This window comes from Nycticebus coucang, chromosome 3 (assembly GCF_027406575.1).
Source record: "Nycticebus coucang isolate mNycCou1 chromosome 3, mNycCou1.pri, whole genome shotgun sequence".
Classification (NCBI taxonomy): domain Eukaryota; kingdom Metazoa; phylum Chordata; class Mammalia; order Primates; family Lorisidae; genus Nycticebus; species Nycticebus coucang.
In genome coordinates, this window is record NC_069782.1 from 67,038,866 (window position 1) to 67,160,761 (window position 121,896).

Genomic DNA, 121,896 nt, shown 5'->3' on the forward strand with positions numbered 1-121,896 from the left:
TACTAAAAGGCAAGTCTCTCCCTACTTTCCAATAGAAATAATAAGCCAAGAGTTGGCGCTCACCTGTATGGTCCCCAATATTTCCTAGTATCCCCTGCAGATGGGAAGGGCCCTTGTGACTCGTTCTAGCCAATGAGTTATCACCACGGGGACAAGGCATTTAAGATCCAGTGTATCCCTCTGTCCTTTTGTTCCTTCCCTTTCTAAGGTGGCTTTGGAAGCTATGTGAGAGATGGTGCTGTTGCAAAATGGAAGAAGATTGGATCTCTGAGTCACGACTTGGAGGCAAGCCCTGCTAACCAGCTTTACAAAAATGAGAAACAAACCTGTGCTGTATGAAGCCACTGAAGTTTGCAATTTGTTATTGCCACTGAATGTAGCCTTATGCTGACTAGCAAGCATGATTTTGGACAAAGGATGAATTCTCAGGGAAATTTTACAGACATTGCATGTCATTATCTCCAGATACAATTTACATAATTCATTTTCCAAGAGGAGCTCACAGAACTTAATGAAGTTCTAAGATAGATAAGCAGCACATTCCTGATCCCATTTGTTTAAGGAGAAAAAATGAGTTATTATACAATGACTATTAACCTTCTCTTTTAAAGGGATATAGCTGACAGCCTTTCTGAGCAGTGATGCATGTAAATCATTAACCCACATGAGCCTCAGTTTCCCCATATGGAAGGCTGGTTGGAAAGGTCTCTGCAATTGAGTTTCTCATAAAAAAAATCCTTAATTCTAATTTCAGTCTGGATAATTTGGGGAAAAGAAGTAGAGAGGGAAATTGGAAATAATTCCCTCCATGTGGCAACCCCTGAATATCACACACACACACACAAAAGTTATAGTAAGAATGGGAGCAAGGATTCTAAAACTTTCCCACTCCTGGGGAACCTGCTGTCCTAAATTAAAACTTGGCAGCAATTTTGGCAACACCCTCCTGCTTCTTTCTGCCAACTAACTCACTGAAATTAACAAATGGCCTGTTTGCTTATGTTTGGTCTGTCCTTAGCACAGAAACGGCTCTCCACGCACATAACTGATTATATCCAAATTTACTCCCAGTTTTTCCTCTCCTCTCTGCTGTTGTGTTGTGTCCTCAGTTTGAAAGGTCACGTTCATCAAATTAGAACATGAAAGGTTGGCACACAGACATTTCATGTGAATGTCTAAATGCCTGGAGCAGGATAAGGAAAAAAAACTTTTGCAAAAGAAAAATAATTATAATAACAGCTCAGGCACAGTCCTAGAAGTTTACATATATTAAATTTAGCAACATAGGACTTTTTTAACAGCCTCATTTTCTCTGAAGTACATGATTTCATTCGCCCAAACAAACCATTGCAATAAATTTGTAATGCATAAAACTGCAGTTATCATCCTAAAATATAAAATGAGAAAAGTGGTGATCTAAAATAACAGAAACAAATTGCTAACACCCTGGTCTGAGATTCCATGTCTCCCACCTGGACGGTGCTATTGTTTCTGCCCGGATCTGCCCCCATAGTCTGTTTCCTCCACAGCGGCCAGAGGGTGCCTGTGAACATCTAAATCAGGTCACATTGCTCTTCTGCTCAGAAATTTGCATGGCTCCCACTTTACTTGAAGTAAACGCCAAGGTCCTGCAGAGGACCCACAAAGCCCTACATGATCCACCCCTGTCATCTCCCTCTCTCACCCTCAATCCCTCCCTCCAGCTTCACTGGCCTTACTGTTGCTCAAGCATGGCAGGCACAGTCCTGCCTCAGGGCCTTTGCATTTGCTATTCCCACTGCCTAGATAGCTCTTCCATTCAACTCCCTCCCTCACTTATATCAAGTTTTGCTCAGTTCTCACTCTCTTAATGAAGCCCACCCTAAACACCCTATTTAAAACTGCAACTCACACCCCCAGCTTTTTTTATATCCTCACGCTGTTCTATAATTTTTTTTTCATACCATCTTCTAACATATTTATGTCTCACATTTATTATTTATTCCCCCAAATTCAAATTTAAGACAAAAGAGGTAGAAACTTGGCTTATTCATTGCTGTGCCCTGAGGATCTAGAAAATACTTGGCCCTGCCAGACACAATGGCTGTCACCTGTCATCCCAGATACTTAGGCTGAGGAAAGAGGATCACTTGAGGCTGGGAGTTCAAGACTAGCCTGGGCAATATAGCAAGACCCCCATCTCTAAAAAAATATTAAAATAAAAATTCAAAACCTAGCCTATTGTAGGTATACAATAAATGCTAGTTGAAGGAATGGATAAATAAATAAAAGATTTGCTTTGGAATATCAAATTTTTAGAACTTTGAAATATCTCAGTTTTGACTTTTGGGGTAGGTCTTCATTTGGTTGCCATCACACATTAGCCACTGATGATCCACATTGTCATCTCGACCTGCAAGCATTTATTCAACAACATTGTGTGGTCCAGATTAAAGAGCTATTTTTCTCCTCTGAAAGCAGGAACTCCTTCGAGATTTGCATAAACCATTTAGGAGCCAGGGAACCTTGGGATAGATGTGAATCTTGGAATGTGGGTTGTTAAGAATATTTTAAAGCTAGTGAGAAAAAAAAAGAAAGTTGAAATAAAACAAGAATGTCCATGTGGAGGCATCTGCAAGACAAAATACCCACCACACCACCCCACCACACCCCCGTCAACAAACAGGACAAGTAACACTTCTCTGCCCTCGTGGGAACAGATTGAGTGGAGGGAGTTGATGGGTGGGGAGGTGATGCTGCCAAAATCCCAAAATAGAGCTGTTCAAAACACCCTTTCACAGCACGTCAGACAAATGCCGAGTGGGGACTGTGACATCCCAGAGTGATTGAATGTCAAGTGGAGACTTCTTTGAAAAATGGAGATAGGGTATGAAAACATACTCTTTTCATCTCTTTCCAAATCTGGGTCAAAATGCTCAACTGTGGAATCAGGACACTTTCTCAGCTGTCTGAGTAACAACGCCACCTTAATCTGCATCTGTCAGGGTACCAAAATAGTCTGGCTCCTCTGATTAATTGATTTGTGTGGTATACATTCATGGAGTGCTTATGTTCTATGCATTGGAAAATACAATGAATTCTTTCTCACAGTCCTTGACCTCAAGGATCTATAATCCAGTGAAAAAAACAGGGAAGTAGTGAAAATGCAGTTGATTAAATTATTGTTTCCACTTCTTCAACCTTCTCTAGACCTACACCCTGGGCTATGCAGTTGTTCTCACCAAAGGCAGAACCCATGGCCCTTGACCTTGGGCCATAGAACCTGCTTTGCTCAACAGGTAACAAGTACCAAGTGTAGACCTCAAGAGGCAGGCTGTGTTTCCATTTGCATTCCTATTTCTGTCATTGACATAAGGAAAGCTTCCCCCCAGGAGTAACTATTCCTATGGCCAAGGCCCCAGAATGAATCCATTCAGAGTGGACCTAAACCCAACCTATAGAGAGAAGCCAAGATCTGAATCAAAGCTACCCAGCTGATCTCCACATGCATCTGCCAAGTCTTAGCCAATCCCCAGTAATGAGAGTGAGCATAAATGATTGCTTTTATTTATTCTTTTGGAACAGCCACCAAAGCAGCCCACATGCTGGGCTATAAAGCAAGCCTCAATAAATTTTGAAGGACTAAAATCTTACAGAGTATGAGCATGGTGGAATTAAACTAGAAATCAACAACCAAAAGATAACTAGAAATTTCCAACTGCTTAGAAATGTAGCCACATATCTCTAAATTATCCACAATTCAGAGAAAAAGAAAAATCACTGTGGAAATTAGAAAATATTTTGGACTGAATGATAATGAAACTACAACATGAAAATAAGTTGTAGGGTGCAACTAAAGGAATGACTAGAGGGAAATACCTAGCTTTGAATGGCAATATTAAAAAATGAAAACATTTTATTGTTCTTTCAAGACACAGAGTTTGGGGGAGCTCTTTTCTTATGCAGCTATAGCTAACTGCTACAATAACTAGGATTTATATTATATTCGTTATGTGCGATACACAGTTCTAAGTACCTTGTAAATATTATGCACATTAATTTTTCGAAACCTCAGAAGGATTATAAAAAGAAGATACTATTATGCTCTCCCTTTTTAGACACAGATAGGCAGAGCCACACAGGTTATGTGAATAGCTTATAAGAAGCACAGCCAGGATTTGAATCCACACAGGGGTGGGGGATCTGCAGCTTCAAGGCCCCATGTGGCCCTCCAGATCCCCAAGTGCAGCCTCCTACTGAATCCAAACTTTATAGAACAAATCCTTGTCTTAAAAGGATTTGCTCTATAAAATTTGGATTCAGTCAAAAGATTGCACTCAAGGATACAGAAGACCACAAGTGGCCACAAAGCCCCAGGTTCCTCATCCCTGGATGCTTGGGCTGATGCTTAAGAAAAAGTGAAGGCTGTTGAAAAACTTAAGGCCTGGAGGCATGAAGGACATAGCCAAGAGTTCAGTGGAGTAGGCCCACAGAATGACAGTAAGTTTTAGCAGGAAATGAGAATAAAGAACTAGTCCAGATCTGGTCAAGAAGGGTCTTTCTGGTTGGGCGTGGTGGCTCATGCATGTAATCCTAGCACTCTGGGAGGCCCAGGTGGGTGGATCACCTGAGATCATAAATTTGAGACCAGCCTGAGCCAGAGTGAGACCTCATCCCGAAAAATAGCCAGGGGTTGTGGCAGGCACCTGTAAACCCAGCTACACAGGAAGCTGAGGCAAGAGAATTGAATTGCTTAAAGATTTGAGGTTACTGTGAGCTGTGATGCCACAGCACTCTACCCGGGTGACAAAGTAAGACTCTGTTTCAAAAAAAAAAAAGAAAAAAAGAAAGGTCTTTCTGATCAGGCACAGTGCCTCACACCTGTAATCCCAGCACTCTGTAAGGCTGAGTAGGAGGATCGTTTTAGACCAGGAGTTCAAGACCAGCCTGAGCAAGAACAAGACCACATGTCTATAAAAAAAAAAAAAATAGAAAAATTAATCAGGAGTGCTGGCACCCACCTGTAGTCCCAGATACTCAGAAAGTTGAGAGGAGAGGATCACTGAAGCCTAGAAGTTTCAAATTGCAGTGAGCTATGATGATGCCAGTGCTCTCTAGTCCCAGAAACAGAGCAAAATCCTGTCAAAAAAGAAAGAAGGAAAGAAAAAGGATGGGAAGGAAGGAAGGGAAGAAGGAGAGAGGAACGACAGGAAAGGAGGAGAAGAAAGGGAAGAAAGGAAGGCAGGTCTTGCTAAGGCATTTAAGTTGAAGTTTTATCCCAAAGTCATCAGGGATTCCAAGCTGGTTAAGTAGGGAGGCGACATGATCAGATTTGCACCTCAGAAAGAACCATCTGTAGTATATGGAAGATTGGAGGGGAAACAGGTTGCAAAAAATCCAGTTAAGAGACCATGAAAGCATTGATAGTTTCTTCTCCTTGACAAACTCTAGACAGTCTCCTCTGAGACTTCTTTTCAACTTGGCCTCGGACTCTGTCCTCAGCCTGCCTAAGCCAGTCTTGGCAAAGAACCCTATTAAGTCATTCCCCCTGCACTTACTATTTGATCACCTTGGACTTTCTTTAGCAAGAATCCTGGTAAGTTGGTGCCTTAATCCATTTGGGCTGCTCTAAAAGAGTACCATAGCATAGGTGCTTATAGACAATAAAAAATATGCTGTTCAGGGCGGCGCCTGTGGCTCAGTCGGTAGGGTGCCGGCCCCATATACCGAGGGTAGCGGGTTCAAACCCGGCCCCAGCCAAACTGCAACCAAAAAATAGCCGGGCGTTGTGGCGGGCGCCTGTAGTCCCAGCTGCTCGGGAGGCTTAGGCAAGAGAATCGCTTAAGCCCAGGAATTGGAGGTTGCTGTGAGCTGTGTGAGGCCACGGCACTCTACTGAGGGCCATAAAGTGAGACTCTGTCTCTACAAAAAAAAATATATATATATATGCTGTTCACAGTTATGGAGCCTGGGAAGTCCAAGATCAAGGTGCCAGCACATCAGTATCTGGTGAGAACCCACTTCTTGGTTCATCTTTTCACTGTGTCCTCACATGATGGAAGGAACAAGGGACCTCTCCGAGGTCTCTTTGAGAGGGGCACTAATCCCATTCATGCCATAATCACCTCCCAAAAGCCCCACCTCCAAATACCATATGTTTTAGGTCCCAACATATGAATTTGAAGGGGACACATACATAGTCTATAGCATTCAGTTTAGCAAGACTGCCTACCTTTGATGTCTCCTCTTAGTAATTCTCCATCCACTAACCCCCTCACTTCATTCACTGGCTATAAATCTTTGCTGTAACCTGGCTTATTGTACCCTCAACAATAAGGGTTATTGAATCCCCAACAATAAAGAAAAAAAAAGAAAAAAAAATCTTTGCTGTATTTGGAACTGAGCTCAGTTCTATACTAAAGTCTCAGTTCTATACTAAAGTCTCTTTTCCCTTGTTACAACAGTATTGAATAAAACTGTCTTTGCCACTTATTTAACTCACATCCAGCTCTGTCTCTTTGACAACATCCAGATGAGTCATGAAGACCTGAACTAAGACATTGACACTTAGTATCCATTCATGTATCAAACATTTGTTTAGCACTTATTGTGTGCCAGATGTTGACTGAGCAATATGAATACAGCAGTGAAAACAATAGGCAAAAATCCCAACCCATGGCTGGGCACCATGGCCCATGCCTGTAACCCTAGCACTCTGGGATGACTAGGCAGGAGGACTGCCTGAGCTCAGGAGTTGGAGACCAGCCTGAGCAAGAATGAGACACCATTTCTATTAAAAATAGAAAAACTAGGGCAGCGCCTGTGGCTGAGTGAGTGGGGCCCCAACCCCATATACCGAGGGTGGTGGGTTCGAACCCAGCCCTGGCCAAACTGCAACAAAAATAGCTGGGTGCTTTGGCGGGCGCCTGTGGTTCCAGGTACTGGGGAGGCTGAGGCAAGAGAATTGCCTAGGCCCGGGAGCTGGAGGTTGCTGTGACTGTGACAGCCCAGCAGTCTACCAAGGGCAATAAAGTGAGACTCTGCCTCTACAAAAAAAAAAGAAAAGAGAAAAACTAGCCAGCTGTAGTGACACACACCTATAGTCTCAGCTACTCAGGAGGCTAAGCAAGAGGACTGCTCAAGCCTAAGAGTTTGGGGTTGCTGTGAACTACGATGATGCCACAGCACTCTACCCAGGGCAGCAGAGTGAGACTCTGTCTCAAAAAAAAAAAAAGAAATCCCTGCCCTAATGGAGCTGACATTCTAATGAGTTGAATTTGAATGAAATATAGGCCAGAATCCATTCATGAGTGACAGGTTAATTGTGAAAGATGAAAAGAGGGAGGGTAAAGTCTAGGAGGACTCTCCAGTCCTTAGCTGGTGAGACTGGCAGATGGAGAAGAGAATGCCAGGATAAACAGATTGGGTGGAAGAAATGGCAAAGTCAGCTTCGGGCATAATCAAGGTCAAAGCTTATGGAACATCCATGAGGAGATGTCTCATCAGCAGCAGGAGATTATGAGTCTGTAACTTGGGAGAGAGTTTTGCAGCTGCAGATGAGAAAGCATGCTATTTTTAGTTAAAGCATCCATGTGGATGAGAAGAAGTCTCAGTGAGAATAAGAGAGAAGAAAAGGAATGAGAACAGAAAGCTGAGAAGACCCATTCATGGACCAAGGGTTATAATGACCATGAAGGAGATTGAGAAGGAATGCCCAGGGAAAGAACTGGAGAGGAGAGCAAATTAGTTTCCTAGGGCTGGCATAACCAAGTACCACAGTCTGTGGGGCTTAAGAGAACAGAATTTATTGTCTCACAGTTCTGGAGGCCAGAAATCCAAAATAAAGGTGTCAGCAGTACCATGATCCCTCTGAAGGGTCTTGGGCAGAATCCCTCTTTGTCCTTTCAGCTTCTGGTAGTTTCTAGCAATCTTTGGCATTCCCAAGTTGATAGCTGGATTACTCCAAGTTCTGCCTCCTTCTTCATATGACCATCTCCCTCTGTGTCTTCACATAGCTTTCTTAGAAGGACTCAAGTCCCTACCCTACTCCAGAATGACTTCATCTTAATTTAACTAATTATAACCCCAAAGAACCTATGTTCAAAAAGGCTGCATTCTGAAGTTCTAGGTGGATGTGAATTTAGGGCAGATACTATTCAACTCTATACAAATAGAGTTCTCCAGAGAAACAGAAGTAATGGAAGATTAGACAGGAGGGAGGGGGATTGATGTGCTCCAACTTAATGGGCCAAATGGCCCAAATGTGGGGTCGGGACAAAAGTACAACAGGGGCTATACCTAACAAATGCAAACATTGTAACCTAATCCTTTGTACCCTTAAATTACCCTGAAATGTAAATGAAGATCAGATAGACAGATGTATACACAGTAGAACCTCTGTAAATTGACCACCAAAAGGACTATAACAAACTGGTCAATATATGGAGGTGGTCAGCATAAGAAACTAGGCCTACTATACTGATGCATACATGTGGTCCGTGTCCAAGTCTATGAAAATTAGGTCAACTTAAGGAGGTAGTCAATGTAGGTGGTCAACTATGGAGCTTCTACTGTATGTATAAAGAGATTAATTGTAAGAAATCGGTTCATGGCTTGGCACACGTAGCTCAGTGGTTAGGGCTCTGGCCACATACACTGTGGCTGTTGGGCTCGAACTCAGAATAGGCCTGCTAAACAACAATGACAACAATAACAAAAGAATAGCCAGGCATTGTGGTGGGTGCCTGTGGTCCCAGCTACTTGGGAGGCTGAGGCAAGAGAATTACTTGCACCCAAGAGTTTGAGATTGCTGTGAGCTGCAACACCATGGCACTCTACCAAGGGTGACTCTGTCTCAAATAAAAATAAAAATAAAAAAAGACACTGACTCACTTAATTATAGAGGTTGAGACATCCCGCCATCTGCTATCTACAAACTGAAGACTCAGGAAAGCCAGTTGTCTAGTTAGAAGACCTGAAAACCAGAAGTACCAAAGACAAGAGAAGCTCAACGTCCCACCTCTGCAGTCAGGCAGAAAGTGAGTGAATCCAAACTTCCTCTGCCTTTTTGTTTTCTTCAGGCCCTTGATAGATTGAATAATCACACACACACACACATTGAAGAAGGCCACCTGCTTTACTCAGTCCACTAATTCAAATGCTAACTTTTCCTGAAAATACACAAAAACAAGGTTTAACCAGCCATCTGGGCACCCCATGGCCCAGTCAAGTTGACACATAAAATTAGCTATCGCAGTAGTAAATTGAATAGATGTGGCCAGGTGCAGTGGCTTACACCTCTAATTCATAATTTGGGAGGCTGAGGCAGGAGAATCACTTGAGTCCAGGAGTTTGAGATTTCAGTGAGCTATGATGATGCCATGGTACTCCAGCCTGGATGACAGGGCAAGATCCTTTCTCAGAGGGGAAGAAAAAGGAGAAGGAGAGGATAGGGAGAGGGAAAAGAAGAGGAAGAAGAAGAGGAAGAGGAGGAAGAGGTAGAGATTCAAAGAGATAAAGCCCCCAGGAGCTAACTCATAAGCAGTGCAAAGTGAGAGTCAGTGAATGAATGTCCCATCCACTCCACCATCCTATGGAAGGACCATGCTGAAGTGTTCATTGCACAATTTATTTACCTGCAGTAGTAACCAGCTCAATAATATACCCTTTTTTAGCTTTTCTTCCTAAGCTCTGCCAACATCCCCACTACTGCTTCCTGAAACTGTCTTCCAAATAAACTATCAGAAAAGCAAAACTAAGACACAATGGGAGAGAATACTTCAAAAGGCCGGGAGTAGTCATAACGTCAAAAGCAGACAGACCATGAATAATAGAGTGGGACAGAAAAAAAGAATTGAGACATGAGGGAAAGCCATTTCACATCATGAACTAGTCCTAGGGCAAAAGAAGTGCTTGGTTCCATTCTAAAAATAGTACATTAATTAAAATTTGCAGAGAAAGTAAGCAAATGTGTTCCCCTTTATCTCTGCTTGTCTTGGTTTTGTTCTCCCAACTTATGGGTAGTGGTATTAGAACAAAGTTTCTAAGGACATAAAAATATGAACAATCCTTATTAACATGAGTTCATATCTACAGAGCCAGCCAGTCCTGCCTGAATTCAGTCTAAGGCAGGAACTAAAAATACAAGTTCCTCTTCTAAAAATTGCAGGTACATTATGCTAAGGGAGAAAAGCCAGTCACAAAAGGACAAATACCATATGGCCCCACTTCTATGAAATACATCGAACAGTCAAACTCACAAAGACAGAGAGTGCCAGGGGCTGGGGAGGGGGTGGGGAAGAGGCGAGGAGTTAATGTTTTATGGGGACAGAGTTTTAGTTGGGAAAGATGAAAACATTCTGGAGGTGCTTCCACAACAATGTGAATTACTTAATGCCACTGAGCTATACTCTTAAGAATGGTTAAAATGGTAAATTTTGTGTTATGTATATTTACCACAATAAAAATAATGGGATATATCAATGATTGTTTCAAGCAAGAACCATCAGCACATGCTAAAAAATTAGTGGTCAAAGGTTTGATGAGAAGCATCACAAGACTGGAGAAGCAAGAATCCAATGTACTCTATTCTAATATGAAGGCAGTAGATGAGCTAATACAAGCGGGTTGGGGAGGGGAAAGAGAAAGTAGGGAGAGGGGAGGAGGGAGCGGGATGGGGAGGTCACGGTGTATGGCACACCTCTTGGGGGCAGGACACAATTATAAGAAGGACTTTATCTCACAAATGCAATCAGTGTAACCTAATTCTTTGTACCCTCAATGAATCCCAAGTGATAAAATAATAATAATAATAATAAGGTTTGATGAGAAATATTTTATTTGCAAAGTCTCCAAGTATCTCCCCATGAGATGCTTAATATACAGGGATGCCCATAAAGTTCACGTGTGATGCACATCATTTTAAATTGTACACGAACTTTTTGGACAAAGGTAACAGTGGGAAAACCTGGAAGATCACTTTAACCAAAATCCCTTAATCAATATAAGGATAAATCAATATCCTGGACCTCCCAGTATGACCTGTTGAGAAGGATGCAACCTCATGACTGAGGTGTTCTTGCCAAAATGCATTACCTGAATTTAATCTTCAAGACAGTCTACAAAACAGCTGCCCTGCACATTTCAAAAGTAACCAGAGCTGAACTGACACCCCTACGAGGAAAAAAAAAAAAGTGTGAAGAACAAGACAGACAAAGACTAGGGAATCATCCTGGATTAGCACCATGTGGTCCTGGATTGGATCCTGGGCTAGAAAAAAAGAACATTTCTGGAATAATCAGTAAACTTTGAGTAAGGTCTGTAGATTAGACATAAGTATTACATCAATATCAACTTTCTTTTTTTTTCAATATCAACTTTCTGATTTTTATTACTGTACTCTAGTTATATAAGATGTTACAATTTGGGGAGTCTAGCTGAATGATATGGAAACACTTTACAAGTTTTTATATTTTGTTGAAAAGCAATTAACACAAAATTAATCAGTTTAAAGTATACAATTCAGTGACATATAGTACAGCCACAATGTTAGCCAACTACCACCTCTATCTAGTTCCCCCACCCAAAGGAGACCCTGCCCCCATTAGAAGTGACTCCTCATTCCCCCTTCCCCAGCCCTGGCAATCACAATCTGATTTTGTGTCTATAGATTTGCCTGTTCTGTACATTTCATAGAAATGGAATCATACATTATGTGGCCTTTTGTGTCTGGATTTTTTCACTCAGTATAACACTTGCAAGGTTTTCCCACATTGTAGCACAGATTGGTGCTCCATTCCTTTTTGTGGCAAAATAATATTCCATTGTGCCATAGTTTGTTTATCCATTTATCTGTTGATGGACATTGGTGTCACTTCTACCTTTCAGCTGCTATAAACAGTGCTGCTGTGAGCATTCATGTACAAGTTTTTTTGGTTGTTTGTTTCTTTGTTTGTTTTTAGAGACAGAGTCTCAGTTGGTCAGCTCACAGCAACCTCCAGCTCTTGGGCTTAGACGATTCTCTGGCCTCAGCCTCCCAAGTAGCTGGGACTACAGGCCCCTGCCACAACGCCTGGCTATTTTTTGTTGCAGTTTGGCTGGGGCCGGGTTTGGGCCATGCTCTGTATATGGAGCTGGCGCCCAACTTATTGAGCCACAGGTGCCACCCAATGTACAAGTTTTTGTTTGAATACCTGTTTCTAATTCTTTGGGGTATATACCTAGGAATGCAATCACTTGTGCTATATTTGCAATGTTTTTGAAAGTCTGAAATGACTTGCAAATAAAATGTTTTTATAAATCAAAATCAGGAAAAAAAAAAAAAGAAATCAAAATCATCTAGGAGCAGTGGCAAGCACCTCTAATCCTCTCACTCTGGTAGCCCAAGGCAGGAGGATTGCTTGAGGCCAGGAGTTTGAGACCAGCCTGAGCTAGAGCAAGACTCCATATCTACCAAAAATAGAAAAATCAGCAGGGTGTGCGTAATTTATGCCTGTAGTCCCAGCTACTCAGGAAGCTGAGACAGGATCATGTCTTGAACCTAGGAGTTTGAGGTTACTGTGAGCTGCGATGATACCACTGCATCTAGCACAAGACTGTGACTCAAAAAAGAAAGGAAGGAAGAAAAGGAGGGAGGGAAAGAAGGAGGGAGGGAGGGAGGAAGGGAAATTAGATAATCAATTCCACTATAGACCCAGCTACCAGGGAGGCTGAGGCGAGAAAATCACTCAAGTCCAAGAGTTTGAGTTTGCTGTGAGCTATGACACTATGGCACTCTACCAAGGGTGACAAAGTGAGACTCTCTCTAAATAAAAAAAAAAAAAAATAGAATATGTAGATAAATTTACACTCTTGAAACAAGCTAGAAGGAAATGGTAACTCCTGAGACAATGCCTCAAATCTAGATGTGGTGACAGAACTCTTGCGCCCTCCTGTGGACATTAGGCACTGAATTGAATTGGGAGTGCAGCTCTAAGAACAACTGGGGAAAAGCCTTTCAGACACAAGCATGCATCAGCCAGCAGAATTGCAAGTACTGAGGCAAGTAAACCAGAAGGAATGAGCATCATCATGCAAGTGAAAAGCTGGAAGACATTATACTAAGTGAAATAATCCAAGCAGGGAAAGACAGATACTGAGTGATCTCTATAAGTTGAGCTTATAGAAGCAGAAGAAGAATGGTAGTTACCAGAAGGAGGGGATGGCGGAGAGGAGTGGAGAGATGCTTGTCAAAGGGTACACGTTTCAGTTGGACAGGAGGTATAAGTTACGGCATGGCATGAAAACTACAGTTAATAATAACTGGGGGCCAGAATCAATGGCTCACACCTGTAATCCCACCACTTTGGGAGGCTGAGGCAAGAGGACCGCTTGAACCCAGGAGTTCAAAACCAGCCTGGGCAACAGAGTGAGAACCCATCTCCACAAAAAATATAAACATTAACCAGGCATGGTGGTGTATACCTGTAGTCCCAACTACTCAGGAGGCTGAGGCAGGAGGATCACCTGAATCTAGGAGTTTGAGGCTACAGTGAGTTATGATCACAGCACTTCTCTCCAGCCTAGGTGACAGCAAGACCCTTTCTCTAAGTAATAATAATAATAATAATAATTACAACAACATATTGTGTATTTCAAAATTGCTAAAAGAGTAAATTTCAATTGTTCTCACTACAAACCATAAGTATGTGAGGTGATGGATATTTTATTAATAACCAGTTTATTTTAATTATTCCACAATGAATCTATCAAGACATCACATTGTATCCCATAAATAAATATAATTGTCAATTAAAAATAAAAGAAAAATAAGTTGGATGTGCCACTCAATTTTCAGAACAGTGAGGTTTACACAGATGGTTTTGAGAATCTCCCGAGGACTGGAAGCATAATCCCATTTATGAGTATGTGGTGTCTACATATGAAAGAATTCATAGAGTCACAGACTTAAGATTTATGCATTTACCAAGCTATAGCACCAGCAAGGCTTTTCTACACCTGGAACCACCTTTACTCCCAGCTGTTAACTGCCCCCCCTCAGGTTTCAAGGCTCTCTACCCACACTTTAAATTCATCTTAATAATACGTATAAACCAGGGATTGGCAAACCTTTTTCTTTCTTTTGTTTTTTTTAGAGACAGTGTCTTATTTTGTTGCCCTCCGTAGAGTGCTAGGGCGTCACAGCTCACAGCAACCTCCAGCTCTTGGGCTTAGACGATTCTCTTGCCTCAGCCTCCCAAGTAGCTGGGACTACAGGCACCTGCCATAACGCCTGGCTATTTTTTGTTGCAGTTTGGCCGGGGGCCGGTTCAAACCCGCCACCCTCAGTATATGGGGCCCAGTGCCAACTGAGACACAGCTCCAACACCAGGCAAAACACTTTTGAGTATCCTCCATACTATAGGGCAGTGTTTTTTGGCCTTTTTCATCTCGCGGCACACTTGAAACTATAGTTAAATTTCGACGGCACACTTAAATTATGTTGATCAAAAAAACTAAAAATAAGTGTGGCGCTTGTGGCTCAGGTGGCTAAGGCGCCAGCCACATACACATGAGCTGGTAGGTTCGAATCCAGCCCAGGCCGCCAAACAACAATGACGGCTGCAACCAAAAATTAGCCGGGTGTTGTGGCAGGCGGCTATAGTCCCAGTTGCTTGGGAGGCAGAGGCAGGAGAGTCGCTTGAGTCCAGGAGTTGGAGGTTGCTGTGAGCTGTGAGGCTCCATCTCAAAAAAAAAAAAAAAAAAGTAAAGTAAAAACAAAAAATATACTTACTGTGCTTTGAACGTCTTTTGAAAATAATTTAATTAATGATCTTTAAAATTTTTCACAGCATACCTAAGATCCTCTCCTGGTGCACCAGTTGAAAATCACTGTTGTTGGGGTTCTGGCTATTGCATTCAACACGGTTTACTGAGAACATAGTTTCCTTTGGGGGTGATGAAAATGTTCTAGAACTATATAGAGGCAGTGGGTACGCGCACGACATTGCAAATGTACTCAGTGCCACTGAATTATTCTTTTTAAACTGGTTAATTTTATGTTTTGTGTATCGCTTCTCAGCCTTTTGGCTAAGGTCAAAGGTAGTATCTGTTCTTTTTTTTTTTTTTTTTTTTTTTTTTATTGTTGTTGCAGTTTGGCCAGGGCCAGGTTTGAAAAAGCCACCCTGGGTATATGGGGCTGGCACCCTACTCCTTGAGCCACAGGTGCCACCCGTAGTATCTGTTCTTAACAATTTTATGTTTTGTGAATTTCACTTCAGTTTTAAAAAGAAAGAAAAGGTAATATACGAATTTGAAAACTCTTGCTAAAAAGGAAAAACAAAGGCACCCTCTAGCTGCAGTGTGAATAGACTAAACCGTGAGGCAGAAGTTGAAGACAGGTTGGAAAGAGCACGTAGGCCCTCAAGCTTGCGTTATTATACTTTTATTAGTTCCGTTATTTGTAAAATATTTCTTAAGGGACATAGAATGCTTGGTCTCCGTGCTACTGGGACTGCTGAACTTCCTTAGTCTTGGAAATGCCACCTTTGCTACCACCAGGCAAGGTGGGGTGGGAAGTAATTTGATATTCTCAAAAAGACACTGCCAGATATTGGAAATCTTATAGTAGTGGCTAACACCCACTGAACGCTTGCTATCAACCAAGCATAGTAATAATTTATTCAATTCTGACAATTCCCCTGTAGCAGTGTCACGCCCAGCCTTCTCCAACCCCTCAGGGCAGCACCAAAGTGTGAGGTTAAAGACCTGAGGGTGCACTTGGTCACAGTTAACATCAGCATTCCACACCATATGTCTCCTAATAGGCTGGACTCAAAGGAACACCTCATTTCTACTAAATTAAATTCCTGCCAGAATGCATACTCTCTTAACTAGAGTAGTCAAATGCATAGAGACAAAATAGAATACTGGTTCCCAAGGATTGGGGAAAGTAGGGGATAGGAAATTATTGCTTAAAGGGTACAGAGTTTCAGTTTGGGAAGATTAAAAAGTGCTGAGGATGGAAGGTGATGATAGTTGCACAACAATACGAATGTACTTAATAATATCACTTAACTGTATACTTCAAAATGATTAAGATGGTAAATTTTATATCATGTATATTTTATCCCAATTTTTAAAAACTGATTTTCCTAAAAAATAAAAACAAATCTGGAGGCATCATGTTACCAGACTTCAGGTTATATTAAAAAAAAAAATTCAGGTAGGGGAAGGGGGCAGAGGGAGAAAAGAGGGGGAGAGAGGGGAGAAGGGAGAAGAGAGTGGGTTTGGTATTCTCTCACTTAATGGGCACAGTTTTGGAATACATGGCACCCTTCCTGGGTAAAGGGCTCAACTACAACTTGGACTTTACCTAAGAAACACTGTAACCTAATCATTCATACCCTTATATTAATATGAATTTTATTTTTAAAAAAACTAATTTTCCAGGTATACAACTATGTCATTATCTTCAGCTATTTTCTGTTGCTTTAACTGAGTACTACAGAACGGATAGTTTATAAAGGATAGAGGTTTATTTAGCTTACAATTCTGGAGGCTGGGAAGTCCAAGGTCAAGGTGTTGCATCTGGTGAGGGCCTTCCTGTTGCATCATGATGCTGTGGAGGGCATCACGTGACAAAAGGGCAACATTGTGCTTGTCCACTCCAGTCTCTCTTTCTCTTCTAATGAAGCCTACCAGTCCCATCATGGGGGCCCTACCCTCATGACTTTAATCTAATCCTAAGTACTTCCCAAAGGCTCCACCTGCAATCAACGTACAAATTTGGAGATTAAATTTCCAACATATCAAACCTGGGGGATTTATTAAACCATAGCAATCATAGTTCTACCAATGATTGTTAAAAGAGATGTATAGCCCCCAATGTAATTGTGAGAGAACAACAGGAAGGACATGCTACCAAATTCCTGGCCAGTACATTTCACAAATATCACAAACATCTATGACAAGGATAGACTGAAGAGGAGATGCAGGTTTCCCACCACGTAACAGAAACACCTCCTTAGCCTGGAGAGTGCAACAAAATTCTTACAAAGTAGATTGAGCAAGTACCAAGAGGAGTCCTGGCCCTGAAAAACACCCAGCACTTTCTTGCCTTGTAAGAGCCAATTCAGACCAGCCCAGACTCTTTAGCTGCTCTATGTGCCCTTCTACTGAGTATAATACTAAAATCCCCACCTAGTAGAAAACTGTAATCTCATTAACATGACATGGGTTGCATGACAGCATATGATGGTCTTACTGCACCTGCATGATTTGTTTCACTGAGCACAAGCAAAGACAAAAAGTAAAAACTTTGATTACTAGGTATCTACCCAGAAGAAAAATAATTATTTTACCATGAGGACATTTGCACTGGAATGTTTATTGCAGCTCAATTCACAATTGCCAAGACATAGAAGCAACCCAAGTGCCCATCAACCCATGAATGGATTAACAAACTGTGAGTATATGTATACCATGGAGTACTATTCAGCCATAAAAAAAGATGGAGACTTGGGTGGCACCTTGGCTCAAAGGAATAGGGTGCTGGCCCCATGTGCCAGAGGTGGCGGGTTCAAACCCAACCTGTGCAAAAAAAAAAAAAAACTGCAAAAAAATGGAGACTTTACATCATTCATGGTAGATAGAATTGAAACACATCACAAAAATGGGGAAACAAGGCTCCGTGCCTGTGGCTCAAGCGGCTAAGGCGCCAGCCACATATACCTGAGCTGGCGGGTTGGAATCCAGCCTGGGCCTGCCAAACAACAATGACAGCTGCAACCAAAAAATAGCCGGGCGTTGTAGCGGGTGCCTGTAGTCCCAGCTACTTGGGAGGCGGAGGCAGGAGACTCGCTTGAGCCCAGCAGTTGGAGGTTGCTATGAGCTGTGATGCCATGGCATTCCACCCAGGGCGACAGCTTGAGACTGTCTCAAAATAAAAAAAAATAAAAAAAGAAAGGAAAAATGGGGAAACAAGTATCCAATGTAATCAATACTACTATGATTATATATAAACAACTAAACACCAACACGAAAGAAAACCACAGGTAGGCTCAGCACCCATGGTTCAGTGAGTAGGGCGCCAGCTACATACACCAAAGCTGGCAGTTTGAGCCTGGCCTGGGCCAGCTAAACAACAATGACAACTGCAACAAACAATAGCCAGGCATTGTGGCAGGCACCCGTAGTCCCAGCTACTTGAGAGGCTGAGGCAAGAGAATCTCTTTAAGACTAAGAGATGGAGGTTGCTGTGAGTTGTGATGCTACAGCACTCTACCTAGGGTGACATAGTGAGACTCTATCTCAAAAAAAAAACACAAGTACAGTCTAGTGAGGAAGAAGGGGGGGCACGAGGGAGGGGGCATCTCACCTAATGTGCACAATGTAAGGGTGTTCAGCATGCCCCCTGCCTGAAGGGGTTAACTACAACTTGAACTTTACCTTAGAAATGGAAACAATGTAACCTAAACATTTGTACCCTCATATTAATCTAAAAATGTAAAAATAAATACATTTAATAGAAAGGAAAAACTTTGTATTATACTCAGAAGGGATGTAAGGTAACACCATAGGGTAGGCACACATGGATTTTGTATGCAAGAGCTCTCCTGTGGAAGAAATTCCTGTGCCACCAGGAACAAGAGTCCTTGTAAGTAACCCCTAATAAACTCAGCTAACCAGGCTAGTCTCGTTTGAGTCATTGTTTGATCTCTCACCTCCATCTCCGTTTGGGGGGATGATTTTCCTGAAACCAAGATTGAAGAACTGTCACAGACTGGATAAGATACAGGAAACATGACAACTAAATGCATTCGGAACCACGCATGGTGGGTCACATCAGTAATCCCAGCATTTTGGGAGGCCAAAACAAAAGGATGGCTTGAGGCCAAGAGTTTGAGACCATGCAGAACAACATGGCAAGACTTCATCTCTACAAACACTTTTTTTTTTTTTTAGACAGTCTCACTATGTTGCCCTCAGTAGAGTGCTGTGGCATCACCACTCACGGCAACCTCCAACTCTTGGGCTTAAGCGATTCTCTTGTCTCAGCCTCCCAAGTAGCATTCCAACCTGGGTGACAAGCAAGACCCTGTCTCCAAATAATTAAACAAATTAAATGCACGGGGATGTCCTGGATGGGATCCTGGACGAGAAAAAGGACACTAGCAGAAAACCTGGTAAAATCCTAAGAACTGTAATTTAACTCATAGTATGATGCCAGTGTTGAAGTCTTAGTTTTAACAAATGTATCCAGGTTATGTAAGATGTTAACATTGGGAAAAGCTGGGTTACAGGTATACAAGAAGTCTCTGCACTTCCTTTCAAGTTTTCTGTAAGTTTAAAACTATTTTGAAAGAAAAAGTTCAAAAAGGATTCCAAGCCAAGTGTTGTGGCAGGTGCCTATAGTCCCGGCTACTCAGGAGGCTGAGGCAAGAGGATCACTTGAGCCCAAGAGACTGAGGTTGCTGTGAGCTATAATGACTCCATAGCATTCTATCCAGGGCAACTGAATGAAACTTGGTCTCAGAAGAAAAAAAAAAAAAAAAGGACTCCAAGTCCTCAACCAATGCAGAAGTGGACAAATGGACATTGGTGAGAGAAATCTTTATCCTCTGGCCCACAGGACTAACCCCAATGACTACATCTATCTTTCTTGGCCTTTTCCATCCTCCAGGTCACACTCTCCTACCTACCTCCCTCCTGCTCCCTGGAAGTCACCCCTCCTTCACCAAACTTTATTCAGGCTTCTCTCTTCACTTTTCCTTTTTTCAAGGGGGACAGAATCTCACTCTGTGGCCCCAGGCCAGACCACTCTGGCATCATAGCTCACAGCAATCTCAAACTCAAAGGCGCAAGTGATCCTCCCCAGTAGCTGAGACTACAAGCACCTGTCATTATGTGCAGCTAGATTTTTAGTAGCGACAGGTCTTGCTCTTCCTCAGGCTGGTCTCAAACTCCTGAGCTTAGGCAGTCCACCGGCGTTGGCCTCCCAGAGTGCTAGTGATACCAGAATTTCCTCTTTAGTCCTGCCGGGGTCGCCAAATATGATACTGGATTTCCAGTTCTTGGTCTCTGTGATTGGAAGAATGAATCCACAGACCACAGATCAGAGGTAAGACAGGATTTATTTACAGAAACAAAGAATACAAAACCCCCCAAAGCTCCTGGCATAGAGGACCCAGGTCCAGGAACAAGCTCTCTTGCTCCCCCTCTGTCTCCACGCTCTCAGCTCAGGAGTATATATAGTCGCAGGGGGTTATTTTGCGGAAACTCAAGGGTTACATTGAGTAACCTCTAAAGTTACAGCCAGCCTTACATATAGCAGCAGAGGGCCGGCACTCAGTTACATTTAGGGCCTGGGTCCTCTAAGGGACATTCAGCCTTCCATCTGGGGTCGGAGCCCTCAGGCCTTGGAAATTTACATGAAATTGACCAGCCCTAGAAAAGGTGGGGTTTTCCCTACCGCCAGAAGTGCACAGGGAAGGAGACACCAAGGTGCCCATTGTCTTCCCCCGGGTTGTCTGGCCTCTCCCGCTACTGGAGCCTCTTAGTACCCCCTTGCCTACCCTCCAGCCCGCTGGTTCCTCCACCGGCTGCCGCAGCACCAACACCGCCAGGGCTAAGGCATCAGGTCCTGGCGCCACCTGTCCTGTATCACTAAGATTACAGGCATGAGCCACTGTACCCAGCCTCCTTCCCCCACCACCCCCACTCCCAGACAAGATCTGGCTTTGTTGCTGGGGCTAGAATGCAGTCTTGTCATCACAGCTGATTGTGGCCTTGAACTCCTTAAGCTAAGGGACCCTTCTCCCTCAGCCTCCTGAGTAGCTGAGATTCTACCACACCTGGCTAATTTTTTTTAACTTTTTGTAGAGATGGGGTTTCCTTTTGTTGCCCAGGCTAGTCTTGAACTCCTGGCCCCCAGCAACCCTCCCACTTGGCTCCACCTCCCAAAGTGAGCCACCATACCCAGCATTTTTTTTTTTTTTTTTTTTGAGAAAGGGAGGCTGACTCTATCAGGCTACAGTGCAGTGGCCCAGTTATAACTCACTTACAGCCTTGAACTCCTGGGCTCAAGTGATTCTCCCACCTCAGCCTCCAAAGTAGCTGGGACTATAGGTGCACACCACCCCATCCAGCTTCTTACCTGATAACTAAATGTACAATACAGTGTCCTCATCTACAGGCACAATGTTGTACAGAAGATCTCCAGAACTTTTTCATGTTGCATAATGAAACCAACAAGACCTGTCCATTCCCCTTCCTCCCAGCCCTTGACAACCACAACTCTACCTTTACTTCTGAGTTCAACTATTCCATACCCTATATAAGTGAAATCATGCGATATTTGTCCTTCTGTAACAGGCTTATTTCACTTAATGTGTTCCAGGTTCATCCATGTTGTCCAATATTATAGGATTTCCTCCTTTCTTATTTTTATTTTTGCTTTTTAGAGATAGGGTCTCACTCTTCACTGAAGCTGGAATTCAGTGGTACAGCAGCCTCAAACTCCTGAGCTCAAGACCCTTCCTCCTGAGTAGCTGGGACTACAGGCACATGCCATCATGCCAGCTTATTTTTTAATTTTTTTTGTAGAGACTGGGAATCACTATATTGCCAAAGCTAGTCTCGAACTCCTGGCCTCAAGCAATCCTCCCACCTCAGCCTTCCAAAGTGCTAGAATTACAAGCATGAGCCACCTTGCTTGGACAGGATTTCCTTCTTTCTAAAGAAGAATAATATTTCATTGTATGTATATGCCACTGTTTTTATCCAGTGATGGACATTTAGGTTATTTCCACATTTGGGCTACTGTGAATTGTTGGCAATCATCTTGAATAAAGTCTTCCTTACCTGTTTGATTCCATCCAGTGTAATTTTTCTTTTATATCTCTCAAATAAACAACCTGACCCCAAGTCCTGTTTTAGAAGAACTCAAACTAAAACATTTTCATTTAAGAAATGAGGAGAATGAAGCACAGAAAAGTTAAGGCACTCTGTCAAGGTCATACATCCAGGAAGCACCAGAGATAAAGCTTCAACCAGACAACTCAATATCAGAATCTGCCCTCTGGGTAACTACACAATGCCATCTCTAAGAGTTAAAGGATTTTCCATTTTAAATTTCACTAATTTAAACCCAAATTTATGTCCCCATAATTCTCTAATGTAAACGCAAACAAAATTCTTCTGCCAACTTATTTGAATAACGTGTGTAGAACAGAGAAAAGCAACAGCTTGAAACTACTCTAATTTTACTTACAAATAATTGAGGTTGATTCATGCTGCTTTCTCTAAAGTCCTCCAAAAAAAAAAACAACCAGTAATCCTGTTGGTGTTACAGGATGCCAAATTTGTCACATACATCTCTTATAACCTCTACTGTTCTCCCTCGAAAGCAACACTCAAAAACAGCTAGTCACAAAGCTAGATTAGTCATTCAACAGGGGATATTCCAAGTTAACTTTCCAAAACAGATATAAGGAGCAAAAAAGGAATAAGAAGGTGAAGAGGTGGCTTCTGGGAGAAAGAAATATCAGTGTTCCAGCTCAGCGCCCTAGCACAGTGGTTACGGTGCCAGCCACATGCACCAAGGCTGGTGGGTTTGAACCCAGCCCCAGCCAGCTAAATAACAATGAACTGCAACAAAAAAATAGCCGGGTACTGTGGTGGGTGCGCCTGTAGTCCCAGCTACTTGGGAGGTTGAAGCAAGAGAATCACTTAAACCTAAGAGTTTGAGGTTGCTGTGAGCTGTGACACCATGGCACCCTACCGAGGGCAACAGAGAAAAAAAAAAAAAAAAGAAATATCAGTGTTCAATGTTATGAAGTTCATCAACATGGTAAGAAAAAACTAAGCTGCTAAAAAGACCCCCAAATATATAGCAGTTTGAAGAACATCCATGTGGACCCTTTCTCAGGTAACTGCCCTGCGGAAAGGGATCCTAATGTGCATGGAAGCCCTTTTTTGTTTGGACACATGGGACATAAGTTCTTGCCATTTTCTTGTTCTGCCATTGCGTTCATTTCTAAGAGTTGCCATAACAAAGTGCCACAAACTGGGTGACTTAACACAACGGAAATTACTTATGGCAGCCAGAAGTCTGAAATCAAGATGCTGGAAGGGCCGTGCTTCCTCTGACATCTCTAAGGGAGGCTCTTTTCTTCCTTTCTTTCATTTTCTGCTAGTTCTGGTGTTTCTTGGCTTGTGGCAACATCACTCCAATTTCTACCTCTGTCTTCACATGGCCCTCTTCCCTCTGTCTCCTTCTGTTATCCCCCCTTTTTATAAAGACACAATTAGCCAGGCACAATGTCTGTTAATCCCAGCTACTCTGGAGGCTGAGGTGGGAGGATCACTTGTGCCCGAGAAGTTCAAGGCTGCAGTCAGCTATGATTGTGCTGCTGCGCAGAGCCCGACCCTGTAGACACTAGTCCTTTTGGATTAGAGACCCGCCTTACCTTGGTTATACCTACAAAGACCTTATTTTCAAATTAGGTCTCATTCCCAAACATCAGAAGTTAGGACTTCAACATGTCTTTGGGAGGATATGAGGCAACTCATAATCGCCATCATCCACAGAATTGTTGTCATTGCAAGATTGATGCTGAGTTGGAGGAATATCAATGTTCCAGCTCCAGGGAAAGGGAAGACTATGGAATAGCATGTACTTGGTGTTGTAAGATCCATACCCAGAAGTACCATGCCCACTGCTGCTCATACTCCATTCAACAAACAGTGCCCCATGGCCACACCCAGCTGCCATGAAGGCTGAGAAAGGTGGTCCTAGCTCGACCACCATATTCAAGCAGCAATAGCACTACTGCTATGAAAATAAAAGCAAATAGATTTTGGAAAATACTATCAGCTTCCCCTAATGTTGGCATTTTACACAACCATGCCAACACTAAGAAATAACACTGGTGCAATACTATAGAATAGACTTCATCTGATAGAACTGCTTTTTCCACCAAAATCCTTTTTTCTGGTCCATCCAGGAACTCACATTGCATTTAATCATTACATTTCTTTAGTATCTCCCAATTTGTCACAGTTCTTCAGTCTTCTCTTAACTTTCATGATCTTGACATCTTTTAAGAGTACTGGTCTGGCGAGTCAGGGTGGCTCACACCTGTAATCCCAGCACTGTGGGAGGCTGAGGCAGAAGGATTGCTTGAGCTCAGGAGTTCGAGGCTTGTCTGAGCGAGAATGAGACCCCAACTCATGAAAAAAATGAAAAAACCCAGCCAGGCGCAGCAGCAAGCTCCTGTAATCCCAGGTGCAGCAGTAAACTCCTGTAATCCCAGCAGCTTCGGAAGCTGAGGAAGCAGGATGCCCACAGCCTGAGTCTGAGGTTGCAGTGAGCTACAACTCATTGCACTCTGTTCAGGGCATAGGTAGAACTCTGTCTCAACAACAACAAAAAAGAGTACTGGTCTGATATTTTGCAAAAATATCAAGGTATAGCAACACCTTCTCTTTAAAAAAAAAAGCTCAAAATATTTTCTTTTTCATGCTTTATAAACGGTGTTTGAACTACTATAAGGGAGTTTCTTACCATTTGATTTTGAAAGTTACCTTTATAAAATAATAAAAGGCCGCAAGGTGAAAACTTCTGTAGGGGGCAAAACTTGTAAAAGTACAGGCATAGTTAAAATATGTTTATAACCAGCCATTGTCTCCTAATTTGCTTTATTTTAATTGCTACTCATAAGTCACATAGCTGATGGTCATAAGCAAAAAGACTCTGTTGCCCAGACTAGAGTTTGGTGGCATCAGCCTAGTTCGCAGTAATCTCAGACTCCTGGGTTGAAGCAATTCTCCTGCCTCAGCCTGCCAAATAGCTGGGACTACAGCTACCTGCCATGATGCCTGGCTAATTTTTCTACATTTAATAGAAACAGGGTCTCCCTCTTTCTCAGGCTGGGCTTGAACTCCTGAGCTCAAGGGATCCACCCACCTTGCCGTCCCCAACTGCTAGATTATAGGCATGAGGCACCACACCCGGCCAAGATTTTTAAATCTTTTAATTACTCCCATCAGTAACATCACCCTGTGAAACCTAAGGCAGGTTTTTGAGATATCTTCCAGTCCCTACATTTCAGTAAATCAGCTGACCTACCCACCAGTAGCCCATACTAAGGAACTAACTCACTTTTCTCCCAAATTCTCAGGGAGACAGATTTGAGAATTTCCTCCTGTGTTCTGGCATGACACCTGCCACGTTAAACTCCTTCTCTGCTGTAGCCCCTGCTGTCTCAGTAGAGAATGAACCTGGCAAGGCTACAACAATTTGAAGACTACCATCTCCACGTGTGCTTTTTTTTTTTTTTTAAAGAGTGCTATGGAGCTCACAGCAGTCTCAGACTCCTGGGCTCAAGCAATCCTCCTGCCTCGGCTCCCAAGTATCGGAGACTACCGGCATCTGCCACAAGGCCTAGCTAATTTTTCTGTTTACTAGAGATGGGGTCTCACTCTTGCTCAAGCTGGTCTTGAACTCCTGAGCTCAATTAATCCACCTGCCTCTGCCTCCCAGAATCCTAGGATTACAGGCAATGTGCCACTGCCCCTAGCCCTTGACATGTACTTTTTAAATGACAAGACTTTTCCTAACTGGATCCGATTATATTTTTGACACTGTAAAACTATCGTTCACTGGAAGGCAGCTGGCACACGGGGAAACTTCACACAAATAGAATGCACCCCCTCTAATATATGTATTAGGAGAAGCCTCCAGCTTGAAGAACACAGCCTGAACTGGAATTCAGCCCCATTCCCATGCCTTAGGACACAACCTACACAATCATACACAGGAGTTCTATGTCTGTATGCAAAAAAAAAAAAAAAGTAAGTAGTGGGGAAGATTTGGTATCTAAATGATTTTTATATAAAATGAATCGTTTTCAGTACACTAAGGAAGTTTTCTATTTAAAGACATCTTCCTGTGAACCCCTTTCTAAAGAATACTTTCCAATGAGACTAGTCGCCACTTAGTCATTTCTCCAAAACTCAGATTCGTGATTTTGTCTAAGCAATATCTGGCCGGACAAGTGTGATAAATTATGGATGCCGCTAATAAATACAGAGTACTTCAAGGCAAAAAACGAAAGGGGAAAAAAAATAACAAGTGTATGGAAATAGGATTGACACCGGGAGTTCTCTAAATTGGTTTTCACTAGCACCTAAACATGGTTGGGATTCTTCCGCTTGTTATTGTCGTCTGGTTAACACACTGCGCAACTGAACAGGGAACAACAAACCCCTGGAAGAAGTAGCACCAAGTTGAACCAAACGGCTACTTTTCCGCAAAGACCCGGCCACGTTCTGGCCCCGCCCCCGTCTCCCTGACAACCGCGCGGGCGTCAGGGCGGTGCCTCCCACAGGCCGCCGCGCACACGTTTGCGCATGCGGCCTGGGGTTGGCATCCTGCAAAGGAGACCCCCGGCAGCTAACTAGTCTCCGAGGACTGACTGCACGCTGAGGTCCAAGCGGAGCGGAAAATCAGAATCCAAGGAGCCCAGAAGGGATGAAAAACTTGTTTAGCCGCCCATTTGGTGCTGAGCACCCTTCACGGGGGCTCTGGCGACTTTCGCCTTCCAGACCAGCCCCCTCCCTCAAAAGTTTGAAATCGTGGTCCAGTTCCGCAGTCTCCCAGCCTCGATTTCCCCGTTTGTAGAAGAGAAGATTCACAGCCCCTACCACAGAGGCTGCTTTGAGAATTTAGAGAACACTGAACGGGGCAGGCTCTGTAAACCTTCGGGTTGGGAGTGACTGGGTGAAGGGTCCCCCACAACAGCCTAAAGAAGTGACTATTGGGCAGTTCCTGTGGCTCAAAGGAGTAGGGCTCTGGCCCCATGTGCCGGAGGTGGCGGGTTCAAACCCAGCCCCAGCCAAAAACTGCAAAAAAAACACAAAGAAGTGACTATTAGTATTCTCTTCGTTTTACAGGAAAGGAAACTGAAGTCCAGGAAAGTTAAATGACTCACCCAAGGGAGCTGGATAGTACCTAGCGGAACATGGAGGAAAATCGGTGCACCATGGGATAACACCCACCGGAGAACCCTGGGGGGTAGGGTAATGAACCTTTGTGCGTTAGCAGGGGTGGCTGGCTTATATTTAAACGTCGAGAACAGGCAAGAAACGGAATTTCCAAACACCATCCGGACTATAAATATGATGGGAAAAATGTTGCTTAGGCACTCAAAGTTGTATACCTTTGGAAGCAACATCTTTGCTGGCAAATTCTCCAACCCACTTGGCATCCTCATCGTGGTCAAAATGGTCCACCAGCTTCCTGTCCAACCTGAGCTCCCGTTTGGAAGGGATGAAAAACTTCTTCCTGTGCCTCTGATACAGTTTCTGAATCTCAGCGTTTGAGGCCAGATTATTCTTTGCAGTGGGAAGCTATCCTGAGCACTGTAAGAAGTTAAGCACTAAATCTGACCTCTACTCACAAGATGCCATGAACACTCCCTCCCAACTCAATTGTCACAACTAAAAGTGTCTCCAGACATTGGCAAATGTCCCCTGGGAGGCAAGATGGCACCTGTTAAGAAACATTGACCTAGCCCCCAAAATTAAAAGACAGATGAATCTGTTGTCACTAAATAGATTTGGACTCCTTAACCATTCCTCTGCCAGAAAGTATAAATTCTCACTGTAGAGATTTTTTTTTTCTTTTTACTAGAGACAGAGTCTCACTGTTGCCCAGGCTGGAACTTCTGGCCTTAAGCAATCCTCCTCTCTCAGCCTCCCCAGGAGCTGAGATTACACACATGAGCTACCATGCCAGGCTGGTCTCACACTCTGGGCCTCAATTTATGATCCTTAGAGTTTAGCCTCTTAAAGTGCTGGGATTATAGATAGGTGTCAACCACTACACCCATCCAGAGATTCTTAAAATAGCTAGATGTTCTGGAAGCTGGTTGACCTGATTGGATTTTATGAACACAATGGGTGGTTATAGTGAGCAGTTCAACTTAGACAATCATTGGCCAGGTATTGACTTCTATCCCTAATACTGCCATCTCAAGCTCTGTGACCTTGTCACTTCCTTAGTCTTATTCTCTCCACTGTCAAATGAAGATGTTGAGGTGATTTCTAAGTACCCAGATATGACCAGATTCTGTCCTGAAAGGCACCCAGCTTCTCTGTCCCAGTGCCCTCTTCACCTCCAAATGTCTTTTTTTTTTTCTCTCCGCTTCCCTCCCTGGCTCCCTAAACACATCTTTCAGAGTCAGCTTTTCCAGGCTGTTGTTAGCACTCAAACAAACTCATTATTATTCCTGACTATAACAAGTAAATTATGGTGGTGGTTAACACAGCAGTGGCAGAGGCTTGTTTGTGGGAAATTATGGTGTTTGATCACAAGACACCCTGGTGTTTGCATGAGGAAAAATAAAATTAAAAACTGACCTTTTAAAGCACTCCATGATGTGGTGGTTAAATTATAGGAATATCCCAAGTCTTCACATCCATTCTTCTCACCTGGCTAATATGCAAAAAGCCAAAGGTCATCCCTTTAATTAAGTCTCTTCAGTATCCACCTGCCTTTCCATGCACTCCACAGTTATCAGATGGGGATGATGGATCAGAAGATTCTATGTCCTAAGCAGAAATAGCAGGAACTTCAAATAAAGAATTGGGATCCTGGTCATAGAGAATGGTCTGATCAGAATAATCCAAACAGAACCTTTCAGAACATAAGTTTAAAAGAACAAAGACTGCCCGTTTTGTTTATCACTGTATCCCCAGCATGTAGAGCTATGCTAGGCCACTGGTAGTACTCAGTAAATGTGTTGAATAAGTGATGAATGAATGAATGAAATATGTTAGTTTTGAATAGATGAAGAAATGAATAAATTAATGAAGGGTACTTGGAATATTTAAGAAATAAAGTCAATCTAAATATTTTGCTTGAGCTTTAGTGTTCCGACTTTCTAGTAAATATTTGTGTGTTTGGCATCATTTCCCTGTGTCTTCCCCTCACTGCTCACATTTTTGGTCTGTTCCACTCAATAGTTCTCTTATCTGACAGTGCAAGTCCTTCCTCATCTGGGTTGGCTGTGTGTGAGCAGCACCTTTCTAGAGGGCAGTTTCACGTGTGTTCCTGGTGGCAGAGGGAGAAGGAATTGATTGCTTTTTGGGGAGCTATGCTGCTTTCCCAACTGTGCCTTATATATTTAGGGACCTGGGCAAGAGCCTGTGATATGATGGGGCTTGTGTTATGATTGGGGAGGAGACAGTTTTATAGTCCCTAATCCTAATTCCTGCTGCCACCCCTACCCTGTTGCATCCTGGTCTTATCCAAGAAGCTTTTTCCATATGCTTGTAGTTTGTTGTTTAGAAGCCTCACCTTAACACATGTAAATCAGTGCAGATGGATGCATTGAAGAAATCTGTACTCGGTACCAGGCATCATGCTAAGTGCCTTCCCAATGTCAACTATGAAACCTCTGCTGAGTTATAAGGATGATTATCTCTGTTGACCAGTGATGACACTGAGTTGTCAGTAGTTCACTATTAAGTGTTGGAGCCCGATTTCAAACCTTTGAATCAGAAGCTGGGGACTTTGTAACAACCAGTAAGCAGATGGTCAGGGTTCAAGCACAGAATCTCTCAGCTTCCTGTCCTCAGCTGTTTTACATCTGTTTTTGTTGAGAGTAGTTAAACTTGTATCTTGTGATAAAACTTTCATGTTATCAATCTCTTAAACCAGGACTCAGCAAACTATCCGCCCCCCCACACACACACACACCTGGTTTTGATATTGGGGTGTTTTTGTTTGTTTTTATTGACAGTAAGATGGCTGTGCTGCCCAGGCTAGTCTCAAACTCCTGAGCTCAAGTAATCCTCCTGCCTTCATTTCCTGAGTAGCTGGGGTTACAGAGCCAGCGTGCTCAGGACGGAAATACAGTTTTACTGTTGGCACACAACCATATCCACATGTTTATATGTTGTCAATGGCTGCTTTCATTTCACGAGGCAGAGCTGAGTAGTTGCTACAGAGACTCATCCATGAAGACTAAAATATTTTCTCTTTGACCGTGCAGAAAGTTTCCCAACCCTGCCTTAGACTTGAAAGCTGTAAGTCAGGACCAAAGCAAGTGGTAACCCAAATTCTGGCCTGCCTGCCTATGACTGATTGTGGGACCTTTGCACACCTCATTCCTGCTTTTTTCAGATTCATCCAGGTTTCGGGGTTTTTTACTTTTGTTCTTGTTTCTGTTTTTGTTTTAAGACAGTGTCACTCTGTTACTCTTGGGTAGAGTGCCATGGCATCATCAGAGCTCACTGCAACCTTAAACTCTTGGGCTCAAATGATCCTCTTGCCTCAGCCTCCCAAGTAGCTAGGACTACAGGCACCTGCTACAATACCCGGCTGGTTTTTCTATTTTTAGTAGAGACAAAGTCTTGCTCTTATTCAGGCTGTTCTGGAACTCCTGAGCTCAAGCAATTCACCCGCCTTGGCCTCCCAGAATGCTAGGATTGTGGGCATGAGCCACTGTGCCTGGTCTTTTGTTTTGTTTTCATTTTTCAGACAGGTCTTGTTCTATTGCCCAGGCTGGAGTATAGTGGTAAGGTCACAGCTCACTTTAACCTCAAACTCCTGGTCTCAAGTGATCCACCTGCCTCAGCATCCCAGGTAGTAAGGACTACAGGTGTGTGCCATCATGCCTGGCTAATTTTTTCAGTAGAGACAAGATCTGCTATGTTGCCCAGGCTGGTCTTCACCTCCTGCTTCAAGTAATCCTCCCCAAATGCTGGGTTTTCAGGGTGAGCCACCACACCCAGCCAGATTCACCTATTTTTAAGGGACATCAGAGGGCCATGAAGTATACTCTTGGGTTTGTGGACACTAGTGGGGAATAAAGAACCCCTGCAATAGAGTCACGAAGCAAACAGAAAATGCCTCTCATGTCTTTGTCAGCAATGAGGGAGCATTCCGGGCCTCTTAGCAGCCATAAGCAATAAAGCTTCGAGTTATTACTTTGAAGGCTTTTAGAAAAACCAGAAATGCTTTGAAATCTCTATATCTCCAGTTCCTTGCTCCTCAAATTTCAAGAACAGAGAAGTTCCAAGAGATTGTCAAAGCCATACCATGCTTCAGACAGGGGTCCTCAAACTACGGCCCACGGGCCACATGGCAGCGGTGTAATTGTATTTGTTCCCGTTTTGTTTTTTTACTTCAAAATAAGATATGTGCAGTGTGCATAGGAATTTGTTCATAGTTTTTTTTTAAACTATAGTCCAGCCCTCCTACAGTCTGAGAGACAGCAAACTAGCCCCCTGTTTAAAAAGTTTGAGGACTCCTGTCAGATCAACTAAAATAGCAACAGAGCCAAGAATAGAATACAAGTGCTCCTGAGAATCCAGTTTTCCCAGCCCCATAAAGACACAAACCCCTTTAAAAGTACTTTGAACCTTGTAGAATAAAAGCAGTGGTGCCTGAGGCCAGGTGCAGTGATTCATACCTGTAACCCTAGCACTTTGAGAGGCTGAGGCAAGATGATCACTTGAGCATAGGAGTTCAAGACCAGCCTGGGCAACACAGCATGAACTTATCTCTATAAAAAAAATTTAAAATTAGCCAGGCATTGTGATGCGTACCTGTAGTCCCAGCTACTCAAGAGGCTGAGGTAAAGGATCATTTAAGCTCAGAAATTCAAAGTTGGAGTGAGCTCTGATTGTGCTACTGCACTCCAGCCAGGGAAAGAGAGCAAGACCCTGTCTCCAGAAGACAAACAAAAAGCAGTGCCTGAATTGTATGTATTGTTATCCTTGTTGTTTGGAGGCTGTATGCAAATGACAGATGGCTTTGAGATCTTCAGGTCAAAGACCTCTGTTGTGTTTTCTTCCTGTTTTAGAGCTATGAAGCATGATGGGGCCTCAGTGGCTTCAAGGTGCCCTTCCACAATTGGGAAGGGAGCTTCCCTTTCTTGTTTAATCCAGCCTTGTCTTCTTCTATTTATATATGCAAGCCAAATAAGTAGCTTTCACTGCTCTGTGTGGACTCAAACCCTCACCACCAGCATCTTAGCACACCTGAAACGTGTATTTGTAAATAAATTTTCCTTTTCGGGGTTAAGCAGCTGACAAATGGAGGTATGACTCTGTTCTCTTTGGAAAGTCTCCCATTCTTCCTTCTCTGAAGCATCAGTATCATGGCACCCCCTTATGCTCAGTGTCTGACTGCTGGAGGAGTAACTCACGCCGAGCCTAGAGATTCTCCCTTCTGCCTTGGCCCTGGCCCTGGACCTGTCCTCTCTGCTTTCAGGCTTGCTCCAGGACAAGGATCGTTTTTCCAGAATCCTCTGCATAACTGAGAAACCCAAGTATCAGTCCCAATTACATCAGAGTCTTACAGATGCAAATATATAAGCCTGCAGTTTCATTTTCTGTTTTACTTGTAGTCTATTTGAAACCACTTTACACATGCTGTATTCATTATATACTGTTTCATACCCTGGGAAAGAAACCTAGTTATCTACTTCTGCATAACAAATTACAACAAAAGTAGAGGCTTAAAGCAAGGTACATATCTGACAGCTTCTGGGGGTCAGGAGTCTGGGTGCAACTTAACTGAGTTGTTGCAAGTTGTGGTCAAGGTGTTGACCAGAGCTGTGGTCTCATCTGAGACTCAGCTGGGGAAGGATATGCTCCCAAGCTCATGTGGTTATGGGTAGCTTTTCACTTATTTGCAGACTGTCAGACTGAAGACCTCAGTTTCTTGCTGGCTCTGGGCTTTCTTGTCTCGTGGTCCTCTCAGATCACCTCACGACATGGCAGCAACTTCTTCAAAGCCAGCAAGAAAGAGAGTCCTAATGAGATGGATATTACAGTCTTATGTAATATATTTATGTTTATCTAGTCACATATATCCCATCACCTTTATATACTCTTTTTTTTTTTGAGACAAAGTCTCAGGCGGCATCTGTGGCTCAGTGGGTAGGGTGCCGACCCCATATAATGAGGGTGGCGGGTTCAAACCCAGCCCCAGCCAAACTGCAACAAAAAATAGCTGGGTGTTCTGGCAGGTGCCTGTAGTCCCAGCTACTCAGGAGGCTAAGGCAAGAGAATCGCCTAAGCCCAGGAGTTGGAGGTTGCTGTGAGCTGCGACGCCATGGCACTCTACCCAGGGCAATAAAGTGAGACTCTGCCTCTAAAAAAAAGAGAGACAAAGTCTCACTTTTGTCACCCTCACTAGAGTGCCATAGTATCATAGCTCACAGCAACCTCAAACTCTTGGGCACAAGTGATCCTCTTGCCTCAGCCTTCCAAGTAGCTAGGACTACAGGCACTGCCACAACACCCAGCTAGTTTTAGAGATGGGGTCTGGCTCTTGCTCAGGCTTGTTTCAAACTCCTGAGCTCAGGCAATCCACTGGTCTTGGCTTCCTAGAGTGCTAGAATTACAGGCTTGAGTCATTGTGCTCAGCACCATACTTTTATTTGTTAGAATAGTCACTGGGCTCCACCCACACTTAAGGAGAGAAGATTATACAGAGTAAACACCAGAAGGCAGGGATCTGAGGGCCATCATTGAGTCTACCTGCTATAGAAACCCTCTCCTCTGGTTTGCTGGGCATGGTGGCACACCTGTAGTCCTAGCTACTCTGGAGGCTAAGGCAAGAGGATCACTTGAACCCAGGAGTTTGAGTACAACCAGGGCAACATAATGAATCTGTCTGTTAAAAGGAAAACAAGAAAGAAAAGAAAAAGAAAAAAAAACTTTCTGGCTGCAGATGCTGGCATGAATGTGGAGAAACAGGAACACTTTTACCCTGTTGGTGGGACTGCAAACTAATACAAACTTTTTGGAAGGAAGTATGGAAAATCCTCAAAGACTCAAATTAGACTTCCCATTTGATCTTGCAATCCTATTACTAGGCATCTATCCAGAAGAAAAGATATCATTTTGTCATAAAGACATTTGCACTAGACTGTTTATCACAACTCAATTTACAATTGCCAAAATGTAGAAACAACCTAAATGCCCACCAACCCCCGAATGGATTAACAAGCTGTGTTATATGTATACCATAGAATACTATTCAGACATTTAAAAAATGGAGACTTTATAGCCAGGCGTTGTGGCAGACGCCTGTAATCCCAGCTGCTCAGGAGGCTGAGTCAAGAGAATCACCTAAGTCCACGAGTGAAGGTTGCTGTGAGCTGTGTGATGCCACGGCACTCTACCTAGGGCACTCTACCTAGAGCAATAAAGTGAGACGCTTGTCTCAAAAAAAAAAAAAAATAGATGGAGACTTTACATCTTTTGTATTAACATGGATTGAGATAGAACACATTCTTCTTAGTAAAACATCACAAGAATGGAGAAGCAAGAATCCAATGTACTCAATTATAATATGAAGGCAGTAGATGATCTAATACAAGGTGGTGGGTAGGGGAATGAGGGAACTGGGACAGGGGAGGAGGAGGGGGATGGGGAGTCAACAGTGTATGGCACACCTCTTGGGTATGGGACACAGTGATAAGAGGGACTTTACCTAACAAATGCAATCAGTGTAACCTGATTCTTTGTACTCTCAATGAAAAAAAAAAAAAAACTTTATGGTTTAACAGAAAAATAAATAAAAATATAAAATCATCAATTGTAAAATGTGTTATAATTGATAAATTATCAATCAGACTTGTCTTTCCTAGCATCTCACTAGCCTTGCCCTTTGCTGTTTCAAAAGACAAAAAAAGAATTTGGATGCCACTAAATCTTGGGGTTAAAAAGAAAAGAAAAAAAAAATTTTTTAAAGAAAATTTTTAAAAATAAAATTAAAGAGTTTGGGTTGCCTTGAAATTGTCACACTATTTCTCTACTTCTCCTTGCTTTGCTCCAACACAACTGTCGACTTAACCAGTTTCCCCTGACCAGGAGAAACCCTCGTGCTTTTGTCCCTCCCAACCATTTGTTCAATCAGTGAAACATCTGGGCTCATCACATTGGGCTCATTGTGTTGACATCCACCGAAGCACACTATAGGGTTTGAATTTTTTGTCTCCTTCCACTTCTACCTTTCCACCTTCCCAAGGATATCACTCTCAGTGACCATCTGCTGTTCCTTTTAGCAGACACCAGACTGGAAGAGAAATCAGTTTATTGCACTTCCCCTGGTGCCAGATGTCATGCAGCTGGGAGGAACTATTCTACCTCTGTATTCTTCAAACTTCTGGACTTGGAAATGACCTCTTGTGGAGTAAATGACCTGTGCATGCCGACCAGCTTCCCCTTCTCACATTCACCCAAACTCAGCACACGTGATCCCTGAACCTTTGGCTTCTGAAATCAATTTCCTGATGCCTTTCACTTGAGCTCTGGAGGTTGAGGTTGTTCTAAACGAGACTGATGCCAAGACACTCTAGCCTGGGCAACAGAGTGAGACTCTGTCTCAAAAAAACAAAAATTTAAATTAAAAATATATAAAAATAACTTGGCATGGTGATGCACCTATAATCCCAGCTACTCAAGAGACTGAAGCAGAAGGAGGATCCCTTGAGCCCAGCAGCTCAAGGCAGTGATGAATTACGATAGTGCCACTGCACTCCAGCCTGGGCAAGAGTGAGGCCCCATTGAAAAAAAAAAAAAAAAACTACTCTGATGCCTTGGGATGTAGTCAATTTATGTGCCAGGGAAGCAGAACAAGACAGGAGGCACAGTAACTACTTGGCTCTTAAAATGACCTCTTTAGCAATGGGCCGTGAGGCTGTTTCTCAGTACTGCCTCCTGCTGGTGAGGCCTGAGCCATTCTCTATATAAATCCCTGATATCATAATTACTCTCCCCTGTCCACTTGAGCACCTGAAATGTGACAAGTGACACCAGGGGATGAGGTATTTAATATTACCTCATTTTGTGTTTAAGTAACCCAGTGTAGCTGGTGACTCCCTATGGTACAGTTTCAGACCATAACTCATGCCTCTTGGGAAATGATACAAATGATAGTTTTCCAAAGGTAAGTAAGCTTGAAGCATGCCAACAAAGTGCTGCTACCTCTTCTTATGAATGAAACCATCAGAGTGATCACTTTTCTGGTTCTCCCCCATCCACAACTCCAGGGCATCTGTCCCTTGGTGCTGAACATCCCAGTAGCCATTGGGTTCAAGATCAAACTGGCTGTGTTGATTCCTGTGATCCAGATGTTCCTCCTCAACCAAAAAGGCCCATGGCACCTTTTGTTCTGTCTCCCAAAACATACTGTAACCCACTCCATAAGAAAGAAACCTTTTTCTTTTTTATTTATTTTATTTTTTTGTACTTCCCAGGCCAGTAAGAATTGCTGACCAGAACTTTGTAATTTTCTGTTCACTGACACATTCCCTTTTGAGTTTCCTTCACAGGAACAGTGGAACTTCCTCACAGCCATAAGATAACTACAGAGCGGGTGGCACCAGTGGCTCAAAGGAGTAGGGTGCCGGCCCCATGTGCCAGAGGTGGCAGGTTCAAACCCAGCCCCGGCCAAAAACTGCAAAAAAAAACAAAAGATAACTACAGAGCCTCACACCACCTGTTTGTCCTGGAAAGATAAAAATAAGCAATATGCCACAGCAGATTGTACCCAATGACCCAGTGAGCTTACACACAGGCTGAAAGAATGACCAGTATTAACACCCAGCTCGTTATAAAGCTAAAATCCCTGCCCTGGGGACACAAGTATAAGAGGGACTTTAAGAAATGCAATCAGTGTAACCTAATTCTTTGTACCCTCAAGGAATCCCAAACAATTAAAAAAAGAAATCAATGACGGTAAAAACAAGATACACTGGAGAAAAAAAGACAATGAGGAGAGAGAAAGAAATACACAGGAGAGGGGCCTGACACAGTGGCTCACACTTGTAATCTTAGTACTCTGGGAGGCCGAGGTAGATGGATTGCCTGAGCTCATAAGTTCGAGACCAGCCTGAGCCAGAACGTAGACCTCATCTTTAAAAATAGTTGGGTGGGCTTGGTGCCCCTAGCACAGTGGTTATGGCACCAGCCACATGCACCGAGGGTGGTGGGTTTGAACCCCGTGCGGGCCAGCTAAACAACTGCCCCCCCCTAAAAAAAAAAAAAATAGCCAGGCATTGTGGCAGGCACCTAGAGTCCCAGCTACTTGGGAGGCTGAGGCAAGAGAATCGCTTACGCCAAAGTTTGAGGTTGCTGTGAGCTGTGACACTATGACACTCTACCAAGGGCAACATAGTGAGACTCAAAGTAAATAAATAAATAAAAGAACTTTAAAAAAAAAAAAATAGCTGGGTGTTGTGGCGGGCGCGTGTAGTCCCAGCTACTTGGGAGGCTGAGGCAAGAGAATCACTTAAGCCCAAGAGTTTGCGGCTGCTATGAGCTATGATGCTACGACATTCTACCGAGGGTGACAAAGTCAGACTCTGTCTCCAAAAAAAAAAAAAAAAATACAGGGTGGTGCCTGTGGCTCAAGGAGTAGGGCGCCGGTCCCATATGCCGGAGGTGGCGGGTTCAAACCCAGCCCCGGACAAAAGAAAAAAAAAAAATACAAAGGAGAAAACAAAGATTACACCTAGAGGTAGTATCAACGTGAGCATTTTTGTATCCTTTTGGGCTTTATGTATTCATACATACATAAAAAGACAGGGAGAGTTTTATGTATACTAGGTCAGACAATTAAGTTTGTGAACTCATCATAGAAAAAGCACTACATACCTCATTGTTGAATACAGTACAATCACCTTCAAGGTATTCCCTTTGAGAAGCTACGCACTGATGCCAGAGCCTAGTCCACTCTTTAAAAAATATAAACATAAAAAATAAAATCCCCGGGCAGCGCCTTTGGCTCAGTGAGTAGGGCGGCGGCCCCATATGCCAAGGGTGGCGGGGTCAAACCCACCCCGGCCAAACTGCAACAACAAAAAAAAAAAATTAGCTGGGCGTTGTGGCGGGCGCCTGTAGTCCCAGCTACTCGGGAGGCTGAGGCAAGAGAATTGCGTAAGCCCAAAAGTTAGAGGTTGCTGTGAGCCAGGTGACGCCACAGCACTCTACCGAGGGCGGTATAGTGAGACTCTGTCTCTACAAAAAAAATAAAATCCCCACCCTGGGAGGGACTCACCCACCACTTTTTGATCACGGGATATACTAGCATGATTCCTCCCTGTACTTGTGTGCCCAGCACGCCACCCCAAACATGTAATGATGTGTTATTCATTTTCATCGCCAGAGAAAAAACCTGACTCGGTTGGAAAGGCGGATTTGGGGCAGTTCATACCGCCCTGTCCCAGCGGATGCCTCTCCTGCAGTAAATCCTTGCTTCCTTGACAATCCTTATTGTTTCAGTAATTGGCTTTCTGTGTAGTAAGCATCTCGAACTCCCCTTGTGAGTTTATTAACAATACCTTTCCAATGCTCAGTGATATGTGACTTTTTGCCTACAATGTCTGTACTGGGAAGTTTTCTCTTCATCTAGCTTTTGGGGCCTGGGGATATTTCAGTGGATGAACAGAAGTGGAAAAGATAGGGGGATGAAAAGTCAGGTAGTGAGTTTCTGATGTCCTCACTATTATTATATCATCACTGTTATGATGTTGTCACAATCATGACGTCATCACATCATAAATAATCATGTTATTGCTCATTTTTATTTTTCTTTTCTTTTGAAAAAGAGCATCATTCAGTCACCCCGGTTGAGTACTGGGGCATCGTGGCTCACAGCAACCTCAAACTCTTGGGCTTAAGCAATCCTCCTGCCTCAGCCATCTGAGTAGCTGGGACTATAGGCGCCCGCCACATCACCCAGCTATTTTTTTGGTTGCAGCCATCATTATTGTTTGGCAGGTCCGGGCTAGATTCGAACCCGCCAGCTCAGGTGTATGTGGTTGGCGCCTTAGCCGCTTGAGCCACAGGCACCAAGCCTCTTCTGAATTCTTATTTCCCATTTCTTCACATGTTTAAAACTCCTTTGACTGATCGTCTAACAGAAGTTTCTTTTTATGTTAAATTCCTTTGCTGAATAAAAACATAAAATACTCAGGCTTGTAATCCTAGCACTCTGGGAGGCTAAGGCAGGTGGATTTCCTGAGCTCCCTAGTTTGAAACTATCATGAGCCCAAGCAAGACCTTGTCTCTTAAAAACAGCCAGGTGTTGTGGAGGGCTTCTTAGTCCCAGTTACATAGGAGGCTGAGGCAAGAGAATCGCTTAAACCCAAGAGTTTGAGGTTGCTGTGAGCTGTGACACCACAGCACTCTACTGAGGGCAACAAAATGAGACTCTGTCTCAAAAAAAAAAGAAACCATAAAATAAATGGATGTGTGGTTATCCATATAAATCAGATGCACACACATACGACACTCACTGTCTCACTAGTGCATTCTTCTTCTTCTTCTTTTTTTTTTTTTTTTTTGAGACGTTCTTGCCCCATGCAGTAGTGTCCTCATGTCCACTGCAACCTCAAACTCCTGGCCTCAAGCCATCTTCCTGCCTCAGCCTCCTGAGTAGTTGGGACTGCAGGTGTGTGCCACCATGCTTGGCTAATTTTTCTATTTTTCATACAGACAGTCTTACTCTTGCTCAGGCTGGACTTGAACTCCTGAGCGCAAGCCTTAGCCTCCCAGACGCTAGGATTAACAGATGTGAGCCATCGCACCAGCCAGCATTCTCTAACAGCATTTTTTAACATTTGACCACTAGGAAAGCTGTATACATTCACATTAGCTGGAAATGCTAATTCTTCATTCCTTTAACTCTTATAATTACAAGAGTACATGGCTGGATTTGGAAGCTCCAGCCATGCCAAACTCACCCTCTGTCTGTTAGAATGTGTGGTTGAGGGCGGCGCCTGTGGCTCAGTCAGTAGGGCGCCAGCCCCATATGCCGAGGGTGGCGGGTTCAAGCCCACCCCGGCCAAACTGCAAAACCAAAAAATAGCCGGGCGTTGTGGCGGGCGCCTGTAGTCCCAGCTACTTGGGAGGCTGAGGCAAGAGAATCGCTTAAGCCCAGGAACTGGAGGTTGCTGTGAGCTGTGTGAGGCCACGGCACTCTACCGAGGGCCATAAAGTGAGACTCTGTCTCTACAAAAAAAAAAAAAAAAAGAATGTGTGGTTGAGAGGGAGGAGGGGAGTTCTCTGTGTCCTGGTTACGTTAGTCATAAGATCACATGGTACTCCGAGCTGAGTTACAGACTCAGAGAAAATCAGGTTCTTTGGCACCAGTTAAGAAACTTGAGCTGGAGCAGAGCACAGGGCCTGTGGGGAGCATCTGCCCTTTCCAAAATCACGCCCCTTACTGTGGATGCACCAGGACAACCCATGGTCAGAGACAGAGTTTCTTTTATGTTTTTTTTTTTTTTTCCTTTGGGAGACAGAGTTTCTTTGTCAAGGCAGTGATTAAGAGGGCACTCTGTGGAAAACAGGGAAGAAGAAAACTAGGGAGTTCTCACCTTAATTAGAGTTTGGGTCAGAATCCCACAGTGATGATTAAGGTATGCAGTGATTTGCTAGTCATGTTAATCTCATCTCTGTCAGCTGTATTCATTTGATGTCCTGCATGATGCTTTTCAATTTCCTATTTGGGGTTATAATTGTTGGGACTCACACTGACCTAAATCTTGGCTTTGGATAGAGTATTAAGTGTGCTGAATATATTTTACCAAGCATCCTTTATTACCTACTTTTTCAAGACTCCAGCATATAAAAATAAAAGAGGATTCCATGCTAGCTGTTAACACTAAAGTAATGGGAATTCTTAGCACCTACCTATGCAGTCAGTAGGATTATGAGAGTTAGAGACCATATTTCACCAAAATTATGGTGTTCAAAATAATTCCTGAAGCCAGGGGCAGTGGCACACACCTATAGTCCCAGCTACTCAGGAGGCTGAGGCAAGAGAATCACTTGAGCCCAGGAGTTAAGAGAGGCTGCAACACACCATGATTGCACTTGTGAATAGTCACTGCACTCCAGCCTGGGCAACATGGTGAGACCCTTTCTCTTTAAAAGTAAATGGACCACCAAGGGTGGCAGGTTCGAACCTGCCCTGGCCAAACTGTAACAAAAAGTAAATGGACCAGGCACAGTGGCTCACAACTGTAATCCAGCACTTTGGGAGCCCAAGGCATGAGGACTACTTAAGGCTAGGAGTTTGATACCAGCCTGAGCAAGAGGGAGACGCTGTCTTTACCAAAAATAGAAAAAATTAGCCAGGCATGATGGCATGTGCCTGTAGGTCCAGCTACTCTGTAGGCTGAGGCAGGAGAATTGCTTGAACCCAGGAGTTCAAGGGTGTAGTGAGCTATGATGATGATACCACTGCACTCGAGCAGGGGTGACAGAGTAAGATCTTGTCTCAGTCAATCAATTAAACAATCATGGAGTCTCTGGAATGCACAGTAGAAATCTAGAAAAAACAGAGGCCTCCAGCCAGCACAAAGAAACAGTCCTTTGGAAAAACTAATTAAAGCCTAGCTGATTTTGACAATGTGTTAGTTATCCATGATTGTGTAACAAATTATCCCAAAACATAAGGGCTTAAAACATTCATTATCTCAGTTTCTGTGGGCCCAGAATATGGGCATGGCTGAGCAAGATCCTCTGCTTTCGCATCTTGTACAAGGCTGCAATCAAGGTGCTGAATATTCTCACATAGAGAGAGGTGAGTGTTGGATGGACACCCGGAGTATTTCTTATTATAGCCACAAATCAAATATGAAGATGTCTAACCTACTGGGCCTTCTTTCAGAGACCAGATTGGTGACAAAAGGGATCAAGAAGCCAGAACTAAAGTCAAACTTCACATTCTCAGAGATGAAATGGAACCGGAGGTCTGGCACCTGGGAAGAGAAGTTGGTTCCCTGTGGCCTTTGAAGGCAAAACAGGAACGAGGCCAGTGGGTACCAGGATCAGGGGGTTCAGACTGATGTAAAGTATTTTGTGATGCGTAGAGCCTGCCTCATCCACATTCCTTCTGCTTGTGTCCCCAAAAGCTACACCATGATCCTAGAGTGCCCTGCTCAGCCCACTGGTTCCTCTTTTCTCCCTCAAATTTGACCAAAAGACCACAAAGATGGCTAAATAATAGAAAAGAGGGTTCCACTGGAAATACAGTTTGCAAACTGGGAGGAGATAGTCTCCAGTATGGATCAAGGGGATCTCTTTTTGAAGAGGGAAAGGGCAGTCAGGGCCTGTATTACACAATAGAATCATACATATTTAGCAAATTTGGGGGCAAAACTATACATATTTATGAGGAGAGGTGAGCACATGCACAGTTGATAACCAACTGTGCAAAGACATCCCATGTTCACTTTGAGGAGGGGTTTTAGCATTTAAATTCAGTGGAATTTGTCTCTTACAGCAAAGAACTATAAGGCACAAAGACAGTTTGTGCCCCACCTCTATAAGCTGGCTAGGATGGGATACGGTCTGCAATTGTTTATCAAAAAAGAACTTTTCTTTTTGGCCAGGGCTGGGTTTGAACCCGCCACCTCCGGCACATGGGGCCGGCACCCTATTCCTTTGAGCCACAGGCACCGCCCAGAACTTTTTTTTTTTTTTTTTGAAACAAAGTCTCTCTCTGTTACCCTGGGTAGAGTGCTATGGCATCATAGCTTATAGCAACCTCAAACTCCTGGGCTCAAGCAATCCTCCTGCCTCAGACTCCTGAGTGGCTGAGACTACGGCACCTGCCGCCACACCCCACTGCTTTTTCTAATTTTAGTAGAGATGCGGTCTCGCTCTTGCTCAGGCTGGTCTGGAACTCATGAGCTCCAGCAATCCACCCACCTTGGCTTCCCAGTGTACTAGACTATAGGTGTGAGCTCCTGGCCCAGAAAAGAATACTTGTAAGGCCAGTCCTCTATCCAGTTTGAGTTAGAGTGTCTGGGGTGTAAATCAGAGTGAGGATGGGGTCTGATAATTTACCTGATAGTTCCTATTATTAGGGAGTTTAGCAAGAGTGTGGTTTTTCTTGTACCCACAGGAATTTAGGAAGCTGTCATACCAGCTTAGTAAAGTTTGGTTTTAGGACAGAGATGAAGCCTAAACCCTCTACCCATAGGTAACTTTTGTTTTCTTAACTTAAGGGTCCATCTTAGTTGATACAGGGACATCTGTTTTGGTCTCTTAGATCACAAAACCATTTTACAAATACATGTGTAGGCAAGTATTATATTCATTCCCATGGACAGAACAGAGGTATCCCACTTCATAGAGGAGCAAACAGACGTGAGGTGACTTGGTCAGGGCCCAGAACTAGAATCCCAGACCTTCCCTGCCATGCTCTCCGGTCCAGATAATTGCCCTTATTGGGGCCACAGAGAATAATACGCCAAAGTATGCTGCTTTGGCATGCTAAGCACTTCTGAGTTAAAGGAAATTGGAAGGCCTTAAAGCTTCCTCAGAACCAAGCAAGTTCCTAACCTTCTCTTGTTTCTCCCCCTCACCCAAGTACAGAGGGGATCGCTCAGTAAATTCCTCAGTCTGAATGAGGAAGAAACACTTCTTCCAAATAAGATGCAATTGTCTTAAGACCCCCTCCCTTCCTAGGAATCTCATCAAATAACAAGAAGAATTAACTACCCAGAGAAAAGACTAAAAATAGACAAGACTAAAAGTTGATTTGAGCTGGGCACAGTGGCTCACACCTGTAATCCTAGCATTCTGGGAGGCTAAGGTGGGTGGATTGCCTGAGCTCACAGGTTGGAGACCAGCCTGAGCCAAAGTGTTGCCTCATCTCTAAAAATAGCCAGGCATTGTGGCAGGCACCTGTCATCTCAGGTACTTGGGAGGCTGAGGCAAGAGACTCCATTAAGCCCAACAGTTTGAGGTTGCTGTAAGCTGTGACACTATGGCACTCGACTGAGGGCAACAAAGTGAGACCTTGTCTCCAAAAAAAAAAAAAAAATTTATTTGAGTCCCCTGAAAAGCATTTACTTCCCCTCAAAATTGCCTATATTCTCCATCTCTCTCTCACTTATGAAGAGTGTATTTAAGCCTCAACCATCTGTCCCTTCTTTGAGTGTCATATTTTACATAGCTTCTGTGCTTATGCTCATTAATAAATTTCTATGCCTTTTCTCCTTTTAGTCTGTCTATTGTCAGTTCACTTCAGCAAAACTTCAGGGGGCAGAGGGGAAGTTTTTCCCTTTACCCCTATTCTCTCTTCTCCCTTATCGGTTCCTTTGGACCCACAGGAAATGGCCTGCATTTGCCATCTTTATAATAATAGAATGGCCTCTTTTTATTTCAGGCTTATGGTCAGCTTCCATCACCTGCCCTGTGTGTAAGTTGTAACCACAAGGGTCTACATGTCCCTTTAAATCTAAGACTTCTCACACTTCCCCTTTCTCCAAATACTGCTCACAAGGGGACATTTTGTGGTTTTTCAGTAATTACCTCTTGGTTCAAATGCAAAACAAGAGCTCAAGCAAAATTTAGATGTACTGAATGTGCTGAGGCGAAATGCAGTTCCATCTCATTTCTGAGGACCAGTGAGCATGCATCTAGCCTCCTAGCCCTTCACCTGCCTCATTTCTCCTCATCCAGCTCAGAGGTCAGACTTGTAGGGACTGATACTCACTCCTGTCTACTTCCAAATACCCTACCCTCATTAAAGATTCCTATGCATTCCCATAGTCCTTAAGTTTAATGCATACAACCCAAAGCAGTATAACTCTGCAGATAAGGGAACAAGGTTTGGCATCAACAGATGTAGGTCAAATCATTGGCTTTGTGACAGTGGCCAGTTACTTTATCTCTCTGGCCTGTCTCCTCATCTGTAAAAAAGGAGTGATCAATGATCCACCTTCTAGGGGCATACCCTGAGATGATACATATGAGTGCTGAGCACTGGTGAATGATGCTTGGTAATGAGCTCTCAACATGCAGCACCATAATTACATGAGAATTCACTTGTCAGTAAAGCCTGGCTTTAGAACAGGAATAAAGCCTGGCACTGAATAACAGAGCAGTAGTAGTGTAGTATTCTCACCACTTCTTATACCATTCATGATAAATTGCCAGTTGACATGTCTGGTTCATCACTAAGAAAAGTATGTGTTCTGGGTGGCGCCTGTGGCTCTAAGGAGTAGGGTGCCGGCCCCATATACCGGAGGTGGTGGGTTCAGACCCGGCCCCGGCCAAAAACTGCAAAAAAAAAAAAAAACCAGAAAGAAAGAAAGAAAAGTATGTGTTCTTTTTCCTTTCTGAATCTCCAAGGCCTGGCATATAGCAGGTGCCCAATGAATGGCTATTGAATGAACAAATAAACAAGCAGATTCCATTAGGTCCAAAAGGTATGAAAGTAAATTCAAAGGCCATTACCCTATGCAGAAGCACAAGGCACAGCCAGGCTGGTCTGGTAGATCTAAGACAAAGGTTAGCCCATTTCTCTGTTTCTTTGTTTTTTAAGAGACAGTACTCACTCTGTCACCTAAGCTGGCAATCATAGATAATTCACTCAAGTTATCTAACTCAAATTCCTGTGGTCAAGCAATCCTCCTGCTTCAACCTCCCAAGCAACTGGGACTACAGTGTGTGCGGCACCACATAACTAATTTTTGTAGAGATGGGGGGTGGGAGGTGGGATCTTGTTATGTTGCCCAGGCTGGTCTTGAACTCCTGGCCTGAAGTGATCCTCCTTCCTTGGCCTCCCAAAGTGCTGAGATTACAAATGTGAGCTCCTGGGACAGGCTAGGTGGGCCCACTTCTTCTGTAAAGAGCCAGATAGTAAATATGTTAGGCTTTCTGGCCCTTTCCCTATCTATTACAACAGTTCAACTCTGCCCTTGCATCAGCCATAGACAATAGGTAAATGAATGAGCATGCCTGTTGTAGGGGGGTGAAAAATAAGCTCCTTCCACCTTTATAGTTTCTTTGGCTGGACTACAAATTAAAAGAAAAAACATATTTAATTATGTGTTAATATATGTGCAGGGGAGTCCCACAAAATATGAGACTCCAAAACAGGTTAAAGAAAAGAACAGAGCTTGAGGCTTCAGGGAGGGTGGTGGCAACAAGTTATGAGAGGGGAAGGGGAGAAACTGTATGGTGAATAAAGGCTGTCTTGTGATGTGAATAAAAAATGTCCCAGATAACAAAAGTTGACTCAGAGGAGCCCTCAGAATCGGAGATTGTCGGGTCATGGTTGGAGTGGATATGTCTTTCTTCCTGTCTTTATGCCTTTAGACAAATAAGGAAGTTCAGAGAAAACCCCTCCCTACGTTGCTATAAGTGCCCCAGTTTGAAGCATTCTGTGTACCAAAGGACATATTACTGTCTTCCTATAAAACTTACGGCCACTGAAATTTGAATTTTTTATCATTTTCACAAGTCATGAAATACTCTTTTTTTCTTTCAACCATTTAAAAATGGAAAACCACAGCCATGCGCACGGTGGCCCACGCCTGAAGTCCCAGATCACTTCAGGCCAGGAAATCCAGCTTTGGTAGGCTATGATTTCCATTATGAAGGTCACTGCACTTGAGCAGAATCTCGTCTCTAAGTAAATAAACATAAATAAAACAAAATAAATAAAATAATCAAATAAAAATAAGGCCAAGCACGGTAGCTCACACCTGCAATCCCAACACTTTGGAAGGCCAAGACGGGAGGATGGCTTGAGGCCAGAAGTTCTAGATCAGCCTGGGTAACATAGAGAGACCCTGTCTCTACAAAATTAAAATTAAAATAATCAGTCAGTAGTGGTGGTGGCCTCTGTAGTCCCAGCCACACGGGAGGCTGAGCCAGAAGGTTCACTTGAGCCCAAGAGCTCGAGGCTGCCCTGAGCTATGATGGCGCCACTGCACTCCAGTCCTGGCGACAGAACAAGACCTTGTCTCAAAAATAAACAAATAAGACTAGGGAGGAAAGTCTTAGTTCCCTGCCCGTTATAAAGTAGGCGGCCGGGTTGCTGCCGTTTGCCGGTCCTCGCGGAACTGCTGCAGTGCGCAGGACAGACCAGGGGTAGAGATGTCAAGAGCCAGGCCTCGCTGAGTGGGTGGGGAAGAGCGTGAGTCGTCGTGACGCGAGCGCGTTTGGAGAGGCGGTCTGGGATTGGTCCCTTCAGCGCTTGGAGCCCGCCACTTATCGGCACTTACCCAATCAGTGTGGCCTTACTGCCTCGCCCCGCCTCGCGCGGACGTCCCAGTCACGCGGAGAGAGCGCCGGGCTTCCTTGAACTCCCAGCGCACTTCCGGGCATAGTCTGGGCGTGACGTCGGAAGGAGGGCAGGTAAGTACCGACGGGCAGAGGGGTTGGTGGAGTGGCGGGCAGGCCCAGTAGGGCCGAGGATTGGGGGACAAGGCCGCCTCCTCACCCTGATCTTGGACCCTCCGGGCAAGATGTGTGCTCCAGGGAACGCAGAGCTCTGAGAGACGTGAGCTGTATATGCCCAGTGCTGGCCCAGGTCCCACCGACGACCCCCGACCCCAGTGACCGGCCCCCGGCCGCAACCCATCCCCGACCCATGTTATGACTGAAGGGCCCCAGAGTTTCCTCATCTGGAGTTTCCTCATCTGGGAAATGGGACCAATAAGACCCTATCTCAGTGGGTTGTGAAGATTTTGTAAAATGATGCTTTAAAACGGTGGGCATGAGAAATAACCAAACTGCTAACGTTTTAACTTAGTGTCAGTACTTCTGTGTTTAGAACAAAGCCTGAGTCTGGACAACAACCGTGTCAGGTTGGTAACTTCTATAAAACTTCATTTTACAGACGCAGAAAGTGAGGTTTGGAGAGACTAACCAATTTGCCCAAAGTCAAGCAGCTAGGAAGTAGCAGAGTTCCAGACCCAAGCTGCAAACCCTAGACAAATGAGGTCAATAATTAGTCTTGACACCAAGGACCAGAGATTTTTGGTTTTCATTATTTATGTTTTGTTTTGTTTTGTTTCTATATTTTTTTACTTTTTGGGAGATGGGGGGGGCTTTTTTGTATAGACCAGAGATTTCTATACATCCACCCTATAGTCCCCGCCTGCCATTCACTGGGGTAATAAAATCATCTTTAGGTACACATACCCCCAACACTCCTCTAAACTGAGTATTTACCCTGTGCAAGCACTTCCTGTATGTTATTTCATTCGCAGCTATCCCAGAAAGTGAGTCTTAATTATTTGCTCTTTATAGGTGAGGAAATTGAAGCTCAGGGAAGCATAGACACTGACCAAGGTCACTCAGCTGAGGAGTGGAAGCTGACGGGGAGGATTTAAGCCCACAGAACTGTGACCACCAAAGTGTTGGAGGGTACTTAGCTATTTTGTTGACAAAAGTATTTTTAGATTGGAATGGAACTAAGAAAAGTCCAATCCAAGGGGCATACTTTACAGATGACAGAGAGGTTTAGGGTTATGGGGGATTTGACAACCAGGGGTTTGCACCACTCACCCCACTCTGTCAAAATCTCTGCCATCGGCTTCTGCTGCTGTACAAGGTACTTAAGCCCCCAGTTTCGTCATTTGTCACCTGGAAATAATGGCAACATAATTCAGACTAAATGAAGCAATGATGTCAGACTCCTAGTGCAGCACCTGGCACACAGTAAACGTTATAGAGCAGGCACAGTTAAGTTGATAGAAAGCTAATCAGGGACTAAGCTTCCTGATTCTTGAGCAGGGACTGGTAAATTAGGCCTGCAGTCCAAAACCAACCTATCACCCAATTTTGTACAGCTTGCTGAAGCTTAGAATGGCTTTAAATTTTTGAATGGATGGGGAAAAATCAAAAGCAGAATAATATTTTGTGACAGATGACAGTTATGTGAAATTCAAATAAGATTTTATTGGAATGGGTCATGTCCGCTCATTTACATAATGTCTGGGGCTGCCTTCTAGCTATGAGGACAGAGTTGAGTTGTTGAGGCAGAGGTGATATTGTCAAAAAGCCACAAATAGTACTATCTAGCCCTTGACTAAAAATTTGCTAATCCCCATTCTAGAATACACTTCTGTGCCTCGCAGTGTTTCTTTTTAGTGAAAACTAGAACTTCCTTCTAGTTTAGACTTTTCTCCTTAAAGTTTCTCTTCCAAACATGGGAAGGGTCTCCCTACCTCCAATTTAAGGAGCCCCTGTATTTGATACCTGTGTTGCCTGCACTGGATCTTATGGAACCTCTTAGGGGATAATAACTGTTATTTCAGTTGTTCACTCAGCAGTTACCAGTTGCCACACACTCTGCTTGGTGTTGGGAATAGAACATAAGAGTGTGTGACCTACCTGAAAAAACATAAACAGACACAGGGTTATGTGATTGGAACTCCAGAGAAGTGACTGTAGGTTGGGTGGTCAGATTAGTCTTCTGATGGAGGTGATGTGTAAACAGAGACCTAGACAGCTGGTGGAAAAGCAGCCAAGGCAGAGAACAGCAGGAGTTGGCAGGCTTCACTTGGCCTTTGAAGACAACCAAGAAGCCAGTGTGGCTAAAACAGATTGATCAGAGGGTGAGGGCTAAGAGGTGGGCTTGGAGAAGCAGGCAGGAGCCTCACAGTCCATAGTAAGGGGTTTGAATTGATTCTAAAAATGGCAGATGGCTCGGCACCTGTAGCTCAGTGGCTAGGGCACCAGCCACATATACCAGAGCTGGTGGGTTCGAACCCAGCCCAGGCCTGTCAAACAACAATGACAACTACAACCAAAAAAAAAAATAGCCAGGCATTGTGGCAAGCGCCTGTAGTCCCAGCTACTTGGGAGGCTGAGGCAAGAGAATTGCTTAAGCCCGAGAGGTAGAGGATACTGTAAGCTGTGACACCACAGCACTCTACCCAGGGCCACATAGTGAGACTGTGTCTCAAAAAAATAAATAAATAAATAAATACAAATGGCAGGAATCTCAGGGGCAGGGAATTTAAGGAGAGTAACACATCAGTTCAAATTTTAGATCTTTCAGGCTGCTATCAGTTGAGCATGAGTCAAGGGCAAAGTCAGGAGACTTTGGGTGGGAGACCATACTGGCATTGATGGAGCCTGGACCAGGTCAGGGCCATGAAAAGAGAAAAAGTGATATGACATAGATGTTGGCTATAGAGTGGACAGGATGCCTTCTCTAAACAGACATACACAGGTCTTCGGATTCCTGTCTACTCCTGAGCAGAGTCTTGTCTGAGCTGGCACCACTGCACAGTCCACAACATCTTCACAAGAAAGCCTGTGGACCTTCTGCCAGGCTCCACGGGAGGACGGCTGGGCAGTGGATTCGGAGGCCAATTTCAGATCAGCTTCCCTGAGGGTGAGGACCAGTAGGCAGCCCCCAAAATGGTGAGTAGACAGACTTGTGCAGTTTGGGTTTCTCTCCTGGTCTCCTCCTAGAGTCTTTTCCCTCCTAGAGTTCCTTTCTCCTATCCTGGAGGTCTCAGTTGCTCTTGTCAAACTTTGGATCATGATCTTTTGGTACATTGGTTCTAAAACTTTGCTTTGCCCGGAAATAACCCAGGGAAGCTTTTTTCCTTTTCATTTTTTTAATTAGGTGACATTCACATAGCATTAACTATTTTAGGCCAGGCATGGTGGCTCCCACCTGTAATCTCTGCACTTCGGGAGGCTGAGGCAGGAGGATCTCTGGAGGCCAGGGATTGAGATCAGCAAGACCCTGTCTCTACAAAATATTTTTTGAAAAACTAGCTGGGCATGGTGGCACGTGTCTGTGGTCTCAGCTACTCAGGAGGTTGAATAGGATTGCTCAAGCCCAGGAGTTTGAGGTCTCACTAAGCTATGATGACACCACTGCATTCCAGCCTGAACAACAGAGCAATACCCCCATCTCTAAAAAAAATTAAAAATAGGGCAGCGCCTGTGTAGGGCGCTGGCCCCATATACCAAGGGTGGTGGGTTCGAACCCAGCCCCAGCCAAACTGCAACAAAAAATAGCTGGGCATTGTGCCGGGCGCCTGTAGTCCCAGCTATTCAGGAGGCTGAGGCAAGAGAATTGCCTAAGCCCAAGAGCTGGAGGTTGCTGTGAGCTATGATAGCACAGCACTCTACCAAAGGTGATAAAGTGAGACTGTCTCTAAAAAAAAAATTAATTAATTAAAAATAAAAATTAACCATTTTAGCACATTCAATTCTGTAGCATTTAGTACATAATTGTGTTGTCCAACCACCACTTCTGTCCAATTCCAAAATATTTTCATCCCCCTAAAAGGAAGTCCTGTCCCTATTAGCAGTCACTCCATTTCCCCCCTTCTCAGCCCCTAACAGCCACTAATCTTGCTTTCCGTCTCTATAGATTTGCCCATTGTAAACATTTCATATAAATAGAATTGCATACGAAGTATGCAATTGGCGTCCAGCTTCTTTCACTGAGCATCACGTTTTAATCCATATTGTGTCACCACTTGGTGCTTTATTCCTTTTTATGGCTGAATAATATTCCACTAGAGCAGTGGTTCTCAACCTGTGGGTCTCAGCCCCTTTGGACTGTATTAAAGGTTCACGACATCAGGAAGGTTGAGAACCACTGCACTAGAGGGACAGACCACATTTTGTTGGTGCAATCTTCTGTTAGTGGACTTTGGGTCATTTCTACCTTGGGCTTTTTTGAATCACACTGCTATGAACATTTGTATACTAGGATTTATTTGAGTTCCTCAGGGAGCTTTTTATAATAAAAGCCTAGTGTCCAAGCACTACAGGCCAGAGCAGATGCCCTGTGTGGAGACCTTCTGGGAGTGGGGCCCAGGCATCCCTATTTTGGAAACTCCTCAATGGAGTAGTTATATCTGAGTTTGACAAGCACTGTTAGGGTGGAATTTTTTTTTTTTTTTTTTTTCAGTTTTTGGCCGGATCCGGGTTTGAACCTGCTACCTCTGGTATATGGGGCCAGCATCCTACTCCTTTGAGCCACAGGCACCATCTGTTAGAGTGGATCTTTTTCTTTTGTAGAGACAGAGTCTCACTTTATGGCCCTTGGTAGAGTGCCGTGGCATCACACAGCTCACAGCAACCTCCAGCTTAAGCAATTCTCTTGCCTCAGCCTCCCGAGTAGCTGGGACTACAGTAGGCGCCTGCCACAACGCCCGGCTATTTTTTTGTTGTAGTTTGGCCGGGGCTGGGTTTGAACCCGCCACCCTCGGTATATGGGGCCGGTGCCCTACTCACTGAGCCACAGGTGCCTTCCTAGAGTGGATCTTAAAGTCAATTTAGCACGCATTTAACAAGAACAACTCTCATAGCCAGAATCCATGTTCTTTGATGAGACCTGTTCTTTAGCTTTTCTTTCAATTACCTTCCCCAAAAAAGCATGAAACGCACCACCGTAGAAGAGTCTGAACCTCATGGAATTTTTCAGTGTGACAGTAGGTTTCACCCAAATAGCCAGTCCCCAGTCAGACATTGATCCCAGCACTGTCCTCTAAGATGACCCCGAGTCTCTCTCGTTTAGGCCCTGCCCCTTGGGGCTACACAGGTAGGTCTCCTAGAGGGCCCTCTCTGAGTCACATCTCTCTTTTGCTTTCCAGGGTGAAAGGAAAGGTGTGAACAAATACTACCCTCCGGATTTCAACCCTGAAAAGGTAAGGAGCAGGTTCCTTTCTGCAAGCCGCGATAGCAAAGAGACCCCTCTTGAAGTCAGAGCCTTACTGGCGGAAGGATAGGTAGCCCTGAGATATTTCTGCCTTCCACTTGTCACCTGAATCTCAGAGTTGTTTTCACTCCTGGGTGATAAATGTGCCTCTGTGTCCAGCATTCTTTGTCCAGCATTGGGCTTAGTGTGTTTATAGCAGAGCTGAGGATGAGGCTGAGAACACAGGGTTAGGATCAGATCTCCTGGCTCCCCCAGCTCCAGTTCCTCTGGCATGCCGGTTGTCTCCTCTGCTTGGAACCTTTTCTTCCTTTGACTACACTTTTTCACTTCCTTTAGGTTGTTTCTCTTGAGGTTCTTCCTGACATACCATTCATGTGTTTGTGTAACATCCATCTCCCCCGAATAGAATGTCTGCTCCACAGAGGCAGAGGTAGTTGTCTCTCTTGTTCATGGCTATGTGTCCTCACATAATAGGCTCTCAGTAAGGGCCTGAGTGTCCCATCTGCATGGTCTTAAGCAAAGGACTCAGCCTGTCTGTGCCGAAGCTTCCCCTTGTGTCAGAAATGGGAAATTAAACGACCTAATTTCACAGAATCACTGGGGGTTTAAAATGTGCTGACTCACATGAAGTACCCAGTGTTTGCTAGTATTGTCATCTCACATAATCCTCCCCACAAAACCCAGAGATAATGATGATCATTATCCCCAGTTGACAGATTGCAGAAACTGTGGCTTGGGAAGGCAAAAAGTGAGATAACTTGCCCCGGGTCACATGGCCCTTTCAGTTCATAAATGGAAGAGGGGCCGCTCAAATTCACATGTTCCTGATTCCAAGCCCACATACTTCACCAAGTCCTCTGTGCCTCCTATATTGCTGTATACAACCACCCTGTAGGACATAAGAACAAGCCCTCGCCCAACCTTTTAGGTACTTGTCCCAAAGCTTTGGGGCTAGAACAAAGAATGAACTCCTCTGGCTCAGCAAGTGCTAATCTATTCCCTTGTCTGTTCCGCATAGCATGGCTCCCTCAACCGGTACCACAATAGCCACCCTCTTCGGGAGCGAGCTCGGAAGCTATCACAAGGCATCCTCGTCATTCGGTAAGGCCCTAATATCACCTGAGAACCTATGCCTTTGGTGCCACCATACAACTGTCTCATTCAGCAGCCCCAATTGGCCCAGTACTGCAGGGTCTTAATTCCATACAGCAGTAAGTCACCACATCACCTATTGCTATGTAACAAAACAATAAGCGTTAGTTATTGCTCACAGGTCTTTGGCTCAACTGGGTGCCTCTCCTGGGCTTGGAAGGGCTGGGCTTATTCGAATGTCCAGAAGTTGGAGCCTGGCTTTTCTAGCAGAGCCTTGACCCGTGCAGCTGCCTGTGCTCCTTGGTGTGTCTCATCCTCCAATACGCCAGCCTTGGCCTGCTCACATAGCAGTGTCAGGGTTCCAAAGCAGAATCGTGCAAGGCCTTTTAAGGCCAAGACCAGAAATGGCACACCATCTCTCTGTCTCACTGATTGCCTATGAGGCTTGGGATTCTAGGGGTAGAACAATAGACTCCATCTCTTTTGTTGTTGTTGTTGTTTCTTTATTTTCTTTTTGACTCCATCTCTTGATGGGAAGAGCTGCAGAGTTACATGACAAAGTGCACAGATGTGGAGAGGATAAAGCATCAGCCATTACTGCAATGAACCCAGCTCAGGCAGCGGCCCTTCCCTCAGGGTTCTCCTCTTACCTCTGGCCAGCATCTCAATAGATTATCTGTGGGAGGAAGCAGAACCCAGCTTGTTTTGTCCCCTTCCTTGTGTGCTATGACCTTAATTGCTGAGATCTGCCCTGGACCTGAGCAGAGGTTCAGGTAACAAGACTGTCAGAGGCAGAAATGTGTATAGAAGAAAATTCATGATGCCTATTCCCAGAAGTGGCCTGAGGAGCTACAGGGCTGAAGGACACCTCAAAAACTCCCACCTTATCTTCAAACTCCAGCATGGACCAGATTTGCCTGCCTCTCTCCTGCCCATACCACTTCCAGTCTCTCTGTTTGCCAATCCCTCATCTCTACCTGCGCAGTGTCTTTAATTCAACTCATTGGCTACTGAATGGTTTTAGTTTAAAAGGAAAACTTTGTCACTACTGTTAGGTATGTGGAAAACCAAGATTGCGTGTCATAAATGGAACTATGAAAAAGAAATACAAATACATGCTGGCTCAGACCTGTAACCCAGCACTTTGGGAAACCACAGCAGAAGCGTCACTTGAGGCCAGGAGTTTGAGACCAGCCTAGGCAAAAGAGTAAAACCCTGTCTCTAAAAAAGATTAAATTAAAAATAAAAAAACAACAACAACAATACAACTACTTTTCTTTTTTAGCTCACAGCAATCTCAAACTCTTGGACTCAAGAGATTCTCTTGCCTCAGCCTCCCATGTAGCTGGGACTGCAGGCACCTGCCACACACCTGACTATTTTTTTTTTAGAGATGGGGTCTCGCTCTTGCTCTGGCTGGTCTCAAACCCATGAGCTCAGGCAATCCACCTGCCTCGGCTTCCCAGAGTGCTAGGATTATAGGTGTGAGCCACCACACCCAACACAACTACTTTTCTTTAATCAGACAACACTGGGGCTAGCTCCTTGAGTCTATTTCTTTTTCTGTTCAGAAGCTGGTTTAGCTGATGCAGTGAGGGGTTAAAGACACAGTGGCTCCCTAAGGACACTTCTGGACTCAGTCAGTTGGCTAGAGAGTGTGACAGGGAGAGGACCTGTTCAGTTAAAGGAGCGACCATGATTCTTCATCCTCTTTTGTCTTCGCCCTTGGCAAGGCGACTGCAGCAACTCCCATGAAGAGGTGCAGTCAGTTGCCCAACCCCTCGAATTGCAACTACAGCCACAGATGTGGGACATCAAAAGAGCCCAAGTATACAAATGCAAATGAGATCTTGTCTGTCTTTGTAGATTTGAGATGCCATATAACATCTGGTGCGATGGCTGCAAGAACCACATTGGCATGGGTGAGCCTCTGCCTGCCCCTGACCATTCAGTCCTGCAAACATCAGGTTCCTTAATTACTGGACACAATGAGATACCATTTCCACCCAGGGGTTCCAGATCAGGAGTCAGGGAGGAGACAGGCACCCAAATGACTGTGTGCAAAGTTTCTTTGCAGAGCAGTTAGAAAGTTAGGCTCTGAGAACCAGCTGTGGTGGCTCATGCCTATAATCCTAGCACTCTGAGAAGCCAAGGTAGGTTTGCTTGAGCTCAGGAGTTCAAGACCAGCCTGTACAAGAGCAAGGCTTCATCTCTACTAAAAATAGAAAAACTAGCAGGGCTTAGTGGCATACGCCAGTAGTCCTAACTACTCAGGGGCTAAAGCAAGAAGATTGCTCAAGCCCAAGAGTTTGAGGTTGCTATAAGCTGTGATAACACCACAGCACTCTACCCAGGGCAACAGAGTGAGACTCTGTCTCAAAAAAGAAACAAAGGTTGGGCTCTGGATTTAAATCCCATTTCTACACCCTTTCTAGCTGGGTGACACAGAGCCTCTATGTGCCCCAGTTTACCCATTGGTAAACTTCCAGTGGTAATGAAATACCACCCACACCTGTCCCCTGTCCAGAGAAAAGATGCTAGGAGTGGCCTGAACCTCTGCATTCTCCTTTCTCTACCAGGTGTTCGTTACAATGCGGAGAAGAAGAAGGTTGGCAATTACTACACAACTCCAATCTACAGGTAAGGGCAGCTTGGTGACATCTCAGGAACATATGGGGTGGCCACAGGGCAGGGAGGCTTCAGAGGAATCTGAACCAGGAGAGAAGCTTGTACCCTGTTGGCAGTTCCTGGCAGTACTCTCATGGAAACTGTCCTTTGGCAATCAGGGCATGTTCCTCTGCTCAGAATCCTCCATAGCTCCCACCTTTCTCAATAAAAACCCACGTCCTCCCCTGGCTTACAAGTCCTCACATGCTATGTGCATCCCTTCCTCGCTCTCACCTCCTGTCACTCTCCCTCTCACTCACTCTGCTTAGGCCACACAGCCTCCTCCTCACTGACCCTCACACACCCCAGGGACATGCCCATCTCTGTTCCTTACACCTAAAACAGTCGTTCTCAACCTTCCAAATGCCGCGACCCTTTAATACAGTTCCTCATGTTGTGGTGACTCCCAACCATAAAATTATTTCCATTGCTACTTCATAACTGTAACTTTGCTACTGTTATGAATCGTAATATAAATATCTAATATGCAGGATGTATTTAGGTGACCCCTATGAAAGGGTCATTCAACCCCCAAAGAGGTCGTGACCCACAGGTTGAGAACCACTGACCTAGAATGTTCTTCCCCAGGTAGCTAGTTGCAAGGCTCCCTCCCTCAACTTGGGTTTCTGTTCAAACACCAGCCCTCAGTGAGACCTTTTCTAATGCAGTGCTCATCATCAGACATTGTGTGTTGGTTTGTGCCCTTCCTGTGGAGGTGTTCCTGCTCTTGGAGCCTCTCCAAGAGAATATTGGCTTGTTCCACTGCCTTGTAGTGTCCCCAGGAGCTGGCACCAAGCCTGCCACAGAACAACCTATTGGGAGGGCTTATTGAATGAATGAATGAATGAATGAACAAATGAACAGAGGCATTTGAATGAATGGGCAAGTATACAAATAAACGAATGAACAAGGGAACAAACAAATGAACCAATGGTGGATGGAACAAACAAACGTTGAATGAACTAATTAACAAGTGAATGAATTAATAAACTAATTAATAAATGAATGGATACACACTCCCTGGGTGAGGGGTTCTTTCACAACTGGAATTTTACCTTGAAAGTGAGACAATATAATCTAAAAATTTGTACCCTTGCATTAATTTGAAATAAATCAATAAATGAATGGATGAGTGAACAAACGAATGAATGAGCAGTTTCATTCTCTGATGATAGGTCAGTTCTGAATGGGTTGCTGGAACATGTCCCTCTCGCCCATGGCTCTGCTCCCAGATCCAGAGTCTGGTGCACAGTAGGTGCTCAGTGAATTCTTGTCGAAGGATGTGAATACATAGAAGGAAGCAGGCAGAGGTGACTGGTGTCTTGGGACACGTCCTCCACCCCCAGACTCCCACTTGCCACCCCCCAACCAGGTTCCGGATGAAATGCCACCTCTGTGTCAACTACATCGAGATGCAGACAGACCCTGCCAACTGCGACTACGTGATTGTAAGTGGTGCCCAGCGCAAAGAGGAGCGCTGGGACATGGCAGACAACGAACAGGTGCTGACGACAGGTGAGTACTACCTGCCTGTCTGCCTGGGACCTCTCAGGCCAGCCTCTCTAGGCGCAATCCTGTGCCCACCTGGAGCCCCCAGAGGCCCAGCTGAGTTCAGGTTGTTTCAGAGCATGAGAAGAAGCAGAAGCTGGAGACAGACGCCATGTTCCGGCTGGAGCACGGTGAGGCCGACCGGGGCACACTAAAGAAGGCACTTCCTACCCTAAGTCACATCCAGGAGGCCCAGAGTGCCTGGAAGGATGACTTCGCCCTCAATAGCATGCTGAGGAGAAGGTTCCGGGTGAGTGGGGCTCCTACTCAGGGTCAGGGAGAACGCACAGTGGGCTGAGACCTGGGGCCAGCCCTTGTCCCACCACATCCTAAGCTGTGAGCAGGTCATTGTACCCTCTGAGCCTCAGTTTCCCAAACTGCCACATGGGATCATGCCCTGTGTTTGGGGAGGAGGGTTGCCCTGGCTAGAATGCCATGGTGTCAGCCTAGCCCCCAGCAACCTCAAACTCCTAGGTTCAAACGAGCCTCCTTTCTCAGCCTCCCAAATAGCTGGAACTTTAGGCACCTGCACAATCCTGGCTAATTTTTTCTGTTCTTTAATTTTTAGAGATAAGGTTTCACTCTTGCTCAGGCTGGTCTTAACCTCCTGAGCTCAAGGGATCCACCCACCCCACCCTCAGAGTGCTGGGGTTAGAGGCATGAGCCACCATACTGGCCCCATGCCCTGTGTTAATCCATCCCTGCTCCTATAATAAAAACACCTTAGACTGGGTAATTTGTAAATAATAGAAATTTATTCCTTACTGTTCTGGAGACCAAGGTCCAAGGTGTTAGGAGGGCGCAGTCCTCATAACACATCTTACTGCAACCTCATTTGATAGGAGGGATGAACAAACACCCTTGATCCTCTTTTATAAGGACACTAATCCCATGGAAATGTGTTTCCGTGAAAAATACACCATCCTAACTTAATGATGCCCCCTAGGGCCTGAGTTTTTATCTATTTTCTTGAAGAAGCTCTTGGATATGAACCCACCTCTTAATACTTTAATGTTAGAGATTGAGTTTCAGTATAAGAATTTAGTGGGGGGACACAAACATTGAGACCACAGCTTATTCCTGCTTCTCTGTGCTATGGAAAGTGATGCCTCTTAGGAAGCCCACAGTCCTTTCCCCTAGAGAAATGGGCCATCATTTCCAGCAAATTCTGAAAGGCCAGGGCCAGCAGTAATGACAAGATGGTGAACTCCTGACACGTTTCATAGGGCCATTTAACCATCCTGAAATGAAATTCATACATCATTAACCCACCCCCACACCATTTCCAGAATCATCGCTACAGTGCCCTAAATGTAACAAACAGGGAAAATGATCTTAATGAAATACAGTAATATGTATTACAATATGTAAATACTTGACACCTGAGCCTGTATTTAGAGTCCCTGAGGGCACAAATCCATCCACCAGACTCACACCACCAGGGACACTGTCTTGGAACAGAGGATAACCCTGGGGCACACAGGGGCTGCCACAGTTGAGATAAAAATAACTTGGTGAAACTGTCAGAATGAGTCAGAGGGTTTTCACCTCAAGTGGCAGTAGAACTAGAAGGTCTGGCAGATCATGAGGACCTTCTCCCTTCTCCCTCCACCTTGCACTGGTGGGCAACTGGTGCCCCTGGGCACCGCACACAGAGCCCAGGCAGGAGCGCCCCAGGCCCTGCCATGAGGCACAAACTCTAGTCTTACATCCCACCATTCCCATCTCCTCTTGTCTCCTTTTCTGGTCATTCTGTGGTCATTATTATTAGGGCAAAAACTGCTAGTTTTCTTACTGTTTGTTACTGAAAAGGTATCTCTGCCCTGTGTGTCCCCTGCCTACTGGGCATCTCCACATGGGGAGTCTACAAATCCATCTGTAACCTGCCCCACCTGCACCCCCCCACCCCCACCTTCTCAATAGAGGCAGCTCTTTCCTTCCAGGCATTCGGGCCCCAAACCCTGGAATCAGCTGTGACATGTCTTTCTATAATCTTCCTGTCTGTCCATTAGCAGTTCTGCCAGGCTTTGCCTTCAAATGATATCCAGTGTCTGTCTGCTTCCATCAAATTCTACAGTCCGCATCTCCTGCCTGGAGCCATGTGGCACGGCCATCATGCTGTTCCCTTCATAGCCACCAGTGTCAGATCACATCCTCAGAACCTTCTGTGCCTCTCTCCTCACTCAGAGTAGAAACTGAAGTCCTTCCCACAGCCCTTTCCTCTCCCCACCTCTACATACTACATATTGAAATACATACTACTATATTTCATGTTCCTCCATCTTCCCCTCATCCATTCCACACCGTCCACACTTCTGTCTCGGGCTTTGCATGGGCTGTTCACTACACCTTGGAACACTTCCTCCAGATGTCCACATCGCTTCCTCACTCATACATCTTTTCTGAAATGTGACTTTTCATGGCGAGACCGTCCTTTTTTTTTATTTTTTAAGACACTCTCACTATGTCACCCTCAATAGAGTGCTATGGTGTCACAGCTCACAGCAACTTCTGGCTCTTGGGCTTAAGCAATTCTCTTCCCTCAGCCTTCAAGTACAGGGAGTACAGGTGCCCACCACAATGCCCGGCTAGTTTTTTGTTGTAGTTGTTCTTGTTTGGCAGGCCAAGGCTGGGTTCAAACCCGCCAGCCCCAGTGTATGTGGCTGGCGCCCTAGCTGCTGAACTATAGGCACCAAGCCAGGAGACTTTCCTGTCCCCCTATAATCACCACAGTTAAAGTTGAACCCCCAACCCACTCCCCACCTGCCCTGCATTTAAAAATTTTTTTTTATTTATTATTAAATCATAGCTGTGTACATTAATGCAATCATGGGGCACCATATACTGGTTTTATATACCATTTGACACATTTTCATCACACTGGTTAACATAGCCTTCCTGGCATTTTCTTAGTTATTATGTTGAGACATTTACATTCTACATTTAGTAAGTTTCACATGTACCCTTGTAAGATGCACTGTAGGTGTAATCCCACTAACCACCCTCCCTCCGCCCATCCTCCCCCATCCCCTCACTTTTTTTTTTTTTTTTTGTGGAGACAGTGTCTTGCTCTGTCACCCAGACTGGAGTATAGTGATACAGTCCTAGGCTCAAGAGATCCTCCTCCCCCAGCCTCCCGAGTAGCTGGGACCACAGGCATGCACCACCACACCTACCCCTTCTCTGCATTCTTCTTACTATGACACTTTGTCTTGGCCATTAGAAGGTCAGCTCCATAAGGGTTTTTGCCCACTTCTGTATCCCCAGTGTCTGGAACAAGGCCTTGTACAAGGTCAGTGTCCCACAAATACTTGCAGAATGAATGAGGGACAGACAAGGATATGTATTAATGACTATTTCAGCTCCCACTTGTTGAGTGGCTTCTGTGTCTCAGGCACTGTGAGGGCCTTCCCTCACATAAGTAATGCCCGTTGGGACATAAGGAGAAGCAGGGCTTTAATGCAGCCCTCCATCCCGATGCTTTCTCCCTACACACAGGAAAAGAAAAAAGCCATCCAGGAGGAGGAGGAGAGAGACCATGCACTGCAGGCCAAGGCGAGCCTGACCATCCCATTGGTGCCTGAGACAGAGGATGACCGCAGGCTGGCTGCCCTTCTCAAGTTTCACACCCCGGACTGTGCGTGGGAAGCCAGGGGGTGGGGAGGCTCCCAGGGGTTGGGGGAGAGATGGGGCCTCCTCAGCGATGAGTGGATGTTGGCAGGAGAGCAGCTCTGGACCCCCTAACTTGCTCCCTTCAAACGTCCTCTCCCCCTCAGCCTATGAGGACAAGCAAAAACTCAAGCGGACAGAGATTATCAGCCGCTCCTGGTTTCCCTCCGTCCCGGGCTCCAGCACCAGCAGCAAAGTTAGCAGCGTCCTGAAGAAGCTCACCCAGAGCCGCAAAACCATGCCCACCAGCTCCCCCATCACAGTGGGGGACCTGGGCATTGTGCGGAGGAAGTCCCGGGATGTCCCAGAGAACCTGCAGCATGCAGCTGAGACCTCCATGTCTGGAGAACCTCAGGTGCCAGAGGAGGTTACCCAGGACAAGACTATATCCCCTGGACGCTGTCCTCAGGAGCAAGCAAAGACCCCCCCGACAAGAGGGCAGGAGGGAAGCTGTCAGGACAAGCCCCTTTCCCCACCAGGGTCCTCCCAGGAGGCAGCTGACCCCACAGACACACCTCACCCCTGCAACCTCAGCTCCTCCCTTGTGGCTGACTACTCTGGCTCAGAGAGTGAGTGAGTGAGCATTTATGGACTAGACCCCCTCCAGAGGCCATGAAACACCCAGGAGGCCCTGCACAGGCTGCAGACACCTGCTCACCCACCAGCCCCTGGAGAGCTCAAATGCTATCCCCTTCCCTAGACCTGCCTTCCCACAATGATGGAGTTGTTATTTATTTGGTCCTGGTGAGGGTGTTTGTGCCTTGTGAGCCCTGGACATTAAAGCCCTGCTCTTTGCCCCTGCCTTGGGTTACTAGAAGGTGCTCGGTTGCCTTCTGTCCCCTCCACCCAGCTGTATTGGGCAGGCCTCTCTTAACAGATGCTTATGTGGGGCCACAGATGTGGTTCCCTCCACCCCAGCATAATGAGGGCTTCAAGTTAGTGACTCAGGTTGGCCTGGAGTCAGGATAGCCTTCCTGGAGGAGATGGCCTGGGCTAAATGTTAAGGGTGGAAAGGGAGCCAGGCAGCAGTAGCCACATAGGAAGGCGAGGGGCGAGGCACAATGGGGTACCCAAGGGCATTGGGGGCTGGAGCATGTAGGCATTCACTGCTATCCTTAACTAAGGGGTACACCTGTGGAAAAGCCACAGAATGTTACGGTAAAATGGCCCAGAAACAGTCATGCATCCATCAGTGGGCCTGACCTACCCCGCCTCCCCTTGAACCTTGGAGAATTATTGAACAAATACGGATTAAACATACGTATCTTGTCATTGGAAATACATCTTTAACTCTGGTCAGCCAGACGCTGGACACAGAACCTGGTATCCAGTAGGCGCCCAATGAATGATGCCACCTTTGTGGTTCGGAGGAGGAAGCTAACTGTCGGTGCTCGAAGGAGGGACACGGACAGCGGTTCCGGGAATGTGCTGGGCTGGTCTAGTGTGCGCATGCGCCGCCCCGCCCCCGGGCTCTGACTCCGCCTCCAACCCCTTCACACGTGTGCAGGGTTCCCTGAACGCACAGCGTTGTGGCGATCTCGGAGGCTGCACGATGACTCTGGAGGCGATCCGCTACTCGCGGGGTTCCCTGCAGATCCTCGATCAGCTGCTGCTGCCCCAGCAGAGCTGTTACGAAGCGGTGGAGTCGGTGGACCGGGCCTGGGAGGCGATTCGCGCCATGAAGGTGGGGCGGTGCGGCGGGGATCCGGGAGGCGGGAGGGGGACTAGAGGTAGGAAGAAATCCGCAACCTCTGACGCCGCGGACCCTGTCCTGTAGGTACGTGGCGCCCCGGCCATCGCCCTAGTGGGCTGCCTTAGCCTAGCCGTGGAGCTGCAGGCGGGCGCCGGGGGACCGGGACTTGACGCCCTCGTAGCTTTTGTGCACGACAAGCTTAGCTTCCTCGTCACCGCCCGACCTACCGCCGTCAACATGGCCCGCGCCGCCCGTGACCTAGCGAAAGACGCGGCCCTGGAGGCAGCGCGCGAAGGCGCTACGGAGGAGGCCGTCAGGGAAAGGTACCGGGACTTCGTACCATGCACTGCTCTGAGTTGAAGCTGTTGGTTGACTTTTTTTTTTTTAAACGCGCAGTGACCCATTTTACAGATGGAGGCACGGCGCACTTAAGTCCCTTGCCAAGGTTCCACATTCAGAGCTGGGAGTGTAGCCTTGGCAGCCTGGCCAAGGCTGGCCACAGCGTACTTGCACTCAGCCCATTCATTGTGCCTCTGAACACACATCTTAGCGCCCATACACACACAGTTGGAAGCACTTTTCGGTATCACCTTGTTCTCTCGTCGTTTCTTTTTGGGAGTCATGGTTCCTGTCCCTGTCTTCTTCCTCCCCCCTTCCCTCGTACTCTAGCCACTCCCATCGGCCCCTGAGGCAGTCTCTTGCCTCAGGGCCTTTGCACAGGCCATTACTGCAGGTCAGGATTAGGTTTATGCCTTCCCCCAACCTACCTTTATAGTATGTACATCCCATTCCCTGTTCTCTGTCACCTGATTCTGCTGCTTTTTCCTTCATTTTATTATCTGTGCTTGTGCCTCTCACCTCAGCACCAAAGGGACAAAGATTTTTGTCTTGTTTACTGGTGTGTCCTTTGGCACCTGGCACATGGGAGTGCTACATAAACGTGTTGTGCTAGCAAATGGAGTGACAGAGTTGTCACTGTGGCAGAAGGATTCAGGCCCCACAGCTACAAAAGGCTTCAAGCAGAAGAGCTCAGCTCGGCACCCATAGCTCAGCGGTTAGGATGCCAGCCACATACACTGGGGCTGGGGGGATCAAACCCAGCCCTGGCCTGGTAAACAACAATGACAACTACAACAATAATAAAAAATAGTCAGGTGTTGTGGCAGCCACCTGTAGTCCCAGCTACTTGAGAGAGAATCGCTTAAGCCCAAGAGTTTGAGGTTGCTGTGAGCTGTGACAGCACAGCACTCTACCGAGGGTGACATAGTGAGACTCTATCTCAAAAAAAAAAAAAAAGCAGGAAGGCTCCCACACAGCAGAGAGGAGGGACTGGCCTGGGCCCCATTGTCTCTTGGCTGGTGCTGAGAACTCTTTGTCGGGCCCAGAGTGATCCGCTGCGCCGAGGACATGCTGGATAAAGACCTCAGAGACAATCGGAGCATTGGGGACCTGGGAGCCCACCACCTCCTGGAGCGGGTGGCCCCTAGCAGTGGCAGAGTGACTGTGTTGACCCACTGCAACACCGGGGCACTGGCCACTGCTGGCTATGGCACAGCTTTGGGTGAGTGTGCATCTTCAGGGTTAGGAAATGGCCTTCCAGGGCCCTTTTGGGATGAAACTGAAAGAAACTCAACCACTTTACTCACAAAAATAGTGAATGTGTTGGTTCTTGTACAGAACAGTTACAGGGTTGGCTTCAGGTATGGATAGATCCAGGGGCTCAACCAATAGCATTAGGGCCCATCTATCCCTGTTCTTCAGATCTTCCCTCCTTCATCTTCAGGCCCTACAGGTTGCCTGGGGTTCTATCAGGGTTCAGATCACAAGAGAAAGGCTATAGGTACCAAAAATGTTTCTTTATATCTCAGGAGTATGATAGGGTCACCTGCCCACCCCCAGTCAATCACTAGATGAGTCCAGCATGAACCATATGCCTAGGGAGTAGGCAGGATGTGGACCCCAGAAAGACTAGGGAGAAGGGAGTGACCAAAGGAAGATTGGGATAGGTGTGACCGGGAGGGAGGGGAATGGGTCAAAGCAGCAGATTCCACCTGACCTTGAATTCTCTAGAAAATTGCTCCACTTCCCTGGGTCCTACTCTCATCCCTGGGCACTGAGGCTTTGAGGGGCAAATCACTGCCTTTGATTCATTTGCTCAACCAGCATTTAATAGGCCCTTTCCACCTCCTAGGGACATAGCAGTGACCAAAGTACATAAAATCTCTGCTCTATCTGGAGAGGTCCCATGGAAGTAAGAACAGACAACAAGCAACATAAATAAATTCTGTTATTTATGTGGATGATACTTCCAGGACCTCCCAAAGATACTAAATCTTCAGATGCTCAAGTCCCTAATATGAAATCATATAGTAGTCCAGGTGTAGTGGCTCACACCTGTAATCCTAGCATTCTGGGAGGCCAAGGCAGGTATATTGCTTGAGCTTAGGAGTTTAAGACCACCCTGAGCAGGAGTGAGATACTGTCTCTACTAATAGAATAGAAGAAATAGCCAGGCATTGTGGTAGACACCTGTAGTCCCAGCTACTGTGGAGGCTGAGGCAGGAGGATTGCTTGAACCCAGGAGTTTGAGGTTGTTGTGAGCTATGATGATGCCATGGCACTTAACCCCAGGGTGATACAGTAAGACTCTGTCTCAAAAAAAAAAAATGTATAGTAGTTGCATATAATGTACATACATCCTCCTGTATACTTTATTTTTTTCTTTTTAACTTTTTTTTTTTTTTAGACAGAGTCTCACTATATCACCCTTGGTAGAGTGCTATGTCGTCGCAGCTCACAGCAACCTCCAACTCTTGGGCTTAAGCGATTCTCTTGCCTCAGCCTCCCAAGGACTGCAGGTGCCCGCCACAATGCCGGGTTATTTTTTGGTTGCAGTTGTCATTGTTTTTAGCAGGCCTGAGCCAAGTTTGAACTGGCACCCTAGCCACTGAGCTATGAGCGCCAGGCCAATTTTTTTTTTGGACAGGATCACTTTTTTTCAACCAAGCCAGAGTACAGTGGTATTATCATAGCTTGCTGCAACCTCAAACTCATGGGCCCTAGTGATCCTACTGTCTCTTCCTCCCAAGTAGCTGTGCATACAGGCTTGCACCACCACATCCAGCTAATTTTTCATATTTTTTTGTAGAGACGGGGCTCACTCTTTCCTTAGTCAGATCTTGAACTCACTGACCTCAAGCGATCTTTCTCACCTTGGTCTCCCAAAGTGCTGAGGTTATAGGCATGATGAGCCACTGTGCCTACCCCCTCCCATATATTTTAAATCATCTCTGGGTTAGTTATAATACCTAATACGATGAAAATGCTATGCAAATAATTGTTATACTGTATTGTTGAGAAAATAATGACAAGAAAAAAGCCCGTGCAGATGCTTTTTTTTAAATAAGTAGAACCTCTGTAAGTTGACCACCCACAGGACTGTAACTAACAAACTGGTCAACATATGGAGGTGGTCAACATGAGGAACTAGGCCTGCTGTGCTGATATGTACATGTGGTGCATGTCCACTCTACAAAAGTTAGCTCAACACAGGGAAATGGTCAACTATGGAGGTTCTGTATTTTCAAGTCACATAGTTAAATCCACAGAGGCAGGGCCCGCAGATAGGGAAGGAAAACGTACACCTGAGGTGTTAGAAGGTGATAAATGCTAAGGACAGAGAGCAGGCTATCAGAGGTGTGGGTTGCTATGTGAAATCCAGAATCAGGGAGGGCTTCTCAGAGAAGGTGTCTTCTAGCAGATGTGATGGAGGTGAGGAGGGCACCCTATCAGTATTTGGGGACGAGTATACCAGGCAGAAGGAATAGTTGCTGAGAGGGCCCAGGGTTGGGACTGCTTGGTGAGCCTTTGGAAATCCACACCCAACCTGGGAGCCTACACACCCAACCCCTGGACCACTTTGTCTGTGTGCCCTTCCTTGAGGCCTTCTTGTTTGTGGCGGGGCCCCACAGGTGTGATCCGCTCCCTGCACAACATGGGCCGCCTGGAACATGCCTTCTGCACTGAGACCCGGCCCTACAACCAGGGAGCCCGGCTGACAGCCTTCGAGCTGGTCTATGAGCAGATCCCAGCTACCCTTATCACAGATAGCATGGCTGCAGCCGCCATGATCCACAAGGGCGTATCAGGTCAGTGAGCTGGGAACAGGGGTGGGTGGGTGGGTCTCCAGGAGTCCAGGGCCAGGTAGTGACACCCAACTTCTCACCACCCCCATTAGCCGTAGTCGTGGGAGCTGACCGTGTGGTTGCCAACGGTGACACAGCCAACAAAGTGGGCACCTACCAGCTAGCCATTGCGGCCAAGCATCACGGCATTCCCTTCTACGTGGCTGCCCCCAGCTCCTCGTGTGATCTCCATCTCCAGACCGGCCAGGAGATCATCATCGAGGAGCGCCCAGGCCAGGAGCTGACTGATGTTAATGGGGTCAGGATTGCAGCACCTGGTAAGCTATGACCTCAAAGGGGGACACCATGGAACGTGGTAACCTCACAGGGGCAAATAGCATTTAGATCAGTTTTCAACCTTTTTATCTCACAGCACACTTGAACCTATAGTTAACCTGTTGCAGCACACTTAAATTATGTTGATCAGAAAAAAAAAAAAAAAAGAGTAAACACACCTATAATTCCAGCACTGTGGGAGGCTGAAGTGGGTGGATTGCTTGAGCTCGGAAGCTCAAGAGTAGCCTGAGAGAGAGTGACATCCATCTGGCTTGGCACCCATAGCACAGTGGTTATGGTGCCAGCCACATGCTCCAAGGCTGGCAGGTTTGAGCCTGGCCTGGGCCAGCTAAACAACTATGACAACTGCAACGAGAGTGACACCATCTTCAAAAAAATAGCCAGGCATTGTGGCAGGCACCTATAGTACCTGCTACTTGGGAGGTTGAGGCAAGAGAATCACTTGAGCCCAAGAGTTTGAGGTTGCTGTGAGCAATGACATGACAGCACTCTACCCAGGGCAACAAAGTGAGACTCTTGTCTCAAAAAAAAAAGTGAAAAAGAGAATATATTTACTGTACTTTGAACTGTTTTTTGTTTTTTGGTCACCCTCAGTAGAGTGGTACGGCGTTATAACTCACAGCAAACTCCAAACTCTTAGGCTTAAGTGACTCCCTTGCCTCAGCCTCCCAATAGGTGTAGATGCCCTACACAACATTCGGCTACTTTTAGAGACAGAGGTCTTGCTCTTGCTCAGGCTGGTCTCAAGGCTGTGAGCTCAGGCAATCTACCCATCTCGACCTCCCAAAGTGAGCCACTATGCCTGGCCAAGCCATTTCTTATAATAGGTGCATTGTGGAGATTAGATTCCACGTCAGAATTTACAACTAATGTATTGTGTGGAACTGAGTAAACTATCTTGTTCTCCAGCTCGGTTTTCTCACTTGAAGAAGAAATAAGAGTATCTGCCTGTCCAAGTGTCCATAAAGAAAAACTGAGACTTTTCTTAGGTCTCCACACTTTGTGGCTGTGCAACCATGAGCAAGTTCCCTAAAATCTCTTTATGTCCTGGCCAGGCATGGTGGCTCACATCTGTAATCTTAGCACTCTGGGAGGCTGAGGCAGGTGGATTACTTGAGCTCATGAGTTCGAGACCAGCCTGACCAAGAGTGAGACCCTGTCTCTACTAAAAATAGAAAAAAAAAACTAGTGGGCATTGATGTGAGCTATGATACCACAGCGCTCTACCCAGGGCAACAGAGTGAGAGTCTGTCTCAAAAAAAAAGATCTCTTAAGTCCCTAAGATCCTCACTCCTCATTCTTTACTACCTGTAAGGTGGGCTCTTGTTAGAACCTGCCACATAAACCAAAGGCCTTCAGTGAATTAATCCACACGACATTTAGAATGGTGCCTGGTCCCTTAAATATTAGCAGTTCTTGTAGTGACTACAATTATGATTGAAAACCCTTTATGGCATGTGCCTGTAGTCCTAGCTGCTTCGGAGGCTAAGGTAGGAGGATCACTTGAGCCCAGGAGTTCAAGGCTTCTGAGAGCTATTATGCCTCTGCTCTTTAGCCAGGGTAACAGAGCAAGACTGTCCCCAAAACATACACAACCGGGTGAGATAGCTCATCCCAACACTTTGGGAGGAGAAGGCAGGAGGATTACTTGAGGCCAGAAGTTCAAGACCAGCCTGGGGCAGTAGAACAAGACCCTATCTCTACAAAAAAAGATAAGAAAAGCCTTATCTTTTCTGAAAATACTGTGGGACAGTCACCCAGTGAGGAAGTCAAAGTAAAGTTAATACATTATAACTAAGCAGGCAAATGGTAAAATTCTGTTGTTTTCTACACTGAGTACCTACAGCTTTTTAAAGATAGATACATTAATTCTGAAACACATTTTTTTCTCTTTTCTTTTTCTTTTTTTGGTCCCTCCGCTTGCCTGGAAGTATTTATTATTAGCATAGGACATAATCCCTAACATGCTTAACTGTATAAAGCAGAGTTATAAACCTGGCTACCATCCCTATTCCCCCCACACAGGGGACAGTAGATAACAGCATAAGAGATACAAACCAGGTGCAGACTGTAGGACCCAATTGGTTGCAGAACAAAGATCCCAGGTGGACTTGTGGTCTTCCTTCTGATTTTTTCCAGAGAAGCCTTACTTTTTTTATACACATGAAATCTACCAATTTTTGAAAACTAGCAGCTAATTCAGTGATCTTAAAAAAACGTGAACCTTGGTGGCGCCCTTACCTCAGTGAGTAGGGCACCTGCCACATACACATACACCAAGGCTGGTGGGTTTGAACCTGGCCCGGGCCAGCTAAACAACAATGACAACTGCAACAAAAAAATAGCTGGGCATTGTGGGCGCCTGTAATCCCAGCTACTTGGGAGGCTGAGGCAAGAGAATCGCTTAAGGCCCAGAGTTAGAGGTTGCTGTGAGCTGTGACACTACAGCACTCTACCAAGGGCGACATAGTGAGACTCTATCTCAAAAAAAAAAAAAAAATGTGAACCAGAGAAAAACAAGTTTATAGGCCAGTAAGTAGTCTCTTAAGTAGAGGGCTGTGATCTGCCTTCATTAATTCATTCAACAAAACATTTATTTATTTTGAGACAGAGTCTCCCTCTTGTTTCCCCACGCTGGGGTGAAGTGGTGTCATCATAGCTCACAGCAACCTCAACTCCCACACCCAAGTGATCCTCCAGCCTCAGCCTCCCAAGTAGGGGGGACTACAGGCATGGGGTACAATGCCTGGATGATTTTTCTATTTTAGTAGAAACAGGGTCTTGCTCTTGCTCAGGCTGGTCTTGAACTCTTGAGCTCCAGCGAGCCTCCCATGTTGGCCTCTCCAAGAGAGACAGAGACAGAGAGAGAGGATTATATGCCTAAACCACCACACCCAGCTATTTTATATTTCTTCAAGAGAGTGCAGTGGTCGGGTCATAGCCCCAGTGGTCCTCCTGCCTTATCTCCCAAGTAGTGGAACTATAAACACATATCCAGTGTCCAGTTAATATTGTGGGGTTTTGGGGGGTTTGTTTGTTTGTTTGGCCAGAGCCAGGTTTGAACCCGCCACCAACGGTATGTGGGGCCCCTGCACCCTACTCCTGGAGCCACAGGCCCCGCCCAACATTGTTATTTTTTGTAGATAAAAAGTCTTGCTTTGTTGCCCAGGCTGGTCTTGAATTTCAGGCCTCAAGCAATCTTCCTGCTTTGGCCTCCCAAAGTGCTGGGATTACAGGCATGAGCCACAGTGTCCAGTCAGCATATATTTTTAGTACGTGCTTGTGCCAGCAACCATGCAAGGTGCTGAAGACACAGTGGAAAAAAACAGATTAAGTCTCTGCCCCTTAGAGCTAACAGTCCAGTGAGGGAGACAGAAAACAAGACAAAATTATAGTGTATGTTAGGGACTAACAGCTCCCTAAGGAGAAATAAAGGAAGCAAAGAAGGGTAGAGGAAGTGTACATGTAGGAAGGTTTAGACAGGGGTCGGAAAGGCCACATAAATAAGGTGACATTTGAGCAAAGATGAATAAAGTGAAACAGTGAGTCATCTGCATATCTAGAGAAGAACATGGGGTGGGGAGGAGCCTTACCAAAGGCACCAAGATAGCTTCTGATCTTAAAGCGATGCTTAGAGCAGACAGAGTGCAGTAGACTTTGATTTCTTCTTGCATAGTGACATTTTGGTAGCAGCCGGGAGTCTAAACTTGTTCCTGGGTACAGTCTCCATGTCTTTGTGGATTTTGGGGGGTGAGGATCCCAAGAACCACCGTGGTGCAGTCAAGTGACAACACTGGAGAACTTTTACAGCGTCAATCCAGCCTCATTGCCTCCCCTCTCCCCTGCAGGGATTGCTGTTTGGAATCCTGCCTTTGATGTCACCCCACATGAGCTCATCACTGGTGGCATCATCACAGAGCTGGGGGTCTTTGCCCCTGAAGAGCTGCAGGCAGCCCTAACCACCACCATTTCCTCAGATAGACCACAGATGTAAACAACTCAGCTCTCCTTACCCTGCTCTCCTCCCTCAGGTTTTAAATAAATTTCTGGAATGCCCTAACCAAAAGCTGATCTTCCTGCCCTCAACCACACTTACTCCTAGAGCAGGGAGATCAGACAGGGCTTTGCACAGCTCTTAGGAGCCCAGTAGCCTACAGGCAGTTTGACTAGGTTCAAATACCAGCTCTGCTACATTTTCTACTTCTGTGATCTTAGAAAAATCACTTCATCTCTGTGCCTTGGTTTTCTTATTTATGAAATGGGGATAATACTAGTATCTCCCTCTTAAGATTGCTGTCACAGCTGGAACTAGGATAACATTTTTGGTGCAAAATTTTAAAGAGCATCAAAAAAGCTCAGTAACAGCATGAACAATAAAGAAATGTTTTTGTTTTTTTGTCTCAGCCTCCTGAGTAGCTACGAGGCATGCATGCCACCACACTTAGGTAATTTTTCCCATTTGGAAAAGACCAGGGTCTTGCTCTGTTGACTAGACTAGCCTCAAACTCCTGGCCTCCAGCAATTCTCCAAGATTGGGCTCCCCAAAGTGCTGTGATTACAACCATGAAGCACTGCACCCAGCCAAGCAATATTATTTTAAATCGAAATTAATGCAAGAAAATCCATGATGAACGATATAATTCTTGAAAATATGGTATATCAAAAAAAAGAAAATACGGTATATCTTGATTACTCCAGTTTGTGGCCTCCCCTGGAATTTTGCACCAGAGGTGAGTGCTTCGCTTGCCTCACCCTAATCCTAGTCTGAGATTTTATGTAGAAAGAGTACAAAATAGTATGTTTTATAAAACACATAAACACGCAATTAAACATTAGGTTATCGTCGTCCCGTTTCCCCTGTCTCCCGTGATGCCTTGCGCTGTTTTGCCCCGCTCCATCCCGTGGTGCCTTGCGTCTTCAAGGTACGATTCTCACGGCCCACCTCTTCCGGTGCGTGTACACGGTCATGGCGCAGGGGCAGCGCAAGTTCCAGGCTCACAAACCAGCAAAGAGTAAGAATGCAGCGGCGGCTTCTGACCGGAACCGGGGCCCGAGGAAAGGCGGTGAGAACCGGGCCGGGGAAGGAAGGATGAGGTGGGCCTGAGGTTCCCCGGCCTCATGAAAACGGGTCTCTCCCCAGGTCGTGTTATCGCTCCCAAGAAGGCGCGCATCGTGCAGCAGCAGAAGCTCAAAAAGGTGTGTAGGGTCCAGGAGTCGGGGTCAGGGTGGAACCCGGGGCGGGCTGAGCGGCATGGAGCTTGGAGAATTCCAGCTCTGTGAGCCTCCCTGTCCTACCCCGTGCAGCGGGTGCGGGAACACCACTTACCGTTCAATGAGGCCTCATAGAAGCAAGGCCTGGAGTGCAAAAAGTGTTCAGAAAACGTTGGCTGCTTTCGTTTTCCTGTTCTCTTTAATGGAACTTAGGAAGGGAGTTGAAAAGCCAGCTTTGTAAGTACTCAGTGTCGCGTGCAAATCTTAGCGCTTGACTCTGTTAGTGAATAGTAGTCCTGTAGAAGTTTGTTTGAAACAGAGTCTCACTTTGCCGCCCTTGGTACGTACAGTGGTGTCATAGCTCACAGCAACCTCAAACTCTAGGGCTCAAGCGATTGTTTTGCTTCAGCCTCCCAAGTAGGAGGGACTACAGGCGCCCGCCAGAATGCACAGTTATTTTTAGAGACAAGCTCTTGCTCTTGCTCAGGCAGTCCACCTGCCTCCACCTCCCAAAGTGCTGGGATTATAGACATGAGCCATGCGCCTGGCCTTTTTTTTTTTTTCCTATTCAAGAGTCTCACTCTGGGGCAGCACCCATGGGTCAGTGGGTAGGGCACCAGCCACATACACCGAGGCTGGCAAGTTCAAACTCAGCCCGGTCCTGCTAAACAACAACGACAACTGCAACCAAAAAATAGCCCGATGTTGTGGTGGGTGCCTGTAGTCCCAGCTGTCCTAGCTACTTGGGAGGCTGAGGCAAGAGAATCACTTAAGCCCAAGAGTTTGAGGTTGCTGCTGTGAGCTGTGATACCACAATACTGTACCCAGGGTGACAGCTTGAGACTCTGTCTCAAAAAAAAAAAAAAAAAATTCTCACTCTGTGGCCCTGTGTAGAGTACCGTGGCATCATCATAGCTCACAGCAACCTCAAACTCTTGGGCTGAAGTGATCCTCTTCCCTCAGCCTCTCAAATAGCTGGGACTACAGGTCTCTGCCACAACCCCCAGCTGATTTTTCTTTTTTTAGTAGAGCGGGGATCTCACTCCTGCTCAGACTGATCTTGAACTGAGTTCAAGCATTCCGTGTGCCTCCGCCTCCCAGGGTGCTAGGATTACAGGCCTGAACCATCATGTCCAGCCTGTGAGTAGTTCTTTATCCTGAGCCATTTCCCTGCAGAATGGCCATACTGAGGCCACTTCCTTAGAGTTGTAAGGATTCAGAGCCATAGCTTATAAAGCTCTGAGAACAGCATAGAGGTCACAAGTGTGAGGTTCCTTTGTTGGGTTTCAAGGCAACTGCCCGTCTCCTAAAATGCCAGGGTTTCAGGCAGCTGCCTGGACCCTGGTTCTTGGGGCACTTTTGGTCAAAAAATGAACAGACACTGCAAAGTAAGGCAAGCATAAAACAAAGTGTTGAGGTAAAAGAGGGTTTACAAGATAAAAGTTTCCAAAGTGGGATACATTCACCATAGACAACAAACAGGCCTCCATTGGCTGGGTTGAACCTACATAATGATTTCAGAGGTCCTCTTGGAACCAGAGTCTAGCACATGCAGACCTCCCATTAGCCTCTCTAAAAGCCCAGTGTGGGGATGTGTGTGCCACATGATAATTAAGGCTGTCCTAGGTCACCTTCAAGACTATTATACCTGTTGTTAGGCAAGCAAGTCCTCTACATCCTTTTGCAGTTGGCATGCTAAGTTCTGACTGGCAGATTGGTAGGGTTTTCCTTCCTTCCCAGAAGTGAGCAATCATTTGGGATAAAAGTGAGGTGGGTGGCACTAAGATGGCAGCCTGAGAGCTCAGTCTTTGTCTTCCTTCCCCAGGAGAGCTTTCCTAATTACCTGACACTTTGGTTATCATCCTCATCTTTATGGTTGTCTCTTAAGTGCAGCTTTTTTGTATAGGTGGGTAGAGTTGTACTTGTAGAGAAGTTGGAAAGGGGTTTAAAACTGTGATTTTGGTAGAGTCAAACCTGAATTTGAGTTATGCTCCAGTAACCAGCCCTGTGGTCTTGAGCCAATTGTTTAGTCCCCACAGACCATCAGTTTTCTCAGAGCTGGGTGGGTACCTAGCGGTCTGCTTAGCTCTGGGATCACAGGATGGGGGGTGGGAGGGGGATTCTCATTGGTATCTCTAATTCAGCATGTCCAAAACAAGTTCCTGATCCTAGCTTCCCCATTCTCTCCTACCTCCATGATCTACCAGTCTCACTTTAGGATGGCTCTGTCCTTGCTGGTGCTGAGGGTCATCCTTGAATCCCCCTTTCTCTCACGTCCATGCGAGATTCCATTCATTTTTCCTTAAGAGCTAGTCCACAGGCTCGGTGCCCATAGTTCATTGGTGAGGGCGCCAGCCACATAACACCAATGGTGTTATAACCCAGCCCGGCCAGCTAAACAGCAATGACAACTACAACAAAAAAAATAGCTGGGAGTAGCGCCTATGGATCAAAGGAGTAGGGCTCCGGCCCCATATGCCAGAGGTGGTGGGTTCAAACCCAGCCCGGGCCAAAAAAAAAATAGCCAAGCATTGTGGCGGGCATCTGTAGTCCCAGCTACTTGGGAGGTTGAGGCAAGAGAATCGCTTAAGCCCAAAAGTGAGGTTGCTGTGAGCTGTGAAGCCATGGCACTCTACGGAGGGCAACATAGTAAGACTCTGTCTCAAAAAAAAAAAAAAACTAGTCCACAATCCACCCATTTCCCATGTCATCTTCATACAGACAAGTGCAGTCACCTCCCTGGTCTCCTCCCAATACTCAGCAGCCAGTGGGCAATTGTGAGCCCTGAGTGGGGTCCTATCTCTCCTCTGCTCACCATGGCTCCCACTTCACTCAGGAAAATCCAAGTCCTCACTCTGCCACAAAGCCCTGCATAATCTTTCGCATCTCCTTCTCCCCTCCCCCGACTCGTTCCCTCCAGCCTACCTGGTCCTTGCAGCCCCTTGTCCTACCTCAGCACTTCTGCACCTCTCTGGGAAATCCACCCAGCTCCCTTCCTCCTACTCATTTCAGTGCAAGCTTCACTCCTCATTCATGCTTTCTTTTCTCCATAGTGGCACTTACTGTCCTTTAACAGTTTAACATCATGTCACTGACATTTATGTTGTCCATACACACTCTTGAGTGCTGGCTCTGTCCCCTGCACCACACCCAGGCACATGGTTAGTTCCCCCAGTGGTGGTGTTTGTGGTCTTTGGAACTCAGGAAGGGCAGGGGGCAGTGATACCAGTGACTGAGATGCCAGTTTTGGGCCGAGATACTTGGTTTTTGTTCCATCCCTGTGTGTTTTCTTGGTGGCTCCCATACCCACCCCAGCTCACCATCTGCAAAGCAGAGATGACATGGGATAGGAAGAAGCTGCATACCTAGAGCCTGGAGCCAAGGTCTGTGGACACACCAGGTCCCGGTCCACCATCACCACCTAGGGGACCCTAGGCAAGTGCTTCCTTGCTGCAGGAGCCTCCGTTTCCCCATCTGTAAAACAGGCATAAACTGAGCTAAGGTGCCGAGATGAAAATAGTTTGTGTGTTGAGCCCCAAAGATTGTTGGGCAAAAGCAGGATTAAAATCCCAACCACTAAACCCCCAGTCAGATCCTGCTTGAGCGGATAGTTGCTAATCTAGCACCCTATGAGCACTGATGAGGGAGAGGCAAATTGGTCAGGGCCTCCCTCTACCTCAGCTCCCAGGCTGACTGCCCCATGGTTGCCCCTTAGAACCTGGAAGTTGGGATCCGGAAGAAGATTGAACATGATGTGGTGATGAAAGCCAGCAGCAGCCTGCCCAAGAAGCTGACCTTGTTGAAGGCCCCAGCCAAGAAGAAGGGGCCAGCTGCCTCCACTAAGACCTGAAGGTACCAGCCCCAGCAGAGGTCAACACTGCAGCCCCACCTCCATGCTCCAACTTTGCAGGTGACCCTGCAGCTGTACCATGGGGAAGAGTACCCTGCCCCCAGCACAGGCTGTACCTAGAACTTTGTAGGGGCCTGGCCCCTGAGCAGGTGATCAGTAAATCCCAGGTTTCCAAGAACCTAGTGATAACCAAAAACATGATTACCACCTTCCAAAGTCCCATTGCCCCAATCCTGTCTCTTTCCTGGTTTAACCCTGAGCAATAAACCTGGTTTTGTTCCTCTTGTGCCACGGATCTTTGAGCAGGCCAGGGCCAGGTGAGCCCACTGATCCTCCCCAATGGACCTGTCCTCTCCTGCCCTGTCCCACGACCATAACCAGCCATGGGACCAGAGAAGTACAACTGGGCTTCTGTGCCTCCATCTCAGAGCCTGGGAGCTGACAAGAGTCTTTTTTTCCCTCTAACCCTGAAATACACACTCCAGCCTCCCTGCTCAGCTGCAGTCCTTCCACCAAGATGCCAAAGTCAAAACGAGGGATAAGCTGGAAATCTGTAGGTCAGGTGCCACCTCATAGGGTCACAGTGCTGAATAAACCAGTGTGCACTCAGAAACCACACGGTGCTACCTGGAAAGAGTGCTGGCTTAAAAAAAAAAAAAGCATGGCAGCTAGTATTTAACACTGTGTATGGGCCAGGTACAGTTCTAACACTTTAGGCTAGATTGTGTATGACATTCCACAGCTGAGACTTGAACCCAAAGCTGGCAGAGTCACATGGCCATACTCTGAGCTGGCCATGTGCTGCCTTTAACTCTCATTAGACCAGGATTCTCTCCTGCCCATCCCCGGGCTCCCTGACCCCCAAGTTGTTGCTTGGGTTTACTAAGCCAGACAGTACCTGGGGAATCTTTTGAGAGTTCTGCCGTGAGCTAGACCAGAGTCACAGCACAGTGGCAGATAGCCTGTAGTTGGATGATACCAAATGGCTATCTTTGAGGGGTGGTACCTGCAGGCACAGCTGGTGCTCACGCACCAAGGAGGCAGGGGTTTGAGACAACTAGCAGCCAACCCCAATTGCATCCCAGGTGTGTTTTCTTAGTCCCACAATGTGGTAGTCACTGAACTGACATTTTTTTTAAGCAAGGAAAACAGTCTTGGCAGTTCTTCAGTAAGTTCCTCACAGAATTACCATATGACCCACCAGTTCCACTCCTAGGCATCCACCCAAAAGAACGGAGAGCGAGTGTTCACACACAGACTCACATCCATGTCTGTAACAGCACCATTCTCAATAGCTGAAAGGTAGAAATAACCCAAATGTCCATCCACAGCTGAACAGATAAACAAACTGGTATACACAACCACTAGGATATTAGCCATAAACAGGAACAAAGCGCTGATCACATTGCAATGTGTGGAAATCTCACTAACATCAGGTCGAGTGGAATTGCCAGACACCAAAGGCCATGCTGTGTATGACTCCATGTATATGAAGTGTCCAGAACAGGCATATCCACAGAGACAAAGATTAGTGGCTGCCAGGAGCTGGAGTCAGGGGGGAGTGGGAAGTGACTGCTAATGGGGACGGGGTTTCTTTTAGGGGTGACAAGCTAGAACTAGAGGAGCACTGTGCTTACACTAAGTACTATAGAACTGTACACTTCAATGAATTTCTTGTGAACTTTACCACCAAAAAAAGTGTGCGTGGTGGGGAGGATTTCACAAAAAATTCCTAATATCTTGAAAAATTGGGAATTGTGGCAACAGAACAAGACTGCTTTGGGGGTTCCTCATGCCTCTGTGTGAACACTCAGCCCTCAAGGTTTCTATGGGCAGGAAGCAGGTGGAGGATGGGATCCAAACCCTGGACTGGGGAGTCAAGGGATGGCTTTCCCTTTGCTTCTTTCTGGTTGGTGGGCTAGAGCTTGGCTGCATGACCTCCAGGGCACACCTTTGAGCCCCACCTAGAGGACCTGGGCCCTGCAGCCCAGCTCAGACAGTGAATGACTTCTGCCCTTAGAGATGGAGCTGCTTTGCTCAATCAATATTTACTACTTTGTCCCAAATTCTGGGCTAAGCAGGGCTAAGAACTGACATTCTAGTGAGAACAGAAAACAATTCCAGCTCAACATACACTCCCTTTTCCCTGCAGGCCACCCTCCTCCCTGTCCTGCCTCTTGGCCCTTGCACTTGACATTTGCCTCCCACGCCCACAAGTTGCCGTTCCCCAGACAGCACATTCTCAGAGAAGCCTTCCCTATCTCCTGGAGAGGGCCTGTTCAAATGTCTTAGCCAGGGCCACTTAGCTACTTTATGTTGCTTTGCTTCTCAAGTGCTGGACTTTTGTTCCTGGCTTTTGTCTTCAGTACCTAGAACAGTTCACAGTAGACACTAGATGAGCAGGTGTTTGTTGAATGAAGGAAGAAATGAATGGTTTCTTCTTTCTGCAGGAAAATCTTGTGTTTCTATCAATGAGCTCTAGTTATTCAATGGATCATTCAATGCATTATCTATATACAACACACCCTTGGGGTACCTGATCCATATTGTCTTTGAACTATTTTACAACTCCATAAGTTCCCCGGCAATTGTCAGCAATACAAACTAAATAATTCTTATCTACAGATGGGCAAATGCCAGCCTGTCTAGCAGAGGTTCAATTAATAATTCTCATCCCCCTGTGGAAAAACCAATTTGTCACCATTCACACGTTTCTTGGAATCGGCTCATCTATAAAAGTGTATTTTTTTGACTCTTATTTTGAACAACATCTGCCTGGTTCCTGCATCAGTAAATGAAAATGTTAACGTTGTATGTTAGGAGAGTAGCTATTTCACCGTCTTTTAAAAATCATCTTTTTTTTTTTTTTTTGTAGAGACAGAGTCTCACTGTACCGCCCTCAGGTAGAGTGCTGTGGCGTCACACGGCTCACACAGCAACCTCTAACTCTTGGGATTACACGATTCTCTTGCCTCAGCCTCCAGAGCAGCTGGGACTACAGGCGCCCGCCACAACGCCCAACTATTTTTTTGTTGCAGTTTGGCCGGGGCTGGGTTTGAACCCGCCACCCTCGGCATATGGGGCCGGCGCCCTACTCACTGAGCCACAGGCGCTGCCCCTAGGAACTAGGAAAGGCAAGCCCCAGGGCAGGTTGGGTTCTGGGTGCCATGTGGCACCTGACATGGCCACCTGGAGGCACCTTTGGTGCAGGCTGGCAGCCCCAGGGCAAACCAAGGAGTCCTGCAAATTGTTTCCTTTTGTGCCTGTGAGGCTAGCCCCCTTTGAGTAGGACCTCAAAAACAAGGAATGGTTTTCTGAGCATTATAGGTATGGGGGCTGGGTATCCACCCAGCTTTTCCCCCTTCTTAAACCCCCAAACACCCTCATTTTTCCATCATTTCCCTGGGTGACTTTTCCCTCCAGTGCCCCTTCCACCTGCTTCCAAGAGCCCCAGACTCCAGAAAAAAACCTACACCATGCTTTCTGTGCCAGGTTCTGCCACTTCTGGGTTGTGTGACTTTCAATGAGCCCCTTTACCTCTCTGAATCTGTTTCTCCATATGTTAAATGGGGATCCTGACACTCCCACACCCCTTCCAGAGTACCTGATTCATACCATTCTTGCCTCTGTGTGGAGAATTCAGAAGCCCTAAGGACCTGGGACTCATCTCTGTGACTGTGAGATGCCTTCTGTGGTAGGAGCAGGAAGGTGGAAATTGAAGTTCAGCTACTCCTAACATATGTCTGCCTGTCCCCTGCCTTTCTCTCCCAGGGCCAGGGAGTCACTGAATGTAGGTTTTCAGAGGAACATCATGGATCTCCCTGTAGTTCCAGTGCTTTGAGAGGCCAAGGTGAGAGGATCGCTTGAGGCCAAGAGTTTGATGCCAGTCTGGGCAATATAGTAAGACAAATTTTTGTCTGCAAGAAATTTGAAAATTATCCAGGTATGGTGGTCATGTGATTGTAGTCCTAGCTTCTCAGGAAGGTGAGGCAGGAGGATAGCTTGAGCTCAGGACTTTGAGGTTGCAGTGAGCCATGATCTTACCACTGCACTCTAGCCTAGGTGACAGAGCAAGACCCTGTCTCTAGAATAAATAAATAAGGAATAAGTGTGGCATTTCTTTTTTTTTTTTTTTTGAGACAGAGTCTCAGGCTGTCGCCCTGGGTAGAGTGCCATGCTCACGGCAACCTCCAACTCTTGGGCTTAAGCAATTCTCTTGCCTCAGCCTCCCGAGTAGCTGGAACTACAGGCCTCACTACAATGGGGTTGTAGTTGTCATTGTTATTTGGTGGACCCAGGCTGGATTTGAACCTGCCAGCTCTGGTGTATGTGGCTGGCGCCCTAGCCGCTTGAGCTACAGGTGCTGAGCCAAGTGTGGCATTTCAGACACAATTATTCTTGTCCAAGCCATTTCCTCTCTTCCTTTCACCTTTTCCATCAGCCCAAAATGCCTACTCCTCTGACAAGAGTCCTGACACTTAGCCTTTGAACTTGTGTTTCAAAAGGAAAAAAAGAAATGTTAAGGAAACCTTGCCAGCTGGGCAGGCTGGAGGGGCTGTGTCCTTGGGACTAGAAAGCAAGGGAAACCTACCCAGCTAGTTTCCTGCCTGAGTCAATAGGGGCAAGTGCTGTAGGGTGTTGGCAGAAGGAAGGACTCTCAGAAAGTGAGGGGGTTTCCACAGAGCTGAGGACCCATGTTCCCTCCCTCATCTGAGTCTCCAGGGTCTATTTCTCATGAGTTGAGAACACACATGAGTTTGAAGTGAGAAGCTGCAAATGCCTAAATGCTTAGACAGTGAGCTCACACCAGGCAGGGGGCAGATGGAATAAATGTGGCTTCCATTTCCCTGAAGCCCAAGCTCGCTGGCTCCACCAAGATGGAAGGACACCCCCTCCAACTTTCCTTTCCTAAAAGCATTGCTAGGAAGTGGGGAACAGCTTGACGTAGGCAGCAGTTCTCAACCTGTGGGTCATGACCCCTTTGTAACAATGAAAATACATCCTACATATCAGATATTTACATTACGATTCATAACAGTAGCAAAATTACAGTTATGAAGTAGCAACGGAAATAATTTTATGGTTGGGGGTCACTACAAACATGAGGAACTGGGTTAAAGGGTTGCGGCATTAGGAGGCATTAGGAAAGTTGAGAACCACTGGCTTAGAGACTTCATCTGAGGACACCCTGGCCTCCCAGGGGCCACCCTGACCTTCCACAATCTCCCAGGATTGCTGTGGCTTTAGGCAGCTTCCCAACCCTCTCTGGGCCTCATTTCCCTCACTTGTAAAATCAGAGACTGGGAACAGAATGTTCCCAAACTCTGCGAAGGCCTTACCCTTTCCTGTTGTGAACCTTGGTCAAGTCACATGAACTTTCTGTACCTCTCAGTTTTCTCATCTGTAAGATGGAGGTGATGTCAGTATTAGTATCCATTGTTACAAGAATAAAATAAAACATCCTCACCCTGTGATATGCCATGCTCTGTTCGTCCTAAAATTCACCCACTGGCCTAGAGTGACTCAGCATCACTCAGGACACCCACCAAAGCCTCTTCAGTGGCAAGTACCTGGACTTGGCTGACACAGCCAGGTATCAGATGCTGGGAAAAGCCAACCCCTGGGTCCTGTTTGCAAGCAGAGCATCTAATAAATACGGTTTACTATAAGTCCTCCCTGCTTATCTCTCCCAGTTACTGCTTTCCCCATAGGACTATCTTTGCCCTAAATCCTTTGCAAGAACAAGATGCTTCTGCAAGTCTAGGACTCTTTTTTGTTTGTTTTTTTTTGAGACAGTCTCTGGGTAGAGTGCCATGGTGTCATACCTCACAGCAACCTCCAACTCAAGCGATCCTCTTGCCTCAGTTTTTCTATTTAGTAGAGATAGGGTCTTGCTTTTGCTCAGGCTGCTCTCGAGTTCCTGAGCTCAAGCAGTCCACCCACCTTGGCCTCCCAGAGTGCTAGGATTACAGGTGTGAGCCACTGCGCCTGGCCAAATCTGAGGCTCTTACTGCTAGGTGACCTCAGGCAAATAGCTAAACTCCTGCAACCCTCAGTTTCCCCATCTGAGAAATGGGGGTGCCAATCCCCATATTTGGAGCACTGTTAGAATGCTTAAACATGATCAAATATCTGCACAACTAAGGCGTTACATAAGTAGTCAGTACATTTTTATGCCTTTTCTGTTGTCATTGAGGTGAGCTGAGGTTCCTCAAGACCAACATTGTCTGATAGAAATATACAAATCATATATATATAATTTTAAATGCCCTGGTACCATAGAAAGAGAAACAGGTGAAATCAATTTTGATAATGTATTTTATTTAACCTAGATTTTTCTAAAATATAATTTCAAATGTAATTAACATTAAAAATAATTTTTTTTGGGGGGGAGACATAGTCTCAAGCTGTTGCCCTGGGTAGAGTGCTGTGGCGTCACAGCTCACAGCAACCTCAAACTTTTGGGCTTAAGTGATTATCTTGCCTCAGCCTCCCAAATGGCTGAGACTACAGGCACCTGCCACAACGCCCGGCTATTTTTTGGTTGTAATTGTCATCATTGTTTGGCAGGCCGGGGCTGGATTCAAACCCGCCAGCTTTGGTGCATGTGGCTGGCACTCTAGCTCCTTGAGCTACAAGTGCCAAGCCTAAAAATAATTTTTTAGGAACAGGGATCCTACTGTGTTGCCCAGGCTGGTCTCCAACTCCTGGACTCCTGAATCACTGGGATTACAGGTGTAAGCCACCACACCCGGCAATAAAAAAAATTATTTTTCTAAATTTATTTTTTGGAGACAGGGTTTCACTTTGTTACACTGGCTGAAGTGGAGAGGCAAAATCATAGTTCATGGGAGCCTTGTAAGTCCTGGGCTCAAGTGATACTCCTGCCTCAGCGTCCCAAGTAGATGGTATTACAAACATACACAGCTAGCTAAGCCCATCTAATTTTTCTTATTTTTTGTAGAGATAGGGTATCACTTTCTTGCCCAAGCTGGTCTTGAACTCTTAACCTCAAGCAATCCTCCATTCTTTGGCCTCACAGAGCATTGGGATTACAGGTATAAGCCACTACACCTGGACCAAAAAGTTTTTTTTTTTTTTTTTTTTTAGAGACAGAGTCTCACTTTGTCGCCCTTGGTAGAGTACCATGGCATCACAGCTCACAGCAACCTCTAGCTCTTGGGCTTAGGAAATTCTCTTGCCTCAGCCTTCCGAGTAGCTGGGACTACAGGTGCCCACCACAAGGCCTGGCTATTTTTTTTTTGTTGTTGTTGCAGTTTGGCCAGGGCCGGGTTCGAACCCACCACTCTTAGGTATATGGGGCCGGTGCCCTACTCACTGAGCCACAGGCACCACCTTGGAACAAGAAATTCTTTTGTTTGTTTTTTGGGACAGTTGCACTCTGTTGCCCAGGCTAAAGCACTATGGCATCATCCTAGCTCACAGCAATCTGAAACTCCTGGATTCAAGCGATCCTCAGCTTATTTTTTATTTTTAGTAGAGAGGGTCTTTTGCTCAGGCTGGTCCTCAACTCAAGCAATCTCCCTGCCTCAGCCTCCCATTGTGTTAGGATTACAGGCGTGAGCCACTGTTCTTGGCTCCAAGAAATTATTTTTCTTCTTCTTCTTCTGTTTTGTTCGAGACAAATTCTCACACAGTCGCCCTGGGTTACAGTGCGGTGATGTTATTGTTCACAGCAACCTCAAACTCTTGGCTCAATCAGGGGTCCTCAAACTTTTTAAACAGGGGGCCGGTTCACTGTCCCTCACACCGTTGGAGGTTTAAAAAAAAAAAAACTATGGGGCGGCGCCTGTGGCTCAGTCGGTAAGGCGCCGGCCCCATATACCGAGGGTGGCGGGTTCAAACCCGGCCCCGGCTAACTGTAACAAAAAAAAAAAAAAACTATGAACAAATTCCTATGCACACTGCACATATCTTATTTTGAAGTAAAAAAACACAACGGGAACAAATACAATCACAACGCCTCATTTGGCCCGCGGGCCGCAGTTTGAGGACCCTGGTTGCCTCAGCCTCCTGAGTAGCGGGGACTACAGGCGCCTACACAACGCCCGGCTGCGTGAGTCTCGCTCTTTCTCAAAGCTGGTCTCTTAACTTGTGAGCTCCAGGGATCCGCCCGCCTCGATCTCCCAGAGTGCTAGGATTACAGGCCTGAGCCACCTCCCCCGGCAAAAAATTCTTAAGGAGATATTTTGCCTTCCTTCTTCTCCTACTAAGTCTCTGAAATCCCGTTTGTATTTTACCTCTACAGCACAATCCAATTCAAGCCAGTCCCTTTTGAAGGGCTGTAAGGCCACTTGTGGCGGGTAGTGACCATACTGGGCAGTACAGATCTAGGGGGAGTTTACTGAATGGAGGGAGTGATGGGACTGACGAGAAGATGCAGCTGTAAGATTAAGTTTCTTCGGGGAAAACGCTGCAGTTTCAATACTGAGGTAGCGCAATCAAGCCACTTAGGGGCTAGCGTAGATTTTTTCTGCTGTCAAAATCTTTTTATTCAACAAGCTATCGATTGAGCGCCGTATGCCAGGTGCTATTTCAGGTCTGATGGGAATGGGACGAATTCCTGCCTTGTGGAGCTCTCAATCCAGAGAGAGAGACAGAAATTAAACAACCTTTGAACTAGATAAATAAACCATAGTGGAGAGACGTATGAGGAAAGGAAATGCAGGGTTCTCAGACGACATTCGCGGGGACTGAGAGCCAGAGACCTGTAAAAGTTGAGTCAGAAAAAGTGATCAGATGTGGTGGGATTTAGTATGTGTTAGATTAAATCTTTGAAATTGCCATTTTAATAAATAAAAAATGGTTGAAAATTAGCAATTTCATATGACACAACACAAATATTTAAGGCATAGAAAGGATGGGGGGCGTTTCCTAGCTCGAGACTCAAGGGTGGGCTGGAGGGATGGTCTATGACCCCAGTAATTGAGCTCTTTTTCTGAAGAGGGGGTCCACTACCTGCATGAGCTCTACCAATGAGCCTGCGACCCCCTCATTAAAGCATCAAAACGATTCGGTGCACAGAGAGGCTGAATGAGTTTCTCAAGTCACACAGCCCGGAGGCTGCTGAGGCTGAGCCGCTGTCGGCGGTTCCGCTGCTCGGTCTTGCTCACTGGCCAAGCTGAGTTGATTGTCCCTTCGCGGCGCCCGGAAGCGACCCTCAATAAACAAAGCCGTGTGTGGGCACAGCCCCAGCTGCCCCGGGCGCGTTGTCCAGCCGGAGGGGGGCGGGGGAGGAATGTTGTGAATGAATCCAGGGCCCGCCCCGAAACTCCGCAAAAGGCCTGGGCCGTGGAGGTCTTCCGGCTGTGATTGGTGTCTGGAGCCCCGTGATTGACAGCGGCGCTTGCTACGCGCTCTAATTGGGTAGATCCGAAAAGATTGGCATTTCAGCTATCGAATGAGAAGCAAAGGTATGGAGACGGGTCTGGAAGAGCAGCCAATGAAGTGGAAGAGCCGCAGAGGCCGAGTGGGGTCTAATGGTGATAGGCGGCGGGGGCGGGACGACGGCGGAGCTAATGCGGCGGCCTAGGCAGCTTCATTGTTGTGAAGAGTCTTAAAGGGGCCGCATCACCCGGCCGGCCCGGCGCGGGGCTGGGGTGGGTGCGGCTGGGGTCCCGGGGCGGCGGAACGCGGAGAAAGGACAGGAAGGAGGGCAGGGGGTACGGGAGACGGTGAAGCGGAGCAGGCATCGGACGGACCCCCCCAAAAAAAACAGGCCCCGCCCTGGCCCTGGCCGGGCCGGATGGACCCCCCAGCGGCCAAGCGGAGCCGAGGCTGCCCAGCGAGACAGGAGGAACGCGATGCCGGGGCAGGGGCCGCGCGCGGCCGGGGCCGGCCCGAGGCACTGCTGGACCTCAGTGCCAAACGAGTAGCCGAGAACTGGGCCTTCGAGCAGGTGACCGAGGCGGGAAGCTGAAGGAAGAGGGACGCACCCCCAGTTCTTTCCCAGGCCTGTGTCCCACCTCTGTCCAACCCAGACTCCCGATCTACTCCCCACCGGAGACACTCCCTGAGATTGCATACTTCCCCCAAGATCTTTAATCTTGCCCCGAAACACCCACTTATCTTATTTTTGTCCTTCAAACCCTATGAGCACCCCACCCTCCCTTCCTTCTTTGCCATCCCTGCCCCTCAGCGCCCCAGATCCCACTTCAGGACACTTCCTTCTCCTCCCTCCTCAATTCTCTGGAACCAAATCCCCCTGGGGTCCTCCCCAAATTCCCACTACCCCTGTTTTCCCACATCATCCTCTCCCCCAGTAAGGGTGCCCCGTTCAATCCTCGCTCCTTTCTCCAGCTCCTACAAGCTGACCCCACTTACAGACACCCATCTTCCCTGATCTTAACCTCTAGAAAAGAACGCGCCTTTATTCCTGCTTCTCCACATTCCTGTCTTGCACCTCAAGTAGAAAACTTCCCATCTCTCCGGATTCCAGCTCGACACCCCTTTATTTCCCTCTTTTCCCTGCCCTCAAGCCTCCAGAACTCACCTGTTCCTTGAGGCTCCCTCCTCCTCCTCCAGATCCCACCCACCCACCTGGGGTTGCCCAAGCCCTCCTATATAGCAGTAGAGATTACTCAAGTTCCAGGGTCCCTCTACCCTCCTCCACAGCTCACTCTCCACGAAGCCATCCTAATCCTTCTGGAGGGCGGTTGCAGGGATGGGGCCTGAGTGGTGGTACTCAAACAGGTGCCTGGAACCCTGCCTGCCTAGTTTCTGGGGTGGCTGCCAGGATGCCCCAAGGCTGGGGCCCTTTACTAGCCTCAAAGTGAGTGTCTAAGGAGCTGGAGATGGGGCTCAGACTCAGTAAGAAGCAGGTTCTTTTCTCCCTGGCTTCTCTGAGTTAGGAAGTCAGCTGGGACGGATGGGTTTGAGCCAAATGTACATGGGGCAGACTCTGATTCATGGACTGGAAAATCCCTCCTTAGTCATCTGCCAAATGTCCCCAGGGCTTGGGCTGGTCACTGGCCCTCCCACTTCCCCCACAAACCAAGGTAGAAGTAGAGGCTGTCACTTTATTGAATGTGACCTACACAAAATAATCCCAAAACTATCTCCAGGGCTCCCATGTACCTTCCCTGGCCAGGTTGGGAGCTAAGAAAGCTTTTGATTCATAGAAGGTCATGGAATCCTCTGTGTCCTTTGGGAGTTGTTATTCTTGTTCCTACTTTCAGGCAACTGTGGCACAGAGAGGTTGAGAAACTTGCCCAATGTTACCCAGCCAGTGAATAACAAGCCCAGATGGAAACACAGGCTTAACCAGCTCATTCCATTGCCTTGAGCCCACAGGGGTGACCAGGACACCCTTCCCTTCCTGAGAACCCTTCCCAGGGGAGAGCCAGAAAGAGGAGTGGTGGAGCCTGTCTTGGGATGTGAAATAATTTGCTAGCTCTGGGACTCTGAACAGGTGAATTCATCTCACCTCCGAGCCTCAGATTCCCTCAGCTATAACATAGGTTATAGCTGATCTAGTATCAACTCATTGCGTTGTTTTGAGAATTGGGAAGTCACATATGCAAAACATTTAGCATGGTGTACGTTAACACAGAGTGTACCTTAATTTTTTTTTTTTTTAGAGACAGACTCTCATTTTATCACTCTCGGTAGAGTGCTGTGACGTCACAGCTCACAGCGATTCTCTTGCCTCAGCCTCCCGAGTAGCTGGGACTACAGGCATTCACCACAAACCTGGCTATTTTTTTGTTGCAGCTTGGCCGGGGCCTGGTTCGAACCCGCCACCCTGGGTATATGGGGCCAGTGCTCTGCCCACTGAGCTATAGGCACTGCCCTCGTTAATTGTTATTATCATTTTTGTCTAACTTCCTCCTGCTCCTTCAAGGCCTGGGAGGAGGGGAATCTTACACCAGGACCCTGGGACCTGGCATCCTGAGGAGAAGCAATAGAAGGTTATAGAATGCTAACTCTGGGCCAGGTGTTATTTTAAGCTCCATTAATGCACATTTATCTTCCCAGTGCTCAGGAGGTGGGTACCATTTTATACTTGAGATAACTGAGACTTAGGCCAAATGACTTGCCCAGGATCATACTACTCGTAAATGGCAAAGCTAAGATTCAAGCTCAGGTTTCTAACCTACCTGCCTTCCCTGCAGGTTGAGGAACGGTTCTCCCGGGTGCCTGAGCCAGTCCAGAAGCGTATCGTGTTCTGGTCATTTCCACGCAGCGAGCGGGAAATATGTATGTACTCATCTCTGGGCTATCAGCCTCCAGAGGGTGAGCATGATGCCCAGGTCCCCTTCACCCGTGGGCTGCACCTGTTGCAGAGTGGGGCCGTAGACCGTGTTCTGCAAGTGGGTGAGTGTTTGCCCCCACCCCTGCCAGGAAGGCCAAGATGTCTAGAACAGGCCTGGAACAGGGGCAGTTCCAGGGATGCCTGGGCCAGGAGAGAGGAAGTTCTAGATCTTAGGCTTCAGGCCTAGATGGGGTTGGATTCTGGATTGTGAACTAAAGGTGAAAACTGCTCCTAGAGTCCTAGACCTCAGACAGCTGAATTGGGGAATAAAGGAAAAGGTGGTGAGACAGGGAAGTAGCAGGTCCCAGGGGAGGGTCAGCAGGATAACTGTCAACAAGAAGTGAGACAAGAGTCCAGGCCTCAAGCAGAGGGACCCAGGGGTGCTTTGAGTAGAGGTTTGGATCTAGAGTTAATAATGCTCCTAAGTGGGGCAGGCACAGTGGCTCATGCCTGTAATCCCAGCACTCAGGGAGGCTGAGGCAGGTGGATTGCCTGAGCTCACAAGTTTGAGACCAGCCTGAGCTAGAGGAAGACCTCATCTCTAAAAAATAGCTGGGCATTGTGGCAGGAGCCTGTAGTCCCAGCTACTTGGCAGGCTAAAGCGAGAGGATTGCTTGAGCCCAAGAGTTTGAGGTTGCTGTGAGCTGAGATACTAAGGCACTCTACCCAGGGTGACCAAGTGAGACTGTGAAAAAAAAGAATGCTCCTAAGCTTCAGTGCAGTGGCAAGGATCTCTTGAGGCCAAGAGTTGCAGACCAGCCTAGGCAACATAGCAAGACCCCATTTCTACAAATAAAGCTTTTTTTGTTTTGTTTTGTTTTGTTTTGTTTTTTTAGGAAAACAGAGCCTCATTCTGTTGCCCTGGGTAAAGAGCTGTGGCATCATAGTTTACAACAACCTCAGTCTCCTGGGATGAAGAACTCCTCTTGCCTCAGACTTCCTAGTAGCTGGGACTATAGGCAACCACCACAATGCCCGGCTATTTTTAGAGTTGGGGCTTGCTCTTGCTGGAACCTGTGAGGTCAGGCAATCCACCCACCTCAGCCTCCCAGAGTGCTAGGATTACAAGCATGACCCACTGCGCCTGGCCCAAACAAAAAGAAAAAAAAAATTTTTTTTTTTTTTGAGACGGTCTCAAGCAGTTGCCCTAGGTAGAATGCCGTGGCATCATAGCTCACAGCAACCTCCAACTCTTGGACTCAAGCGATCCTCTTGCTTCTGCTTTTCCATTTTTAGTAGAGATCTCACTTTTGCCAGACTGTTCTCGAACTCATGAGCTCAGGCAATCCACCTGCCTCGGCCTCCCAGAGTGCTAGGATTATAGGCATGAGCCACCGCGCCTGGCCCCAAACAAAAATTTTTAATTAGCCAGGCATGGTGGCACACACCTGTAGTCCTAGCTACTCAGGAAACTGAGGCAAAAGGCCCAAGAGTTCAAGATTACAGTGAACTATGAATCGAGCCACTGCACTTCAGCCTGGGTGACAGAGCAATACCCTGTCTTTAAGAATGGTCCTAGACCTCAGGCAGTGGGGCCCAGGTGGGAGTTGAACACAAAGACTTAGTGCCAGAAGTGAGAGTCATTTTTAGACCTCAAGTAGAGGCTGAGATTTCTATGTCTTAGGGCCATTGTGGAGGGGATGGTCTTAGACCTCAGGCCTCAGTGAGGGGTGGGGGATTAGGTGGGAAGGGAGAGTAGAAATTTAGGAGTAACTGTAAGGTGAGTAACTTCCTCAGGTGGTGGTGTCCAGGTGAGAGTAGGGTGCAGAAATTTAGAACTGGAGGTGAAAACTGATCTTAGACCTCAGACCTCAGGCAGTGGGGTCCAAGTCAGGCTTGGGGGAAGGTTATGAACCAGAAGGAAAGAGTTGCAGGGCCAAGATTGAGGGAGATGTAAAGTAAGGTAGAGAAGAGGAAAAGCCTTAGACCCTAGGCAGCAGGGCTCAGAAAGAGACCAGTAGAGGCTCAGTGCCCATAGCTCAGTGGTTAGGGTGCCAGCCATATGCACCGAGGCTGGTGGGTGCAAACCCGGCAGGGGCCTGCTAAACATCAATGACAACTGCAGCAACAACAAAAAAACAGCATTGTGGCAGGCACCTATAGTCCCAGCTACTTGGGAGGCTGAGGTAAGAGAATCGCTTAAGCCCAAGAGTCTGAGGTTGCTGTGAGCTTTGACACCACGGCACTCTACCTAGGGCGACATAGTGGGACTCTGTCTTGAAAGAAAAAAAAGAAGGGTGGCACCTGTGGCTCAGTCGGTAAGGCGCCGGCCCCATATACAGAGGTTGGCGGGTTCAAACCTGGCCCCGGCTGAACTGTAACCAAAAAAAAAAAAGAAAGAAAAGAAAAAAAGAAGGGGGGGCGGCGCCTGTGGCTCAGTCGGTAAGGTGCCGGCCCCATATACCGAGGGTGGCGGGTTCAAACCCGGCCCTTGCTGAATTGCAACCAAAAAAATAGCCGGGCGTTGTGGCAGGCACCTGTAGTCCCAGCTACTCGGGAGACTGAGGCAAGAGAATCACTTAAGCCCAGGAGTTGGAGGTTGCTGTGAGCTGTGATGCCACGGCACTCTACCCAGGGCCATAAAGTGAGACTCTGTCTCTACAAAAAAAAAAAAAAAGAAGAAAGAAAGAAAAAAAAAGGGACCAATAGATATTGAGCCAAAAAACAACCAAGGCTGGGACTCCAGACCACCCCGGGCAGCAGGTCATATCTTCCAGCGGAGGCCAGGGCTCAGTGAAGATGACCCTCTGTGGGCCCTGTCCGCCTTGGAGCTGCCTTCCCTGCACATGGCCTAGCCATCGGCAGGCTCCCTCTGGTCATCTCCAGCCAGTATGAGGAAGCCATCTCCTGGCATGACACTGGCTGGCCTAAGCTGCCCAACCAGTCAGATGAGCCTTGCACCTGGGCTGCCCAGGGGCCAGGGAAGGGCAAAGGGGTGAAGGGGCCACACAGCTCATCAGCCCACCCCCTAAACCCCTGCCCCCTCAGTGTTACACGCCTTTGGTATCTACCAGGAAGTTTACGGGTCTCCCCAGCCTCGGCTGTATCCATGGTAACCAAGGGCTAAGAAAAACATCTCTAACATTGTGGCTGTAATAATATTATTCATAATTAGAATAAGAACAAGTGTTTACTTAGCACTTAACTTTATACCGGCAGTATTGTAAGCGCTTTCTAAGTATTAACTCCTTTCATTCCTATTACAACCGCATGAGGAGAATGTTGCTATTTTTCTGATTGGTTAAGAAGTGGCTCGCATGCCCAGTTACTCCGCGCCTGTCGGTGAGGTAACACTTGAGGTGCAACGGACATGACAGCTTGGCTTTGGTTGTAGGATTCCACCTGAGCGGAAACATCCGGGAGTCAGGGGGCCCTGGAGAGCCGGAGCGCGTGTTCCATGTCTCCATCAGCTTTGATCGCTGCAAGATCACATCTGTGAGCTGCGGCTGCGACAACCACGACCTCTTCTACTGCGCCCACGTGGTGGCGCTGTCGCTGTACCGCATCCGGCACGCGCGCCAGGTGGAGCTGCGGCTGCCTATCTCAGAGACGCTCTCCCAGATGAACCGGGACCAGCTGCAGAAGTTCGTGCAATACCTGATCAGTGCCCACCATACCGAGGTGCTGCCTACTGCTCAGCGCTTGGCCGATGAGATCCTCCTGCTGGGCTCGGAGATTAACCTAGTGCACGGTAAGGACACCTGGCTTACCCAAGGATACCCTGGGGTATCAGAGGCCCAAATAAACTGCCACATTGCTTGCTGTGCCTCTAGGACTTGTAGGTAATCCTCATTATATATGATGGGGGCAGCATGGGGAGTGCCCTGCATCATCTAAGATCACCCTCCTGGGCAGAGGCAGATCCCAAATATAATCTGGCTCTGGAGCAGATCAGTGGTTGGAAATAGGCACAACCAGAGGGAGAGGGCAGGAGGGGCAGGGCCTGTGTTAGAGAGCAAGTGGAAGGTAGGGCCCCAGAGATCACAGGAGCAGCATGGATATGTGGACATTCATAGGTGTCAGGGGTGAAGTATGGATGGGGGGATATATCAGGAGATATTGTGAGGACAGGGAGGGTTTGGAGGCTCCAAGGGACCATGTCACCTTGCTGGAATCCTAGGAAGATGAGTAATGGGTGAAGGCATCTGTGGATAATTGAGGTTCAGTCTGTATAGACACTGAAAATGTTCATAATAAGGCAGTGGAGTGACCCAAGGTATGGAAAACTGAATTGGGTGAATGGTTGAGTGATTAGGTACACCAGTAGGTGAATTGGAATTAGTAGGCATTGGAGGTAGGGAAGGGTGGTTGTATGAGAATGGCTTTGATTGGGGACATTGGTTGGAGTGATGGTGACAGACAGGTGGAGTTAATGGAAGAATGGAGAAATCAATGGGTACATCAGTTGAGAGTGAGTTGATGGGCATATGGAAGGTTCATATAGTTTGGACCAATGTGGCAAGTAGGCAGAGTGGGTGAGAGCTTTGTGTAAAGTGGCTGTTTTGAGAGGTAGATATGAATGTATGGCTTAATGGAGGAGGAAGAGAGAGAGTTGGGTGGGTGGATAGTATGGTTGTGTGGGCTGACAGATGAATGGGAGGGTGGGTATTTCAAGTGGTTAGTTCACATGATGGAAAGATAGATGAGGGATGGATCAATGCACTGAGTATATAGATAGGCAGGCAAATGGGAATGAGGGGTAGGGTAGATGGTGGACTGATGGCAAAGGTACCCTGTTTCCCCGAGGTGTGCTCCCAAAGATGCGCTAGGTCTTATTTTCAGGGGACGTCTTATCTTTCCTGTAAGTAGATCTTATTTCAGAGGATGTCTTATTTTCGGGGCAAGGGGGTAGTTGTGTGAGGAGAACAGAGGTGTGGATGAACTGACACGGGACGTGGATAGATGGAGAGAGGCTAGTGTGACATGGGTGGGGAAGGATGGAGTGGTGGTGTTTCAGGTAAGATAGATGAGTGAACTGAATGGATGACTAAATGGATGACTGAGCTGGTGGTGTTTTGGGCAAGATGAAGATGGGTGGGTAGATGGATATATGTTTCACATGAGGTAGATGAATGGTTTAGAATCAGGGGTCCTCAAACTACGGCCCGCGGGCCACATGCAGCGGTGTGAGTGTATTTGTTCCCGTTTTGTTTTTTTACTTCAAAATAAGATATGTGCAGTATGCATAGGAATTTGTTCATAGTTGTTTTTTTTTTTAAACTATAGTCCGACCCTCCAACGGTGTGAGGGACAGTGAACCGGCCCCCTGTTTACAAAGTTTGAGGATGCCTGGATGGAAGAATGAATAAACAAATGAATGAGTGTGGTGCTTGGGGCAGGATGGGTGGGTGGATGGATGGTTGGCTGGGATGGACAGACAAATGGGTGGGTGATTTTTCAGGTGAGATGGCTGAATGAGTAAATGGAGGGGGTGGTATTTCAGATGAATGGATTGGCTTGATAACTAAATGGAAGACTGGGTCAATGCATGAATGAGCTGGTGGTGTTTTGGACAGGACGGTGGGTGAATGGTTAGATAGATGGATGAATGTCTAGATGAGATGGACAAACAGATGAATTAGGTATGTAGGTGGGAAGGATGGAACTTTGGGATGGGTTGTATGATTTGGAGGAATTCACAGATGGCAGGGGAGATACCTCTTCTCCCCACCCCAAGCCCAGCCCCCGCCTCCACTTTCTTTCCCTCCCTCCCTGCAGGCGCCCCAGACCCCACAGCGGGTGCAGGCATTGAGGATGCCAACTGCTGGCACCTGGACGAGGAGCAGATCCAGGAACAAGTAAAGCAGCTGTTGTCCAATGGTGGCTACTACGGGGCCAGCCAGCAGCTGCGCTCCATGTTCAGCAAGGTGCTGTGTGGGCATGGCAGGCCTGGGTCTCAGAAGGCCCTGGCACCCCACCCCTTCCTCACCACCCTGTCCCTGGCACAGGTGCGGGAGATGCTAAGAATGCGGGACTCCAACGGGGCACGCATGCTGATTCTTATGACCGAGCAGTTCCTGCAGGACCCACGCCTTGCTCTGTGGCGACAGCAGAGTGCAGGCATGACGGACAAGTGCCGGCAGCTCTGGGATGAGCTGGGTGAGGCCCAAACCCCGGTGCGTGGTAGACACCGGGTTGCTAGCTCCCAGGGGGGCTTGCCTGCCTCAAAATTAGGGTCTGCTCCCCTGAATCCACTTTCCGTTTATTCACTGGACAAATATTTCTGAGCACCACCAGTGTGCCAGATACGGTATTGGGCACTAGAGCTCCAGCAGAGAACAAGAGAGAGAAAATCCTGCCTTCTTGCAGCTGTCTTCAGTAGGGGAGACAGATGATAAAACCTTTTTCTTGGGCCAGGTGCAGTGGTTCACACCTATCATCCCAGCACTTGGGAGGCCAAGGAGGTGGATTGCCTGAGCTCACAGGTTTGAGACCAACCTGAGCCAGAGTGAGACCTCATCTCTAAAAATAGCTGGGCATTGTGGAGGGCGCTTCTAGTCCCAGCTAGTTGGGAGGCTGAGGCAAGACAATTGCTTAAGCCCAGGAGTTTGGGGTTGGTGTGAGCTATGATGCTACGGCACTCTACCGGGGGTAACAAAGTGAAAGTCTGTCTGAAAAAAACAAAAACAAAACAAAACTTTTTTTTTCCTTTAATTGAAAAATTCCTCGTTTTGACAGAAGACATAGTTTTCTATGGGCCAGAGAGTCCATTTTACCAGCTTTGCAGCCATTTGGTCTCTGTCTCAACTACTCAGCTTTGCTCCTTGTAGCATAAAAGCTAGGCACGGTGTCTCATGCCTATAATCTCAGCACTTTGGGAGGCTGAGGCAATAGGATTATTTGAGGTCAGGAGTTCAAGACCAGCCTGAACAACATAGTGAGGCCTTGTATCTACTAAAAAAAAAAAAAAAAAATATATATATATATATATATATATATATATCTCACACACGCACATACACAAAAATTAGCAGTGTGGTGGCATGTGCCTAGAGTCACAGTTACTCAGGAGGCTGAGGCAGAAGGACTGCGTGAGCCCAGGAATTTGAAGCTGCAGGGAACTATAATGCCAGTGCATTCCAGCCTGGGCAACAGAGTGAAACCCTGCCTCAAAAGTAAAGAAAAAAGATAAAGCAGCCAATCATGCATAACCAAATGACTGTGATAACATTCCAATAAAATTTTATTTAAGAGCCAGGCACAGTGGCATGCATCTATAGTCCTAGCTACTTGGAAGACTGAGGCAGGGCAGAAGTAGCACTTGAAGCCAGGAGTTCAAGTCCAGCCTGGGCAACATAATGAGACCCCTTCTCTTGAAAAAGGAAAATAACATTATAGATGCTTTATTTATCTATTTGAATTTCATACAATTTCCATAAGTTGCAAAATATTCTTTAGGTTTCTCCACACACATACCATTTTCTTTTTCTTTACATTTTTAGATGTAAAAATAAATCTTAGCTTGCAGGCTGATCAAAAATGTGGTAAGTTCAAGTTTCTTCACAAGCAGTAGTTTGCTGGTTTGTTGACCTGTGTAAAAGGGTGGTAAGTACTTCAGAAAAAAAATTTTTTTTAAACCTTGGGGGAAATCTGGCAGCCTGGATTTGAATCCTGACATTTTTTATTTTTGGACAGGAAGTAGGATTTATTATTGGTGGGTGCAGATTATAGGCAATACAGTATAAATTTTCATGAGTACAGGGCCTACCACTTCTCCAGGGGGCCACAATTGGGAATGTATTTGACCCCACAGCCATCTGGGATGAGCCACTTCTCAGCCACCATGTCTTCAAATTCATCTGCAGTAAATTTGGTCAAACCCCACTTCTTGGAGATGTGAATCATCTAGTGGGCAGGGAACTTGAACTTGGTCCTGTGTAGGGCCTCAGTCACATGATCCTTGTTCTGTAGTTTGGTGTGATGGACATGATGACTTGGCCAATGTGAACACTGGCCACAGTGCCTTAGGGCTTTTGCACCATGCATAAGCTGTCTGGAGCCTAGATTGGGGACAGCACAAGGTCTACCACATGAACATGTATTGGAAAGGAGTGTCTCCAAGGTCCCTTAGAGCAGCGGTTCTCAACCTGTGGGTCACCAACCCTTTGGGGGTCAAACAACCCTTTCACAGGGGTTGCCTAAATACATCCTGCATATTAGATATTTACATTATGATTCACAACAGTAGCAAAATTACAGCTATAAAGTAGCAAAAAAAATAATTTTATGGTTGGGGGTCACCACAACATGAGGAACTGTATTAAAGGGTTGCAGCATTAGGAAGGTTGAGAACCACTGCCTTAGAGCAACCCATACAAGCAACAGGCTGCATACACTACCAAGGAGGCTGCTCTTTGCAGCCACTGCACGCCAGGCCCCCATGAGGAAAGTAGCATGATTGGTTTAATTAGCTGCAGGGGAATCCTGACTTCTAACTCACCAACTGTGTGACCTTAAACAAGTGGTGCTACCTCTCTGTTCCTCATCTATAAAGTGAAAAAAGGCCATGAGTTGCAATCTCAGAGGAACAAGGTGAGGGCTAAGCAGACTAGTGCCTATCACACAGTGCTCCAAAAGTATGTACTGCTGGTGCTGCTCCTGGCATGAATATTGAGCCTTCCCCATGCCTCTTCAGGGGCCCTGTGGGTCTGTGTCATCCTGAGCCCCCACTGCAAACCAGAGGAGCGCACAGGCTGGCTCCAGCTGCTCACCAAGTGGGACAAGCTCGAGGTGTGCCCACTGGAAGAGGGCAACTACTCCTTCGATGGCCCCAGCCTGCAGCTCACAGCAGCCTCCAGCCCAGGTAGGAGAGGAGTCCCTGCCTCACCCCTCAAAACCACTGACTATGGCTCCACTTCCCATCATGATGCTCTGCCCCAGGAGATGGGGAATGGGGAAGAGCAAAGGGGGCCTTAGCACTTGGCTGTCCTCCAAGCCAAGAGGGAATAAATGCTGAGGGTAGGAACAATAGCAGCCCAAGGGGTAGTGAAGTGTCTAAGACACCTGCAGTCCTGGACGTCTGTTCCCCTGGCTTGGCCTCCTACTACCTATGGAAGCAGAGAAAGGGAAGAGAACAGGAGGAATTAAACAGAAGGGGAAACGGAGATCTTGAGCGTGACAAGTAAAGAGAAACAGAGATGGCTTGGTGCCCGTAGCACAGTGGTTATGGCGTCAGCCACATACACTGAGGCTGGCAGATTTGAAACTGGCCCAGGCCAGCTAAACAACAATGACAACTACAACAAAAAATAGCCAGGCATTGTGGCGGGCATCTGTAGTCCCAGTTACTCGGGAGGCTGAGGCAAGAGAATCGCTTAAGCCCAAGAGTTTGAGGTTGCTGTGAGCTGTGGCACCACCACATGTACTGAGGGTGACATAGTGAGACTGTCTCAAAAAAAAAAAGAGAAACAGAGATGGATGAAGAGAGACAGGAGTTGATAGGAAAAAAGAGAGAGACTGAGGAGAGAAGGAAAGAGAAATGGCAAGTGGAGAGAGAAAGGCAGATAGTCGATGAACCTTTTTCCATCCATATGGTGTGGTTGTAATAGCCCCTCACACACAAACACATAACAGATTTTTGAAGGGTTATTTTGAGGATTGGGGGCATAATTTACGCCTATTGGTCTGCCCAGGCCTAACCTCAATTCAGCACTTGGTGGTTGGTAGGGGGAACTGGGCACAGCTCGACTGCTAGGGCCCCTCTGACTAGATGGCGTTGGGCACCTCTCCCGCAGGCTTGGAGAAGGAAGAGGAGGAGGTGGCAGCCACGACTTCCCGCCACTCAGTATTTGGCCGCGCCCTGCAGGCTGGAGAACTGCACTGGAGTGACAGCCACCTTCAGAAGATCCTGGCCAGTGACTCCTACAGCCCCAGCCTCACAGACAATGTGGGTGGTGACAAGCTGACCTTTGACCCCCAGGGCCGCCCACTCTGGCTGGGTGAACCTTTCCCTACTGCCTGTGCCCGTGTGGATGCCCTGCGTGCCCACGGATACCCCCGTCAGGCACTGCGGCTGGCAGGTGCCATAGTCAACACACTCCGACTACAGCGGCGGCATCAGCTTGAGAGCTACAAGCAGCAGAAAAAAGGTGGGCACTAATGTTGTCTTCTTGTTCCTATGGCTACAGACACTAATGCCAACTGCTGGGAGCTATGGCAAACTGCATACAGTGGTACTCAGCATCCCATGAGGGAACTAGGACCATTCTAGGTGTCTCATGCAGAAAGGAATTTAATACAGGAGTTTGAGGGCTCACAAAACATTGGAAAAACTGTAGAATTGAAAGTTAGGGAAGCTGCTGGTCAAGTTCAACAACTAGAAATTGTAGGGATCATAGCAAACTGTGAACAGTGTCCTGCAACCCCCACAGGGAAAGCGGTTTCCAAGAGGACACTCAGAACCTCTGGCAAAACATCATGTCTGTGTCCTGCACATGGCCACACACCACTCTCCTGCTGCTCCAGGAGAATAATGGCCTTGTTCTCTGATCTTTCAAATTTCATGCAAAGGAGTCCAGGAAATATAGTTTCCAGCTTCCAGCCTCTGGGTTTGGGAGGGCAACCACATGCCTTTCAGGAACATGGATATGGCCAGATCTTCCAGTTTTTCAAGAGAGATCGGAAACCTGGTTTATTTGGTATGGAATTTACTGATTTTTAAACATGGGCAAAAAATTCACATTTATGTTAAGGAAAAAAAACCACAGTCCAGGCATGTTGGATCAAGCCTGTAATGCCTCCACTCTGGGAGGCTGAAACAGGTGGATTGCTTGAGCTCAGGAGTTTAGGACCAGCCTGAACAAGAGTAAGACCCTGTCTCTACTAAAAAATAGAAAAACTAGCCAGGTGCTGTAGCAGGCGCCTATATTCCTAGCTACTAGAGAGGCTGAGGCAAGAAGATCACTTGAGCCCAAGAGTTTGAGTTTGCTGTAAGCTGTGATGCCACAGCACTCTACCTAGGGCAACAGTGACTGGGGCAGCAGCGAACCCTGCCAGAGGGGCTGTACGCCCAGGACAAGGTGGTGCGCAATGAGGAGCAGAGTGAGACTGTCTCAAAAAAATGAAATGAAAATATTTTTTTGACTGTCTCAAAAAAATGAAAAATGAGGGCAGCGCCTGTGGCTCAGTGAATAGGGCGCCAGCCCCATATACTGGAGTTGGCGTGTTCAAACCAGGCCCCAGCCAAAAACTGCAAAAAAAAAAAAGAAAAATGAAACCCACGATGCATGTGCCCCCCCCCCCAAAAAAAAAAACACATTTGTGGACTAGTTATGGTGGACAGGAGGGAGGCCTGAATTCTCTGAGTGATGAGGTTGGATGGATCAGCTATCAGAAAATTGAACAGAAAGCATGTCATGTAAGAAGCATGGGGGCTCTGCACGAGACCCAAGCAGAGCCCTGACCAGGCTTGGAGGGATTGAGAGCACACGCAGAGGTGAGAATTAAGTTGAGAACTAAAGGATGACTAGGAGGTACCCAGAACAAAGACAGGGGGAAGAGTGTTCTGGGGAGAAGTCCAGAAGCAAGAGGATGCATGACTCGAGGAGAAGGTCGGAGGACGGGCTTTCAGAGGGCGCAGAGCACCATAGGAGAAACTTTGTACTGATTCCTAGGGGCCCTGGAAGTTGTTTGGACTTTATTTTCAGAAAGGTGATGAGGGATTACGTACTAGTAGGAGAGGAATGACATTCTGGTTGGGTGTTTTAGAAAGCACCCAATGTTCCTGTACCCTGGCAGGCCTGGGTTTGGCAAGCACTGCCACAGCCTCCGTTCAAGACCAAGCCCCACGCCAGAGCCTTAGGCAGGTGAGCAGGCGTTGAGCCCCTACTTTCTGCCTTCAGAACTGCTCCAAAAAGGCTCCACCTGCATCACCAACACAGAAGGATGGGTAGGCCACCCCCTGGATCCCATTGGCTGCCTCTGCAGGGCGCTCCTGGAGGCCTGCCGGCTGGAGGAGGAGACCCTTACTCTTTACTCAGGTACACCAGGGGAAGGCCCTAGGAGGAGGGAGGACTATCCCCACCCTTGGCCACGCCCCCTGCACCAGGCCCTGGGTGACCCCATATTCTTCCTCTTGACCACACCCCGTGGCCAGCTTCTGGAAGTGAAGCCAACATAGACCTAGCTGCTGCTAGAAGGAGGGGACTCACACTCCGGTGAGTGCTGAGTTTCCGGACTCCGTCTAAAGTCCACCCACCCCCAGGCTCCAAGACTGGAGACAAGGGCTACGGAGGTCCCAGGGAAATGGATCCATCTCCCAGCAGGCTTCGCCCTGTCTTCCCCAGACTCAGGCTCTGAGAAGCGCAAGGTTGTCTACCAGCATGTACCCGTGCCCGGGAGCCCTGGTGAGTCCTACCTGGTGCTGGCTTTGGAGGTGACACTGCTGGGACTGGGGCAGCAGCGAATCCTGCCAGAGGGGCTGTACGCCCAGGACAAGGTGGTGCGCAACGAGGAGCAGCTGCTGGCTCTGCTGGAGGAGGTGGATTTGGATGAGCAGTTGGTGCAGGTGCTGCGCAAACAGGCGGGACTGCTGCTGGAAGGTGAGGTTCCACCCCAGGCCTGGCCGTTCCTGTAATAGCTAGTGCCCCTGGTCCTGCAGTGCCGCGGTTGCTGCTGGATAGGGAGGTCCCGCCCCATGGTCCTTACTGTCCACTGATACCTGGGCAATTCCTAAAAGGTGAGATCCAGCTCTTGGCCCCACCCTCTAGTGCGGGCTGCCAGCCAATAACTGCTGAGAATGGTGCTTGCTACTCCCTGGCGACATCGCCTGCCTGGCTTAAAGCCAATGAGTCTAGTTGCTGATGCTAAAAGACGTCCACTCCATCCCCATCTACAGCGCAGGCACCTCCCACTGGATCCGCCCTGGTCCTTCCTGGCTCGGTCTATGATCTAACTTTAAAGGCCTGTATGCTGTGAGGCCCCTCCTCCTACATCAACAAGGAGCCGCTTGGCCCTGACCCTTCTGGCCCCTTGATGCTACTGGCCTTTGCTGCCTGGGCCGTTGGTTCTGCCCCCCACTGCAGGTGCAGCTGCATCTCCACCCTCTAGCCCCACCTTGCATCTGAGTCCTGCCCCTCACCCTGGTGTGCCTGGGGGTCTCCTCTTTTCCTTGGCTTACCCTGTAATCGTTAAAGTCTCCGCCCTGAGCCCCTATCCCTTGGACTTCCCTGGCCCAGTCATTCTGACTTGGGACTGGCACATCCTCCACTCAGAGCTTGAGGGCTGAGGACACCTGGGAAGAAATGGTGGTGAGCCCCATTTGGAAGCTGAGCTCAGGCTGTCCCTGCAGGGGGTCCCTTCAGCGGCTTCGGAGAGGTGCTGTTCCGAGAGAGCGTGCCCATGCACACCTGTGCCCGCTACCTGTTCACCGCGCTGCTGCCTCATGACCCAGACCTGGCCTATCACCTCGCACTCCGAGCCATGAGGTGAGGACAGGCAGCTGGGGACATGGCCAGAGTGGGAGCTGGGAGCAAGAGCCAGGTGGAGAGCTCTGAGCCCTACCTTCCAGATAGGGAAGAATTTAGTCTCCCTTAGCCTGGCGAATTTAGTCTCCCTTAGCCTGGCGAATTTAGTTTCCCTTAGCCTGGCACTTAGTGCTGCCATGAGCTTTTCATTATGAAATATAAATGTGCAATAGGTCTGGGACGGTGGCTCACGCCTACAATCCCAGCACTCTGGGAGGCTGAGGCTGGTGGACTGCCTGAGCTCACAAGTTCAAGACCAGTCTGAGCCAGAGCAAGACCTCATTTGTAAATAAACAGCTGGGCATTGTGGCAGGCGCCTGTAGTCCCAGCTTAAGCCCAAGAGTTTGAGGTTGCTGTGAGCTGTGACGCCACTGTACTCTATCTACCAAGGGCTACATAGTGAGACTCTGTCTCAAAAAAAAAAAAAAAAAAAATGTGTAATAGGTACAGAAAACTAAGCCCTTTCCTAGGTAAGTTTGTCTCAGCCTACCCAAATCTCTCTGGAGGTAAGCAATGTAACAAGAGTCGAGATTTCTGCAAACTAATAATCTGGAAATTGAACATAAATCCTTCGTGTATGCCAGTGGTGGATCCAGTTCCTAGTCTTTGCTGCTTGTTTTCACTAAGCATTGCTTCTTATCACATAATACATGAGTCACTGCATAATATTCCCAACGCATCATAAAAGCAACAGTCAGGGTCTGGCAGACTGGTTCACTCCTATAATCTCAGCACTTTGGGAGGATAAAGCAGGAGGGTTGCGTAAGGCCAGGAGTTCATGAATAACCTGGGCAACACAGTGAGACCCCCTGTTTTTTAAATTTAAAAAACAATTAGCTGGAAGGGGCGGCGCCTGTGGCTCAAAGGAGTAGGGCACTGGCCCCATATGCCGGAAGTGGCGGGTTCAAACTCAGCCCCGGCCAGAAACCACAAATATATATATACATATATATATATAAAGAATTAGCTGGGTGGGCATAATGGCACATGCCTGTGGTCCCACTACTTGGGAGACAGAGGTGGGAAGATTACTTGAGTCCAGGAGTTTGAGGTTACAGTGAACAGTGATTGCATCACTAGACTCTGAGTGTAGAGAGAGAGAACTTGTCTCAAAAAATAATTTAAATTTAAAAAAAGAGAACCAGTCAGGAAATGATGGAAGTTTATGCTATTCTCTTCCACCCCCCAAAAATGAATAAGGCAATGAATAACCTTATTATAGGTTCAGCACCTGTAGCTCAGCAGTTAGGGTACCAGCCACACAACAATGACAACTACAACAAAAAAAATAGCCAGGCATTGTGGCGGGCGCCTGTGGTCCCAGCTACTCTGGAGGCTGAGGCGAAAGAATCACTTAAGCCCAAGAGTTTGAGGTTACTGTGAGCTGTGACAGACCTCTCTACCGAGAGCAGCATAGTGAGTCTCTGTCTTAAAAAAAAAAAAACCTTATTATAATTTCTCACATGTACCAGCAGATTCCAAAGTGTTTAAGGCCCTCTCAATAGTAAACCTGGCCCAACAAAGTGAAACCCATCTCACGACCTCTAAACCATCCTCCAGAGATACCTTTTAATAATTTTGGAGCCAGACGTAGAGGTAGGTGCCTTTAGTCCCAGCTTCTGGGGAGGCTGAGATAGGAGGATCGCTTGAGGCCAAAAATTTGATCATAACTCATTACCTCACATATATGAACAAACACTGCACTCCAATCTGGGCAACATAGCAAGACCGAGTCTCTTTTAAAAAAAAAAAAACAAGGGCGGCACCTGTGGCTCAAGGAGTAGGGCGCCGGTCCCATATGCTGGAGGTGGCGGGTTCAAACCTAGCCCCAGCCAAAAAAAATAATTTGGAGTGTCTTTCCAAAATATTTGGAAAGAACAATACATAAAAGCTATAATTTAAAGCCAGGCACAGTGGCTCATGCCTATAATCCTAGCACTCTGGGAGACCAAGGTGGGTGGATTGCATGAGTTCAGGAGTTCGAGACCATCCTAAGCAAGAGCAAGACTCCATCTCTACCAAAAATAAAAAAATAGCTAGGCATTGTGGCAGGTGCCTGTAGTCCCAGCTAGTTGGGAAGCTGAAGCAAGAGGATCTCTTGAGATCAAAACTTGAGGCTTGGCACCTGTGACTCAAGGGGCTAAGGCACCTGCCACATACACCTGACCTGGCAGGTTCGAATCCAGCCCAGGCCCGCCAAACAATGATGGCTGCAACCAAAACATAGCCGGGAGTCGTGACAGGCGCCTGTACTCCCAGCTACTTGGGAGGTGGAGGCAGGAGTTGGAAGTTGCTGTGAGGTGTGATGCCACAGCTGGCATTTTGAATCCAGCCTGGGCTGGCCGCCTGCAACCAAAACATAGCCGGGTATTATGGCTGGCGCCTGTACTCCCAGCTACTTGGGAAGCAGAGGCAGGAGAATCGCTTGAGCCCAGAAGTTGGAGGTTGCTGTGAACTGTGATGCCACAGCACTCTACCCAGGGCAACAGCTTGAGGCTCTGTCTAAAAAAAAAACTTGAGGTTGTTATGAGCTGTGAAGCCACACCACTCCACCTAGGGCCATAAGGTGAGACTTTGTCTCAAAAAAAAAGCTGTCATTTAGAGGACAAGACTTTTTTCTAAGCCAGGGGTCTGCAAACTACAGCCCAGAGGCCTAATTTTGCCTACCACTTATTTTTGTAAAACCCCTAAGATAACAATTCTTTTTATTTATTTATTTTTCCAGTTTTGGCCGGGGCCAGGCTTAAACCCACCATCTCCAGTATATGGGGCCACACCCTACTCCTTGAGCCACAGGTGCCGCCTCTTTTTACTTTTTTTGTTTATTTGTTTTAGCTTGATCTTCAGTAGGAGATTTTTACATTTTTGAATGGTTGTGATACATGAAAACTATAGGAAATTCAAATTTCAGTGTCCAAAAATGGTTTTATTGGGACACAGCCATGTCCATTCATCTGTGAATTCTCTATGGCTTCTTTTTCATAATAATAGCACTGTTAAGTTCTTGCAGCAGAGACCAAATAACTTGTAAACCCAAAAATATTGCCTATCCAGCCCTTTGCAGAAAAAGTTTCTGGCCCCTGGTCTAAATCACAGTAATCCATATAATCTAAACAATCTAGCAAAATAAGTATCTTTACTCTTATTTTCTGCATAAAGAAACAGGCTTGGGGTGGGCACGGTGGCTCATGCCTATAATCCTAGCACTTGGGGAGGCTGAGGCAGGGGATCACTGGAGGTCAGGAGCTCTAGACCAGCCTGAGCAAAAGCAAGCTCCTACCTCTACAAAAAATAGAAAAATTAGGGCGGCGCCTGTGGCTCAAGGAGTAGGGCGCCAGTCCCATATGCTGGAGGTGGCGGGTTCAAACCCAGCCCCGGCCAAAAACCACAAAAAAAAAAAATAGAAAAATTAGAGGATGTTGGTACTTTAAGATCGGAATCTGACAACCTTCTCATTCACCAGCAAATTAATAAACTTCTCTTTTCTTCTCCTCAAAAAAACAAAGGGAAAAATTATCCAGGCATAGTGGTAGGCACCTGTAGTCCCAACTACTGAGGAGGCCAAAGCAGAAGAATCACTTGAGCCCAAGTTTGAGGTTGCAGTCAGCTGTGACAATGCCACTGCATTCTAGCCAGGGCTACAAAGAAGAAAAGAAGAGTGGCGCCTGTGGCTCAGTGGGTAGGGCGCCAGCCCCATATACCAAGGGTGGCAGGTTCGAACCTGGCCCCAGCCAAACTGCAATAACAAAAAAAATAGCCAGGTGTTGTGGCAGGCACCTGTAGTCCCAGCTACTTGGAAGGGTAAGGCAAGAGGATCACCTAAGCCCAAAAGCTGGAGGTTGCTGTGAGCTGTGACGCCACAGCACTCTACATGGTCGACAAAGAGACTCTGTCTCTAAAAAAAAACAGAAAAAGAAAACGGGCTTACGGTGTCTTCTATTGCCCAAGATTACATAGCAAGGAAATTTAGCCAATATTTGGGAACAGAATAGTCTTAACTCTTTTCCCTTCTGTTAATTACATGTAGCAACTTAGAATAATTTTATTTATTTATTTATACATTTAGGGAGTACAGTGTTTTTTGTCACATGGATAAATTGTATCAAGCTGAAGTCAGGGCTTTCAGTGCACAGGTTACCAGAATGGTGTGCATTGTACACAATAGGTAGATTTTTATCCCTCCTGCCCTTCCACCTTTTAGTTTTCAATGTCCATTATACTACTTTATGAATATATATGTATATATCCCTTGTTTAACTCCCATATGTAAGTGAGAACATGAGGTATTTGTATCCCCTCATGAGATACTTCAATTAGGATAATGGTCTCTAGTTCCATCAATGTTGCTGCAAAAGACATGATTCCATTTTTTTGTTATGGCTCAGTAGTATTCTGTGGTATCACTCACACATATATACACTGCATTTTTTTTATCCACTCCTCAGTTGATGGGCACTGAATTTGATCCCACATCTTTGCAATTGTGAATTGTGCTGCCATAAACATTTGGGTGCAGGTGTTTTTTTTCTTATAGAATGATCTCCTTTCTCTCGTGTAGATACCCAGAAGCTATAGGTCTACTTCCGTTCTTTGAAGATCTCCATACTGTTTTCCATAGAGGTTGTACTACTTCACATTCTTACCAACCTTACCAACAGTATATGAGAGTTCCCTTCTCACCACATCCACATTCATTTAGGAGCTACTACTTCCTGCCTAAACAACTTTCTTTTTTTTTTGAGATAGAGCCTCAAGCTGTCACCCTGGGTAGAGTGCCATGGCATCACAACTCACAGCAACCTCCAATTCCTGGGCTCAAGTGATTCTCTTGCCTCAGCCTCCCAAGTAGCTGAGACTACAGGTGCCCGCCACAACGCCTGGCTATTTTTTGGTTGTAGTTGTCATTGTTGTTTGGCAGGCCTAGGCTGGATTCAAACCCGTCAGCTCTGGTATATGTGACTGGCACCTTAGCCATGTGAGCTACGGGTTCCGAGCCCTAAATAACTTTCTTTTTTTTTTTTTTTAGAGACAGAGTCTCACTGTACTGCCCTCAGGTAGAGTGCGATGACGTCACACAGCTCACAGCAACCTCTAACTCTTGGGCTTACACGATTCTCCTGCCTCAGCCTCCAGAGCAGCTGGGACTACAGGCGCCCGCCACAATGCCCGGCTATTTTTTAGTTGCAGTTTGGCCAGGGCCAGGTTTGAACCCGCCACCCTCGGCATATGGGGCCGGCGGCCTACTCACTGAGCCACAGGCGCCGCCCCTAAATAACTTTCTAAACACAAAACTATATATATATAGTGAGGCATGTAACAATACACCTTAGTAATGTTGAGTCATTCAACAAATAAACAATTGCTGTTCACCTTCTGTGTACCAGACATTGTCAGGGTTGCTGCAAATATGTTAGTAAACAAAATAGTCAGAAATTCCTGCCCTCTGGCTCAGCACCTATGGCTCAGTGAGTAGAGCGCCAGCCACATACACCAAAAATGGCAGGTTTGAGCCTGGCCCAGGCCTGCTAAACAACAATGACAACTGCAACCAAAAATAAGCCAGGCGTTGTGGCGGGCGCCTGTGGTCCCAGCTACTCAAGAGGCTGAGGCAAGAGAATCACTTGAGCCCAAGAGTTGGAGGTTGCTGTGAGCTGTGACACCATGGCACTCTATCAAGGGCAACATAGTGAAACTCTTGTCTCAAAAAAAAAAGAAATTCCCGCCTTCCACTGGACAAGGTAACCCATGTCTATAATTTTAGTACCTTAAGAGACCAAAGCAGGAAGGTTCACTGGAGGGCAGGAGTTCAAGATCAGCATGGACAACATAGCAAGAAACCCATCTCTATCCCAAAAAATAATAAAAATTAGTCAGTCATGGTGGCACATGCCTGTAGTCCCAGCTATCAGGAGGCTAATGTGGGAGGATCACTTAAGCCCAAGACTTCGAGGCTTCAGTGAACTATGATGGTGCCACTACACTCCTGGGTGCCCAAACAACCTGTCTCTTAAAAAAAAAAAAAATTCTGCCCTCATAGAGCTGATGTTCTAGTGAGGGAGAGCCTATAAATAAATTAATAGGTAAACTATGTTGCACGTCAGATGATGCTAAGTTTTGTAGGAAAAGGGCAAGGATACAGTAGAAGGCATTGGAATTTGAGGTTGCAATTTCACTTGTGATGAGGATATTGGCAAGCATTCACCAAGCAGGATATGAGGCCAGGCCTGGGGACTCATACATGTAATCCCAGCACTTTTGGAGGCTGAGGCACGAGGATTATTTGAGTAAGACCTGCCTGGGCAAGACAGTGAGACTCCGCTCTACAAAAAAAAATTTTTTAAATTAGCTGAGTGTGGCTGGGCACCTGTAGCTCAGTCACATACACTAGAGCTGGAGGATTCAAACCTAGCCTGGGCCTGCTAAACAACAATGACAACTGCAACCAAAAAAATAGCCAGGTGCTGTGGCAGGCGCCTGTAGTCCCAGCTACTTGGGAGGCTGAGGCAAGAGAATCGCTTAAGCCCAAGAGTTTGAGGTTGCTGTGAGCTGTGACACCATGGCACTCTACCAAGGGTGACAAATCGAGACTCTGTCTCAAAAAAAAAACAAAACATTAGCTGGGTGTAGTAATGCACACCTGTAGTCCCAGCTACTCAGGAGGCTGAGGCAGGAGAATCTCTTGAGCCCAGGAGTTGAAGGCTGCCCATGCTATGATCAAGACACTGTACTCCAACATGGGTGACAGACCAAGACCCTGTCTCTAAAAATAAATAAGTAAAAATTATTTTTTAAGTTATAAGCATAGACTTGAATGATATGAGGGAGGAGCCACCAGCAATCAGGAAAGAGTATTCCATGAAGAGGGTGCACAGCCTGTCAAAGGCCCTGAAGCAGGTTGGTATATTTGGGAACACTGAGAGGAACAGTAGCTAGAGCCAAGCCAGCAAGGGGGAGGTGTGTCATCCAGGAACTGATGGGGTCACATCAGGACACAAGTATAATCCCTTTAGCTCTTTAGAAACCATGTGGCTCTTGGTTCATGAATGGAGCATTGTTTGTTTAACCAAATCCCAGGTGATAGGCATCTAGATAATTCTCCATCCTGTTAGAAACAGCACGGCAGTGAAAATCTTGTGCTCACCTCCTCAGTCTTCTTGGGCTCCCAGGGCCATGCTGCCCTGAGAGAGGACGCTTGGGCTGGAGGAGGAGGTCACCATCTCCTAGAGAGAATGGAGATAGCAGCCTGCCTCTCCATAGGCTCGCATCTCCCCTCACCTCAGGCTGCCTGTACTGGAAACAGCATTTCTGGCTGCAGAACCTCACCCCAACCCACTGGACTCCATCGTGAGCAACCGCTTCCCCCGCTGGTTCATCCTCGGCCACTTGGAGACCCGCCAGTGTGAACTGGCCTCTGCCATGCTGACAGCTGCCAAGGGTGAGAATGGCAGCTGTCCCCATTCCCACCTTCCTCCTCTGTCTTCCTCTCCTTCTTCTTTTCCCACCTCCTCTTATTGTTTTGCCGAAATCCACTAGTATTTCTTGAACACCTTCTGTATGTACCAGGCACTGTCCTAGGTGCTGGGGATGTAGCAGGTGTCAAAACCATCCCAGATCCCCTGCCTTATGCTATTACATTCTAGTGGGAGAAGTTAGTGACACAGTAACCGAGAAGATAATTAAGTGCTATGAAGGGGAATAAAGCCAGGTAGGCATTTAAGCAAAGGCCTGAAGGCGAGGGTGGAGCTGTGCAGGTACCTGGTGTCTTAGCTCAGAACTCAAGCTGCCATAATAAAATATCATAAGCTGGGCAATTTAAACAACAGAAATGTATTTTTTTATAGTTCTGGAGGCTAGAAATTGGAGGTCAGGATGCCAGCATGGTCAGTTTCTGGTGAGGGCTTTCTTTCTTTCTTGCAGAGGGCTCCTTACTGTGTCCTCACATGGTGAGAAGAAATAGGGAGAAAGAGGGGAAAAGAGACAGAAAGGGAAAATTAAATTTCTTGGTCTCTTTTTATAAGGGCACAAATCCTCTCATGAGGGCCCCCCCCTCATAACCTCATGTTAACTTAATTATCTCCATAGAGCCCCATCTACAAATATGGGTTTTATAACTTCAATGGATGATGGATGGAGGGGTGGAATGGGACCAATTTAGTCCATAGCATCTAGGAACAGCATTCCAGAAGAGGGAACAGCCAGTACAAAAAGCCCTGCAGGTAAATCATCCCTGTTATGTCTGAGGAACAGAGAGGAGGCCAGTGTGGCTGGAACAAGATGGGGACTTACAGAATCTGGATAAGCAATAAAGTAGTAATAAACGCTAACATTTGTGTAGCTCCTCTCCAGGTTAAGACCTTTCAAAGTATGGAGTCACCACTGCCCCATGTGGCAGGTTCCATTGCCTTAGTACCACATATTACCCACATTACAGAGGGGCCAACCAAGACCCAGAGAGGTGAAGTGACTTTCTCAGGGTCACACAGCTGGTCCGTGGCAGGACAGGGATTTGAACCCTGACATTCAGGGTCCAGAATTTATGCCCTTGAAGGTGAGGGGTTCATAGGGTCCCTAAGTGGCTTACTCCAGGAAATAATTGGGAGATAACCAGGCAGAGGAAGCCACTGAGTCTCTGAATCTTCACAGAAACATTACCTAGTGTGTCTCCCTCCATACACATGCATTCCCCTGGGAGGAGGGACCTGTGTGAACAGATCAGGCAGTTGTAGGGTCTGGTGCTTGACTGTGTCCAACCCTGCTCTCTGGCCCTCCCTTCACCTAGGAGACCCTAAGTGGCTGCACACGGTCCTGGGCTCCATCCAACAGAACATCCACTCTCCAGCCCTGCTCTTCAAGCTGGCACAGGATGCCTGCAAGACAGCCACCCCAGTCAGTGCACCACCCGACACCACACTGCTGGGCATTGCGCTGGAGCTGGGCCTGCAGGTGAGGCTTGCAGGGTGGAGGCAGGTGGAGCTGCTTCTGGGCAGGGCCTAAGTGTGAGCCACGCCTCTAGTGGCTGAATTGAGGTCTGAATTCAGCCACCCCTTTGTTGAAGCAGGGCCTGATTTGAGCTGCCCCTCTGTAGGTGAGGCTGGAATGTGAGTCACACCCCTGTAGTTGTGGTCTGAATGTGAGCTACACCTCAGGGGGCGGGGCCGCAGAAGGGCAAGGTCTGTGAATGAAAATCCTGGAGTGAGAGTGGGTCACCAGTGGTGGTGGTGGGACTTATGAAAGAGAATCGCCTCTGGAGAAGTGACTGAAAACGAACTTAGGGTAATCACTGGAACTAAAGGACAGGGCCGGCAAGCTAGTGGATTCGACACAAGAACCCCCGGAGCCTGGGGGTGGGGCCTGGGGCTGATTTGCCATTGGTTAAGGGACATGAGGTGGGTGGGGCTGAAGCTGAGGGCGGGGCAAAGCCTACTAATAAGGAGCTTACCTGAAGGAAAAGGCAGGCTAAGGGAATCAATTCACCGCTAAGGGCTGGCCCGGGAGCTACTCCTGGGAGTGACGTCTGCCATTCAATTTCCTGTAGCCAGGCCAGGGGTGTGGGGGTGGGGGGGCGGTGGCTCACGCCTGTAATCCTAGCATTTGGGAGGCGGACTTCGAGACCAGCCTGAGCGAAAACGAGGCCCTGTCTCTACTAAAATAGAAAAACTAAGGCAACTCTTGAACCCAAGAGTTGGAGGTTGCTGTGAGCTATGACGCCACAGCACTGTACCCAGGGCAACACCTTTAGACTCTGTCTCAGAAAGAAAAAAAAAACAAAAGAAATTCCTGTAGCCAGAGCCTACAGCTGGGTGTCCAGGTCATCCCCAGGAGCTGGGCAAAGGACATATCAAGGGGTGATCCTGATAGGGCAAGCCTTTTTTTTTTTTTTGCCCAGGCAATCTACCCGCCTCAGAGTGCTAGGATTACAGGCGTTGAGCCTGGCCTGCACTTGCGTGCAGCCTGTAGCATGTAGGCCCCAGTGGACCTGGAGGAGGAGGAGCCTGAAAGGATGGAAAAGCATGGGGCCTGTGGGGCCAGGGCCTCAGAGAGTAGCCGAGATTCAATGAGAAAAGAAGATGGCTGGGCGCTGGTAGCTCAGTGAGTAGAGCGCTGGCCACATACGCCGAGGCTGGCAGGTTTGAGCCTGGCCAGGGCCTGCTAAACAACGATGACAACTGCAACCAAAAAATAGCTGGGCGTTGTGGTGGGCGCCTGTAGTCCCAGCTACTTGGGAGGCTGAGGCAAAAGAATCGCTTAAGCCCAAGAGTTTGAGGTTGCTGTCAGCTGTGATGCCATAGCACTCTACCGAGGGCAATATAGTGAGACTCTGTCTCAAAAAAAAAAAGAGAGAGAGAGAAAAAAAAGATGTGGTGGCTCATGCCTGTAATCTCAGCACTTTGGGAGGCTAAGGCAGGAGGATTGCTTGAGGCTAGGTGTTTGAGAGCAGCCTGCACAGCATAGCAAGACCCTATAGCCCATGAACTCTAAGCTACATTGAACTATGATCATGCCACCACACTCCAGCCTGGGTGACAGAGGGAGACCCTGTCCTTATAAAATTTAATTAACTAATTAATTTTTAAAATAAAATAAACAAAATAATAAATAAGGAACAGCTAGGGACTAGCTTGTGGGATGGGGTGGGACCTTTCCAGGTAGAAGAGGTAAACAAGAGTGTAGCAGGGGCTGGAATTGGCTTTGGACAGTCTCCTGTGGTGAGTAGAGCCACTTGGGGTAGGGAGAGTCAAAATCAGGAGGTTTTTTATTTGAGACAGAGTTTTACTTTTGTTGCCCTTGGTAGAGTGCCATGATGTCGTAGCTTACAGCAACCTCAAACTCTTGGGCTCAAGCATTAGAGAGGAGATCTATCAGATAGGAACCTGCAGAAACCAGGGTACAAGGGCAGGACCTGTTAGGTAGGGCCTCAGGGCAGAGCCAGGTACATAAGGTGTTTATTGGGGGTGGCAACTGAAGGAGGTAGAGCCTGTAGGGCAAGTGCTTCGTTTGGGGCACTTGCCCCAACAACAGGAGGCAACCTGCGTACATGAAGCATAGAGCTTTCAGGAAGAAATGGGACAGTCTGGTTTGTTCTGGTATAGGATCCATGAAGTAGCATCTGGGCTCGGATTTGTGGGCCCCTTGTCTGAGAATAACACCAACCATAGAGGAATCATAATGGCTGGCTTTACATGAGCACTTTCAAGAAACAAGCATTGTGCAAAGATCTTTACCCGCGTAATTTGTTTAATTCTCAGAACAATCATATGAGGTAGATACCATTTTTGTTCCTAGACGAGAAAACTGAAGCCCAGAGAGGTGAGGTCACTTGCCCAGGTTCATTGGATCAGCATTAATCTCCAAGCCTTTCTGGGCTCTTCCATGGCAAGCCCAAGGCACAGAGTGAACCCCCCCTTCCCTCCCTCCCTCCCACTCCCAGGTGATGCGGATGACCCTGAACACCATGACCTGGCGGCGAAGGGAAATGGTGCGCTGGCTGGTCAGCTGTGCCACAGAGATCGGTGAGAGCCCCTAAGGGGACCTGCCACCCACCTCCCTATAGGCTTCCTTTATTCCATCCTGCACTCCAGAATGGGAGGGAACGTAAGGCTTGGAGGCTGGCCAGGCTAATGTGGCTGGGGGTATAGGGGATAAAAGAGCTTCAGAGCTTAGTGCCCCACCCCGTTTCCCACCCAGTCCAACTGCCCCCTGATTTTTTTGAAAAGTAAAACCAAGTTTCTGTCTAGCATGGTGTAGAGGTGCAGATAGGGGGAAGAATGGCAGTATGTGGGTAAATCCAGGCCTATGCCTAGATACCACTGCCTGAATAGTTTCCCCCTCTCACCTCCTACTAGGCCCACAAGCCCTGATGAACATCATGCAAAACTGGTACTCTTTATTCACACCGGTGGAGGCAGCCACCATCGTGGCAGTGACGGGTACCACACATGCCACCCTGCTGCGGCTACAGCTAGACACACCACGGCGGGAGGAACTCTGGGCCTGTGCCCGCACCCTGGCCTTGCAGTGCGCCATGAAAGACCCTCAGAACTGCGCTTTGCCTGCACTGACACTGTGTGAGAAGAACCATGCAGCCTTTGAGGCAGCCTACCAGATTGTGTTGGACGCTGCAGCTGGAGGCCTGGGCCATGCTCACCTCTTCACTGTAGCCCGCTATATGGAGCACAGGGGCATGCCTCTGCGTGCCTACAAGCTGGCAACACTGGCCTTGGCACAGCTCAGCATTGCCTTCAACCAGGACAGCCACCCTGCTGTCAACGACGTGCTGTGGGCCTGCTCTCTCAGCCACTCGCTGGGCCGGCACGAGCTCTCTGCCATTGTGCCCCTCATCATCCGCAGCATCCACTGTGCCCCAATGCTCTCTGACATCCTGCGGCGCTGGACCCTCTCAGCACCTGGCCTGGGTCCCCTGGGGGCCCGCCGGCCTGCCAAGCCACTGGGTGCCGACAGGGCCCCACTCTGCCAACTCCTAGATGCAGCAGTGGCTGCCTATATCACGACCAGCCACTCCCGCCTCACTCACATCAGCCCACGACACTATGGCGACTTCATTGAGTTCCTGGGCAAAGCCCGCGAGACTTTTCTCTTGGCGCCTGATGGGCACCTTCAGTTTGCCCAGTTTTTGGAGAACCTCAAACAGACCTACAAGGGCAAGAAGAAGCTCATGCTTTTGGTGCGGGAGCGCTTTGGTTGATGGGGGTGGGAGAGGGGATACCACTCATTCCTGCCTCCCTGACCCCTGCTCTCCATGTGGAGGCCTCAGCATTGGAGGCCCATGTGACATTTCAGTATTAAGTCAGGGAAAGAGCCCAGCTGGAGATGGAGGCAGGGGGTGGTAGCCTGCCACGTGCGTGCCTAGGAGTGTGAGAATGAGTGTGCAAGACCCCAGAAGCAGAAGCCATACCACTATCCGGAAGCCTGGAAGGGGTGTGTGCTTGGGCACCTGGTGTGGCCTCGCCTTTGGCACCCCAAAAGCAACAGACAAGCTCCCCCTCTCCAAACTCACAGGCCCGGCTTGGGCTCTGTGAATGGGATGGGGAGGCAAGACTTCCCAGAAACAGGCCCACTAAGTCAATGTAGCAGACCCTCCCCAAAACTTACCCTAAGTGGCCAGGGGACTTGTATTAGAGCATCTAAATCCCCTGTGCCCTCCCTCTCCCAATACTGCTCAGGGGCCCTATTCTGCTACCTCCCTTCCCTGTGGCTGCCCAGCCAGGACCAATGCCTCACTACCACCACCCCACCCCACCCCAAGGATTTGAAAAGGCCTCAGGCCTCTGCCACGGCACTCTACCAAGGGCCATAAAGTGAGACTCTGTCTCTACCAAAAAAAAAAAAGAAAGAAAGAAAGAAAGAGAAGGCCTCAGGCCTCAGCCACATACCTCACACCTCTCACCCCTGTCCAGGCAGGACATCCCCCCAGTCCCTTGGACACCAGGGTCCCAAGGTGGGTTGGGGTGTGGTCATCACTGCCCCTTCCCCCACCTGCTAATCACTGGACATACAACTCAGGAACCAAGCAAGGCTCATACTGCCTCTCCAAGCTTGGTGTCAGAAGACACAGGCACAAGAGAGCCAGGGGACCCTCTGCCCTCAATCTGGAAAACAAAGAGTCATGCTCCTTGGCATTTTTCTGGCTTTCTGTCTTGTCTGTCCCTTTCTTCTCCTCTATTTCCCTGCTTTACCTGTTCATCTTACTCTCAGTTTCCATATTTCTATCCATTTACCTGCATTTCTATTTGTGTCTCTCTCAGTCCCAGCTACTGACAGTCTTTGGCCACCCTTCCCCTCCCTCGCCTCAGCCCAGCAGGGAGGAGGAGGACTGGCATCCTACCATTGTCGCTTGTCTTCTCCCCTCTTATGTATTAAGGACGAAAGATCACGCCATTTTGTAACTCTTTTTCTATTTATTGAACCACATATTGTTCCTTTTTTTTCTTTTTCCTTTTTTTAAAGATTGAACACAGCATTTTCGTTTTATTTTGAAACTGGAGTCCGTCGCTCCTTTACCCTCTTCAAGCCAGGGTCACGTTTCTTCCATAAAAAATAATCTCTGGTCTCGTTTCTGGGGTGGAATGGGAGAGACTGCCAGCTTTATATGGTGATCATGTGAATAATTGCAAACAAAATGATAAGTCCTTAACCGTGAGCAGGCATGGTTCCGAATGCTTTACAATCATCACAATAGCCTTGAGTCTGTAGTATTATTTCCATCCTACAGACGAGAAAACTGAGGCTGCAAATTTGAAGGAAAGGGCACCCAAGGCAGCTTGATTTAGTACCTGGCGGGGGACGCTGAACCTGCTTCACCTCAAGCTACATGGCTTTTGCACTGCTTGGAATGGCCACTAGGGGGGGTGATCTGGCTCCGGACACTGGGAGCTACTTGTTTCCAGGTTACCGCGCTGAGGAGGCTGTATCTGGTACTGTATGCAGCTGCGTTAGGGAGACCAAAAGTGGTTAAGACTAGGTTTAAGAGTCGGCCTCGATGGGCTGGGCCACGGCCCAGGCAAGAACGGAGTGGGCGTGTCTGCGATGTTATATCACAGATGAGGCTTTCACTTCCCAAATAGATTGTAGGGCCTGGGGACGGCAGGAAAGACCTTAGTTGTCTAAATGTCCTTAGCTCCCCGAGAAGCCGCTTCCTCGGGGTCCTTCTGCCTTTAGAGACTGGCGGACAAATGGGCAGACTGGGTCACTATCGGTGCCGGGGCAGGTGAGGACAGGAACTTCCCCGAGTGGCGTCCAGGCAGCCGCTAGAGGGCAGCATGGAGACGAGGGCGGGGCTTTCGCGACGCTGAACAGGGCGATTGGCTTGTGGTACCGCCCTCCGCTAGAGGGGACCAATTGGAGGCGGCCCCACCTCCTGCCCCCGCCGCGCGCATTCCCGCAGGTACGTGCCGACGGCCCTTGGGCTGGTGGGTGCGTTCTTTACAGCCACCCGCTGGAGTCCTGGGTTGGTGGGAGGTGGCGATCCCGGAGTGTACTCCCTGTGGTCCCTGCAGCCTGTGAATGTCATTTTCCGGCCTGGTGCACCCCTTACTGTACTCCTCAGTTGTTAAGTTACCCACAAACTTTCCCACCAACCCAGAGCGCCACACAGGTCCCAGTCACACGGGAATGTCGTACCTCCGGCCTGAGGTTTCCCTCATGTCATCTCAAGCCTAAGTTGCCTTCCAGCATTCTCAGATCAGGCACTCCAAATCTTCCTCCCAGGCCTGAGTATCCCTTAGGTTCCAGATGCCCTCAGATGTCACTGCTCAAGACCCTCAGGTCCCAGTTGTCTCCAAACGTTACCCTTCAGGCTGAGCATTTCCATCAGGATGACTGGTCCCTCCCAGAACAGCTCTTCCTGTCACATCACTGAGAGTCCAGGGTCAACTTCCCAAGCAGAGGGCCCTTCTGGTGACTAAACTGCCACTCCCTTCAAGCAAGTGGAGTGTGCAGGGGGTGGCAAAGGAGTGAAGATATTAGGATGCCAGGACAGTAAATTCAGGCCAATCAAAAGCTGAAACTCCTTGGTTGAGAAGTAGGAATGGGGTGGTGCCTGTGGCTCAAAGGAGTAGGGCACCGGCCCCATATGCCAGAGGTGGTGGGTTCAAACCCAGCCCCGGCCAAAAACTGCAAAAAAAAAAAGTACGAGAAGTAGGAATGAATCACAGACCAAACCTTCAGGAAGGAAGCCAGGGCAACTTTTATTTAACTGGACAACAAGCATGACACACAGCACAAACTCTGCCTCTCCCTTCTACCTCAGCTTCTGTCTGCCCCTGCCCAAGGTGGGGAAAGGGAACAGGAAGACCTGGGGAGCTTCACTGTGCCTCCCAGTCTCACCCAGAAAAGAGCCCTCATCCCATCTGATTTTGAGATAGCATACAGAGTCTTAATTCTTCCCTGTCCTGAGACCACCCAAGGAGGGGAGGATCAGCCATTCCCAAGGACCCAGGACTGAATAGGCCTGCTGTGTCCTTTCTGGGTCCATGCAGACCTTGTTCCGTCCCATGTGTGGGATGGGTGTCAGTGACCCCCCCCCGCTCCCCCTACCCCCCCACCAACTTAGGAGCTGCAGGGCCTAGGCAGATAGAGCTAGGTCAGGTCAGCCCAGCCTGATTCCAACCCAGAGTTGGCATTCACCAGCTTAGGGGTACCAACACAGCTTCCTCTTGGGTAAGTGGCTGCTGGGAAGGTGCAGGGCAGGCTCATGTCCCCTTCCATGCTTAGGAGAGGAGGGGCTGAGGCTCTAGAACTAAGGGGACATAGCTGGCTTCCTTTTTCATGGAAGGGCTGTCCATCCACCCACCCATCTGTCTACTCTGGGGCCACTGCCCAGCACAAAGTGTAGGCATGTGGGGTGGTCCCAAAGTACAGTGTTAGGGGAAGGGACCTACAGCAGATGGCTGAGCCCAGACAGGCCCACCCACCTGCTCCCTCCCTACGCAGTTTCCTCCTTCAGAGACAGGTCTGTATCTGGATTATCTTCCCTCCAGGTACTGGCCCACACAGAGAAGACAGGGCCTGCAGGCTCCAAGGGGGCTTGACCCCTGTTCCTGCTGAACTGAGCCAGTGTGCACAAATCAACTGTGTTTCAGCTCAGTAGGCACAGGAGGCAGAGCCCAGGGAAGCCGGGCAGCAGGACAGCAGGACGGATAGCAGGACGGGTGGTGGCAGCAGGGAAGAGGCAGCAACAGCCAGAGGAGATGGAGGCCCAGGGGGCGGAACTTAGCCACTGTGAACATGACTTGGTGTAGACCCTGCTCACAAGCAGCTAAGCCCTGCTCCTCAGGCCAGGCACACAAAGCTTCAGGGCCTCTCTGCCACCCTGTCCCCAGGTGGGCAACATCCTCGGTGGCAAAGCTCAGGGTCGGTTGGAAATCCCTGGCAATGTGATTTGTGATAGGCAGCAAATCCCATCCCCAGGAACCCCAGCCGGCCATGGCACAGGGGTGAGGGGACATCAAGTGAGGCCAGAGGCTGGCATCTGGAGGGGAGAAAGAGAGAAAGCAAAGGAGGTAATGAGACTTGGGGACACCTCCTTCCAGGTCCTTTTAGCTGCTGCTTCTCTCCCAGGGAATCCTTTTACCCACATGCAATACACCACAGGCAGAGTAAGACCCTGTCTGTGACCTGGAATCCAGCCCCAGCCCTGGAGAGGTGGAGATGCCCCCAAGGCCCATGTAGGTCAAGGAGGCTGTAGGAACTTCCAAAGTCAAGTTCCCCCCTCTGGCGCCCCCCTCCCAGCTTTGGGCAGGCCAAATGGGGCCATGGGGAGAGGAAACTGAGGGGGGAGTGGGCAGGCGGGTGAGGAAGTGATCTCACCCCAGCTGGCGCCACTTCCTAGAAGCATGAAGGGCAAGAGGAAACCACCAGGGCCTCCCCCTGCCATAGCCCCATCTCCTTGGTGGCCAGGCCTCCCTGGGCCCACACCCCACCACTGCAGCAGATACCCATGGTAACATACCCTGCTCTCCCCCAGGCATGCATTCCCCACCATCGACCCGGAGCACAGGACTCAAGCTTGAAGATGCAGGCCTCTGCATCCAACCCTGCTCTGCAGTTTCCCAAATACCCTCCAAGTCTTATTTTCCCTATCTTTAAAACAGAGCCAAAAGCTCTCCCAGATAGCCCAGTGAGATTTTACTGAGAGCATGTGGGCCACTCAGCACATGCCCAGGCACTGGGGCAAGCCTGAGAATTCTCAAGGCTTAGTGTAAAATGAAAACATTTTCATTTTTTACAAATTAATAATTTCACAACATAAGCAGCACAGTGTCATTAAACCAAACTTCAGATCCTTTCAAGGGTTGGGGAGAGGGGGTGAGACTGCAGGTGTCACACATCCATGAAGCCAGTAAATGGACCTTCTTATGATAAGAGCTCAGCTGCTAAGACATCCTAATTCTTATTTTTTATTTATTTTTTTTTTTTGAGACAGTCACTCTGACACCCTGGGTGGAGTGTGGTGGCATCATCACAGCTTATAGCAACATCAAACTCTTGGGTTAAAGCAATCCTCTTACTCAGCTTCCTGAATAGCTGGGACAATAGGCACCCACCACAACACCCAGCTAGTTTTTTCTATTTTTAGTAGAGACGGGGTTTCTGCTCTTGCTCAGGCTGATCTCGAACTCCTGAGCCCAAGCAATCTAGCCTCCTCAGCCTCCCAGAGTACTAGGATTACAGGCGTGAGCTACCACACCCAGCCCAAACACCCCAATTCTGACACTAATCCACCTAGATTTAAAACCCCTAGCTCTACCATCTTCTAGTTGAGTGACTCTGGGCAAGTTAGTCAACCTCTCTGAGCCTCAGTTTCCCCATCTGCAAAACAGGAATAATAAGTATCTACTTCATAAGTCAAAGTGAACAATCCCATGAACAATACATGTGATCAGGATAAGGATGCTGTAGTCAATACTAGGCAGAAACAAGGACGCCTCCCACCAGCAGGACCTTAGCATCTAATCTGGTAGCACCCACGACTGGGAGATAGGAGGAGATAGACGTCTTCCTTTGTCTCTCTCTCTCTCTCACACACACACACACACACACACACACACACACACACACACACACACACACACACACACAGTGGCCACCCTTTCTCACTGGGCCACAGCCACAGCCCTTAGGGTCTGGAGGCACCAACTGGGAGCAGCCAGGGCCCCTCAGGGTAGAAAGCCTCCCCAGGCCGCCTCCGGAAGTGAGACAGCACATTCGTGTCCCAGGGACGAGAACGGGAAGGGCGGCCATTTGGCCAGGCTCGTTTCCTGTGGGGTTTCCCCTTGCTCAGAGCCCAAGGCCAGGGCCAAGGCCACTCCCCATCCCCGCAGTCACAAAAGGTCTGGGTCTCAAATGGAAAGGGTTCTGCCATGCAAATGCCCAAGAGTCAGAGCCTCTTTACCAATTGTGGTGGGCCTCTTGGGTTCAAGGGAGGTTGTGTCCAGCTTGAGGACCAAGCTTTTAGCAGCTGGAGGAGGTCGGTGAGGGTGGGCCCCCTGGGCTGGGGGAGCAAAGCAGGCCCCAGGCTGCACCAGGAAATCCAGGTCAGGCAATGTTATGTATGTATGTGTGCCTGAGTACACCCCACAGACAGAGTGTGAGTGTGTTTATGTGTGTGTATGCACCAGATACACATAGCCACGCATATTGGTTCCCCCTAACCCCATGCTCCAAGAATGAATCAGGGGCACCTTCCCTCGGGATGCTGCCACCACCTCCGCCCCCAAGCCTGGTCCCCAAATACTTTCCACCCTCACAGAGCAGCTGGGATCGGAAAATACCAAGGGCTGCAGGCCCCACCCTGCCTGCCGCGCCACCCGCCCTCCCAGCCTGTCACTAACGTTTTGCCTAATGGGTCCAGACTCTCAGCAGAAGCTCCGTGGGCTGGGCCTAGAGCCAGCCACCAACCTGGGCTGCCGGGCAAAGTGCTAACTGACCACCAGACCCCCAGCCTTTTGCTCCAATCCCAACACATTGGGACAATAACAGCCCCGCCATGGGC

General features: G+C 47.3%; 4 protein-coding genes, 1 non-coding gene and 1 pseudogene across 8 annotated transcripts; 5 read left to right on the top strand and 1 right to left on the bottom strand.

Annotated features, from left to right (window-relative positions):
- The first annotated feature begins 15,025 nt into the window (after window positions 1-15,025).
- Window positions 15,026-15,206, top strand: LOC128582944 (uncharacterized; annotated as a pseudogene).
- A 31,842-nt stretch (window positions 15,207-47,048) lies between these two features.
- YJU2B (YJU2 splicing factor homolog B) lies at window positions 47,049-62,209 on the top strand. Of its 2 annotated transcripts, none has more exons than XM_053582512.1 (10): window positions 47,049-47,154; window positions 49,972-50,175; window positions 52,374-52,427; window positions 53,457-53,539; window positions 55,397-55,452; window positions 56,110-56,170; window positions 57,570-57,712; window positions 57,823-57,995; window positions 61,244-61,382; window positions 61,522-62,209. In XM_053582512.1, exons 2-10 carry the CDS (start codon window positions 50,173-50,175, stop codon window positions 61,989-61,991), a joined length of 1,182 nt encoding a protein of 393 aa, XP_053438487.1. In that variant the 5' UTR covers window positions 47,049-47,154; window positions 49,972-50,172; the 3' UTR covers window positions 61,992-62,209. The 2 variants fall into 2 exon arrangements, with proteins under 2 accessions (XP_053438487.1, XP_053438488.1); XM_053582513.1 differs by lacking the exon at window positions 47,049-47,154 and adding an exon at window positions 47,161-47,606.
- Window positions 62,210-62,335: 126 nt separating this feature from the next.
- Window positions 62,336-71,654, top strand: MRI1 (methylthioribose-1-phosphate isomerase 1). The gene is made up of 6 exons (XM_053582511.1): window positions 62,336-63,098; window positions 63,192-63,430; window positions 64,493-64,668; window positions 67,079-67,255; window positions 67,345-67,569; window positions 71,437-71,654. Exons 1-6 carry the CDS (start codon window positions 62,838-62,840, stop codon window positions 71,580-71,582), a joined length of 1,224 nt encoding a protein of 407 aa, XP_053438486.1. The 5' UTR covers window positions 62,336-62,837; the 3' UTR covers window positions 71,583-71,654.
- An 839-nt stretch (window positions 71,655-72,493) lies between these two features.
- C3H19orf53 (chromosome 3 C19orf53 homolog) lies at window positions 72,494-76,934 on the top strand. 2 transcript variants are annotated; one of them, XM_053582514.1, is made up of 4 exons: window positions 72,494-72,651; window positions 72,729-72,784; window positions 73,829-73,939; window positions 76,515-76,934. In XM_053582514.1, exons 1-4 carry the CDS (start codon window positions 72,555-72,557, stop codon window positions 76,647-76,649), a joined length of 399 nt encoding a protein of 132 aa, XP_053438489.1. In that variant the 5' UTR covers window positions 72,494-72,554; the 3' UTR covers window positions 76,650-76,934. The 2 variants fall into 2 exon arrangements, with proteins under 2 accessions (XP_053438489.1, XP_053438490.1); XM_053582515.1 differs by lacking the exon at window positions 73,829-73,939.
- A 9,211-nt stretch (window positions 76,935-86,145) lies between these two features.
- Window positions 86,146-116,374, top strand: ZSWIM4 (zinc finger SWIM-type containing 4). 2 transcript variants are annotated; one of them, XM_053582516.1, is made up of 14 exons: window positions 86,146-86,568; window positions 88,784-88,985; window positions 92,258-92,614; window positions 94,642-94,790; window positions 94,872-95,022; window positions 97,559-97,726; window positions 98,658-99,011; window positions 100,764-100,901; window positions 101,208-101,462; window positions 102,212-102,347; window positions 109,667-109,821; window positions 111,166-111,329; window positions 113,815-113,896; window positions 114,230-116,374. In XM_053582516.1, exons 1-14 carry the CDS (start codon window positions 86,416-86,418, stop codon window positions 115,087-115,089), a joined length of 3,324 nt encoding a protein of 1,107 aa, XP_053438491.1. In that variant the 5' UTR covers window positions 86,146-86,415; the 3' UTR covers window positions 115,090-116,374. The 2 variants fall into 2 exon arrangements, with proteins under 2 accessions (XP_053438491.1, XP_053438492.1); XM_053582517.1 differs by lacking the exon at window positions 88,784-88,985 and having other exon boundaries at window positions 86,459-86,568.
- LOC128582841 (small nucleolar RNA SNORA70) lies at window positions 97,207-97,340 on the bottom strand. Its single transcript, XR_008379269.1, has one exon. It is a non-coding gene; the product is annotated as a small nucleolar RNA SNORA70 (small nucleolar RNA).
- Window positions 116,375-121,896: the final 5,522 nt, after the last annotated feature.

Coding starts and splice junctions, on each gene's coding strand:
- YJU2B (XM_053582512.1), top strand. Junction 56,171..57,569: donor TACACAACTCCAATCTACAG/GTAAGGGCAGCT, acceptor CCCCCCAACCAG/GTTCCGGATGAAATGCCACC. Junction 57,713..57,822: donor CGAACAGGTGCTGACGACAG/GTGAGTACTACC, acceptor AGGTTGTTTCAG/AGCATGAGAAGAAGCAGAAG.
- MRI1 (XM_053582511.1), top strand. CDS start 62,838: ATGTGCTGGGCTGGTCTAGTGTGCGCATGCGCCGCCCCGCCCCCGGGC. Junction 63,431..64,492: donor GAGGAGGCCGTCAGGGAAAG/GTACCGGGACTT, acceptor TGTCGGGCCCAG/AGTGATCCGCTGCGCCGAGG. Junction 67,570..71,436: donor GGTCAGGATTGCAGCACCTG/GTAAGCTATGAC, acceptor TCTCCCCTGCAG/GGATTGCTGTTTGGAATCCT.
- C3H19orf53 (XM_053582514.1), top strand. CDS start 72,555: ATGGCGCAGGGGCAGCGCAAGTTCCAGGCTCACAAACCAGCAAAGAGT. Junction 72,652..72,728: donor CCGGGGCCCGAGGAAAGGCG/GTGAGAACCGGG, acceptor GTCTCTCCCCAG/GTCGTGTTATCGCTCCCAAG. Junction 72,785..73,828: donor AGCAGCAGAAGCTCAAAAAG/GTGTGTAGGGTC, acceptor TTTTTTTAGTAG/AGCGGGGATCTCACTCCTGC.
- ZSWIM4 (XM_053582516.1), top strand. CDS start 86,416: ATGGACCCCCCAGCGGCCAAGCGGAGCCGAGGCTGCCCAGCGAGACAG. Junction 86,569..88,783: donor AGAACTGGGCCTTCGAGCAG/GTGACCGAGGCG, acceptor CCTTCCCTGCAG/GTTGAGGAACGGTTCTCCCG. Junction 113,897..114,229: donor CAGCTGTGCCACAGAGATCG/GTGAGAGCCCCT, acceptor ACCTCCTACTAG/GCCCACAAGCCCTGATGAAC.